This window comes from Anolis sagrei, chromosome 1 (genome assembly GCF_037176765.1).
Source record: "Anolis sagrei isolate rAnoSag1 chromosome 1, rAnoSag1.mat, whole genome shotgun sequence".
Classification (NCBI taxonomy): domain Eukaryota; kingdom Metazoa; phylum Chordata; class Lepidosauria; order Squamata; family Dactyloidae; genus Anolis; species Anolis sagrei.
This window is the reverse complement of record NC_090021.1, coordinates 107,470,830-107,592,725: the sequence shown is the minus strand read 5'-3', so window position 1 is coordinate 107,592,725 and position 121,896 is coordinate 107,470,830. Positions and strand designations below refer to the sequence as shown.

Here is a 121,896-nt window from a genome sequence, read left to right as displayed (position 1 = left end):
CCAAATGCACTGCTTCCAAGCTGCAAGCTTTCTTCTCCTTGGATTTCTTTGAGAGCATCCCAATCCCTGCATATTTCCAATTTCCTATTCCTGGACTGCAACTCCAAGTAATCCTCCAGATAGATAGGGTAGATAAAGGTAGGTAGGTATATTGATCAGGAGGACTGCTGGGAGTTGCAGTCCAAGAATAGGTAGAAAAGGAAGAAAGGGGAGAAAGAGGAAGGGAAAGAAAAGGTGGGGGTGGAAGGGAAGAAGAAGAAGAAGAGAAGGAAGGAAGGAGAGAAAGAAAGAAATAAGGGAAGGACAAAAAGAGGGAGGGAGGGAAGGAAGGAATGAAGGAAGGAAGGAGGAAGGAAGGAAGGAAGGAAGGAAGGAAGGAAGGAAGGAAAGAAGGAAAGAAGGAAAGAAGGAAAGAAGAGAAAGAGGGAGGGAAAGGTTGGCTACAGCAATGCGTGGCGGGTACAGCTAATATAATATAATATAATATAATATAATATAATATAATATAATATAATACATATTATATTATATATGTATCTATCTATCTCAGTAATAGGAGCAACTTCAGGGGCCATCCAGTTCAACTCTCTTCTGCCATGCTGGAAAAGCACAATGACCAGTGGGAGGGAAGGAGGATTGTGGAAACAAGAAAGGTGAGTGGGAAAGGATCTGTGAGGAAGGTGAGGATAAAAAGCTTTTGGCAGTTAGGGAGTTGAGAGGGAAAGGCTTTTGGTGGTGAGGTAGATGGGAAGACAGTTGAGGGGGAGCAGGAAAGAGGGGGGAAAGCTTGGAGGGGGAGGAGGGAACCATGGAGCCCCTTGGTATGCTTCACGGCGCACATTGAGAACCACTGTTCTAGTGATTACTCTGAAGTTCTAGGGTTTGGCTTCTGTAGCTCTTTATTGCTGGAAGCCAACATAACATTTAAAACATGTTAACCTTGAAAAAACCCTCAAACAAACACAATTTTTGGAGGGGTAACACAAGTGAAAAGGAAGGGTGTGTGTATAAACCCGCAAGACTCTCCCCACGGCCAAGCTATGATTCGGAGATGTAGTACCCTTACATCTCCACGGAGCCAGTGAAAGTTAGGCAACAGAAGACTGCGGTACTAATCGTAAACTGGAAAGGCATCCTTTAATTTTAACATGCAAGGTGGAGACAACATTGTAAGTGCAGGCAGTTTACTTCATCTAAAGTGGGCCCTGTGTCTACTTCTGTAACCACATCAGTTACAGAGTGCTGCTTTAGCCTTAAATGACATAGCTTTCTAACAGCTGGGCACGGCCATATACTTTGCCTGTGTCAAGACCACAGTAGATGTTCTTTTCAGAATCTGGAAGCTGGTAAAGAGACATCTGCAAAACTTGGGGACAGTTCTATACTAGAGTCTACTTTTCCAGCTAAATTTGGATGCTAACTTTGCAGCTGCAGTCTACAACCGAGGACGTCGCAATAGACAATATAATTTCATAAAGCATATGTTATATGATACAAGAGAATGCACAGCAGGCAGTTGCTCGATTTATGGCCATAGGTTCCTATTCTTATGAAGAGAATCTATTTAGATTCAGCAAATACATTCAAGGAATGTGCCTGACAATTAAGGTTTGCTTATAACCAGCATTTTTCACTGAAAATGAGTTTCAGAAAAGATGCAATTCAGCACATTTCATTGCCACATTAGCATTATCCAGATAAGCCACAAAGTATCTATCACAGGGGTCCTCAAACTTTTTAAATAGAGGGCCAGGTCACAGTCCCTCAAATTGTTGGAGGACTGGATTATAATTTGAAAAAAACATGAATGAATTCCTATGCACATTGCACGTATCTTATTTGCAGTGCAAAAAACCACCTTAAAACAATACAATAATTAAAATGAGGAACGATTTTAACAAATATAAACTTATTAGTGTGGGCCTGCTTTTGGCTGATGAGATAAGATTGTTGTTGTTGTTGTGTACTTTCAATTCATTTCAGACTTAGGTTGACCCTGAGCAAGGGCCGGGTAAATGACTTTGGAGGGCCTTAACTGGTCCTCAGGCCTTAGTTTGAGGACCCCTGATCTATCAAAACAGCAAGACACAAGCTTGTCGGGGTTATTAGCAGGAAGCTTTGGAAATTCAATGCAAGGCAACAGACAAATGACCAGCTCCTGCAAAGGATTGTTACTTTGTTGTGGTGCTGGAGCTTGAGTGCCTCAATGATGCTATGAAGGGACACCCAAGACAGGAAGGTCATGACAGAGAGGTCAGACTAATTACGATCCCTGAGGAAGGTAATGGCAACCCACCCCAGTATTCTTATCATGAAAACTAAATGGATCAGTACAACCAGATATGACCTTTAAGGAGCTGGGGGTAGTGACGGCCCACAGGGAACTCTGGGGTGGGCTGGTCCACGAGGTCATGAAGAGCTGGAAGTGACTGAATGAATAAACAACAAAAGCAGAAACAGTAATTCTGAAAACACAGATCAGATATGATCAACTTGGAACAAAATAAATAAAACATTAGCACTCCCTAATGCTTGATTGGGACAGCCCAATCAATCTTCTTTTGTTCCATTTTTTCCTACTGTTTTGAAAATGTCTCAGTTTCCATCTTCTCCTTCTATATCTCATCCTCAATCTATTGCTGTAATTTAGGGGTTGCAAAGGTATCAGTAATATGTACCACACTTGTGTGGGTAACTCCAGGTTACACCTTCATAACTGCCATAAAGAATTCCGGTCATGATGGTAACATATCTACATTGCCCAGGTCATTCTAACACTGCCATACAACATGCAACTAGCCTACATATTTTGAATCTTACTTGTCATCCAGAGTACCTTCTTGTACAAAACCTACAGCATATTCTCCAACTATTCTTATTTGACAGGGATAGTCCCACTTAACCCTCTGTCATTCCAATTTTTTCCACTTAAAATGTTCCAATTATTTCTCCCCCTTCCATTTTTTTTCAATTTGTTATGAGCTTACTCCAACTGCTGCAAAATGACTCCAGAGTACCAAAAGAGCTGGCACTCAGTTAACTGAGCAGTGGCAAGAGGAGAAAGATGGATGCCCTTCCCTATAGGATCAAGCAAAAGCATGTCACTGCAATTATTTATTTTATTTATTTCCGTTATTTCTATCCCTTTTCTTCTCCCCAGATGATCTTAAACTGCAAGGTGGGACATAGAGGAAGATGCGTTCGGACAAGTAAGCTGGGCCAGAACCATATAGGGCTTTATAGGTCAAAACCAGCACTTTGAATTGAGCTCGGAAGTAGACCGGCAGCCATTGGAGCTGGCACAACAAGGGGGTAGTATGCTCCTCCTGCAATCTCTCCCAATGCATGTGTGTCCTTCCTCATTAATAATGTATTGTCAAAGGCTTTAAAGGCCAGAATCACTGGATGGCTCTGAGGTTTCCAGGCTGTATAGCCATGTTCCATGAGCATTCTCTCCTGACGTTTCGCCCACATCTATGGCAGGCATCCTCAGAGGTTGTGAGGTCAGTTGGAAACTAGGCAAGTGGGGTTTATATATCTTTCTCCCACTCTGGACATTCCACAGATATATAAATCCCACTTGCCTTGTTTCCAACAACCTCACAACCTCTGAGGATGCCTGCCATAGATGTGGGTGAAAAGTCAGGAGAGAATGCTTCAGGGACATGGCCATACAGCCCAGAAAACTCACAACAACCCACTCATTGACCATCTTGCCCAATATTTCATCTGTGAAATATTGGAGGGTATGCTATGGGGCCACCTCACAGAATGAAAGAGCTTTACCTGAACAGATACAAAGGCATGATGGATTGCTTGGTCTCCTCACTTCTTAATAAAGGATAAGGTTCTTTGAGTATTGACAACTTGACAATGTTACTGCCAAAAATCCTATGCAATTATTGTAATACAGAATATTTGAAAGGTGAAAGGGCAGGGGAGTGCAAACAGAGAGAGAAACCTGTATTCCATATAAAACAGCTAGAGAAAATCAGCTGCTTATATCAGGCACAGACATTTATCTTATATGATACTGCCTAATATCTACTGGCAACATAAAGAACTTGAACTATGGTCTCTTCTGTTCCTCTTGGAAATTTACACAATCCACAGAAGACTATATTTGAAGTGCCACATTTCAACAGCCACACCTCTTTCCAAAAAAAGGCTGACAATTCTTAGGCTGTAAGTAATATGTTGGTAAATTCCATGTGTTCTTCAACAGCTTTTAAAAATACCTCAGCACAAACCTAATCCATCTTGAAACTGCTGCCAAATTAAAAAAAAATTAAAACCACACTAAAATTACTGGGTAGCATAAAACTAAGCCATGATATTAGCCTTTGGAGAGAAGTGCCCACAGATTCAAGCGTTTCTAAGATACAAACTACTAAGCTACATGAATTCTTGCCACAGGGTTTTAACCATTCTAAAGCTGTTTGGATGGATGCATCTCGGAGTTGCGGATCTTTGCTTGGATACAGTTATCGAGCAGACATGAAGGACTTGGATTTTGCATGTCAAGTTCACAAAGTTCTACCTTTTCCTTTAGGATAAAAATCTTCATTGAAATTGATGATCCCAGTTTAGTCACTCACACATGAGAGTGCTCCCAAAACCCTTGGGACTATTCTTGCAGTACACGACAAAGTTGCATCTTGTCTCCAATTTTTATTTTAATCTATATTTATTTGTCTTTTTGAAAAACAATTGTTGGATCATAAAATTGCTTCTTAGCTCCAAGGCTTTCTGGAAAAGATGGATTATCTAGAGCAGTGTTTCTCAATCCTGAGGGGGTTGCAAGAGGATGTCCGAGGGGTCGCCAAAGACCACCACGAAACACAGTATATTCCGTTGGTCATGGGGGTTCTGTGTGGGAAGTTTGACCCAACTATATCATTGGTGGGGTTCAGAATGCTCTTTGAATGTAGGTGAACTATAAATCCCAGCAACTACAACTCCCAAATGTCAAAGCCTATTTTTTTCAAACTCCAAGAGTCTTCACATTTGGGAATATTGAGTATTCATGCCAAGTTTGGTCTAGATCTATCATTGCTTGAGTCCACAGTCCTCTCTGGAGGTAGGTGAACTACAACTCCCAAACTTGAGATCATTGCTCACCAAAACCTTCCAATATTTTCTGTTGATTATGGGAGGTCTGTGTGCCAAACTTGGTTCAATTCCATTGTTGATGGAGTTCATAACGCTCTGATTGTAGGTTGACTATAAATGCCAGCAACTACAACTCCCAGATGACAACATCGATCCCCCCTAACCCCACCAGTATTCAAATTTGGGCCTATTGGGTATTTGTGTCAAATTTGGTCCAGTGAATGGAAATACATCCTACATATCAGATATTTACATTACAATTCATAACAGTAGCAAAATTACAGTTATGAAGTAGCAACACAAATAATGTTATGGTTGGGGGTCACCACAACATGAGGAACTGTATCAAGGGGTCATGGCATTAGGAAGGTTGAGAACCCCTGGTCTAGTCATTTCATCCTTGAATCAGGAGCCCACGGTGGTGAAATGGGTTAAATTCTTGTGCCAGCAGGACTGCTGAATGAAAAATTGGCATTTTGAATCTGGGGAGTGGGGTGAGCTCCTGTCTAAAGCCATATGCCTATTTACGTTTATCTAAGAAGTGGGATTTAATTAGGAATAGGTTTCAATAAGGACATGAAAACTTTAGCTGTTTTGCTGTGGTTTAACATTTCACAGCAAGTTTCAGACTGCCATCTACTGGTTCCAAGATTTCTTGCTTCCATATAATGTAGCTTGCAAGGAAAGCTACCATACATTCATGTTAGTCCTGTCCTTCCATGAGAAGATAACCAATTCCAGTATAGTATGATACCCTTTTTCATGAATGTTTTCATCCATTCACTCATCCAAAAATATCTCATACACACACACACCATGAGGCATTTCTGGGCCTCTCTGTGCCCTCCAATGTGATTTTATGGTAGGATTCTGCCTAAAAAATAGTCATAATATAGGATTTCCTATTATCCACTCTTGCAGGCATCCATGGGGTGTATGTCTTGAAATGTATCCCTCATTAATATGGGACTATACTATAATTTTCTTCCTACTACAGAATAAAATATTTCTGGAAATGAGTCTGTACAGAAATACACTTCTGTGTGAAAGTTTTCTGTAAAAAGATGTCTGGAATCCTATTGGTCGAATGCATTCAATGAATTGTGGAATGGTAGATCAATACATAAATAAATCCAATTGAGTCAATGGGAATTTGGGCTAATAATTTTCGCAAGGAAGTTTTGGGCTTTGCGCAAACAAGTTTTACATACAAATACGACTTTTGCAGAAAACGCCAACAATATTCAAGCAAACACTTTCAATGTCCCGAATTTGGTTGGGGAGTCACAAATGCCTAACTGAAGTTACGTATGCATAACTTTTTATATTCACCAATCCAAAGTTGCCTCTAGTTTAAGTTGCATGTAGGGACAATAGAAGTCTTACAATCTGCATTCAATGGGGATCCAGTCTCCGTCCTTCAGGAAGCAGCTAGTCGATCCTTTCAGACTTCCCATCCAGTGAGCAATCTACAGGTAGAGTTGCAACAGGGACTCGAACCAACAGAGATCACTGGTCTCAATGGGATGGGGACAGCTGTCAGCTGCTTCCAGGCAATAGGGAAACAGGTCCCCCTTGATCATAGCAGCTTCTGCCTGGTAAATGAGGGATTGGGAGATGAATTGACTGGAGCTGTATAATTCAATATGATTCTGACTCCTGATCCTAGAAACACATGCCAGTTTTTAAAATGTTGAAATCGTGTTTTATGGGCAAAATCCAGCCATTTCTGGAAAGTGGGTCTTCTTTCCAATATCACTTGGGATGTTATTGTTTAAGGGCATTTAATATTTGACAATTTTTGTTGTAAACTGCCTTGAGTCCCCTTGGGAGATAGGGTGGGATATAAATAAAGTTGATGCAAAATGTTGAAATAATTCACTTTGGCTTTAATTTTCTCTCCCCCCCCCCCCCCCCGGCCTCTCTCTGTGACAGAAATGGTATCTGAGGGAGTTCAGGGTTACTAAGACATTATTATTATTATTAGCATGAAAATTGCATTTTCATGAAGAATGAAAATTTGACACAAAAAAATGTTGAAGATTTGTGTTCATGCAAAACCTATGCTTTTTTTGGTGGAAGCTTGAGTTTTTCCCAAACAATATTTGTCTCAAGAAACTTTTTTCCCTGTGAAGTTTCTGATTTTTCTTACAAATTTGAAACACCGTTTATGTGCAAAATATGTGGGTTTTTTTGAGCAAAACCATTGTTTATAGCAAAAATATGTGTATATGTGTTGGGTGTGTGTATGTGTGTGTGCGTGCGTGCAGGGTCCTTCCCCTTAACATTTCACTTTTCTCTCTCAGACACACATACATAAACACACACTGTATTTCTGTGCAGAAAAAAAATCCGAAACAGTTTTGGTTGTGAACACTGCAAATTTGTCACCTGTCTTTATTTTTCCCAGCTGGTTTTCCTGAGGGTGAAGAAACCCCTTCTTCAATTGGGAGACCAAGAGTGGAGAATATTCTTTCCATCCCCCGGACCAATAATACTGAACTGTGTCATAGTAAATTGTAACATGGAAGAGTTATTACATACCCACCAGAGGGCAGCTGGCATCCTGTATTGCAATGACAAAGGGCAGGCTGGGATTCAAATATTTGAAACCCAAACATTCTTGCAACTGCTTCTTAAATTTACTTTTTCTAAACCTGTGTAACAGAAAATGTGACAACATGCCATCAGAGGTGACAACACTGTATTTCATTTCATGTTGCTCTTCTTATAGGCTGCAACTATTTGAATAGAGCACGGCACAGAGTAGTTTTGGAAAGGTGTTTTCTGTTTTAGTAGCCCTGAACTCCCTCAGATACTATTTCTATCACAAAGAGAGAGAGAAAGAGAGAGACAGACAGAGAGAAAGAAAATTAAAACCAAAGGAAAGTACAGTCAACTCATTCACAATTTAGGCTCTCTGTAAAAAAAAAAAAATCACATTAAAATAGTGCTATGCTAAGAAGTTTTCCTCTCTCAATCTAGGCAGTTATTCCAGATAATGCAAGTTAGGCAAGTCTAGACTTGACCAAAGATATTAAACAAAATCCTCCAAATGTACAATACTTTCCCCCTTTCTTTCATTTTTTTAAACAGAGCTGAGTAATAGTATAGGATTATGCTGTCAATCATAACAAGGTATGCATGGAAATTAAGCCTCCTTAAATTAAAGTGGGGGGAGGGGGTGTCCCTCTAAATGGAGTTGTTCACCTTGGAGCATTCGTGTCTTCAAGAATCGAAATCAAGCACAAGGGCCCCATAGCCCCATTTGCTTGAAACTTCCATCAGTCTGTTCTCGGTGAGTGCTGAATCCACATCTGCCCTACGGCTACCATTTTTAGCCTTGTCCCTGGGTTTTTAAAGGTTTCTTTGTGTCACCTGAACATTACAACCCCACAATTGTACCAGAACTCATCTGGTGGACGAAAAATGCTATAATGATGTATAGCTGACCTATCGTACAAATAGCTGCTCTGTCCCTAGGCAGATTTGCCACAGATCCCTCAGAACAGTATGACAGATGCCTCATACTCCCAATGCTGAAATCTCCAACATCCTAAGGAATGGCATGAGATGATTGTACTCATAATTGCAATGACATCTAGTCTTAGGCAAAGGCCTTCTTCATCTTCTATTTGGTTTTTTTAGTTTAGTGGTTACCAACCTTTGATCCTCCAGTTGTTTTGGACTTCAATTCCCAGAAATCCTAGCCAGTTTACCAGCTGTTAGGAATTGTGGGAGCTGAAATCCAAAACACCAGGAGGACCAAAGATTGAGAACCACTGAGAGATGGAGAAGACTGAAGTTTGGGCATAAGAGTAACATTCTGTTATGCCATCAAGCTCAAAGGAGCATTTGGTGTGACTTGCTTCCGTTTTTAAATCAAACTTAAAAACATCCAAGCTTTCAGATATTATTTCAGAATAATTTGAAAACTTACTGCCTTTATATGAAAACCATATGATTACTAACATGTCTGTTAAAATATGGAATGGAGAAAGAACAAGAGAAAAGTTGCATGAGCAAATAGACTCAAAATATAGGTACACAAATCCAGAAGGTGCAGACAAAGAGTCTGAAGTTTACTTTGAAAATGGTTTGAAATAATTTGTATATGATGTACAGATGGTATTTCACACCAGAAAGACTCTTGAGATGTGTAAGAGTAGCTCTAACAAATGTTAGAAATGTAAGCCAAATGTTGGGACATTTTTATCATATGTGATGGATTTGCAGTAAGGTCCAGACATATTAGACACAGATACCTTTGGTACTGAAAGGTATTAATTAAGATGAGACTGGAACTTTATTTTTGGGAATAGTGGATCATTTAAACAGAAAATTTGTGGGAATGCCACCATATAAAATAACTATTGCAGGAACTGTTTATGCTCAGAGATTGAAGGAACCAGTTATCCCGATACAAGATGAAAGGCTGGTTCCTTCAATCTCTGAGTTGGCTATGCCTTAATTGGCTATGCCGATTAAGGAGAAACTTTTAAAGAAATAAATGGACCTTTTAAATTATTTTTTCATAATATTTATCAGCTGCAGGATTCATGAATTGGCGGCGTTTCTTAAAGTAGAATTGTGATAACATCACTTCAAGGGAATAGAGCAGGCATGGGCCGGAGCGGGGTGGATGGGGCAAGAGTGAGGGGGTTCTCCCCAAGTCCCCTCCCTGCCCTTTTCTCTGCTTAGTCTTTGTTAGGATGAGATGGTGGACGGGAGAGAACCATGTTTCAAGAGTTAAAAGCATGTGCTGTTTTGAAGGAGGGGAGAAAACTGACTTTCTGCTCTTCTAGATACCAAGGCTCAAGGAAGCAATGGTTTCAAATGGCAGGGAAAGAGATTTGACTGAAAAGAATAGGAAGAACTTCCTGAGAGTAAGAGCTGTTGGAAAGTGATTTAGGCTGCCTGGGAGTATGGTGGAGTCTCCTTCTCTGGAGACTTTTCCTCAGAGGCTGTCTTTCGGGAGTGGTTTGATTGTGCCTTCTTGCACGGCAGGCGGTTGGATTGGATGGTCCTTGTGGGTCTCTTCCAGCTTTAGGATTCTAGGATTATATATCAGGGGTAGACAGTATAAGGTCTAATGGATACTTTTTCTCATGTTCCCTCTCTACCTTCACATCTCCCAGGTAAACATCCTCTAGGAGGAAAGGAGGAAAGAAAAAGAGAAGGAAGAAAGGAAGGGAGGGAGGGAGGGAGGAAGGAAGGAAGGAAGGAAGGAAGGAAGGAAGGAAGGAAGTGTGGAAGGGAATGGAGGGAGGGAGGAAAAAGAGAAGGAAGGAGGAAAGGGATGAAAGGGTGGAAGGGAAGGAAAGAGGGATGGAGGAAGAGGGAGAGAAGGAGGGAAGAGATGGAGGGAAGGTGGAAGGAAAGAGAGAAGGAAGGAAGAATAGGATGGCGAGAGAAAGAAGGGCCTGAGAAAAGAGCCCAAGGCAATGGGTCTTTATTTGTCTACCCATACCTGGAGTAGACAAATAAAGTATAACAACCATCAGAGAAAAGAAAGCTTTAGTTTTTCTTCTGTTTTTGAGTGTTTTCTTCGTTCTTCTTTAAAACAGTAACTTAGTTGTAATTTAGTTGTAGTGGATATTACTGTGTAGTTTTGATATGAAAAAGCTCATTTGTGTGTTATATTATTTCAGAACTCTTTCAGAACAGCAACTGTGCTGTGTCATTAACACAATGCAACTGATGCAAAGAGACAACTTGGTGTTTGGACTTACTTTGATCAAGGTGTTTTATTGCATCTCAAGAGGGGTATACATGCACTGGGTTTTTCTCAAAACAAAATACAAAGAAAACCCATTTTGAAATTCTCTCTCTAACTCTCTGTTATTACAGTGTATCTTATCCCCACAATAAATTCAGTTTACAACCACTTCTTTAAAATGGTACCATATATTGATTAAATAGTTAATTTGAAAGACTTCGGTGAACATCTTTCCAACCTAATATGCTTTTACAAAGAGCTGCCAAGCCACTTGTAACACTGATCAACAGTGACCTTATTAAGGAGTCAAAAATCTTAAGCCAAGCCATCAGCACGAACAGTATGAGAGAACAAACTAAAATGTTAAAAGAACACCATTTGTGTTTGCTTGTTTACAATTAAAGGTGCAGTTTTCCAGTTTAGTGTGACCTCTAATCACAGACAGTACAGAAAATACATAGTGCTGAATGGGGATGGAAAAACACTAGGGCATATACAGAGAAGCACCAAACTAACCCATGTATGTAAAAGCTAAATAAAAAAAATAAAATAAAAACCAGTTTTTCATGATTTGCCAGTAGATACAATGATCAGCCTGACAATCCGTGAAATGTTTGCTCCACTATGTTTTGGTTTTCTGCATCAGCATGGCAAGAAACTCCCCTTTCACTTATTTTTCAGTGCATTTAAAAGAACAGATAAATAAGCTGTTCCTTTTTAATGACAGCAAAAGACAATATAAGAAGTTGCTCTCTTCTTAACTCTTCTTGAAGCAATTTGATATAAGATTTTTTTCTTTATATTACTTTGAATTATAATTTAAACTTAACATGTACATCGCCACAAAAATAAAACATATCCCACAACAAATCGAGAGTTCTGCATTTGGGGAAAAACTGTATTCCACACCAAAAAAGAGTCCGTAGGATTGAAGAGTGCTTTTCTTACTACCTGATATCATCACCACACTATTGTTTTGTATAACAGATATACAAGATAAACTGGGCTTCCAAGGGGAAAATTTTTTGAGGGTTTGCCAGTTATTTACATTGAGACCTCCGGAAACACAGACACATCGCTCCAAATGGCTCACCACACACAACGGCTGCATAATCCGTCCCTATTGAAATAGGTCCAGAGAAGCACTAAGAAGGCATCAGAAACATACATCCATTGTTTAAGTTGTAAAACACATAAATAATAACCCAAGTACACAAACTGAGAAAGAGAGAGAAAGAGAGAGAGAAAAGGGAGAACACTAATATAGTACACATTCCTAATGTTCACTTTCACAGCTGTGCTACACGTTTTGGAAGTAGGAGAGAAGTCTGAGTAAGCACTGGGTTGGATTGATAGTGGCGGCTCACTTGGAAATTTTTGAGCAACAAAACTCTTCTTTGTTGATTCCAAACTTGCATCTTCAGTTATCCTGACAGAAAACTTGGGGAAAGATGAAAAGGAAATAATCAAAATTATTTAACAACATATCCAAAAAGAAATTGTAATAATAGTAACAACAACAACAACAACAATTTATTTGTAAACGGCCCTATCTCCCCAAAGGAACTCAGGTTGGTTACCAACACGTTTGGCAAACATTCAATACCAAAAAGGGGAAAACATTCAAACATATTATATCAGGATAATATAAAAACAACCTAACTTTAAACTTAATAGCAAACAAAGTAACTGACAGTAAGAACTTAAATAATCCATATGGATATAATAGTGAATATAAATTTAACACTAAACAAAAAACAAAAGCTAAAACTGATATAAAAAGATGACATGATGTGCAAAAACCAACAGGCTTAAGTCAGTTCCAGTTTCAAAATAAGATGTAACATATCTAGGCAAAAGTATAAGTCGGGCATGTAAGTCTTCCTCCACTCCATACGCCAAGGTGCATAGGTGGGATTTTAGCAGTTTTTTGAAAGAGAGGGAGCAGTTTTTAATTCTTTTGGGATGGAGTTCCAGAGGTGGGGAGCGATCACAGAGAAGGTCCCATCTCTCGTTCCAACCAGCCATGCTTGAGATGGGGTGGGACTGAGAGAAGGGCCTCCTCCTCAGATTGCAAGGCAATTCTGGAAATAGTTTGGGCCTGAACCATTTAGGGCTTTATAGGTAGTGACCAGCACTTTGTATTTAGCCCAGACACAGATTGGCAGCCAGTGGAGCTGCCGCAGCATGGGAGTCATCCTCTCACAGTATGGCACTCCACTTAACAATCCGGCCACTGATCTCTTCACTAACTGCAGCTTCCAAGCTATCTTCAAAGGCAGCCCCACGTAGAGAGTGTTGCGGTAGTCCAGGCAGGAAGTAACTAGGGTGTGAACTACCACACTCACAGATATATAGAGAAATTTCAAGAAATTATATCTTCATGCAAATACTATAATCATATCATGTATTCCCCCTGAAAGAGCAGTTCCTAAAAATAATAAATACCTTTCAACGTGTTTTCTGAAAATTCAGATTACAAGATTCTTCTGAATGAGTTTGGATAGGATCTAACCCATTTGAATAAACTAAACTCTGGCTGGAACAACCCTAGGGCTGAGAACGGCGGTCAACAAATGAAGTAAATAAATAAATAAATAATAGTTTAAGTTCAATGCAAAAAAATTCGGAGCAAATAAGTGTGGTAGAAAATACTGTGGAAATGATGGGTCGCAACTACTGAAATTCTATCCAGAATGGCAAGGTGTCAAAGGATGACTGAAATCAAATGTAACATGGGCAGGACAAATCTATTATTTAAATAGACATGTTACTAAAATTCTGCTACGTAATAGTTAAGGAGTCAATATTAAGCAGGGGGAATGACAAGACTTATGCAATAGATCTATTTAGTGAAAGAAATCTGCTCAATTATTCCCTTAACTAATTATTCTTAATTATTAAGAAATATTCTACTATGAATTATTTAAAATCGCAATGATCACATTGGAGAAAATATTCAATTTTCTCAACATTTACACTGAACTACCACTAGTTTTGCTCTTTGTCTGTCTATATATTGGTGTATTTAGACAAAATGCACCACATCCTCTTGTACAATGTTTGCAAGGGGTAAGCACTGTGCTGTGCAGTCGCGGCAAGAGAAAAGAAGTGAGGTTTATTTCAGTGAACTAAAATTAAAATTGACTGTGCAGATAAAAATGAAATTTTAACCAATGTTTAGCAAGTATTAAAAACCTTCAAAATTAAAATGCTTACAGTGACATCTAAACTTCCAGAGAGGAATGGAACTTGATGATACTCTAATGGAGCTTAGAAGAAGCAATTCCATACCTTAAATAGTTCATAAGAAATCTTTGATGTTAAGATCTGCTAATGGATCCTTTGATGGAGGTTTCTTGGGACTCTGAGCAGCAGGTGAGGGGCTTGGAGACAGCTTCACAGGTTTTCCATCAGGCAAGAACAGAAAGGAAGGAGAGAAGGAAGGGAGAGAGAGACATGAGGATGGACATCTACCTGCATCCAACAAAGTAAGTCTTCTAGGAATTGTCTAGATCCCCCATATGATTCTATGTTATTTAATGGTGTCTGCAGTACAGACACAACAAGCTCCTGGATGACCACCCTGTGGATCTGACCAGCTTCTTCTAGATGTTACCACAGTCTCCCTGGAGGACCTATCGAAGTCCTAGAGAGGATACCTCTCAAGAAATTTTCTAGGTCCTCCAGGACAACTCTATAGTAACTTCCGGTCAGTCCTTTCAATAAGGTTCACAGTTATCCATGCTTTCTCTGGGTTGCTTTGAGTTTTCCGGGCTGTATGGCTTCAGGACAGAATGCTTCTGGAACATGGTCATACAGCCTGGAAAACTCACAGTAACCCAGTGACTCCAGCCATGAAAATCTTCGACAACACATGTTTTCTCTGTTTCCACGGTAAATTCAGAAATGTATCCCTCATGAATATGTATGTTGTATTTTATTTGCACATACACCCTTTTCTGGAGCAGTGGTTTCAAATGAGATCCTTTTGGATCTATGACAAGACAAAATCTACATGATGATAGTGGCAGTAGGGAGTAAAACAGTTTGGCTAATATCTCTTTCATTAAGTTATATTTGTAAGTCCTGATCTGTTACCGGTGCCCCAGCTCCTGCAGCTGCTCCAAATGGTGGCCTCATCATTGGCTGTCCATACACAGGCTGTTGCGGCATCATTGGAACACCTGCTCCAGAAGGTGGCTGGAAAGGATTAGAGAACAATGAATGGGGCCTGCAGTATAAACACAGCATGCTTCCGGATCACCAAGGCCACAGCATAACAGTCAGTGCTATAGGTTATCCTTTGAGCACAAGAGGCAGAGTTTGATTTGAACTGGACAAGAATTAATTCCACCCTCATTTATACTATTTGCAGGGATTGTGCATTATCCAGTGTCAGAGTGGGGAACCTGCAGTCCTTTAAATGTTCCTGGACTGTAACCCTCAACATCCTTGACCACTAGTCATGCTGACTGAGGATGATTGGAATCAGAATATGACATCTCAAGGAACAAAGGTTCTATACTTTTGCGGTATGAATCATAGTCATGGATAGACATAGATAGACAGGCAGACAGATATATAGATAGACAGATATCCTACAAACAGATAAATAGATATCAGCATCCAGAGCAGTTGTTCTCAACCTGTGAGTCTCCAGATATTTTGGCCTTCACTGTATTGCTGGGCTTGGCCCTATGTAAGCTGCCCCAAGTCCCTTTGGGGAGATGGCGGGGTATAAATAAAGTTGTTTATTATTATTATCCAACTATTTATTATTATTAAATTATTATTATTATTCTCAACCTGTGGGTCCCCAGATGTTTTGGCCTTCAACTCCCAGAAATTCTAACAGCTGGTAAACCGGGTGGGATTTCTGGGAGTTGTAGGCCAAAACACCTGGGGACCCACAGGTTGAAAACCACTGATTAGGAGAGTCCCTTTCTAAAAGGAACCTGTTTGATGCTCTCAACATTTAAAGAAGAATCATAAAGGTGTGAGAAATGCTTGAAATTATGTCTTGTTTTTGTCTTTTTTTAATGTCAGACGTATAGACAAAGGTCATTGCTTGATGGGGGAAGCCATGCTGTGTGGATGCCAATGGAAAACCTATAATTTCTGTCCCCTCGACCCATATGCAAACTAGCTAAATTAAGCAAAATTGCATATAAGTAAATGGGTGATTTCTGCTTATCCCAGGACAGAATCTTGACTTTTTAAAAAAGAACCAGAACATAATGCCTTGCTTATACATAACTTTAAAAGGAGGCAAAGCACACGAAGAGAAGAGAAACACAGTTGCAAACTGATCTGTAAGTAATCAAATAAGTGTGAGTAGCTTACAAAATGTCCCTTACCATTCCAAATCCTGGCCCAGGCTGTGCAGGAGCGGCACCGGGTGCAGGAGGAGCAGCACCTGCTGGAGGTGTGGATCCTGCCTAGAAACCAAAAGGGATTACAGAATTTCTAAAAATAGTGCAACAACCCAACCACATGAAAAGGTTTCATTCCAGGTAAGCAGATATAAGACTTCAGCCTAATTTTAATCTTGTAAGAAGTAAAATGTGAGGAGCTATATTACCAGGGGTTACACTACAAGCACACACACACACCAGAGGTATATTAAAAGAAATGGTATCAAACAGGACTAATTAAAGCAAAAGGCAGTGAACTGAAAAGGGGATTGCAAAACTATCCAATGTGTATAAAAATCAACTGTACTTAAATTAGTGTCCCAGTGAATTGCTTCGCCCGAAAGGCTTCAGAAGCAACAGTTTGTCTTTTGAATAAGCTGCAATCACTGAATATTTTAAAAATGCACATTTTTCCCAAGGTAAAGGTAAATAAATGTTTCCACTTCACATTAAGTCTAGTGGTGCTCATCACCATTTCTTAGCCGAAGAGCCAGCACTGTCCATTGACATCTCCTAGGTCACGTGGCCAGCATGACTGCATGGAGCACTGTTACCTTCCCCTAGAGTGGTACCTATTGATCTAATCACATTTGCATGTTTTCAAACTGCTAGGTTGGCAGAAGCTGGGGCTACCAGCTGGAGTTAACAGTGGGAGCTCACTCCACTCCCCAGATTTGAACTGTCAACCTTTCAGCTAGCAAGTTCAGCAGCTCATGGGTTTAACACACTGTGCCACCAACATAGAGGTGGATTTACAGCCACTTTGTAGTTTTTCTGTTTGTTTTGACAGTCTGCTTGCCTCTCAGTCACAAGGTAGAAAATGCATTTACCAATTCCTGTCATAACAAAAGGCTGGAACAGTTTTCCAACCTTTCTGGTAAAGAAAAAAAATACACCCTGATACAAGAAAGGCACACTATTGTTAACCAATGGGGGGAAAAAACTTCATGTTGAGGAAGAAAACATTTGTAATATTTAACTATATGTATTGCACTTTCTTAAAACTGTGCATATTCTTTTTCTTACAAATAGCTAAGCTGCTCAAATACAAGCCCCCTGTGCTTTATAGCTTCAGATTTTTCAGTTGCTGACTAGTTGTTGTGCTATAATTGACACTAGGAACAGCCTAATCCTGGAAATCACGACAGCAGAGACTTCACACTGCACTGGGCAAAAAACCAAAGTATGTTCCCACTTGACAGTGACATGCTGCTAAAATATGTGATACGATAACAGTGCTATTGAAACAATAACAGGATGGAATATACATTTCCTTTAAAACATGGCATAAAATTAGTAAAAGCACACTTTATGTTTTGCAATAGACAAGACAATAATATTGACAATAATATTGACTTTTTTAGGGATTTAGTGCTGTGATACTACAGTAGTCTGCATTAAAATGTTAGGGGTGCAGATCTTCTGTAAAAAAAAGGGGGGGGGGTTAAGAAATGCTATTGTTTTAACCTTGGTGGAGCCCTGGGTGGTGCAGCAGGTTAAACCACTGAGCTGCTGAACTTGCTGATCAAAAGTTAGGCAGTTCAAATCTGGGAGTGGGGTGAGCTCCCGCTGTTAGCCCCACCTTCTAACTAAGCAGTTTGAAAACATGCAAATGTGAGTAGATTAATAGGTACCATTCCAGCAGGAAGGTAACCGTGCTTCATGCAGTTATTCCGGCCATGTGACCTTGAAGGTATCTATGAACAACACCAGCTCTTTGGCTTAGAAATGGAGGTGACCACCACACCCCAGAACTGGACTCGACTAGACTTAATGTCAAGGGGAAACCTATATCTTTACTTCATTGTTTTAACCTGAGATAACATCTTGGGTTAAAACATGTGGAGGGCCAACTCCACATACTTGATATAGAATTATCTGCAGATCTGAAGCATCCAGTTACATTACGTACCATTGAGCCACCAGTTGACCACGTTGCAGGTGCTACTTTTGGTTGCCAGTTTGCTCCTCCTGTTAACTTTTTCTCCCCAGCATTCCACTGAAGGTCTCCCCTAAAAGAGGCAATGACAGGCATGCTGCTATTAATCTACAAAGAGGCAACACAGGAAACGAGGAGTAACAGGAAACTTCTTCCACCTCTATGATTCCCTTATGATGAGGACTAGTGACTGAAGATGGTACTGCAGACTAATTTGTGCCAAGTTTCATGATCTAGATCAGGTGTGGACAAACTTCAGCCCTCCAGGTGTTTTGGACTTCAACTCCCACAATTCCTAACAGCCTACTGGCTGTTAGGAATTGTGGGAGTTGAAGTCCAAAACACCTGGAGGGTTGAAGTTTGCTCCTGCCTGATCTAGAACTATACTGGAGATAGACAATCTCTCCTTTATTATTATTGAATAATTAATTACCATAATATGATAAGAGGTTTGCAAGGCTATGAAAAACAGAAATGAAAAGCAAGGCTATGAAAAACAGAAATATCTGGAACATTGATTTCACTGGTTACTTACTTCTTTGATACAGTTGCAGAAATTCCAAGATCTGCAAAGATGAATACATAATTTGAAAACATGCTTAATGTAACAAACAGTATAATTAGTTGCCAGTTCACAGATAAATATGCTCTGTCAAAACCATGTGTATCAGGTCTTTTTTGAGCCAGTGAGTTACTAAGGTTGATTGACTTAAGCAGCATTTATTTGCCTATTAAGAACTATCAAGGACAGGCACAATCAACTAATAGGTTTTCTATAGAATTCAGGCATTGCCAGAACAAAAAGATACAATTTAATAATCCTACCTTGGTCAGAACATTTTCTTATAAGTTATAATAGTAATAATAATAAAACTCTGTCTCCTCAGAGGGATTCAGGGCGGTTTCCAAGCAACGACATCAAAACATACAGAGTCACAACATGAACAAAAAATAACAGTAACAGCAACATAAGCATGGAATTACCCAACAACACATAAATATTAAAAGAAAAAAATCCTGCCTGCTAAATGTAATTTTGATTACATTGAACCAATTCTTAAATTCTCAATGCACAAAGCACAACTGAAAGTAAAACTTATTTTAAGATGGCATCAACTTGCAATCAAAAAATCACCAAGTTCATTTTTTGGACTTTTCACTTAGGGTCTGGATTATGGGTTTTCACAATTTACTCTCTTTTAAAAAACATAGTTACCTTACTTGCTATACAACAAGCTAAGTCAGCAGGATAAAATCATGCAGCTGAATGTCAAATTCAGGATGAGAGCAGGGATTTCCTGTTCCAGAACAAAGGAAAAGCTAATCTCTTTGTCTTCCTATACACAGACTTCTGCAATCGTTCTGAAAGAGACAACTGATGCCTTGAAAAATGCCTGCTACATGAAGACCTTATGGCCCAGGTCTGGCAGATTAGTAGAGTTTATCATAGGACATAAAAAATCATTTTCAGCATTTCCCACGTACTTCCTACTAAGTTTGCGAGCGAGGAATCAAGATCGCCTCCAATTCCTTTGGTTGCAGCTGAAGCTTGAGCACCGCCCGTGCCGGAAGCTGGGAGAGGTTGACCAGATGGCATCATCGTTGGCATAAGAAGGTCACCTAAACCATCAAACACTGAAGATTTAAGAAGAGCAGTAGTTTAGGGAAGTCCTACATGTAATCTTGAGGGAACACATATGTATATGGTTAAACCATGAACTCTGTAACACACACAAATCACTAAAGATCTTAATACCATCACATAACACCAATGTCAATGTAATGCCAATGGAAGGCATGCTTACTATTGAGCTAACACAACAAAATGTACACAAATCCTGAATATAATGTGATCTTGTCTGGAACAACTGTAGGACAATTAGGGATTGTTGAAAGCTTTGCCTGGTTCTAGCATCCTCTAGAATGAACAATTATTTTTGTAGTCTTAAGGAATGGGAAATTGCAAGGTCTTTCTTCAAAACAGTAATTACAAGACAATCGTCACAGTCTTAAAAAAAACCCCACCAAACTATTTATATTTAATAATTATGATGCCTCTATGCTTAAATAGAACTTGTTCCTAATCTCTCTCCCTGAGACAATTTCCCAAGAGTCTGGAGGGAAATGGTAACAATATCTGAGCAATTGCAAATGTAGCTGCTACAGATGATAAGGAGAAAAATTAGGGAAACCATAGGACAAAATTCGATTGGTTGCTGTCTTGTATATTTTACACATTGCAATATGTCTCCCTGAACTTTTTCTGTATCAACCACCCAGTATTTGTGTCACCTAATCACAACACAACATGTGTCAGAATAATTTATAGACAATTCTTCTTGGGGTCATTTTAGATAATTCATGCAAACACACATCACATTGGTAATATCAGAAAGAAAGTATGCTTTTCAATGAAATGAATATTTTCTCTAACTGCAAAATACACCACATGCACAACTAAACTAAAGGCAAAAAGGCCAAGGAAGGTGTCTTGTGATAAGAACTCCTTGGTCAGAAAGACCACTGATCTTCTGCAATATTTATGTTTTTAAATGTTACTTCTGCCTTTATGAAAACATGGGAAAAATAACTGTAAGAAGAGTTCTATTCGGTTCCGGCCTGGTTTACCGGTTCGAATATATCTCCCCCTATGAACCACCTAGGAGATTAAGATCTTCTGGGGAGGCCCTGCTCTCGGTCCCACCTTCTTTGCAAGAGCAACTGATGGGAATGAGAGACAGGGTCTTCTCAGTGGTGGCCCCTCGGCTGTGGAACCCCCTCTCTAGTGACATTAGATTAGCCCCCTCCCTCCTAGCCTTCAGAAGGAGAGTAAAAACCAGGCTCTGGGACAAGCCTTCAGAGAAGCAGTGCAATAATATAATATAATTGGAATATGTACAATGACTATGGAATGGCCTCAACTATGATTTTTGGGCATGGTTTTAATATTGAATGTATTTTAAATTTTTTAATATGTATTAATTTTAATTCAATGGATTTTAAGCTTAATGTTGCAAGTGTATAAGTCATTGGATAATTGCCGTATGTAAGCCACCTTGAGTTCCCTTTGGGGTAGAGAAAGGCAGAGTATAAATAGGGTAAATAAATAAATAATATTCTGCACATCACATACTCGTATGTTCTTCCTTTCCACTAACTGTAAAAACAGTTTCAATAATGGAGTCATTGAACTATTGCTTCATTTATCAGGAAGAATTCAATATTCATATGGATTAGCCGAGTTCCTCCAGCCTTAGGTATCGCCTTTAGAAATGTACCAGAACCCAGTGTATTACTGCCCCTCTAAACCTAATTAGGTAATGATTTCTAATTGAGACCAATATACGTAGTAACTACAACTATCCACATCAGGTGTGCATGCTAACCTTAATAAGCAGAGTTGTACTATGCTCTGGCAAGCAATTAAATAAAGCAAAGCAATACGGAAATATTTGGTTTTTTGTTTTTTGTTTTTTACTTTTGCTGTTGCAGAACTCACCCAAATTGCAAATTTGTAGCAAGGCCCCAGCATGGAAGTATAGAATGAAAAGAGATACAAACAGAAACGACAGAGCAGTGATGAAAAGTTAAGCTTTGTGTCAAGGGAAGACTGTCCCGGAGGTCCGTAATATTATCATTTTGGGCGCCATGCACGCTCGGGAAAGGCTCAGCGACAATAGCAAAAACACATATCGATATACTGAACGCACAGTACAAAGTGTCTGTGGTCATAGGAGTTTTTTTTAAAAAAAACAAGCATGCATATCAAGCACATGCAAAAGGAGCTGATGTGCACTTGGTTTGATCTATCTTGAAATCCTACAGAAGATAACTGAATGGAAGAAACTTTTGTTCAAATTATAAACTGGAACTAGGTCACAAAAAGTCTATCCGTTTTAGAGAAACATAGACAGAAAGGGATTTATACATTCAAGAACTTCTAAATGCCCTCTGCACATCAGGGGGAAAATTTAAAACGTCACATTTTTAGGAAAGAAGGAAGCATGTTGTCCTAGAAATGCCCAGGAATTGTTCACTCACCCGAGGGATCAAAGGAAGTACCACCAGGGGAAGGAGAAGGGGATGCACCAAAAGCTGCTTCAAAATTGGGCTGTAGTATATTTGCCTGAGCTGGTGTAACGGGGGAAGGCGAGGGAGATGGAGCAATGAAAGAACCTCCAAAGCCTTTAAGAAACGAGAGAAAGAGAAACAGTAAAGTATCAGCTGCACATAAGCAACTCTCTCACATACATACAAATGACACCTTGCTTGACATAACTTTTCAGCTCCATCCCTTTCTCTTTCCTGACCAATATCAATATTACATATCCAGCTTTTGGGAGGAGATGTCCCAGAGATTATTTTCACTGTTTGAAATGTGGAAGCACATCACAATGACAACCGATAGAACTCTGATTGTGCTTACATTGCAACGATGAGTACATAATGCCCAACAGTGACCCCTTTGATGTTTCCAAGATGGAGGGCTTGTATTGCTAACCACTCAAAAGGTAGCTATTCTATTTTCCTTTCCTCCTTAATGGGTGGCACAGCAGGTTAAACCGCAGGGTAGCTGAACTTGCTGACTGAAAGTGGTTTGAATCCAGGGAGAGGAGTGAGCTCCTGCTGTTAGCCCCTGCTTCTGCCAATCTAGCAGTTCAAAAACATGCAAATGTGAGTAAATCAATAGGTATCACTCTGGAGGGTAGGTAATGGTGCTCCATGCAGTCATGCTGGCCACATGACCTTGGAGGCGTCTACGGACAAGGCTGGCTCGACTTAGAAATGGAGATGAGCACCACCCCCCAGAGTAGAAGACATCTAGACTTAATGCCAAGGGGAAACCTTTATCTTTACATTACTATTCTTATCAAGGGCTGATAGCTATTAAGGAATACAGTTTCATGGTTTAGAATTGTGTACTATCTCACTTCTTGTGAATGATTTCTCTCACTCCTCCCCTTTTCATCTTCCCCAGATTTTGGAGGGGACGGACTGGTAAGAAGGTGACAGTAGGCTATCCAATAAGTCCTGTCTAATAAAAGGTGCACGAGCCACTTGAACTAAGTCTTTGGATTTTTATTGCCAATCAAGAAGCCAAATGGGACTGCTGCCACAAAGCCTCACTGGATTTTACTGCTGCTTCTCTCACTGTTCCTTCAAATTGGTTTGTATTTTTGTCTGGTAAAGGCAGAAGACTGATTCACTTGGAGCACATGAGACAGAAGCAACAATAACACCCAGAATAGATTAATCACTCTCATTGCGATGAAGACACTGCTGACATGTGAGCTGGACAGTACCTCTATTCTTTGTTTGTACAATTAAAGTCATGCCCCTTCTTGCCAAATGATGTTCTACTTGGGAGTAAAAAGCTTGAGCATTTATTTCATATTCATTTGTTGCCCGTTGCTCCTTGCCTGGCCAGTGATGAAGAGAAGGGACCACAGATCCCCCCTCCCAGCCCATAGCAAATATATTTATTTTGTCACAATAGACATTCATCTTTACAGAAGAGATGAGGGAGATACTGATCATACAATGCACTTATAGTGTTAACTGCCTTAGGTGGACATTGTCCAGCAAGCAGATTAACATTTAAAATTAACCAAAAAATAGAAGAGTGAATATTCGATCAAGGGATTCATCCACTATTGCTCCTTTTTAGCATCAATTATTCTGACTAATCCAAAGTTATTTCCATCCCTTTTTTTATAACAAAGCAAGAGAATTTGGAACTAAAATTGGAACTAAAACTGTTTACATCCTGAAGCAAGGAATAGAGTGAACAGTATATATTTTTGCTATAAGCCATACTATAAAATAACTTCCTAGTCAATACACAATGGTACAAACATCCACTCTTCTCATTGTACCAAAAAGTACAGAAAACAAAAGTCATAATAATATGAAAAGAAAGAAATACCTAAGAATGAAACAAAATAAAATAAACTTCAGCAGAAACAAATGTAGAATTTTACACTTAGGAAGAAAAAACATAGATATGGGATGGCGGTTATGTTGTTCAGTAACACTACATCATCATTATTATTATTTCTGGCATTTGTACCCCATCTCTTCTCTATCCCTGAAGGGGGACTCAGGACAGCTTACATTAGTAACGGTGCAAGACCGCTATATTACAATTACAATAATATAACACAATCAAATACGAAACAGTCTTTAAACCAATACATATAGCATTAATTAAAACAATAAAACAAAGTCACAATGTCATCTGCCATGTGAATACAACCTTGGGATTATTTTTTACTATAAACATTAGTCAGGAGTTTAATTCAGCAACAAAGAAGGCAAATACTATCTTGGCTTGCATTAACATTACTTCCCTTGACTGGAACTAAAGTTTCCAAGTCAAGGGAAATAATAGTCTCTGCAGTTAGTCCTGAGATGCCTCATGTTTTTTTTTTAAAAAAATATATCAACTATTTGGAATGAGAAAGCCATTGGGAATTATAACTGGTATGGAGAATAAAACATACAAGGAGAGGTTGAAAGAGCTAGGCTTGTTCAGCTTGGTGAAGAGAAGACTGAAGGGTGTCATGATCACACTCCTTAGATACTTTAAGGCAGTGGTTCTCAACCTGTGGGTCCCCAGATATTTTGGCCTTCAACTCCCAGAAATCCCAACAGCTGGTAAACTGGCTGGGATTTCTGGGAGTTGTAGGCCAAAACACCTGGGGACCCACATGTTGAGAACCACTGCTTTAAGGGCTTCTACAGAGAGGAAGGGTAGCTTTGTTCCACCCTAGAGGGCAGAACTAAATCTAATGATTTTAGGTTAACAGAGAATAGATTTGGATTGAACATGAGAAGGAAACTGCTGATAGTGGGATTGACTCCAGTTATCTTGAGATGGTGGGATCTCCTTCTCTAAACGTTTCCAAAAAGAGGCTGGACATCTACCAGCTGGGGATGCTTTAGCTGGAGATCCTGCATTGAGAAACTTCCAACTCTACAATTCTATGCTTTTATGTAAAATTCATTTCTCTGGCTTTTTAGAACATTGACTCAACAGGGAAAGGGTGCAATTTGACTATGGACTGGCCTTTAGACTATGGATCTGGATGATGTGATTCATTGAAATGTATTTTTATTATACCTATGTTTTAATGTTTAACTTATGTTTTAACTGATGTGGTATGTTTTAAGGTACCATGGAGGTGCGATTGTAAGCCGTCTTGAGTTCCCCTCGGGGTAGAGAAAGGCGGGATATAAATAAGGTAAAGGGTAATAAATAAATAAAGGGTAAATATCTTCACTCACAAAGTAACCAGAGTTAATTGACAAATGTAGTGCTTCTGATATAAAATAATAATAATAATAATAATAATAATTGACAAATATCTAAATATATTTGAAAAATCAAGTACACTGTTAATTTAGTTATAACCACATTACATTTATATATTATAATTATAAATAGAACATCATAGAAGTATGTAGCTAAGTCAATAACATTTTTGCTTGCTATATAAAATAACAATACACTAGTACAATTCAACTGTAAGAGTCAGCATTAGCACAAAATGTCTGAAAACCATTAGATGCTTAGAGAAGAAAAGATTCACACTTGCACAGCTGGAGTTTCTCTTCTTTTTCTCCCTCCTGTATCTTCCAAAATTTGCTCTAAATGGTTCCCCAAACGTTTTGAATAAATTTGAGGAGTACATACACGTTTGCTGAGAGAAGGGCAAATTTGATTTGCCAGAGATGTCTGTTCTTCTGGTGAAAAAACACCATTGCAGACGACATTTTGAAAAGGTGAAGTTGCTTTATGCTTCTGACATATGCTACTTCAGGTCTATTCCTATTTCTGCACCTTTACCTCAAATAATACAACCTATTCCAAAAGGTATTTTGTTTGCTAATATTTTGTTTTGCTAATCTTTTATTCCTCTGTTCCTCTTCTCCAAGGAATTTAGGATTACCTCTGTCTCTCACACAGCACAAGATATTGACCACTTACCCATATATTTGGAACACACTAAAAAATTAGTCATACATCAATTATTTGCAATGCTATGCTATCTATTGCAGGGACGTATTTGCTTAGAAACATGTTCCTAATACAGCAAATGGCAAGCCTCCTGAGCCTGTGGACGGTTGTCCAGCATCAGTGGAGTACAGAAATGTTAGTTTACATGCAGCCAACGTAAAACCCATCCACCTTGCCCTATTAAGCACAGTATGTCATTATTTTTCATTACCCGCCAACAGATCAGCAGCAGCAGAGGCGCTAGAAGCAGCTTGGGTTGCAGGTTGGGATTCAGGAGCATTACTTCCAAAAGCATCTACAGGTTGTTCCATAAGGCAGCAATAAAAGGCAAGAGAATTTAAACAACCAAGATATTAATGTATTAGTTGGGGGAGGGGCATAACCATGAATTAAAAACAGAAGGCCACTTCTTCATGGCTGAATAGCAATGACCACAGTAAAGTTTCATATGTTATAGCAGCACTTCCAGATCAAAGGGAAAGGGATTCATATATAGATTGTTTTATGAAGTGGTAAGACTTTCTTGCAAAAGTATACATGTAAAATCATTTCGTAAATCAGGTATGTATACATATTGTCCTACCAAAGGCAAGTTTCCCCTCACTTCTACATCTGATTAGAAATTCAGAGATACAATAATATTATTTTCAAAACTTGGCACAACAATAGGGACAACCACTTACAAGGTGATTAAGTCACCACTTGATAAATGGCCATCCATATTACTCTAAGATGATTAAGAGACCTGAAACATGCAAATGTACAAATAAATGTCCTCTGCACAATATACATCTGCTGGGAAATAGGTCCCATTGTCTTAAGTGGAACTTACTTCCAGTAAGTTTATGTCTACAGTCTTATTCAGCCACCTAGTACTGCTTCAGATAGAGGAAAAACACTGTCAGATTAAAGCCATTTCTACTCCCATAATGGGAAATCCCCTGCAGATGCTAATCTAGAACAAATTACTCTGTTAGAATCAAGATCGGGGATGGGCAACCATTCTCAAATGTAGGCCCACATTTCCTTGAAAGAAACTGATGATGGAGATTGCTAATTCCAAAATTGGGAAGCCCTTTATCATCCTTTATTCATCTCATCATTTGATGATTCACTCACTTTCTCATACATACCCATTCACACAGTGTGCATACTCCCCACTATTTCCCTTTCCAAAGTATTCTCCTCTTGGCCCAGAAAACAACCATAATTTAGAAAGGACCACAGGAGAAAGAGACACGTGGTCCTGAATACCAACCACATGTTTTTTTTCCAACTGTAGGAGAAAACAAAAGGCCTATTAGGTAGACAAGTGCATCTATCAGCCAGCCATCAAATATAGTCAGCATAGTTTTACTTAAAGCATTGTTCTAACACTCACTATAGGTCAGTGGTTCTCAACCTGTGGGTCCCTAGGTGTTTTGTTCTACAACTCCCAGAAATCCAACCCAGTTTAGGATTTCTGGGAGTTGAAGGCCAAAACATCTGGGGACCCACAGGTTGAGAACTACTGCTCTTGGTGCTGGCTTGTATGGTGGGGCCATTTGGGCCTATTTGAGACTTGGCCGCTGTTCCTGGAGTAAAAATTATGTGCTGCACCAGTCTGGGAGATATGAAGGATCCAGATAGTCTGTTATTCATCTTATCTTTGATATTCTGGGTGACCAAAATTCAATCAATGTGCTTTCAAACATCCATAGCTTCTATTGATATGTCATCCGAAAAGACTGTTTTTTTATACTGTAATATCTGGTACACCAGGAGAGATAATGTATTATGTTCAACACCACTCCATTTTTGTTACTAACCTGTGGTCATTAATATACATTAATTTATTTTGTTTCATATCTCACATTTTAATGCAGGTTTGGGGAGAATGAAATCTGATTACCCACATTCGTTACCCATCAACTTGTCATTAGCCCACCAAAAACCTTTGAGGCTCCCAACTTAAAATAAAAAATGGCAAGATTTCGAGACAATGACCAGCTGAAAATTGCTCCAACTCCTTTAACACTTATACATACATGAAGTATTATCTCTCACACACTCTTCACACCCAGTACCTCCTCATTTAGTCATGTCTTGGGCAAAATGGAAATGTATCAATGTCACTTCTGGTTGCCATTTTTGTTGCGATGCAAAGAAAAGAAGGTATTTAATTGCAATATTGGGCATATGTGGCCCAAACGAGGGGTAAGGGAACCTGACCCTGATCCCTGCCCTTCTCTTAATACTGTAAGTTACAAAGGACACCTGTTTTCAGACTGAAAAACAATAAAGAAAGATTTTAACAGTCCAATTGGTAGTCTTCACTAGAAGATACTTACTTAATCAAGAATCAAAGAGTGTGGCAATACCTAGGCAAATCCATTGATTCAATAATTCTATTCTAGTCAGGATTAGTAACTGGCCTCATTGTGTAGCTATCGTTTTAAAATGTAAAACCAGTAGATATTTCATAATAGTTTCAAAATAAGAATAATTTTCAGTAGAGGAGACCTACAGGTCACCAGATGTCTACCATGTAAATGTTTTCCATCCTTATTCCTTATCAAGATTTATTTATTTATTTTATTTCTCGCATTTCTATCCTGTCCTTCTCAACCCCCGAAGGGGGACTCAGGACGGGATTATCTCACAAGTGAGATAAATATGCAATGTAGAAGCATTACTGCAAAACATGATAATGCAAGAATGTAATAATACTTTAGCCTTTGATCAGGAAACCAGTTCCATGCAAAGAATATTAAAAAGGACAGATGACATAATTAATGAAGCCAGCTAAAAAAAAAAAAAGAGGAACAGCTGAAAAACATATTCAACCACAGCACTGTATGAAGAAAACTATTAAAATTAAGCTGTTAGTGAAAAAAAATCAATGAAATGAAATGCGATGATTCTATAATGGTGAGAAGGAGCAATACCCACCACCAAACAGGTCAATCACACCTGAAGAATCCACTTTAGCAGGAGAGCCAGGGGGCAGGGATGATGGTGCTGCAAATGCATCCACTGTGGTAAGCATGATAACATTTAGTATCAGCAAATTAGGAGTGAGGAGCCCTAACTATCTTGAACCCATGATGACCCAGTAGCAAATGCTGCCCTCTGTGACATTAATATACACGATTTCCCTTTACATATCCCACATAGGATCTAAAATTCAATCATATGTGCTATGGTCAAGGAACACATTACTGGCAAACCTCAGACTTAACAAAAAGGTACTTGACTCCAATAGACATCCTACTTTTGCTTAGCCTATATGAACATATCTGGTGATGCCTGTAACTTGCATAATCTACTTCTATGATATGTGCCAGAGAAAGATCTGAAAAGTTTCTGAACCAATCAGAGATTTTTTAAAGGACAATTGAATTCAGGAACTCGGTTTATATTAAGTACACAGTTTATGCTCCTAGTATGTTTGAATAGTTAGAGTTCCTAAGTATGAACAAAATGCTCTCCAGGGATACAAAACCTTAGATTCTGCAGTTGAATCTGACTTTCTCCAGATAGCACCTTCATATGGGAAGAGGCTCCTCCACTTTTATACAGGCTTCTCCCCTAGTTCTAGCAAATAACAATACTTCTCCTAAAGTTTGTTAGCCACGTTAAGTTAAACTTTAAAGTTATTTTTATACCATCCTGTTTCCTTGGTGTTCATCAATCACCATAATGTGGGCAAATGCAAACTGAATTTGTCCTTGGGCTGAAAAGGTCCCCTCCCACTTTTGGTTTAAATTTTGGTACAGTGAAGCTTGAATCTTAACCAGACTCATCCATGTAACAAATGATGTCTTAAATTTACACTGAGTCTGAACCCAGTAAGTCATGCTGTTGTCCCTGTCCCCAACACCATGCCTGTCATTTGGCCTCTGTACCAAACTCCCATGCAATGACAAAAGGTTTGAAAAATGAGCTAGAGCTGTACTCATAGAGGTTATTCCACATGATTAGAAGGTCAAAAAATTTAGGGTTCTCAATTACATGGAAAAGTCTCTATGAATTGAAATGAAGAACGGGGCTAAAATGTTGGTGAGGGAAGTAATGCAGCCTTACTTGCCTTTCATTGCATATATTTACTTCATGCAAATAATGCATTTAAAAGAGCTTAGTTTCAATTAATAATAGCCGATGTCATAATCATTATTTATTTCAAATTCCAAGCAAACCTTTTTAGATAACTCCTCCCCCCTTTTCCCAAACTAGTTTGGGGAGAAAAGGGCTTGCTTGGAATGTGGACACCTTTTTCTCAACAAGGATGAAGAGCAGTGGTTGTCAACCTGTGGGTCCCCAGATGTTTTGAACTTCAACTCCCAGAAATCCTAACAGCTGGTAAACTGGCTGGGATTTCTGGGAGTTGTAGGCCAAAACACCTGGGGACCCACAGGTTGAAAACCACTGATGAAGAGGAAAGATAGTGGTATAAAGGGGCATGCTCCGAGCAGGTGTCATATAGACAGTTTGTAATTAGAAAGGGGAAATTCATCCCATCTTGGCCTCTCCTAATTATAATACATTGTTGTTTTTTTCTTTTTATATCACACTCTGCAACACATTTAAGAGCAGTTTATGTTGAGGTATGAAATAAATATGAACCCAAATGTCATCAAATAACCCTAATTTTCCAAAGCATGAAAAAACCAAACCAAGCTCCAAAACCATCTGTGAAATTTGCAGACTAAAATAGTACTAAATGACATCTAGATACATTTTCAGATTTCTGTCCAATCCATACAGCATTTGAAAATACAACATAAAACTACATGCAGTAGAGCAGAGGAAGAATGTGTGAACTTTCACATGGAAATGTCTTATGAAAGTGGCTCATTTGTATAATCTGCTCAGTGCCCCTCCGGATGCAATCTGCATATTCAAGCCCCTTCAAAAGCCACTTTGTAATTACTGAATTATATCATCTTTTCCTTACATTTGGAATGAGATACTAAGAATATTCACCCAAAGACAAGTTTGATTGTGTTCTAAGTACCGAACAAAAGTGATTAGCAGTAGCCTCTTAATTTTTCCATACTAATCCCCTTGCCTTTACAGTCTTGTAGCTGTAACACTGTTACGTGGGTTTAGGGTTTGGATAGGGAAAGCTGAAAGCCGCAGTCTCCATAAGTCAAGCAAAATGAGATCTAGGACAGTGCTTTTCAACTTGTGAGTCTCCAGATGTTTTGGTCTTCAACTCCCAGAAATCCTAACAGCTGGTAAACTGGCTGGGATTTCTGAGAGATATAGGTCAAAACACCTGGGACCCACAGGTTGAAAACCACTGAGAAATTATATTATTCTCATAAACTTTGCTTTATGAATTGATTCAAATATCATCAACTCAGCTATTGATGTTGCCTTTTTAAAAAGGTGCCATCAACATTTCCATCAAATCAAGTGAGTAGGTTTTAAAATACAGTAGGAGTCCCATATCTGTGAAGATACATTCCCAGTTAGACTGTGGTTGCATGAAACTGTGGACATGACCAAACACCTCATTCTGGCTCCAGCATCCCAGAGTTGCAGTGGAGGACGTAGAGATTCTAAGAGTGGTATCCTCTCTAGGAATTTCATAGGGCCTCCAGTACCACTTTATGGTGCTTCTGGGGAAGGTATAGAATTGCCTGGAAGGCCTAGCAAATTACTAGCCAAATCATTAACCCCACCCCCACCCCCCACCCCCCAGGCAGGGGCAAGTGAAACTGTAGGTATAGGTTTTGTAGTTACGGGGATCTTGCTGTATCTATTCTGGGATAAATCACATGGGGAAAATGTAGGATCAAGTAACACACACTCACCAGATAAGAGATCACCAGTGAGAGAACTCTCAGGCACAGGAGAAGCTCCAGCTGGTGGAGAAGAAAAAGCATCTTCCAGAAATCAAAGAAAAATGAAGCAGAAAAGTGAAAATTGTAGATAAAAGTGAGAGGCTCACCAGTCACAAAACATAACAAAAACCCCACCAAAAACACCAAGAGAACAGCAAAGCAACTGGGAGAGGAAGGAATTTGAATTAAGGGGAAAGGATATAGTGCATTTTGTTTTACCTGTACCAAACAGGTCTATGCTAGGAGTAGCATCTGGCTTAGGTGCTGCAGGGGCTTCAGGAGGTGCAGAGTCAAACAAATCTAAGATCAAGAACATACAGGTCTTTAACTCATTTCTTGGAGATGAGACCAGCCATTTTTGTTTTATTCCAGCTTCAGCCTGGAGTTTTGCTTCCTTCCAAAAGGAATTGTCAGGTACAGTATCCATGCAAAACATCATCTGTGTTTGCATACATTGTAACTCTTAAGAAAGTCCAATTAACCATGGCATATTCTTAATTTTCTTTTTAAAAGAGTTAAAAACAAATTACCACCAAAGATATCTAGAGCAGGAGGAGGAGCAGAGGTGGTGGTAGTGGTGGCGGTAGCAGACGTAGTAGCAGTAGTGGTGGTGGTGGTAGTAGTAGTAGCAGTTGTAGCAGGGGTTGGAGGGGCCACGGTTGCGGCAGCAGTTGGAGTAGGAGTAGTTGCGGGAACTGGAGTGGCTGCACTAGTTGTAGGGGTAACTACAGGAACGCTGGTCTCAGTTGGCTTCATGGCAAAGAGGTCCAGCTCTTGAGCAGCCTCTGCACTGCCTTCAGATGGGGCAAAGGGGTCTTGTAAAAGGAAAGGGCAGAGTAGATATATGTATATATAAAGGATCAGTAGGGAAGGAGATTGAGAGAAACCACACATCATGTGCATTAAAAACTATATGCATAGAAATCGTACATTACAGTCAGCCCTCCATATTTGATTAGTAACAGATTTTATTAATAGGTTCTCTCTAGAAATGTCTCCAGTGAAAATCTACACTCAACTTCTGCCATAACTTCCACCAGAAGTTGACCACGGAGTTACAATGGAGGACTTTGACATTTCTAGAGAAAACCCTTCTCTAGGCATTGTAGATCTGCCATCACGATTCTATGGCCAACTTATTCATGGTTTTCCCATTTTGACAAGAGTCCTGCACCCCAACCCCTGTGAAAGTGGAGGGCCTACTATACATAGACACATGGCGAGGCAAAGATTGATTGCTAATTTTGGTCTCCAGCATCTTCATCAACCAAAAAAACACAGCTTTTTACTTTCCCTAATGTGACATTCTGTTAGATTGAGGAAAAGAATTCCAAAGTTTAGTAATCCTAAAAGGACAGAAATCCACTGTAGATAAATCCCACCAACTTACATGCACAGCTCAGCACTTTTTACATTTCTAGCATTAACAAGCATTTTACTGACATACACTGGTGTCTAACAAATTGGGATTTGCAGAACAGATTGGAATGACTACCTGCAGACACTCAGAGAAAAGATTAAAAGGGAGGGTGGGGTGGGGACACAATATACTGCCATGTAGCTTCTTTCAGTCAATGCAACACACAAGACAAGTGACTGGCTAGCTAATGAGATGGGACCCACCATTTCCTGAACATGCATCAAGAGCTGCTGCTACAGGGGTTGGGGTAGCTGGTGCTGCTGCCCCGTCAGCTGCGGCAGGGGCTTCACCAGGAGAAGCGGCAAAGGCATCTTGAGTGCAGTTTTAGGAACAGAAATTAAGGAGGATAAAAACAAGAAGAAAATATAGTAAAAGAACTAAGTTAAATGGCATACAAGATTCCCTTATACAAATCATTATCTGCTGGGATTCATTTGGGAGAGGTCACCAACAGTTTTTAGAAGTCAACGCTTTGGTTCAATCAATTTGTCGGTATTAGGTGAGGTTAACAAAGATAGCCTATGGTTACAGGCAAGATATGCAGGATAGTCAATGGCGATAAGATGCTCATTGTATAAGGGTTCTGAACAGCATGCTTGTGTAACATTCAGAGAAACAAAAAAGAAATACACCCATGGGCACTATGAAACTTTGAGGATATACCAAAAAGGATATTAACATTTTTTCTGTTTTTCCAAGTCTCTCTTATTTATGTATAGTAATAGTCTTTGGGGTACAGTAGAGTCTCGCTTACCCAACATAAATGGGCTGGCAGAACATTGGATAAGCAAAAATGTTGGATAATAAGGAGGTATTAAGAAAAAGCCTATTAAACATCAAATTATATTATGATTTTACAAATTAAGCACCAAAACATCATGTTTTACAACAAATCAACAGAAAAAGCAGTTCAATAGACGGTAACGTGTAGCAATTACTGTATTTACAAATTTAGCAGCAAAACATCGCAATGTATTGAAACAGCTGTGGATCCGGGCAGGAGGCAGACTGCATTAGATAATACAGAATGTTGTGTGAGGGAAGATTGGATAAGCAAGACTCTACTGTATTTCCAACTAAATTATGCCAACACATTATTTGTAGTCTTAACAACAATTTTCCTTGACTTTTTGGTGATCAAAATAGAGGTGTTCACTTGAACTGAAGACTCTTTGGCCATGACATTATTAATACTGATATCCTAACACCTAATTGCCTTCTACCTAATGAGTTGGATTAGTAGTGAAAAATACCTCAAGGATTAATCCAACTAGAATGGAGCATACGTAAGTGATGTCTTAATAAGTTTTTGCTGATTCAGTGGCTAGCTGGGCCTAACCACTCAGTTTAGGTCGATGCATACAATGTGTAACTAAGCATACAGTGCGTAGCCCTACAAACAGCCTGTTTTAATGAGATTGTAGTAATACAGTCATAACCAATCTGACATCCTTTTCTCTTATATTCCCATCTCCAAGGCAAAGCCCAATATGAGGTTACAGGATATCTGCTAAAGGTGAAATTGTACAATGACTACTCTTGCTAACATTCCCCACAGTCTTGCAGACCCATCTGACCTGAGTTAGCAAGGTTCAAGAGACATGGGATACCTCGCATTTGTGGGATTTTATAGTTGGATATAAAAATATTACTACTTCTCTCATTTCTCAAGATGTAATAAGATAAATCTTTTATATGAAAGCCAATTACATTGTTAGTGAGAAAGTTAATACATCTCTGTGGATAGATGGCACAGAAACACTGTTTACAGCATCCAGTACCGTCTCCTTACCAGTAAGGACCCCTATGTGTTGGCAAGGGCAAGAGGTATGGAAGGCCTCTAGCCCATGGGTAGTGATAAACCCTGGGAGCTTCACATCTAGCTCCTTCTACAGGCCTGGAGCCACTTTCTCAGCTGAGGGGGAAACAATAGAACTCTTTTTACTTTCCCTCCAATAATATACCATAATTATCAACTATCTTTCATAGTTCAGTATGCTGCCGTATTGGAATTGGAATTTGGGTAAAGAGTGTAAGGAAGAAGAGAAAATATTGAAGTGACCAAGACTATGGGAACTTTAAAGAGAGAAGCTTTTGAATTGCAACCTGGCAGTCCTTATTATGAGTACTAGAGAAGAACCTCAAAAGAAACTATTCTTATTTTAAAAATTTCCAAGCACAGAAAGCTGTACATGCTGTTAAGACAGATGTCTAAAAACACACAAAAATACTGATGCCGACTATTCTAAAAAGCTTATGTTGACATGCATCTGAACTGCAACAGAACAGGTTAAAGCTGGCTTTATATCTACTGAAGAGCAAAAGAATCAGGGAAGAGCAACAGGAAATGGAGTCTGCCAAGTTATCATTTTGTTTCTGTACATAACTATAGTATTTATATTTCTTGATGTTGTTAACACAATCGAGCAAACTGCATGGCAGATGTCAAACAATTATGTGAGAAAATTGTATTTTCAAAACAATTACTTTAATAAGGTAAGTAGGAAGTTTTTCTTGAAAGTCATGTCAAAATAATGAATACAGACTGAATACAATTATATAGCATACTTTGTAGGTGACATGTTGTTTACCTGATAACATCATACTGATTGAGTATCCCTTATCCAAAATACTTGGGACCAGATTTTTTTTACTTTTGGAGTATTTCTATATGCATAATGAAATATCTTGGAGATGGGACCCAAATCTAAACACAAAATTAAATTATGTTGCATATGCACCTTACATACATAGCCAGAACATTTTATACAACATTTTAAAATAATTTTGTTCATGAAACAAAGTCTGTGCAGACTGAACCATCAGAAAGCAAACGTGTCAACAATCTCAGTCAAGCATGTGGACAATTTTGAATTTTGGGGCATTTCGAGTTTTGGAATTCCAGGTAAAGGATACTCAACCTATACTGCCTTGTGAAATAAAACAACAAAATAGTGTATAAAATGGCTGAGATTCTGCTCATCAACCTGTGGGATGACGCCTTGCAGACATAGTAATTATGGTTCCACTGTGTGTAAACAAGGTCACATGAAACATGTGAAATCTTACAACTGGACCATGGCTAAGCAGTAGTAAATTGCACTACTGACAACTATGACTGTGCAAACATTGGAACTTTTGTCAAAGTCTAATACATGGAATGGCTATCCAATATTCACCATAGTCAGTGCTTACAGTAGCCAATTTATGGGGATGCCATACCCCATCAAGGCATATTCTAGGTCCCTTTATGTATCCAAGCTTCAGGACTGCTTTAAATGGCACATCTGATGCAGTTCATCCTGACTATCCATGGAAGCTCTCCTCCTACATTAAATAACAGATTCAGGTATTGGTGTAATTGCTGTTGAGACAACACAGGAGGAAAGCATTGACCCCTCTTTCCCATTGTGCATCATGAATAGACAGTTATATATTGACATTTGTGTAACTTAAAACAACCCAATTACTGTCCTGAATAGATGGGTCTACATCAGACCTGAGCAAACTTAGGCCCCCAGGTGTTTTGGACTTCAACTCCCACAATTCCTAACAGCCAGAGGGCTGAAATTTGCTCAGGCCTGGTCTACACAGTCCTTCCCTGGCAACTATTCAAATTCTCAAAAGCAACCCTGCATTTGTAGAATGTGTCAATAGGTCTCTTCTGACATTTTCAGATACCAGAAGAATTACATTATGATAATTCTGTCAATGCTCTAAGAGAACTATTCATCATTATCCCTTTGTAAATTGAAGAATGAAAGCGAGAAAAGAAAAAGAGGAAAAGAATCTAGGGGGCTAAACTAACCTCCAAAGAGATCCACTTCAGCAGCAGTAGTAGCAGAAACAGTTGCAGTTGTAGTAGAAGAAGCAGATGCTAATTCAGTTGTTGCAGCAGTAGAAGCTGGAGCAGGCTCTGAAGCAAATGGATCTGTAATCTGTGGCTCAGAGGTAACACCAGAAAGTCCAGCCAAACTGTCTACATGTGTCCATACATGAAGATCAAATGGAAATAGTGAGCGGAAGAGACAGGGGAGGGGAAACCCAAACTAATGCTACATTGCAAAAAAGGGAAAGATTAGAGAAAGGTAAACCTATACTAGTTGCGTAGTGGGGAAAAATTAACTGGAAGAAGCAGTTAGAAATCAAGCATTACTCACCCTCTCCCAAGAGGTCTGCAACATTATCCATTAGAAGATAGCAATGTAAAGAAATAAGAGAGTTAATAGAACTGCTAGAGCCAACAAGAATGCTATCCAGAAGTCAATCTTTGCCAAAGTGGGGCTATTTCAAATCAAAAGGACGCTGCTCTAAGTCCAGGCATGCTACGGGTACCTTGTGTATGGTTTTATATGATGCAGGCTGTTTTTCTTTTCCAAAGCTCCTAAAAACAAAGACTCCTTAAGTGACGAGATTTTCTGAGTCCCATTCAATGACAGCTTCATCCAACCCACAACTACTTTAAAATAATCATGATTAAGGGATCATGATCACCAAAGGTTACTGATTCTTTGAACAGAAAAACAGAATTACATCTAGCACAACATTGTAAACAAAACTATTGATAGATTATTCTTGTCTGTCCCCCTGAATAAAGCATTTATCATGTGTTCTTTTAAACTCTCATTGGTGGAGGCTCAAATAATATATGCCAGCATGCAATTCAACAGCCAAAATAGCTGTATCATTATTATTTAGCTCCAAATGATGCATTAGTATGCATTTCTAAAAAGTATCCTGTTCTTAGTATCTCCACAGTTAATACCATTGATCAAACGTCACTACATTTTTGCTTCTTGTATTGACTGGGAGGCAAAGTGAATTTTTCTCTCATCTTTGAACCTGTTGTGAAAGGCATCAGTTGTCTCAGACGTTGCCCAGAAATTTATGCACATCACCAGCCCTCCCTCTGAGTGGCCAAATAAACAAATATTTCAGTGGGATTTCCAAGGAGCGGGGGGGGGGGGGGGGGGGTGGTGGTGGTGGTGGTGGTGGTGGTGGTGTGTGCAATGGGTAAAACCCCTGTGATGGCTGAACTGCTGATGGAGTGAGCTTCCATCTGTCATGCAGGGACATAAGAGAAGCCTCCCACAGGATGGTAAAACATTTCGGTGTCTCCTGGGCAATGTCCCTGCAGACGGCCAAGTCTCTCAGAAGTGACTTGCAATTTCTCAAGTTGCTTCTGACTTGAGGAAAAAGTGGGATTTCCCAAAAGATACTCCTAAGATTTCTTTCCAGCACCTATCATCACAAAATAAAACTTTGGAATACACAACATTTGGCTCAGCTAGTAAGGCTAGCCAAAAAATGGTAGGCGACTGAAGCAAACTGCATTTTTCTTACTGGATTCTATTACATTCCACAATCGATTTTACATTTCTCTGAATTATCTGAATAAAGCCTGGGGTCTGTTCTTATGCCATGACTTCAGATAGCCAGGCAATTATTTTCTAGTTTTCTCTACATATACATCATGTAAAACAAAAGAGCGATGTAGATTATCCAGTCCAGATACCCTGTTCTGCTGACTAATCCAAAGACAAAGGAAGAACTAATGCACTGGCAGGTCTACTTAGAAGAAATAAATTGCTGTTATTAAAGTTACTGCTTTAAAGAGGAAATTTTATTTATAGCCTTATTAAGATCTTATTTCCAGCTTCCTTTTAAGCCAGATAAAAAGAGGCTAATCAGGCAACATAAAACTGCATATTATATTCATGGAAACAATGGAAGTGAGCTAGACCTATTCCTAGTCCTCTAAAATTCACAGAAATCAGCCTGTCCACACTCAAAAGGCAGTAGGACCAATTGAAGGGATGGGGATTGCATAGCTTCCTTCTTGTATGTTTATGTTTTTCCATTTCATAGCATCTAAATGAGACTTTGCTCATGTGCAGAGAACCAGTGTCAATTATACTGCATCTCTTGAGCTAGAACGAATAACCTTTCAAAAAGGAAAGAAATCAAGAAGAAGAAAATGGCACAGCTAGATTGTTTAGCTAGTGGTTCCCAACCTTTGGGCCTTCAGGTATTTTGGACTTCCAGAAATCCCAGCCAGCTTACCAGCTGTTAGAAACTGGCACAGCTTGATTAGCTAGTAGTTTGCAACCTTTGGGCCGACAGATATTTGGACTCCCAGAAATCCCAACCAGCTTACAAGCTGTTAGAAACGGTGGGAGCTGAAGTCCAAAACACCTGGAGGCCCAAAGGTTGGGAACCACTGTTTCAGACCCTGTATTTAATGGCTTCATGGAGGACTGCCATTAATTGGCCATATATATTATCCACACAACTGCACAATTAAAACCCTGATTCTGCTGCCCTGAAATCTTCCACTGGGAAGAATGTGTACAGAAAGAAATAATATAGTTTTGAAGCCAATGGCATAAGAGAGGGATGGGCAAAGTGTGGCCAGTAAGACACATGAAGAGCCTATGTAAGACCTAGGCATTTAAAAAAATCAGGGCAATTTTCAGGTGCTTATTTTATATGAAAACTACCTAAAATGTGCCCAAACTAGAGTTTCTTGATTCTCCTAACTATCCCTCCCCACCTCCAACCCAAAATAATAACCCAGCCCAATTGGTGGCCAGATGTGACACAGTGTTACTTTGGGCACACTGAAACAGGCTGGTGCAGCTTGGCAGATGTGGTGCCCAATCACTGTGCAGTTGGTCCACCCCTGCTGTAAAATGAGCATGGTAACCAAGTATTGTACATATATATGCCTATTCAGGTAGTCAAAGTAATGTTTAAAAAACCCCCACTACCAATCTTAGATGAGGCCCAGAAAACCCATGCCAGAACCGGTGCTTATTCCAGACTCTAATGCCAACATCAGTTGTTGCCTTTTGGTGATACATGGGCTGCATTCCAGTCACAAGGTCAAGAGAGAGAAAGCGAGGGAGAGAAGGAGAGGGGAGGGAGGACAGAAAAGGAATGGGAGGGGACAGTTGTTTGCTCCATCCTCTTCCCTGAACTGTGATGTAGCTACTTTTCTGACTTGTCATTAAAACCAGACAGCATTTAGAGTGTGTCTAATGGACACTGAATATTTTATTCTAAAGGGTTGCCTGAATGTATGTGTGCATATTTATCAACCCACACTTTAACTGTAGGGCACATAGGTCTTGGGCTGAACAATAACAAAGCAATATTGGTGGGTTGCTGTGAGTTTTCCAGGCTGTATGGCCATGTTCCAGAAGCATTCTCTCCTGACATTTCACCCACATCTATGGCAGGCATCCTCAGAGGTTGTGAGGTTTGTTGGAAACTAGTGGGTTTATATATCTGTCGAATGTCCACTGATATATAACCAGATGTCTATATATCTGTAGATGTCATGTTTTATCCATGACATCTTATAAAATGTAACAAATGGCCACAATAAATTAAATAGATATGGAATCTGAAGACTTGGTTTCAGATTGCCAATTTTTCCTGTGCAGCCTCTAAACAAAATTAGAAGTTAGAATCTGAGGTTGTTTTGGAAAGCATGCTGTGTAAAATCAGGCTAATTCATGATTATGGGGCAAATTCAATATGTTCTAGAGGCATTTTCTCCTGACGTTTTGCCTGCATCTATGGCAAGCATCCTCAGAGGTACCTCACTACCTCTGAGGATGCTTGCCATAGATGCAGGAAAAATGTCAGGAGAAAATGCCTCTAGAACATGGCCATATAGCCCGGAAAAAACTACAACAACCCAGTGATTCCGGCCATGAAAGCCTTCGACAATACTTTTATTTCTTATTCAGTACTCAAGCTGGAACTGTATTATTGCTGGGGCTTTCTTCTGTGATATTTTTTTGTGTCCTGCCTCAAACCTCATGGCAAAAATGTCCTATATTCTTTATTTAAAAGATCAAATACTTCATCTTACAAGGGGAACACACGAACTGTTTCTTTCCCCTGTCTTGATGCTTCCCTCTGCAGCTATAATAATAATAATAATAATAATAATAATAATAATAATAATAGTCACACAGTCCTAGATGCTTGGGAAGTGTTCAACTTGTGATTTTTAAAAATGAAATCCAGCATATAGATCTCGTTTGCTGTGACATACTGTGCTTTTGTGTCAGTAAAATAATAATAATAATTTTATTTTTGTATCCCGCCACCATCTCCCCGAAGGGACTTGGGTAGGCTTATGTGGGGACCAAGCCCAGCCAAACAGGGTTAAAATATATGCAATAAAAATATATACACAACAACATAAAAACATAATTAATCACACTAATACATAAGCCTGCATCAGCCAAATGGACTTAAACAAGCAAGAGCTCTTTGATAGACGGTAAATCTGAAATCTAATTCTAACTTTTCCTGTTTGTTGTTGCTGCGGTGTGCCTTCCGGTTGCTTCTGACCTACAGTGACCCCCAGGTGAACTACTACTGGTGAAATACCTCAGAGATGAAAGGATTAAAAAAGAGATTCCAGCAGTAGGTGCTTCACTGTCGTACCTCTGAGAAGGGATAAGTCGGACATGTTGGGCAAGAAAAACACAAGCTATTGGCCACGTATAGTTGTCTGCAAACTGCTTTGCTAAATCCCTGGCATATAGACAAAGGCATTACTTAACACTTACACTATGCTTTCCACAATACATCTCTGCTGGGCTGCACTGGAAATGCTGAATCCAAGATGTATGGTGATTTTCAAGATTAAATTTAATGAAGTTCTTTTTCTTTACGTATCCAAACACCTGCGTATGTAAATGTGTGTCCCCTAGAAATCTGCATAGTGGCATGAACATTAACAATGCCACAACCTTTACTACTACTAATACATTTATCTATCATAACAAGGAATCTATATATTAGTTTTTGACAAACATATAATTTTAAAAAATAAATAATAAGTCTTTTTTGTATATCAAAATTCAAATTCTTCTTAGAGGTGATCTTAGACAAGACATGGGCAAACTTCGGCCCTCCAGGTGTTTTGGTCTTCAACTCCCACAATTCCTAACAGCCTACCGGTTGCATATGCACCTTACATACATAGCCAGAAGGTCATTTTATACAATATTTTAAGATAATTTTGTTCATTAAACAAAGTCTGTGTAGACTGAACCATCAGAAAGCAAACGTGTCAGCAATCTCAGTCAAGCATGTGGACAGTTTTGGATTTTGGGGTACTAACCAGTTGTTAGTAATGGTCCAAGTTGAAGTCCAAAACTCCTGGAGGGCCGAAGATTGCCCATACCTGCTTTAGACAGTAATACATTTATTCTGGCCTATGCTTTTGTGTACCTGGGACCCACTTTATTAGAACCATTTTATTAGACACTTTGGTCAGAAGGATTCCTTTTCCATATGGCTGCTTTAGTGGAGTTTCCTCCCCCAAAAAGTACCAAATCCAAAAAAAGAAGAAAAAATGAGTTATATTGGGAAGCACATTGTTGGTTAAGAGTAGAACATTGTGTATGGATCAAAATATGTGAAATCACTTAGTAAAGGGCTTGGAAAATGGCATTTTATTGCAAAAGAATGCATATTCTCAGCACCTTTTCTCAAGCCTTGTAAAATTTGATCAGATGGATTTGGTACCTTTGGGAAACGATCTCCACATTTGTTCCTCTCATGGTAACAACTTTTTGCAGGCATGTTGATCTGAATTCCATAAAAAAAATCCCATAATAATTATGCTGGCATTTCAAACGTTAGCTTTCTTACAAGAGAAGGCCATGAATGACTACCACAACAGGTTGTCAGACACACAAGGAAACAAATCAAAACTGTATTTGTACGATTATGTCAAACACACTGAGCAAACGACTGCAGTTGTTTTAAGAATCCTTATAATATTATAATAAATATAATACAAATATTATATTTACATAGCATATAAATACTACATTTTCTATTTGTTTTACATAACCCAGTGTTTATTTTCCTTAAAGGGTATGAGGAAGTTTTCTGAGATCTGGCAGCCTCCGCCACAGTTGCAGAGTACTGCATATTTAATGACAAATTAAGGCATTCAAGTTTTAAATGTCACATTCCTTCTGCAGAAGGAGAGAATTAAAGTCCAACATAGTGAGAGATATAGTGCTTTTGTTATAGGCAAGTCAAATGTAAAATGAGAACACAATTCAGGATCAGCATTTTATGGCTATAATGATTACTCTGGATGGAAGCAATGACTGATGATTCATTAGAATCTTGCTGGATGAAAAGCTTTTGATATATTTGCACAGTTGGCCCTCCATATCCACAGATTCAATATACATGGATTCAAAATATTTTTTAAAATTGAAAAAACAAACATTGTTTTGCTATTTTATATAAGAGGCACCATTTTACTATGCCATTGTATAATATCATGGGACTTGAATACTTAAGAATTTTGGTTTCCATAGGAGGCCTTAGAACCAAACTCTAGTGCGTACCAAGAACCCAATGAATATAAAATAGAATTTGAAATATGAAATGAGGTAGGTCATATGAAATGAAATAAAATGATGAGATAACTGAAATATGAAAAGAAATAATGGAATCTGTAAACACATGCACATTTCAGGATTACTATTCTGATCGTAAGTTCCTTATATGTACAATAAGGACAATGCTAATCAGATCCATGATAAATTGTAACTCTAGCGCAGCGATTCCCAACCAGTGATCTGTAGACCACCAGTGATCTGCAAGAATGAAAATATGGTCCATGGCCTCACCATTACTACACCGCTGCCTCAAAACAACGTGGCAACAACAGTGACTGGTCTCGCAAAACCCTCTTATAGTGCCGAGGCAACGTGGATGTCGGGAAGGGAGAGGATGACTACCCATAAAAGATTATTACCACCACATCAGCTCTATTTTATTAAACTTGGTTTCTGTGGACGAGCAGATGGTGACTACTGGGTGACATATGTTCTGTATCAGAAAGTAGAGCCGATGTGGTCGATCCAATGTAACTTTCTTAATCAGCACCCAAATAATCAAACCGAATCTAAAGCTGTCCAAAAACTGATTTGTAACCCTTTTGGTACTAATGTTGTAGAGTGCTCCCTGGTCAAGTGGTCCCTGATCAAAGTGGCCCCCGGTCAAAAAAAGTTTGGGAACCACTGCTCCAGTGAGACTTATAGACTACTGTATATATTAAAAATAAAACTGGATACTGTAGTTTCTGCTTTTCTCCTATCATGAGATATTTCCAAATTTGTTATCTGTTTTGGAGATTGATGGAAGTACAGTTTAAAAACATAGTCTAACACTATACTATGCTTTCTTTATAATCCAGCTTTTACTGCACCTCAGAAACATGAGCTTGAATGCAAAAACAGAGACACACATCAAGAATTCTGGTCTTCTATGACTTTTTCTCAAATGGTATAGAAGTTTACCTCCCAGCAATAGCTGGTGAAGTGGAGGCAAGGAATTGCTACCAAAGAGTGAACATAAGGAAAACACCACAACCCCATTTCACTAATTCTATGCTCATCATTGTGCTTGGACCTGATTGAAATGGATGTGCTTGCCCACTGGTGAATCAGGAGTTGTGATGGAATCCACCTTCTCCTGCTGTACAGACCACTGCTAATGTTCCCAGATGGCCTCAATTCAACTAGTCAAATACAGAAACCGTGGCAACTATTTTGTCATGTCATATTAAATTAGTAAAACCAAACCATGTGCTTGCTGCTCCTTTCAGAAACATAACCCTACTTCATCCCTATGTCTATAAAAACTTACACTAATGATCCTTGCACTGGCCATTTCCATGAATGACTCTGCCACATGTAGAAATATAGTCAAGCTACATTTCCATAGTTATTGTGAAATCAATATTAGTTGTGTGTTTTTTTTTTTAAAAAAGCAACTTGATGATTTTGTAGCTTTGGTTGGTTCATACCACAGCTATAACTAATAAAAAATGAAATGATTTATGAAGCATACAGAATGGTCATCACCAGCAAAGAAAATTGAAATGAAACAGTATAATGAGGAAAGAAGGTTGCCAGCACTCAAATTTGGTGTTATCTAACATGATGTTGAAGAAACCTGATATAAGCATATTTTTACCTCCCCATGAAGTTGCCCCAGCAGAAGCTGCCGTAGCTCCTTGTGCAGCGGTAGATGTGAAGTCTGGCTGAAGATCTAGAAGATCACTGGAGGGTTTGGAAGAACTAATATGAAAACAAGAGAGAAAATCTTTCTAATTCTGTATAAGACCGAAGCTGGTATGAAAAAAGTTAAAGACAATAATTGTGTGTTTAATAAAATGACCAATGGCATCTAAGAAGATTTATAGTAGTACATCTGCAATCCCTATATCCTATAGGTAATTACTCTGCAACATAGTTGCTATGAGCATGAAAAGTGGAAAGTGTGGCACAACTAGGTAAGGAGCAAACCCTTTGGCCAAAAGCTTCCCAGTTGGATAATAATCAGAAAAAAACAACTTAATCATCATCATCATCATCATCATCATCATCTTTATTTATACCCCGCCACCATCTCCCCAAAGGGGAGCTGGGGCAGCTAACATGAGGCCAAGCCCAAAAATACAACACAAGAAAATAAAATACAAAGCAACGCAAAATTATACCACAATAAGATACACAGAGTAACAAAATAAAATAAAGAGTTGCAAAATAATATAATGAGAAAAAAGAACACAATGGGCAGGCCAAATGCTTAAGATAAAAATGCTAAAACCCTGGATGAGATAGTAGTGGGGGAAAAACAATCAAATCATTACATTTCATTAATCAATAAACATCAAAGCTTGAAATGTCATTCTGGAGAAAGGTGTCTTCACATCCTTCCTAAAAACTGCAGCTTTGGGACCGATCTCAAATCTGAGGAATGCATTCCATAGGCTGAAACCAACACATAATTATGTGCCATTTAGGTGGCCTCCACATATGATGGTATCCTCAAAAGGACCTTCCCTGAACATGGACAAGTGACATTAAGCCAGAAACAAGCGGTGTATTAGTGCATAGGAAGAGGGTGTATTAAACAGATGCAAATTCAGATTTTGGATTTGATGTGCATCAACAATGGAAACAAAGTGGTTCACTTCCATCTAAACCAGTGATTCTCATCCTGTGGGTCCCCAGATGTTTTGGGGTTCAACCCCCAGAAATCCTAACAGCTGGTAAACTGGATGGGATTTCTGAGAGTTGTAGGTCAAAACACCTGGGGAACTACAGGTTGGGAACCACTGTTCTACCAGGGGTGAAGGATAGGTGTTGGCATAGTTATAAACAAAGAGGTGTGTCTAATCACATGATATGGGAATGTGACAGAGTACAGGCATATTGGAGAATGATTGCAGGAGAAATTAATAGAATGTTAAATCTTCAAATCATAATAGCCAATAGAAATGTATTGCATGCAAGGTTACCAGTAGAGCATAATGTGCAAAAGGAAAGAGTGGTTGACAAATTAATAGCATGTGCTCAAATTGTTTTAGTGGGGGATTGGCAAGATAAAACAAAGTGGACTCTGACAAATTGGTACAACTATATAGTAAATATGTTAAATGTGGAAGTAACAAACTGTAAATTGAACAATATAGATAAAACAGAAAATGTTATAATCATTAAGAACATGTGAGATCCAGTTAAGAATTATTTAGAGAATGTATTAAGTTGTGGAGCTGAAAAACTGAGACTAAGACTGATATTTTAAATGTAATTTCTGTAGTTTATTGTATAGATTGTATGTCCAGGGAGGATGGGTGGAGGGTAAGAGTGGGGTAAACAATAAAATAAAAATTAAATATTAAAAAAAGAGAAAGAACCACTGTTCTAAATGGTGGAAAGTATCTTCCATGCTATTTGAAAAAAATTTTATAATATCTTTAGAGAAGGTAATTCCCAACATATCAATACTCTTTGGACCCAATATTTTCTACTGGTTACTGGGAAACTAACCTGACTGGAGCAGCAGTAGACGAAGTTGCAAAGAGATCAACCGGAGGAGATGTATCAATACTTTTTGCTGGCGTAGAATTTGGAGATGTAACGGTTGTTGCTGGAGAAGACTGTACAAGAAAAACTCATAAATACACAAGAACACGGGGGATATCTACTTCATGTTCTCAACACTGTCTCTATTTTTCTGAGAGAAAAAACTAGCAAACAAACAAAGAACCAACCTCCCCCTAACACCCAAACTATTTAAAGTGCAACATAACTGAACAGATGAGGCCGGGAGGTATCCAACATCCTCTCACTTGCCTGTGCTGCACTTTAAAATCATCATGGTGCTTCTTTATAGTTGCTTTCAACACAACCTACATTCCTACATATATGCAATGTCATCTTTAATATAGTGTTTCTTTCCTCAAAGTTTTCAGAAATTAAGTACTTCAGTTACAGCCCCTGCACTTCCATAGCAGCCCCACAAATTGGATTGCTCTCCCTGAGCTAGTTATTTCTAAAAGCAACAACTGTGCATGCAAGGATGAAAGTAACGGGCAGTGTGACCCCAAAGTAGTGGTATATTATATATCACCACTTCCCTTTACTACGACAGATGAAAAAACGATAAGGCTTTAAGTGCTTTGTTACTTTGACTAGCCAATAAAGAAGAGAAAAATAACACACTCAAGTGTATCTTAAGGACCAAATCAAGAAGATAAAGAAGTCGCTGAATTAACAGCAGCTTAAAATACTGATCTCAGCTCTTCCCTTGTTCTCAGCAGCTAGATATTATCTGGGGATCACCAGCCATGCAAGATCTTGAATTTCCTTGCCATGATAGAAGATGGCATCATGCCAACATCCACTGTGGAAAAGATCCTACCTGTATATATTTAAGGCAACGGCATTCCTTTGTTCTGCGAGTCTAGTATTAAAGGCACCCTTTACATTATCAAGTTCTTTTTTAATGCAATGCATGACCCCATCAAGGGTCAATGATACATGATTATCAAGTTCTTCTTTCTTTATACTTATTTCAAGATTAAGAACCAAAACGAATTCTAAAATAAATTTTGCTTCTTAACAGGCAAAGAAAAAAATGCCTTTACTTTGTTCCCTGAAGGAAAAATACCATCTGTAATCACTTTTAGAATTCAATAGCCCAATGCATTCAATTGGAAATAATGCCTTTTTATTGTTGTTAGTTGCCGTGACATCAACTTTCACTTGTGGTGACCTGCCTTGTTCAAGTCTTGCAAACTCAGGACCATCGCTTCCTTGATCAAATCTGTCTTACTGCCTTTCATTTTACCAAGCATTATTATAGTTTCCAAAGTGTTACATGGCTTCATCAAATATTTCTATTCAAAAGTTGGGATGTGGGTCATCATAAATAATACGGCAATTTTGAAATGGGATATGTTTTTATCTGTGGGATTAGAGAGTATAGGGCAAAAAAGAATGGGCTTTAAGGTGCCAAACTATTAATTTTTTTAAAGAAGGCAAGTTTGTGTTATATGTGTAATGAAAACTAATCTACAATGGGATTTATTGAAAGTTTGATGTATTGTCAAAGGTTTTCATGGCCAGAATCACTGGTTGTGTTTTGTAGTTTCTGGGCTCTATGGCCATGTTCTAGCAGCACTTTCTCCTGACATTCCACCTGCACCAGTGGCTGGCATCTTCAGAGGATCTGATGGTGGTAAAACAAGTGGAATATATATACCTGTGGACTGTCCAGGATGGGAGAAAGAACCGATGTATATTAACCAAGTGTGAAGGGTGCAATTAGCAAGCCTTATTTGCAAGTGTTTGAGAGGGATCCACCCATTATCATGTGAGTAGCTGAGAAGACAGCATAGTCAATAGTTAGGGGATCTGCCTGGAAGTAACGAGGCCTTTGTTCCCTTGGATTATTTATTGCCGGAGGCATCCTTTGTCTGGGTGTTGTTCACTGGCCTTAGGGGCTTCGTGTGTCTGGCTGGTGTTCATTAATTACTGTCTTGATTCTGATGTTTCTCAGTACCGGTGGCCAGATTTTGTTCATTTTCATTGTTTCTTCCTTTCTGCTGAAATTGTCCATGTGCTTGAGGATTTCAATGGCTTCTCTATGTAGTTTGACAAAGTATAGTCTGACAAAATTTCTGGGTTTTCAAATAATATTCTGTGTCCAGCTTGGTTTATCATGTGTTCTGCTATTGCTGATTTTTCTGGCTGAAGTAGTCTGCAGTGCCTTTCATATTCTTTTATTCATTTATGGGTGCTGCGTGTGATGATCCCTATTCAGACTTGTCCACAGTGAGTCAGTTTGTTCAGACTGTAATTCACCAAGGTCCCTCTAGCAGACACCATCACACTCATCAACTGGAATTTCGCAGAAGACATCACAGTCCTATTTTAACCTTGCCTCACGACACGCTACTTCCAATGGGACAATGAATTCTATGATCAGAAAGATGGAGTATACGTGGGGAGCCCTCTTAGCCCACTCATAGCAAATTTCTACATAGAACACTTTGAGAAACAAACCCTGAAACAACAACAAAAGCCCACTATATAGTTCAGATATGTGGGTGACACTTTCACCATTTGGCGCCATGGAGAAGAACTAAACAAGTTCCTGGGCCACATCAACAATATCCAACCAAACATCCAATTTACCATGGAAAAAGAAAATGAAGGAAACTACAATTTCTAGATGTTCTAGTCATCTGCAAACCCAATCAGTGAAGACATCTGCCCTTGCGCTGTGCTACTCTGCTGCTGAGTATGCATGCCCAGTGTGGAACACATCTCACCACACTAAAACAGTAGATGTGGCTCTTAATGAGACATGCCGCATTATCACGGGGCGTCTGCGCCCTACACCACTGGAGAAATTACACTGCTTAGCCGGTATTGCACCACCTGACATCCGCTGGGAAGTAGCAGCCAATAGTGAAAGGACCAAGGCAGAGACATCTCCAGCTCATCCCCTGTTTGGGTATCAGCCAGCACGTCAACGACTTAAATCAAGACACAGTTTTCTTAGATCTACAGAGACACTCGCTGGAACACCCCAGCAAGCGAGAGTCCAAAAGTGGCAGGCCCAAACCCAGCACCTCAATCCATGGGTGATACCAGATGAGAGACTCCTCGCTGGGCACACAGAAGACTGGGCGACTTGGAAGGCGCTGAACAGACTGCGCTCTGGCACCACGAGATGCAGAGCCAATCTTAAGAAATGGGGCTACAGAGTGGAATCCTCGGCATGCGAGTGCGGAGAAGAACAAACCACAGACCACCTGCTGCAATGCACCCTGAGCCCTGCCACATGCACAATGGAGGACCTTCTTGCGGCAACACCAGAGGCACTCCAAGTGGCCAGATACTGGTCAAAGGACATTTAACCAACTACCAAGTTTGCAAAATCTGTGTGTTTTTTCTTTCTTTTTTCTTTTTAATCTGTGTGTTTGTTTTGTTCTGTTAGAATTGTAACACAATGGTATGGTTGCTGATGACACGACAAATAAATAAATCAGCAAAATATTGGGCTACACAGTTTACAGGAAACCTACACACACTGATAGAACCCTACATAAAAACTCCAACCATCATCCAGATAAGAAAAAAAAAAAAGCACAATTAAGGCCCCAGCAGACCGGGCACACAGAATCTTGAACTCCACCTCCTCCAAGGTGAACTGAACCTCCTAAATGGGCTCTATAGGCCAATGGGCAATCTACAACAGACATCAGAAGAGCTGCAAGACCAAGAACAAGCCATTAGAGTAAAAACAATGTATGGCCAATAAATACACGCCCCAGGAAAACCTTTCTAGTTAGATGAAGAACTAAATGAAACAGAAGTTACAAAATGGAGATCTGATAAATTAAAACTTAACAATTCACCAGACTGGCATACAGCTAAGATTTTTTAAAGCACACAAATTTTGAAAAGGGCTGATAAATAGTGGCAAAGTGCCACCAAAATCAGCTTCCTTATCAGAGAATACTAAAAGATAGCCCATCTTTAGTAAGGGAGAAGCCAAGATTTTTAGGCTCATGAACTAACCTGGTTGAACTAGTGGAAAGCATTATTTAAATATGGGAAAGAACATTCCTCGCAGAAGAAGAAGAACTTTCAAGAATAACAGCAGATAATGTAGAAGTGCCTGGTAAGCACCATATGTTTTGCAAAAAGGAAAGAGAAAGGAGGAGACGTGAGGCTGAGGCATCTCTTAAGATTAATTTATTTGAATACAAACTCTTTAGTGGCACTGTATCAAAATCCCATGGATCTCTACATATCCTTTATTGACTCTAGCTTCCATCCAGAACATATGACCAAATCTATTATTTAAAGCTAAGTCCTAGTGCACATGAGTTTACTGAGATTCACATTAAAACTCGTAGATCTGTAAAGTCTCAAATTGTGATGCCCAGTCAAAAAGGTGGAAATGCACACATACGCTCAACAAACTTGGCACACTTGCAAAAAATAAGGGAAATTATACAGTATTGATTATTCTGTCCAAAAACTTCACTCTCTGCTCACAAACCCAGGTGCTCTCAAGAGTAGAGTATAGAAAGCAAATGGGTGAGAAACTCATGCAATTATTTTGCATCTGTCATGGTGCTTTCCTTTCCCCCATGATTACAACAACATAGATCGATAGTTACAGAGATTGCATATGTAATCGCATATATATGAGATTGTGTATTTGCACATGTGAAAATGGCTCTTACATAGCATATCAACAAAGAAAGTTGGGTTTCACAAAGCAAGACTTTTACCCTCAAACTTCTTCAGCACCTACCTCAAGAAAAATCTTGAAGAAACGCACAAAACATTAAATGCTTACCTTGCTTACGGGTGAAGAACTAGAAGAAACAACATAAGAGTTTGTGTCAAATAAAATACAATTCAGGATTATCTTAAGCAGGCTTAGATATAAGGTCAAAAGCACAGAACAATAGTAAGACATGTGTGTATTTCTTGATCTCCACCTTACAGATTCAAACTCAAATACACACATTTCAGTTTTTGTAGAACAAATTTGCCTGTCCTTAATCGGCTAAATTCTTCAATGGATTGATCGTTCTGGTTTTTGCTAGTTTCCACTCAATTTTGTTTAGATTTATTTGGAACTCTGACCCTAACTCTAACCCCAACCCCATGGTAACCTTGAATATGGTTTTTTTTTAAGCTTAAGAAAGAGACCTCCTTTAAAAGGAACTAAATATTTTGTTAGTTTTTCAAATTATCAGTACAATACATCTGAATATAAATAGTTTCATAAAATGGTAACTACACAATCTTAGCATTCACCGAAAGCCCTTATACTGATTCTAAGTGCTTCTGTTCAATGATATTTACAATCACTTTTTGTTGATTACATACTGTTATAAAAAGCTAGTCCACTCTCCTATTAATATTTCTCATTGTTTCACTCTACACCAGGAATGAGCAAACTTCGGCCCTCCAGGGGTTTTGGACTTCCACTCCCACAATTGTTCCTTTATTTGCTATGGGTCTTCAAGTCAACTCTGACTTAGGGTGACCCTTTCATAGGGTTTTCTTGGCAAGATTTATTCAGGTTTGCCACTGTCCTTCTCCAAGGATGAGAGCCTGACTAGACCAAGTCTATCAGTGGATTTTCATGGCTAAAGGGGGAATTGAACCACATGACATCAGCACACAGGGCTTTTCCCCATCCTAGGACGCTGCTGAGATGCAGCCAGGAAGGAGCCCAGCACATGACGCAGGGCTACTTCTAGTAGAACTCTGTCCCAGCTCTGTCTCAGCAGCGTGTTCATGAGTGAATACCGGGGGCATGAGTGAATACCGGGGGCAGACGGGAAACACCATGTAATTGATGGTAAGGGGATAATGCGGGGCACTCCCCAATGGTTTCCCCTGCTGCCCCATGGATTTGCCTCTCTGCCCCACAGATTCCCCCATTGTCCCTCAACTTATGGACTTCAATCTAATGAGGTCCCTAGTGTGTAGGACTTCTAGTCCAACACTCAAACCACTACACCAGGCTGGCTCTACATTATTCACAACAGATCAATCAGGTTAAAGACCCATCTTTCACAGCTAGTGTAATCCAATACATTCAGAATACTGTCTATTTTTAAAAACTAAACAAAAATTAGAATCCATAATGTAGAGCTGGATATTTGGAACAACAAATAGTGTTTAAAGGGTAATTCATAGGCATTCTGAATTGAAGACAAATTCTGGGCATGTCTGCAGATTATGCTAATGGCAGCAAACTAAGTAAAACTGTATAAGCCCTACTATTTCACTGATGTGCTTGCTAAAATAGATCCATGCATAAACATTAGTATATACAGATTTACTTACCCATCACTAAGTTGTAAAACAGCCACATAAAAAAACAAAAGGGAGATAAAGATAAAAAAAAAGATATGTAAATAGTTTTGTTTCATACCATTCTAAAGTTTTGAATAAGTAGCTTGGATATTTGTCTAGACAAGAGCCTATGAATCCATAACATATATGGTAAATTATACACAAATTTCTAGAGGTAACATAATTGTGTGTGTGTGTGTGTGTGTGCATCCATATGTGTGCATGTGCCTCGTAAATGAGAACAGAGTAAACTTTAATTTATGGAAACAGCTAAGGCTGCTAGCAAACATGAAGTCTTTCCTAGGCATGAACACTCAAAAGCAGGTCCTGCTGAGTTGATTTGGACTTCCTCCAAAGTCTGTTTAAGATTCTATTCTTAATCAAATTTAACAGGACTGCATTGAACTATTACAAATTTCATCTATGTTCTGTATTTTAACAGCCGCTGTGCAATGCTGCTCTTTAAAAATTACATTATTAGGCTTAAGCCATTAACATCACTAATTCTGGAGCCACAAACAAAGGACCAACAGAAAGAAAAGAATGCGAATTACATTTATCTTTCTGTTAAACAAGATTGAAAAATGTGAAGCAGTTGTAAGTTGTATAGCAAATGTACACAAGCCAGAAAAATAAATCTCTATCAGTATTTGCCACAATCAAAATGACAGTTAAGAAGGATTTGTTAAACACATTTTCACAATAATCATGGAAATGTTTCAAAGTCACCAAAGACAACCAAAAAGTGTGAGTCATGTTCATTCTGCAGTTGCCTGGGAAAAGGCAAAATTATTATTATTTGAAACACAACAAGATGAGTCCACAGCAGACAAGATCACTCTGCTGGCTGTTATATTGGATCACACGTTGGACACTTCCCAAATGTCTAGGACTGTGTGATGTATCGGTGAATAATGTGTGGAGATCCCAGTAGGGTGGCCTTTTGCAGCTGGCAGATGGTAATCTTGTCAGCACCGATTGTATTTAAGTGCAGGCCAAGGTCTTTAGGCACTGCACCCACTGTGCCGATCACCACCGGGACTACTTTTACTGGTTTATACCAGAGCCTTATTATTATTATTCCGCTTTTTCTCCCCAAAGGTGACTCAAAGTGGCTTGACATAAAAGAATGAATATACAATTTAAAATAGACAAAACTGCAAACAATAAAATAGAATAATACGCAAGCAGCATTAAAACATTCACAGTTTCAATCCATCAAATAATTTAAAACCACAGCACCCCATTACTAGATCTTGGGCACCTTCATCTTTAAAAGCCTGCCTAAATAAAAAGTTTTTAGCCACTGGCAGAAGGACATCAGGGAGGTTGCCATTCTGCCCCCCACCCCTGCGGAAGTTTGGAGTCCCAGCAAGTCTAAACCTGACTAGGTAGTAATTAGTCCATGACAACAGAACTGTGACTAGTTCCTCCACTTCACTCCACTCCACAATCACCATCATCCCATCCTTTACAGAAAACAAGGTCCAAAGTTTGTTTGGAAGCATGGGTAGGGACAGACCCATGGTTGTCATGGAGGCCTTGAAGTCCTGAGCCACTCCCAAATGGGCAATCTTAGTATGGATGTTGAAGCTGAACAGCAGGGTGGGTGGTACACCAACAGAATCCCTATTCTGTCCCGGTCACCCACCTTTAGGTAAATACACTTGAACGCTGCTGACTATGGGATGGGGAACCTGGTCAGGAAGATGGAATCACAATAAACCACTGCAACTCCACCTTTCCGCCCCTCAGGTCTTGCCTGCTGTTGCACAGAGAATCCTGCTGGGCAGAGCTAAGAGAGATTAACCTCCCCAGTCTCATCCAGCCAAATCTCTGTGATACAAACCAGACCTAAATACTCATCAAGAATCAAGTCCTGGATGGCAGTTGTTTTTCCATTTACTGACCTGGCATTCAACAGCAGTACTTTCAATCTAGGGGGGCTGTCACCCTGGTTATCCAGGCTATTTGATAAAGGAGACAGTTTGGGAGCAATAAGCACTCTATTTCTCTCCCCATTTTATTGGTACTGAACCTGTCTCCTCCTTCCACATCTCCTCTTGCCCGGTATGATTCCAATGGCTGCCCCACAAGTCCAGGAACTTCCTCCCTTCCTCCTTAGAAAACACACCCTTCTTGTATGGGTCAGGCTTACAAATGGCAAGTAAAAACCGTACATAAAATCAGGCATGCAGCTGTTCAAAGCAAGGTAATAGGCCCTCACCCTACCCCTGAATTGATCAATACCAATGTACAAACTGTCATTTATTTGGTTCATTTAATAGAGTTACAACAAAAAAGCAATCAAATGTGCACATTTATTTATTATTCCACATACTTGTTCCCTTTCTTTCCTTCCAAAGTGTTTAGATGCTGTTCAAGAGTCTCCATAAGACTACTGGGAGCCTAAGGTAGATAAAAATAGTTACATTAAAAAAGAAGGAATGGAGAAGGGGGTAAGAAATTGCTTTGGAGGTCCAATACACGTCTTAACTCTTCTCTTAACTTTCCATAATCATTGAGATGCATGCACATGCTATAACTTTAATCCCATACACAGATGTAAGAGAACACCATCTCCATGCTGCTACTGAGACTATAGTTGTTGGCTAATATATTTTTCAATTAGTTTGAAAATCGAGAATACATGCATTTAAGGCAGAGTGTATATACATTAGAAATTAGAAATTAACAACAGCACAGGCATTCACAGGTCAAAGTAATCAAGAAAACTAAAATAGGGATTTACATGCATAACTAGAGCTTGTGCATTCAACCCAATTAGCTTCGTCCATTTTTCCCAACTTTATTGAAGTAAGATTGTAAAATAGGGCAGAACTATATGTGTAAAAAGGACCATGAAGGTACTGTTTCCTGTCTTTGTCATCACCCACTAGGCCTCCTCCAACCTGGTGCTCTCGGGATATGTTGAACGACTACTATTTGACTATCTGGCTTTGGATCTATGCACAATAGTTGTCTAATGTTTACATATATTGTTTAATGTTGTTTTAAATTGTTATTTAATTGCTTTTAATTGTTGTTATTGTTTGGGCATGGAATAATGCCAACTATGTAAGCCGCCCTGAATCCCCTTCGGGGTGAAAAGGGTGGAATATAAATGTTGTAAATAAAAAAATTAAAAAAATAATAAATACTCCCATATTACCCCTGCCAGCAGTTTTGGGTGTTATAGTGTAACACAGGTATGGGCAAACTTTGACCCTCCAGGTGTTTTGTACTTCAACCACCAAAATTCCTAACAGCCTAATTGGCTGTTAGGAATTGTGAGAGTTGAAGTCCAAAACACCTGGAGGGCTGACATTTGCCCATGCCTGTTCTAACATATTTGGAGGGTGCCCAGTTGGGAAAACAAGTTTATGACTGAATGTTCCACAAAAGTAGTATATTAGGCCTTCAGGATCCCACCATAAGCAACCAAGCTTTTTTATTTTTCAGCAAGGTCAAGAGAGAGTGCCTTGCAATCAAAACTGTAATGTTAAACAAACAAACAAAAAAGCTGGGGCACACAATATTAATACTATGGCAATTGTTGGTACAATTTAACCAATTTCCCCCATTTCTCTAGGGCTTCTAACTTTAAAAAAGCACTCTTGCTGTTGTTACAATGAGAAAGAAAGTAAGTACAGTCAGAACAATTAACAGTGTCCTTAGCTACTCCAGGATAAAAATAGTGCCGAGATAAGCAGATTTCCACAAAGTCAGTGACCAAAGAGGAAAACCCTCAGAGGTAAAGAGAAGTAGACATTTTATCAAGATTACCGGCTCATCAATTGCATAGTCTTTAAAAGGAGACTTTTCATTATCACCACTGCTTTTCAGATCACAGAGAACTCGGGTCAGCAATACCTAAGTTATTTCATACATGAAATAGATTTACACTGTGAGTAATCAAGTTAGCTGGTTAAGTATATACAAATCTGGTCGTTATGGCTGATTTGGTGTCACAGAGCCTTCAATTTTCAAAGATTCCATCCTAGATCCAACTCATGAAAATGATTTTACAGTATAACCATTGAAATATTTCACAGGACATTATCTTCACACTTAAACACAGTGAACTATAACTCTGAGGTTAACATATTGCAACCAATATGGGTATAATTTACACACTTTGCAAGTAGCAGACTGTATCCTGTATCATTAGAAGAGGTGCTATTGGTCTTGCTTTATGTATTAGCCAACATTGTTATTCAGACATATAAATTTAATGGGACTTGCAAGTGCATGATTTCTCACAGTGCCTGAAAACAGCAGGAAAGCCTTTGCCAGGTTTTGAAGAATCAATATCAAGAACAGGGACAACTGGGCTAGCTTTCAACTGTTTGGCTCAATATATAAAGGTTTCCCCTTGATATGAAGTCTAGTAGAGTCCGACTGGGGGGTGGTGCTCATCTTATTTCTAAGCCAAAGAGCCTGTGTTGTCCGTAGACACCTCCAAGGTCATGTGGCCAGCATGACTGCACGGAGCGCTGTTACCTTCCTGCCAAAGCGGTACCTTTTGATCTACTCACATTTGCATGTTTCTGAACTGCTAGGTTGACAGAAACTAGGAGTAACAACGGGAGCTCACCCATCCTACAGATTCGAACCACCGACCTTCCAGTCAGCAAGTTCTGAAGCTTAGCGGTTTAACCCGCTGTGCCACCGTGACCCGGCTCAATATATAGCAGCTCGATTTTTCCTAACTGTACATGCCCATTCCTTTGCATCACGAGACACTTATTTTCACTTATTTGATGTCAGCCTTACAAATATGTGAAGGAGCATCCAATCATTGTGCCATTTCTTCAGCATTAAAATAAACTTTAACTTATTAGAGTTTTCTGAAATGTTTTTAGAATGGAGGTCTTACTTTGAATTATCTATAGAAATCAAATTACATAGTCCTGACACTGTGTTACTGAGTGCAGTACAAATCCTAAAACAGCCTAATCTTTCTCATGAAACAAAAAGGTGGAGAAATATTTCCAGTGACCTCCACAATCCAGAATTCTATAACAAATCCAAGAGCATTTTTAGGATATTGAATCCACTGTCATGAAGCACATGCTTAATCTAATTAACTAAAGTTAGTTAATAATCACTAATTAATATCACTATGCATCAAAAATTTGGAGACCAAAGATAACTCCAAGAAATGAAAAATCAACAACAGCCTGATAGGACTGTACTGTTCAGTTCTGGGTGTCATTGATTTCTCAATGCAGTCCTCAAAGAGGTGGCAGCCCCTTCAGAAGCAGCATACTGAACAGAAATAAAATAATAATTCTGTACCAAAAACATTCAAAGTAGATTTTTCCTACAAAGACTTTAATGGTTTGTTCTTGACAACAATTGCTGGGTCTACAGACAAAAACCTTTACTATTTTAATTAAATGAAGTTAAATAATAATTTTGTATTTATATTGTTTTTCAAAAAGATGTAAAAACAATTTGCAATATATGCTAAAGAAAAAGTACAGGTTTCCCCTTAACATTAAGTCTAGTCATGCCCAACTCTGGGTGCTGGTGCTCATCTCCATTTCTAAGCCGAAGAGCTGGCGTTGTCCGTAGATGCCTCCAAGGTCATATGGTCAGCATGACTGCATGGAGCGCTATTACCTTCTTGACTTAATGTCAGGGGAAAACCTTTGCCTTTACCTTATCCCTAGGTGAGATTTTTTTATCGAACTTCATAGCCTTAATATAACAGCATATTCAAGATATAGTTCACATATATGGCCATACAAGCTTTATAGCATTTTTTTCAAGATAAGGCAATCTTTATATTAGAAATGGGAGCCAAAAGATAGCAACTAGCCTATGGTCATTTGGGGACTAGAGATTTGAAATGGGGGCTTCTAGCTCATGTTTTTAAGTGCTGCACTGCACGAACTCTCAGTCTATTGGTACTGTGTCATCCTACCCAGATATGGTCATATTATGGCAGCCCTAAACCAGTCTCTTGTCCAGAGACAAAAGGCAACTCAGTGCAGGTGTTGCCATAGACTAAATCAAAGCACAAATTCAGTACTTAAGAATTTCCTCTCCTAGATACTCTACTCACATTCTCAGCTTCTGGGATCAACCTGCATCTCTAGAAGGGAGAAGAAATGGGCAGTCTTTTCATATAAAAACTCTAAATTAAATATGGCCTTTAAAGAAATCATCTCCTGGAAACAAGGAAATGGTGGATTGGCATTGATGAAATGATGGCTGTTTTCAGAATACTGACTTTGTAAAGTAATGCCATTAGGTTGCATGCTAAATGAACACAAGTCATTTCTCTGCTACCTTAACCATCAGGTTAAATATAACAAGAACTTACTTGTGTGAGATCAGGAATGTCTCCTTTGTCAATTCCAACTTGCTATGGATAACGGAAAAGAAAAGGATTTCAGACCTATTTCAATTTTCAGGTTTTTAAACCTCAACATAGTTAAGAAACTTGGCTTGATAGCACACATTAAGCATTTTAAGTGAATTATTGCGAATTCAATTTATAATATGCATTCTTTTCTTATACAGATTTAAAGTGGTATATTTCTAAAATATAATATCACACGATGCCGACATGCCAACCCCACTTCGAAATATAGACGCACACAAATGCTATCATTCTTACTACTAATGTGCCACTGAAAAGTACAAGGCAACACTCTCTGGATTCCTCTATTTCTGGTCAAATTCTGAATGGAAGACCCTGCCTGAACACCTCTATATAACACCATATAAGCACCACATCACAGACCACATGCACTACATACAGATGCTTTGGACAGGTGCTCAGCAGCTGCCACTCGTACAACCTCTCTCTCTTCTTTCCTCATCCTCCAATAAATTACTCTATATCTCATAACTGAGCCAGTCTCAGATGTGAGGAAAAAGCACCTCTTCTAGACTCTCTCATACAGCTTACACTAACCAAACCCGTACAAATTTGGTTCCAATGCTGTTCTTTCTAACAGTGAGGCTGTCCATGCAATGTTCTTCGTCAGCCCCAACCCCATTCATATTGTTTCTCTCTGTCTCTTTTTGGCAGCAGAAATAATTTCTTTCATATGAGCAGAATGGGAGAAGGGGACACACACACACATTATACACAGACACACATATATGCAGTAGAGTCTTGCTTATCCGACATAAATGGGCCAGCAAAATGTCAGAAAACAAAAATGTCAGATAATACAGAGTCTCCTACTGTTACCTGTCCAACGCAGCGCTAGACACCTAGAATACTAACAACAGGAACTCAAAGGCTTAAGGCAAGGCACCACCTCGGGACTAGAGTGGCCCAGCAGGAAGTGCCCGGATGCGAAGAGGAGTGTGGAAATCACAGAGGGAAGAAGGGAGGACTCTTCCACTTCCAGACTTGCCTCTTTTCTCCCCTCCCTCCCTCCTTCCCTCCTCCTCCTCCTCCTTGTCTTGCCTTTTTCATTTATTGGGAAAGGAGAGAGAGTTGGGGAGCACTCCTTTAAATGAAGCGGAAATGCTGGAGGAAAAAAAGGGTGTCGGATAAGATGGAATGTCAGATAAGTGAAGGTTGGATAAACGAGACTCTACTGTATATACATAACACAGACACACATGTACTCCTTTCCCCACTTCTCTTCAAACTCCTTGTCCCTCCATTACTCAATAGGCACAACACAGCTCATAAAAAAGAGGGACAAGGCAGGTACGCAATGCATTGTCATCCTCCCACTAACTCGATTGTGTCAAACCATACTTGGCCAAGAACAACAGGCTGAAATCCCATTCCATATTGCGGAATTATAGCAGTTTGACACCACATTGACAGCCATGGCTCAACGCTATGGAATTCTGTGATTTGTCACTTTGTGCGATATTTACCCATCTCTATCAGACAGCCTCAGTGCCACAAAAGACTACAAATCCCAGGATAACATAGAATGGAACTATGGCAGTTACGCTGATCTCTATGCTTCATTGAGGACCCTTCCACACAGCCCTATATCCCAGAATATCAAGGCAGAAAATCCCACTATATCTGCTTTGAGCTGGGTTATCTGAGTCCACACTCAGATAATGTGGGATTTTCCGCCTTAATATTCTGGGATATAGGGCTGTGTGGAAGGTCCCTAAAAAGTAATGTACAACAGCCATACACATAACAACATTCCATTCTTGTTCTTGCAAAAAAGTAACTGGATACCAAAGTAACTCATCAAAATAATACATTGCTTCCTAATTTCCTCTTTCCCAGCAGCTTCATGAACTGAACCATAATCTAAAAATAGATCAGGCTGCTGGTAAACTGGTCTCAGAATCTCAATAATGAATGCACCATAATGTGGAAATAGTTGTTAGCAATTTTAAATTGTTTATGAATGATACTAATTTATGGATATACTGCATATGACCTCAACACAAACAGAGGGGAATCAGTTTCAGGTGGAGAGTTGTGGGAAGATCATGTCTAGAGACAAAGTAGATCCTATGTCTCAGGCCACCATGAAAGTTTCACTTACCTCTGCAACTTTGAGGAATTCTGATACTCTCGTCATTCTGGTAAGAAACCGTTTGTAAATTTCAAGAGCATCTTTGCACTGGCCCTTCTTCATTTCAAAAAATTTCTCTGGAAGACAAATGGCAATTTTTGAGCCTCAAAAATATAGCCACTGATGAACAAGTTTTTGTCAAAAGACTAGAATTTTAAAGTGTGTGTGTGTGTGTGTGTGGGGGGGGGAACGGCCCTCATTACTCTAACAATTAAAAGTTCAGCAATGGTTTCCTATTGCTGAGCCAGGGCAGTTTCAATACATCCAGTAACCACAAGCCAGAAAACATGTGTTTACATGTTGTCATATGCTTAAATTTCATTCTTCTCTCTCCCCCCCACTTTAAATTGAAATCTCAGGAAATTCTAACTATAAGACCAATCACACAAATAAACCCAACAAAAAGAGTATATTATTTTTGGACCATTCAGTACACAATATTCCTTTTCAAGAGAGAGGCTATTTACTTTAGTGAAGGTGCAAGCCATGATGAGCAAATATCAATTTTTTTTCCATGTCAGGAGCAACCTTAGGAACTGCAAGTCGCTTCTGGTGTGAGAGAATTGGCCGTCAGCAAGGACATTGCCCAGGGGACACCAGGAAGTGTTACCATATTATGGGAGGCTTCTCTCATGTCCCTGCATGGGAGGCTGGAACTGACAGATGGGAGCTCACCCTGCTCCCTGGATTCGAACCGCCGACCTTTTGGTCAGCAGTCCTGTCAGCACAAGGGTTTAACCCACTGTGCTACAGGGGCTCCATATATCAATTATAGAGCTCACTTTATTAATACATTCAAAGATTTGCATATGAAGCCGTTCACTAAGCATGACTCAATACAGCACGGTCTTTGTGAAAATATTTTGTCAAGTCTGGGTTTCAAGGCTTGGAAGAGTGGGTGGATTAAAGAGCACTAAATCATTTTGGAATCTACAAGTACTGGTTGTGTGTGCTGCTAACTCAGGAAATTCCTACTATTTCCTTTGATCCCTGATTGGAAATAAAGTGAGAGATCCCTCTTTCTATCGAGGGGATGAGATTGGATGGTTTGCCAGAGAACCTCTATTTATTATTTATTTATTTAAAACTTTTATATCCCGATCTTCTCAACCTCCATAGAGGGACTCAGACCGGTTTACAACAAGGATTCAATGCTAATAGTAAAATCTAAAAACATCATATAACGAGTTAAAATACATTTCGATTAAAATTACAAATAAGCCAAATCACCAAGATAAAATCAAAATAATCTCTAGAGGTTATTCATCCCACCATCAGAAGCATGTTATGTGTAAAGGGCGGGATACTAAACTTTGTTGGTGGTTATGAGCATTTGGGTTATCATCACAAGTAAATGTTTTTTCGTGTCAGGAGCGACTTGAGAAACTGCACATCGCTTCTGGTGTGAGAGAATTAGCTATCTGCAAGGATGTTGCCTAAGGGACGCCCGGATGTTTTACCATCCTGTGGGAGGCTTCTCTTGTGTCCCCGCATGAGAAACCAGAGCTGACAGATGAGAGCTCATCCCGCTTCCCAGATTTGAACAGTCAACCTTTCAGTTAGCAGTCCTGCTGGCATAAGGGTTTAACCCATTGCACCACCAGGTCTCCAAGAAAATAATCATATATATACTGTAATCAGCTACAATATTCGGGATTGTTCAGACAGGAAAACTGGAAAGGATGTTGACTGATTGCAATGTTAATCAAAAGAATCTATACAAACCTAGTGTCTAACTTGAGTTTCTCATAGCCATCCAGAAATATGCTAACATAGTTGATCTACAATCTATCATCTTCCTTATTCAAGCAGCAGTATTATTACAGAGTTCTGTGTTTGCTACATATATATAAAGAGAGAGACTTATATTGAGAGTGTAGTGTTAGTCCATAGGACTGGAAATCAGCACTGTTCTTTCTGAATTGCTGACTTGTTAATAACAGTGACATTTAAAAGCATGCCTCATTAAGTTACTTACCTAATAAGTTAATAACACCATCATTGTAACAAGCAAAAAGCTTGATGAGATCTTTGAACAGAAGCATAAATGCAGCATTTATAACCCCATTTGTCAATTCATTTGGATGAACCTACATAAAAACAAAAGCCCATGATTTATTCACTGTGACTTCTAAATCTGGAGCCAGGTTTTCTTTCGGCATCATAAAGTACATTAATAGGTGCATATATTGTTCAGACACAGTTAAGATTGCAAATGCATGCTAGTTTTGAGCACATAAAGAGAATGCACAACTTCTGTTCCTGAAGATTCAGAAAGACTGCAATAGATTCCTGTATGTTTAGCTCAGCTCTTTTAAAATTCAGTGAGTATCTGTGGAAATGAATTACATTTTGATCCACACAAATAATGAAATTCTATCTATCCCTGTGGAATAATGGGTAAAGAAATTCAGATTGCTGCTAAACGCTGGAAGGAAAACTATTATGAAACTTCAGTGTAGTCAATAAAGGACTTTTCCATGTTCACTCCATAATTTTCACCTATTTATTCTTTCTGCAGCCCGAACAAGCTTACAGCCCGAACAAGCAGCTGGCATTCAATGACCTGAAGCTACACTCTGTTTATACTGAAGTAGTGTGAACTGCTTTCTTAAGAAAGCATAATAATACTATAGCGCTTTTCTACTCTGCTGCTGAGTATGCATGCCCAGTGTGGAATACATCTCACCACATTAAAACAGTGGATGTGGCTCTTAATGAGACATGATGCATTATCACAGGATGTCTATGCCCTACATCGCAGGAGAAATTATACTGTTTAGCTGGTATTGCACCATTTGATTTCCGCTGGGAAGTAGCAAGCTAGCAATGAAAGGACCAAGGAATTGGCATCTCCAGCCCATCCTGTGTTTGGATATCAGCCAGCATGCCAATGTCTTCAATCAAGAAACAGCTTCCTAATATCTACAGAGACACTTGTAGGAACACCTAAGTAAGCGAGAGTCTAAAAGTAGCAGGCTAAAACCTAGAAACTCAATTAGTCGCTGAGACCAGATGAGAACCTCCCCTTTGGCACACAGAAGGCTGAATGACTTGGAAGGAGCTGAACAGGCTGCACTCTGGCACCACGAGATGCAGAGCCAATCTTAAGAAATGGGGCCACAAAGTGGAGTCTACAACATGTGAGTGCGGAGAAGAGCAAACTACAGACCACCTACTGCAATGAAACCTGAGCCCCACATGCACAGCGGAAGACCTTCTTAAAGTGTCTCCAGAGGAAATCCATGTGGCCAGCTTCTGGTCAAATGACATTTAGTATAATCCTAAGTTTTTAACTTTGTTTGTTTTTTATACATTATAACTGTATTCTCAATTTGCTTCTGACACAATAAATAAAAACCATAAGAAAAAATGTTAAATACATACATCAAATTCAAGCAGTGCATCTATTTGACCCTGTAATATAGGCATGCCCTTCAGTAGTTTTTCTGGAGCCATTGTCCTCATTACACCATCAGCCCTGCAAATACAAACAAATTATTTTTAATTCTTTCACCAGAAATGATCTGTAATCAAAGTTTCAGATTTACAGCAATATTAAAACATTAATATCTATCCAGTTCCTGGACATAAGAGCAACAATATTAATTGCAAGAAAAGATTACTCTGTAAAGTGCCCCACCACCCAACAAACAAAACATGTGATCACTGAAAGAAACACTGAATAGGGGACGCCTGGCTGTGAAAAAGATCTTGGAATGCTTGTGGGCAACAAGTTAAACATGAGCCAACAATATGATGCGGCAGCTAAAAAAGCCAATGGGATTTTGGCCTGCATCAATAGGAGCATAGTGTCTAGATCCAGAGAAGTCATAGTACTCCTCTATTCTGTCTTGATCAGACCACATCTAGAATACTGTGTCCAGTTCTGGGTGTCACAATTGAAGGGAGATGTTGACAAGCTGGAATGTGTCCAGAGAAGAGCGACTAAAATGATCAAGGGTCTTGAGAACAAGCCCTATGAGGAGTGGCTTAAAGAACTGGGCATGTTTAGCCTGCAGAAGAGAAGACTGAGAGGAGACATGTATAAATATGTGAGGGGAAGTCATAGGGCAGGAGAAGGGCGCAATATTCTTTTCTGCTGCCCTGGAGACCAGGACGTAGAACAATGAGTTCAAACGATAGGAAAGGAGATTCCACCTGAACATTAGGAAGAACTTCCTAACTGTGAGTGCTGTTCAACAGTGGAACTCTCTGCCTTGGACTGCAGTGGAGGCTCCTTTTTTGGCGACTTTTAAGAAGAGGCTGGATGGCCATCTGTCAGGGGTGCTTTGTTTATTAACTTCGCAACATATACAGAGGTTTATTTTTGTATTTGCAAATACGCTGATTGCTTTTAAATGGAAGAATTATCAACAGATGCTAAATGCAAAATGTAAATCTCAGCCCCAAACAGAATAGATCCACCAAATCAAGAGAATTTTGGTAAGCCAAAACTTAGTAAATTCAATTGATTCAACTGGTTTACTCTTTTTAAGGGATAAGACCCTGGTTTCAATCATTGATTGAGTTCAATTACACCAACAAAAATCAGTAGGATCTAAGTCAGCACTGACAAATTTAATTTACATTTCTTTAAAGAGTGTTAGTATATTGAATCAGAATGCTAAAGACTCTCCGCTCTCTTCTCCTTGTCATGGGAGCTGTCTCATGCTTTGTAGATGCTGGGTCATTGTCGAATGCTGTAATGAGCTGGATGAAGGCCAATATGCTAAAGCTAAATCTGATAAGTTGGAAGCTCTGTGAATTAGTGGCTCTTAGGTCCAGGAACTGGATAAACATTCTGTCGTAAATGGGATTTCTCTCCTGCCCTCCACCCCACCCCACGGGTGTAGGTACATACAGAGTATCCCTTATATGGAATCCCAAAATCCAAAATGCTCCAAAATTATCCACATGGGTGGGTGAGATAATGACACCTTTGCTTACTGATGATTTGATGTACACGAAGCTTGTTAAGTTTGTGTACATCAGCTAGTTTTATCTACAGATAGTCTGCATTTTTAAAATTGTGCTATTTTATTTTATATTATAGGTGTTGATAGTGGTTATTTTTATAATTTCTATGTGATATTGTTTTATACTTATGTACAGTTTATGTTATATGCTGCATCTTGGAGTGCCTTTGTAAGCCACCCCAAAGTTCCTTGGAGTTATGATGGCAGGATATAAAGAAAGATGATGATGATGGTGATGATGATGATGATTATTATTATTTTATACACAGAATTATGAAAAATATTGTGTAACATTATTTTCTGCCTATGCATATAATTAATATTTATTATTATTGCTGCTGCTGTTGTTATTTTCATTATGTTTATTATATCCTGCTTTTTCTCTTTACAAAAAGACTCAATGCGGCTTACATTAAAAGCATTTCAATACAATTTAAAATCTACAAATATACAAACATTAAAACGGAATTAAATATCCATTAAAACATATTCAAAGCTAAAAACCACAGCACCCCTGACTTGATCTTAAAAACCCTCTTCTTTAAAAGCCTGCCTGAATAAGGATGTTTTCTATTCATAATCCTATAGCAAATTTGCAAAATCTGGTAAGTCATATCACTTGCACATTACCATCTATGTATTCTTAATAACCTAGTGAATTTAATAATAGGGAAATGTTAGTAATAATGTTTACAGCAACATCTGAACAGCACTATAATAGACAAGGACAACTTACCCTTTCTTCACTCTGGCAAAATCAAATGCCATTTGTCTGTAGGAAAATGCTTTTTCGTTCAAGTATCTACTGTAGCGCCTGATAAAGGTGGACATATCATATCCTAGAAAAAGATGCCACAATTCATTGGTAAAAGTATCTTTTTTCAACCTTAATCTTTAAGAATGTATCAAGAGAAATTACAGCTATTAATGCTGAGTGATTTTTAGATTTCAGCAACTACAGCTTAAAAACACATTTGCCAATCTATAAACAGACCATATCAAGAATAAACTGCCTCTTGTATTGTAAGATTTCAAAAAGAATAATGAGAACACTTTCTTTTAGATGTACTCACACCATGATTATATATTACTGTCAAATAAATCTTTTACAACATATACTGATAAGCAGAAAGGCACAGTTATTCAGTTATACTACTGTCATTGTCCATTACCACATTATCTTGTTTTGTTGTTATTTTCAAATTATTATTAATAGACTGCAAATTATTTTAAGCAAACATTCACAAACATCCAACGCAGGTAATGTGGAAATTCAAGTCACCCGAGGTTGCTAGACAGCAACAAAATTATGTCAACCTACATGATTAACAGGAATATGTAAGTAATTAATATGTAAGCAGAGCTGGAAACTTGTTGGTTTCCAGATATTTTTGGAGTGAAACTACCTTCAGCCCTCAACATTGTCTATGATGGTTAGACTGGATGGGTCCTGAAATCCAACAACATTTGGAGCATCGTCTTAAGGTGTTTTGTAGTTTGATAAAGTGAAGACTCTTTCCATTTTAACATGTTCCAGAAACCTGTAGAAACTAAACTAGGGGGTCAAAAGTAAAAGCCAGCATGGTGCAGTGGTATGAATACTGGACTAACTCTGAAACCACGTCATGCTCCCACAGGCGTGCTCCCACAATGTCAGGGGAAGGCAATGGCAAACTACCTCTGATAAATCTCATTCAAAGAACTCTGAGGAATGTTATTATGTAGGTTATTATTAGGTTCAACCTAGGGTCTCCTTAACTTGGAAACAGTACACAAGGACAACAAAGGGGGGTAAAGGCTAAAGAGGTAGCTAAAGAGAGATGGGAGCTAAAGAAAGATGGAATTACAGCATGACCAAAATTACAACATGACTGAAAACATTAGCATTTTGTCCTGCCAAAATTGTAATAGTTTTAAAACTGTTTAGGAAGAGTGCTCCTTGGATATAACAGTTTCAAATGTCAAAGACAGTTGCAGCTTTTAATCTTATCACTACATTCTATACTTCTTGAATCAAGGATAGAAAGAACCTGTATTTGAACAAACTTCTTTTCCAGTGCTACTCCTAGGGATCTAAGTAAGGTTTTCTGAAATGTTACTTTTTCAGTTTTATGTCACCAAGTGGTTCTGTATCGACTCTTCTTTTGCCTGTACAGTACAACCCCTGTATCCGGGCCAGGCTTTAGCACAGCAGGTTAACCACCAGCTGCAGTAAAACTGTCAAGAGGAAGCCTGAGGCAGGGTGAGCTCCTGGCCTTTAGGCCAGCTTCTGCCTCCCTAGCAGTTTCGAAAACAGCAATGTGAGTTGATAAATAGGTACCACTTGAGCGGAGAGGTATTTAAGGTGCCCATAAGGAAATGCCAGAAAAATGCAAGCAATTCAGGCAAGGAGGAAGTTTATGAACAAAGCTCTTCGGCAGGGAAAGTGTAGTGACAGCACCTCTCTGTGGCTGGAACCAAGCACAACCTTCAATATTCCAAAGTTGGAAAAGCCTATATATACCTGTATGTATGTACAGTTGTCTGGCTTGTCAGTGTATAACGGCATTGAATATTTGCCGTATATGTGTTCTGTGATCTACTCAGAGTCCCCTTCGGGGTGAGAAAAGTGGAATATAAATACTGTATATAAATAAATAAATATCCATGGTACAAGTATCTGTGGTTTCACTTGATTGAAAGACACAATACCCCTAACCAGAATAGTCAGAGATGGGAAATAGTGGAGGATGCAGTTGAGTGATATCTGGAGGGCCTGTCCTACTTTTTAGGTATACCAGGAATGAGTCACATAACCTCTACATGCATGGGATTGCTGCAATTATGATTACATTTTATGCAAACAACCCTCATTTATGCCATGGGAAGGCGGGGAGGGAATAACTAGTGAAAAGGGGGGAAATGGTTTTCCTCATTCAACTTCCCCCTGTAAAATGGGCTGTCCTTCTCTGTCAAGCACTCCCTTTTGGCTTCCACCCAAATAATGGAGCAATACTGAAAATAACACTGAAATTTCAGGAGTGTAGAGGAATCATTCCAGTATGGAATGACCCTGCTGCTTATCTTTCTTGCTCCATTTATTATTTTCTAATTAGCACAACCGTTTTATCTCTTCTTTCTGGTATATTAAAACTATCCCCAATCACAATAACAAAACATGCTCCCTTCATAAACTACATGTACCCACAAATATGGGATGACAGACTGCCAAACTTCATTGCGAAAAAATATCAACAGATGCAGACCACCCACCTGATTATAAGAACATGAATTAAAATTTCATTTACTAAATCATATTTCAGCCTATGTTTTGAAGATATTGAGTTAGGTGTAAGATATAAGGCAAAGGCGGCTAAACAAGAGCTTTCAATCATCATTAGAAATCTAATCTTTTATTTTAATTCACAACAGAGACAAAGCAGCTTTTACAGACATGCACACACATGCACACACAACGCTGAATCTCATTTCCACTAATTGACATCTCCTTAACACTGCTTCTAGACTAATCCTGAAGGAATTTATCATCACTGAGACTAAAGACTTATTCATTCTTCTCGGGATAACACACACAAAGCGGTAATACTCTTGGATTTTTTTTAAAAAAATTCAAAACTGCTTCATTTTCTGGGAAGCAACTCTGCAATCCTTTGGAAAGACTGTACAGCAATGCAGTTGAGGAGTAGTCAATAGATTCATGCTTCAGCACACTAATTCTTGATAAATATTTGCATTGATCTCGCTGATGTATGCCATGCTCCACAAAGAAAATATATCATTTCTGCCCAAGTGATAAGAACTTTGCACAGATATCAATTAAAAATGATTGAGGAACTGCATAGCTCTTACCATGTGATCCGCTTTTGTCCAGAAAATTGCTGAGGTTGAATAGTGTGTTTCTAGATGCCAAATACTGAATAAATCTCTAGAAGGGAGGAGAAGGGAAATAATTATTTATAATTTGTCCTTTAACATTGTCCTTGTACTACTTCACGACAAGCCCACAAGCATGTTTCCTTCTAGGTGAAAAACCATGGGAATCATATAATGAATCCCCTGGTTTACATGTCTCTTGCCAACTTGAATAATTCTGCCTGGAGTGGATACAGATGGCCTAGTTCACAAAACCAGAATCTGTGGATGCATCCTTCCACATTAAAAATGCCTTAATCAGACAGTACAACTTTTGTGTGTAGCTATACAGATGTAACAGCTCATTTTAAAAGGCTTTAGGAGTGACTTATATAAATAGATCCCGATACGCATATGGTTAATTGTGCAAGTTAAGTTAAAAACACGAAAAAAATAGCATTTCACATATGGCTACTATAATTAAAAGATTTTTGAGGAAATCTCCCAAGACTAATTGTGCTCAAATCTTGTTTAAAGAGACAAAGCAGACTGAATACTTAGATCTTAATCATAATATCTGTCTATGATATAATTAGAGGATAGAACAACGTCAATGTAATCTAACAAGAGTAAGTGACTTCTCAACTATGCTGAAATAACTGGCAAGGAATTCATATGACAAAAATGTAATTTAGACTAGTTAAATGTGGTTTAACACAGAGAAAAAAATCTAGAGTAAAATTCAAAATATAAGCACATCCTTGAGCTTCCAAAATGATAAATTAGTGGAGAACTTAACTATAGGAGATAAACTAATGGAGAACTACATTGCAGAAAATAAACTAGTAACAAGGTAGTGGAGAACTACACTGTAAGGGAGAAGTGGATTGCATAATACCCATATTGTAACAAAATCACCACCATTAAATCAATAGATTTTACAAGCCTACATTCACTTGCTAGTGCCAGCTAGAACATTCCCACACAATCGCATTTACTAAATCATATCAATTAATAGGAGCCATGGTGGTGCAGCAAGTTAAACTGCTACGCTGCAGAACTTGCTGACCAGAAGGTCGGCAGTTCAAATCTGTGGGATGGGGAGAGCTCCTGTTGTTAGCCCCAGCTTCTGCCAACCTAGCAAAAACATGCAAATGTGAATAAATCAATAGGTACCACTTCAGCAGGATGGTAATAGCACTCCATGCAGTCATGCTGGCCACATGACCTTGGAGGTGTCTATGGACAACGCCAGCACTTCAGCTTAGAAACTGAGATGAGCACCACCCCTCAGAGTCAGACACGGCTAGGCTTAATGTTAAGGGGAAACCTTTATCTTCATTGATTAAATGAGTGTACTGTATTCGGAACTAAGAACTGGATTTTGGTCATGGCACCTGACTGTGTCATTGTAACATTGCTCTACAAAACTCTCAGATGGAAATCTATCTTCAAAATGTATTAATCTGGTTCATGTGTACCTCATGCATGCATTATATGCATTTTGGATGCAGAGTGGCTAACTGTGCATCATTTTGAAGATAGATTTCTTAAGTAGGAAATAACTCAAGAGGCTGGCTGGTCATCAAGATACTATGACGAAGAGAACAAAATTATCCATAAACCAGAAAGAACTAATATTTTTAACAATTGAAAGAATTAACTGTATTGAAATAGAAAAAAATAAAATTTACTTTAAAGTTACATTTCTATGACTTGAATTAAAATTGGCAGTAGAAATACTGTGTACTTACCTCATTGCCATGCACCATTAGATGATGTGTTGTAACTAAGGCTTTGAACACGACCACCCAACTACTGTTCGTTGCTCGCTCAAAAAGTGTATCGGCCATTTGGGGGATATTGACATTTGTCTCATTTGTTGCCTGGATGAGATCTATTCAGGAGAAGAAGCATAGTTAACACTCAATATAGAGAAATTATATTAGTTAAAGACCATATAATCACACTTTGGAGGGGGTTAGTTGTATTAGTCCACTCCACCAAAAACAATCAAAAGTCTTGTGGCACCTCAAAAACCAATAGTTTTTAAAAAATATAACCTTCTTGTACATTATTCATTTCACAGGCTACATGAAGGCTTATCTCAGGCATGGGCAAATTTCGGCCCTCCAGGTGTTTTGGACTTCAACTACCACAAGTCCAAAACACATGGAGGGCCGAAGTTTGCCCATGCCTGGGTTATCTCATGCTGGAATGAGTGGTTAGGAATTCAAAGGTGACAGTATAGGGAACTAAAATGAAAAAAAACCCCAAATAGTTGTACTCAACGCTATTTGCTAAGCATTATTGGGTGGCATCATAGATATGGTTACAAAGGTGAGCTGATTTATTCATTTAGTGTTCAATATGACCCCCATATTCTCAAGGGATATGTTCCCAGAATTTTTGTGGATGCCCAGAACCACAGATAATAGTGAACCCCATTGCAATGAAGGACTATTGCCCAATAATACCACATAATTGTACTGGATTATCTAGAAAATCCCTAGAGATAATATATTTTGTCAGACACAGATATATGAAGCACCACTACCATGAATACGGAATCATACTGCAATAAAATTGTTGGAAAAAAATTATATATATGTCTTAGTCTTTAAGGTGCAAAATATTATTCTTGTTCAGGTCATTACAGTCCTTCTATTTGTATGATAAAACATAAGGACTTTAGACAACCTCAAAGTAAAAACAACAACACCAAAATATAAGAAACATGGGAACTACAACATCAAAAATGAACTTTCCTGGTAGAATATCCTGGTAGAATATTCATCTGAAACTACAAAGTAAGTGTTCATCTATCAGCCCAATCTCGGCCTGGAAATACAATATCTATCTGCAATTCTAACAATGTAGTAGAGTTGCTGTGAGTTTTTCTGGCTGTATGGCCATGTTCCAGAAGCATTCCCTCCTGACATTTTGCCCACATCTATGGCAGGCATCGTCAGAAGTTATGAGGTGAGTTGGAAACTAAGTAAATGAGGTTTATATATCTGTGGAATGTCCAGGGTGGGGGAAAGAACTCTTGTCTGCTAGAGATAAGTGTGAATGTTGCAATTTGCCATCTTGATTAGCATTTAATGGCCTGCAGTTTCAAGGCCTGACTGGTTGCTGCCTGGGGGAATTCTTTGTTGGGAAGTCTTAGCTGCCCTGATGGATTCTTGTATGGAATTCCCCTGTGTTTTGAGTCTTGCTCTTTATTTACTGTTCTGATTTTAGAGGTTTTTTTTAATACTGGTAGCCAGATTTTGTTTATTTTCATGGTTTCCTCTTTTCTGTTGAAATTGTCCACCTTTATTTATTTATTTCATACATTTGTGCCCTGTCCTTCTCACCCCAGGAAGGGGTGGTGGTCAGGGTTGCTTTACAACAGGGGTCCTCAAAGTAAGGCCCAGGGGCCGGATGTGGCCCTCAAGGTCATTTACCCGGCCCTCGCTCAGGGTCAACCTAAATCTGAAATGGCTTGAAAGCACACAACAACAATAATCCTATCTCATCACCCAAAAATAGTCCCACACTTCCCATTGAAATACTAATAATTTTTTTTGTTAAAATTATTTTTCATTTTAATTATTGTATTGTTTTTAAGTGGGTTTTACACTACAAATAAGATGTGCAGTGTTCATAGGAATTCATTCATGTTTTTTTCAAATTATAATCCGGCCCTCCAACAGTTTGAGGGACTGTGACCTGGCCCTCTGTTTTAAAAGTCTGAGGACCCCTGCTTTACAACAAGCACTCATTCGAGTGCTAACAGTAATAGACACATTTAAAATAGATAATTAAAATACATTACATTAAAAACATGTGATTAAAATCACGGTAGTTTAAAAATCATTTTCTGGGACAGTCCATTGTCATACATATCACATTGAGTCTTATCCCAATTTCTGCTGCTACTGTTCAAATGCTTGATCCCACAACTAGGTCTTTAGTTTCTTTCTAAAAGACAGGAGGGAGGGGGCCAGTCTGATGTGATTGGGAAGGGAGTTCCACAACCGAGGGGCCACCTCATTCCAACCAGTTGCTTTTGTGATGGTTGTGCTTGTGGATTTTGTGGATTTTCACAACTTCTGAGGATACCTGCCATAGATGTGGGTGAAATGTCAGGAGAGAATGTTTATGGAACATGGCCATACACCCCAGAAAACTCACAGCAACACAGTGATTCCAGGCATGAAAGCCTTTGGCAACACAATGTTGTAGAGTGATCATTGGGACTTAAATACACAAGTTGCTTTCCACAAATCTCTGCATTCCCAAGACTGGCCTTCTTTTCCCTGTATTTGCCTCAAAATAACACTTTGATTTTTGTTCAAAAAACAACAACAACCATTTTCATTCCTGTATTTGCAACAATGATCCTGCAATGTTGAGCCACCCTTCCATCAACCACTTTCCCTTTCATGGTCCAGCAAACCTGTCTTAAGATCTCTGTTTGCAGGAGCTACTGCAAAGGATGGAATGAGGAAAAATAAAATACGATTTAACAAACAAACTAAATATTGCATGTTTGCCTGAAGAACAGAGTTGCTCTCCATTTACACAATTCTTTGGATACCAAAACCAGCAAGACTGGGGGGAAATAACCACTTAAATCAGCAGAGCCTTCAACAAGGGATTTGCAGGCTTACTCTGTTTACATTAAATGTTGGTAAATGTTCCAACTGCACAGACCTCAGAAGTGTTTCCCTGCTCTTTTAAAAATGGTTGAGAAATGTAATTGCTGTTTCTGTGCTGTTCCTTCACCTTTTATGTCAGAGAAAAGAGAAAGGAAAACCCGGGAAAGAAGATCAAATATGGCTCCTACCAACTTGAAAGAGCTTTCCTGGGGCACGGCTAGAAAGGGAAAGGAGAAAAAAGTACGGATGGTGTTTGAACCCCTTTTTCTGCATTTGGCCCAATTTGGAAAGAATGGGATACAACTCAAAATGAATCCGGCTTCTTTTGTGAGGCAGGGGTCATTTCAAGTTACAAAGTCTTTTTCCAGTCCTCAGAACATGAAAAGGACAATAGGACATATGGAAAACATTCTTTGAATTGCTTCTCTAGACTTGCCTGTTAAAGATGAACCTCTCAGTTACAGCATGTTCCTGATTTCAGCAAAAGGCAATTCACTAATGGAGGTTTTTCTGCCAAGAATACTCTCTGCCATTTTTGAGTTGGAAATAGAAGGCTAAAAGACCTGGGGTGCATCCAGACAGTCTCTTTATTGCGGTAACTCCTCCAATAAAGAAGGGGCTGTCCAGATGACATCCCAAACAATCCTGAATTAATTCGCTACAAACCAGGAAAATTCTGGCTAGAAGACTGGAAAATCCTGGTTTGTAGCAAATTCATTAGATTGTGGATTTATACCATGCCTTCTTGGAGGACACTGGATAAATCCACTATTTCCGGTGTCTGGACTGCAGTACAGACACCATTCCCACAGTTTTCTGGACTAAATAGTTCGGAAAACTGTGGGAATACCCACCCCTCCCCCAAAGTCCCCAAACCCCTTTGAAAAGTAAAGAAAACTTATCCAGCCTCCAGTACACTCTTGCATCACCTCTTCTGGTTCGTAGAAACGACTCACTAGGAGAGTGGGGGGGGGGGGAATTCCCCCCTCACTCTCCTGGTCTGTCATTTCTATATGCCAGGAGAGGTGCTGCAAGAGTGTACTGGAGGCTGGATAAGTTTTCTTTACTTTTCAAAGGGGTTTGGGGACTTTGGGGGAGGGGGGGGAGAGTCCCCAGATATTCTGCCGGGACTAGTCCGGCTAGTGTGCTTTCTGGAGTGGGTGTAAACAGGTCCCCAAGAACATCCGTGTTTTTAAAATGCAAATGATCCTGGGATAAAGGGTTGTCTTGAACTGTCCATAGTTAAACTATTTGCCTCCCCTCCAAGAGTGACAATTGGCCAATTTCTGCTGCATTTTTGCAATGGGTGGGATGAAACACCTGGCAGGTCCCAAGGAATAGTAGCCCCAAGGACCCCAGAACTTCTCCATCCCTGATCTACTTGAAGGAGTGCTAATTAGAACCCTCAAACTGATTGGGAGAGAGAATCTTGGGAAGTGCTTCCCAATGTGCCACTGTCCACAATGGTCCATATCTGTGACTTGGATACAGATGATCTCATATGGCCATGAAGTAGAATGAGGTAGCCACCTCGGACAGAAGGCTTATGGAATCATGAAAGACCAACAACTACTAATTATATACTTTAAAATCACAGATTTATAGAGCTGGAAGAGACACCCCAAGGCTACACAGGTCAACCCCATCCCACCATGCAGGAGCACACAATCAAGGCACAGGTGGCCATCCAATCTCTTTTTAATAACCTCCAGAAAAGGAAACTCCACTAGATTTCGTGGCTGTGTATTCCACTTTCAAAGTACTCTTACCATCAGGGAATTTCCCCCAAGGTTTAGGTGGAATCTTTTCTCCTGTAGTTTGAATCCATTGCTCCGTGTCTCTGGAGCAGCATAAAACAAGAAAGTCGCAAGTATATAATGTTCCTTTGTGGAAAATACAGTAATTGCAGTTTTTAATAATTATTGCATGTGCCTAGTTTTAAATACTATGCCATATTTTGATCTAATGTTTATTTTTATTACTTGTTCAGTGACCAGAAGAGCAATATAAAAATTGGAAGATTTTCTACCGTGAAGCAATTTAAGCAGCTGGTTTATGCTAACCATTATGTTCTGGAATTAATTAATGTACAGTATGATGGTATCTACAGACGTGATCATTTAGGAAATGATATCATTGCAAATTGGTTTGTAAGAAATAGAGGTCAATATGGACTTGGAAATAAATAATCATTTAAAGTCACTTGAAATGCTATCTAATTAGTAGTTGAGACACATTTGATTTCCTATCAATGCTCTGTTCAACTACTAGGCATTTTAGTTGCTGATCACTGGGATGGTATAGTGAAGTCCCATAACCAAGCAGTTGGCTTTGTGTGAATTCTTAAAATGCATATTCTGAATCTAATTTAAACTACAGGGTTACAAATGAAATAGCATCAGATGGGGTCACTTTAGCAAACAGTGATATCCTCAATAGCAGTGAATGGTTCCTAGAATTACACTTCAGAGCTAAGACATATAATACTTTTTTTGCATTTTGAAGCATAGTATTTCAAAACATAGCTTGTGTTACAAAACCAAGAGCAGATGAGGCAAAAAAATGAGAGGGTGTTCCTACTGCATTGGAAATGCAGAAGCTGACCGGACCTGCAACTGGGTCTTCATCTGATTCTGTCAACAGGCCAGTATCATCCACTACACCTATAGCAATAGATTAGTTTTGGGGACATGTGACATACCCAACAGTGTCTTGCAACAGCTCAGGTACTGCATCAGCTGTACCTACCCGCTGTCTTCCCCAACAAAAGCTGGAGTGATTGATCCAAAATGTACCAGATGAACAATGAAATGCATGTGCCAAGTAAGAGAGGAATTGCAGGTATGGCTTTGGAAAATGACCAGAGGAGCAGCTATGCCTGCCTTCCAGCATCAGTTATGTGATTTGGGTATCTCTCTCTTTGCTAGTGATAGGACTGACTCAATGCTGTAGCTTTTATTCTTCGTAAACCAACTGTGTTGCTGTTTGACAAGCCTCTGTGGCTGAAAAGGGAAGAATGAAAAGAGCCGCATTTTTCTCCCCTATGGGAGGAAAATGCCTGCTTCCAGTATGAAAGATATCTGCTTGCTTCAGTTAGACAAGCACTCATCTGTCAGTGATTCTATTAAGATAGTATTTACTCAACTGAATTCATATTACCAAAAAATAAAAAAGTGGGAGTCAAATAAGTATCTATTTTGCAGTGCATCCATTTTGCACAACTGCGCGATCAGGCAAAGACAGTTATTAATCTTTAAAAGAAAAAACAATTGAGCTTTTAGGTTATGTGGAGACATTGACATGACAGTGCTGCTACCTTCAGTAAGGGAGGGAATTCATGTTCACATTAACTCAGACAACACCTCACCAATCTCTCCATGGGCAATTTTGACTTCCAATGGACAAAAGGCATTGGAAAATCTCAGCAATTCAGCTACAAGCAAAACAAATGACTTGCCTTAAGGCTTGTCTACACAGACCAATTATGATCTGGCTGGCTATAGAAGTCATAGAGGTGTTTACACACACTATATCTGGTCCATGGCAGTGCAAGGTCTACAAGGTCCAGCCAGGACAAAACTGATTCAGCCTTGTTGGTCCATCACGATACCTTCTCTGTCATGACTGTCACTGCTGGATGGATGCAGAGTTCTGGGACACTGCAGGCATCGTGTTGTGCTTGCATGAGTAGAGCTCTCCAAATACGACTGCAATGGCAATAAGGAAACATGGGTCTGAGCCCTTTTTCCTGATGAGCTGGTCATGTGGATGCTACATTGGTTCATAACAGAGCGGTCCACACTCTTTTTGAAGTATGGGGCTGCTCCAGACTTTCAGTGAAACTCTGGAGCATTCCCTGGCTTTCCTTAGCATGGGACTAAACAGGACTGCCATGAGTGACTTCTGGCTCCTTTTGGTTTTGTGACCAATACAGACAATTCTTTAGTATGTCTTACTTATTCCAACGAGAGGAAATACAAAACCTTTAGAAACACTGTCCACTGCTATATCTTCATACATTATTTTCCTCTCATTTTCTCCCTCCTTTCCAGTCTCAACAGCATAAATTACCTCCTTGCAGCTACAGCAGCCACACTTTGAAGGCAAGCCCTGGAACTGAAGGAGACTCACATACCACTAGAAAAATACATTACCTCAAACAAAAAAAGGACTCATTGAACTGTGTCTATGCTGGTAAAAATAGGGCTGGACTCACCCTGAAGCCAATTGCTGGCAGTCCAGACAATGAGCTTCCAGGAGACAGACTGATGCAGTGCTGGGCAGGCTGCTCTGTATGGACCATGACAAAGCACTGCCCAGTGTGTGTGGCTACCATAAAAGTTGATCTGAGGCCAATATAGAAAAATAATGTGTCGGATTGGCTCCAGATTTAGCAGCCAATGTAAACATCCCCCTTGTGGTAGTGTTGTACTGATACTAAATTGTCTTCATTTGCAATTCAACAACTTTTTACTTATTTCTTCTCTAACCCACACTGACAACTGCAACTATATTTTAAATATCACTCTCCGGCTACAGCGTGATTTACAAAGGTTCAGGACTGACCGACTAGATCAGGGGTCCTCAAACTATGGCCCAGGGGCCGGATACGGCCCTCCAAGGTCATTTACCCGGCCCCCGCTCAGGGTCAACCTAAGTCTGAAACAACTTAAAAGCACACAACAACAACAACAACAATCCTGTCTCATCAGTCAAAAGCAGGCACACACTTCCCACTGAAATACTAATAAGTTTATATTTGTTAAAATTGTTCTTCATTTTAATTATTGTATTGTTTTAAGTGTTTTTGCACTACAAATAAGATATGTGCAGTGTGCATAGGAATTCATTCATGTTTTTTTCAAATTATAATCCGGCCCTCCAACAGTTTGATGGACTGTGACCTGGCCCTCTATTTTAAAAGTCTGAGGACCCCTGGACTAGATAGTATACTTTCAACAGGCAGTTCTTTGGCGATCCAGTGGAAACCATGCATCAATGCAACAACTCTTTCTCCAAGCCATGAAAGGTAACACATCTGGATATAGAAATCATATGAAAGTATTGTCTTTTGCTTTCTGAAATCAAGAAGTGTTTGATTGTGGAAAAGGAACAATGCAACTGCAAAAAGAAGCGGAAGATTTGATACTCTGCATAGATATGGCAACTCTACTGGACAGGCATCTGGGTATAATTTCTTCTCAACTAAGTATGTAGGATATATTCATTCATTTTGCTTTAAAAATGAAAGCTTATCTAATTTCGGTCTTTTGAATAAATTGGTGAACAGAAATTGATTTATCCTATTAAATTCACTCCTGTCTGAATTTTGCTCCTAAACTGTCCAAATAAAAATGTACCGGTATATACTATGGAAAGTACCCTACAGTTGGCTAAAGATCCGATCTGATCTTGGAAGCTCTACTGAACACTTGGATGGGAGATTGCCAACAGATACCAGGTGGAATAAGCTACATTTTGGGTCACTTCTGAATATTCCTTGCCTAAGAAAACCTTGTGGGATTCATAGAAATGCATATACACACCAGGGAAGGACACAAAAATCTATACGTGGGGTTGCCCTTGAAGACTGCCAGGAAGCTTCAGATGGTCCAGCGCTCAGCGGCCAGGTTACTAACGGGAGCGGCACTCAGGGAGCATACCACTCCTCTGCTGAGCCAGCTCCACTGGCTGCCAATCCGCTACTGGGCACAATTCAAGGTGCTGGCTTTAGCCTATAAAGCCCTAAACGGTTCCGGCCCGGCTTACCTCTCCGAACGCATCTCCACCTATGAACCGACGAGGATGTTAAGATCGTCCGGGGAGGCCCTGCTCTCGGTCCCGCCTGCGTCGCAGGCGCGGCTGGCGGGGACGAGGGACAGGGCCTTCTCGGTGGTCTCCCCTCGGCTATGGAATGCCCTACCCATAGACATCAGGCAGGCCCCTTCGTTGCTGGAGTTCCGGAGGAAGGTCAAGACGTGGCTCTATGAACAGGCGTTCGGTCAACATGGCAATTGAACTCATGAAGACGGTATAAATGAACAAGGAATGGTAGAAGGATTACGAGAACGGAATCTGATTTTTACTGAGGCGTTGATTACTATGTTGTGTTGTTGTGTTGTTTGTATTGTCCGTTGTGTATACTGTGTTTTAACTAATTGTTATTGTAATAAATTGCATTGTAAACCGCATTGAGTCGCCGAATTAGGCTGAAAAATGCGGTATAAAAATAAAGCAAATAAATAAATAAATAAATAATATGCATTTTAGAAATTAATGTTCAAACCAGTGTGGTATAGTGGTTTGAGCTCTGAACTCTGACTCTGGAGATTAGGGTTCAAATTCTTTCTTGGATATGGAATATGATCTCCAGTGGTAGGATCCTCTAAACCATGAAGCTTTTTTCCATGGTTTATCATGTTATTTGAACCAGAAATTAGCTCTGTATCTCCAAGGTCAGAATTATGGATCAATGTTTCCTTTCTCTGGTCTACTGGAATGTAAATAAGTCAAAACACTGATAGACCAACAGCTGTCAGGTTTGAATGATGCAATAAATAAATCCTGGGCAAAGTTCTTCAGCTGTTTACTTATTCCTAATGCAAATAGGATGGTGAGCAGTGTACATTGGCACCCTGCTCATTCTCAATAAGCCAATGTTTCTGCTGTATTCGGGGTTAGCACGCCCTTAGAGGAAACTTCACATAAACCTTCTGTTTATCCCAGATTACCTGGCAGTGGGGACTCATATAATCAGGTTTAACGCAGAAAACCTAGGATTAGATCCTGGGACATAGGGCCTGTCTGGAAGGGCCCTCTGTCTCAGACGAAGGCAAAGGCCCTCTGACCAAATATTGCCAGAAAAACTCCATGATAGTTATGCCTTAGGGTTGCCATGAGTCAATAATGACTTAAAAGCAAAAACAACAACATGGTTTATGTTCTGTCCTGTTTGTGTATGAATGTATAGGCTTAGAAATATTGCAGCAATGAGAGTCTCATCTATAGTTTCAGTTTAAAGGACCACCATGGCATCTTGAAACTACGGGGGAGGGGGGGGATAGTGACATAAGAGATGAATCGAGCATGACAAAAATTATTACTATATAGAAGGAATTCAGCACCATAACAAGACACAAGTATTGTCCTAGGCCCCTTCTACACATCTGAATAAAATCCCACATTATCTGCTTTGAACTGGAATATATCACAGTGTGGACTCAGATAATCCAGTTCAAAGCAGCTATTGTGGGATTTTCTGCCTTGATATTCTGAGTTATATGGCTGTGTGGAAGGGCCCCTAATTTGGTTTCCTACTTTCTGTAAAGCAAAGAACAGGCATGACAAAATGGGAATTTCTAAGCCTCTAGCAGCTGCCAGAGCATCTAAAACTTAAATACTGAGGCATAGGCTGAGTTTGCCTTAGCCGACCTTTACGCAGTGTTCTTCACTACTCTGCTGTCATGTGTTCCCTTTTTCTCTTTTGCTTTCTCTGTGTAGAGAGCATAAATAGTCCTTCCTACTAGTTTTTAAAATGGCTAGAAATTGTCTGATGTTCTCCTATTCTAACCCTAATATCACTGTTTAATTGTTATGTAATGGATTTTATATTGCTGTTTTATATTGTTGTTTTGATATTGTTGGCATTGAATTGTTGCCTATGTTAGCCACCCTGAGTCCCCACTCGGGGGTGAGAAGGGTGGGGTAGAAATGGTGTAAATAATAATAATAATAATAATGATAACAACAACAACTAACATTTCACCACTCAGTTTTGTGACAGAAATATGATTTCAAGCACTGTACTCCCAATCCAAAATAGAGGTTCTCCTAGATCTTCTTGTAGAATCTAGATCTTCAGTACCCACTGACCTAAATATACACTGCCATATAAAATCCAGGTTATCTGCTTTGAACTGGATAATATGGCAATATAGAACCATATAATCCAGTTCAAAGGAAATAATATGGATTATCTGCTTTGATAATATGGATTTTATGGCAGCGTAGAGGGGGCCCTAGATTACTCCCACTTCTCATGGGATATGGATCAAATCCTTATTACTCTACAATAAGGGCAGCAGTATGTTGTACACCAGGGGTCCTCAAACTATGGCCCAGGGGCCGAATACGGCCCTCCAAAGTAATTTACCCGACCCTTGCTCAGGGTCAACCTAAGTCTGAAACGACTTGAAAGCACACAACAACAACAACAACAACAACAACAACATAAATCCTATCTCATCAGCCAAAAGCAGACCCACACTTCCCATTGAAATGCTAATAACTTTATATTTGTTACAATTGCCTTTCATTTTAATTATTGTATTGTTTTTAAGTGTTTTTTGAACTACAAATAAGATATGTTCAGTGTGGACAGGAATTCATTCATGTTTTTTTCAAATTATAATCTGGCCCTCCAACTGTTTGAGGGACTGTGACCTGGCCCTTTGTTTAAAAAGTTTGAGGACCCCTGTTGTACACAGTTCTAAAATACATTTACATATTTTATTCCTACACATATGTTGTACCTCTTACTGCTGGAGCTGTTTGTTGTTCTTACTGCTGAAGATTTGCTGTCTTACCTTCTTATAATCTTGTTTGATTAAACTTCTGGTCCTTCCATTTGAAGTATCAATGCAAAGTATCTGTTTGTATGGTAGCGTAATAATGCCCTTGTATTGTTTATCATTGTAAGCTGCATTAACACTTCTATTTTCAGGTGGAAAATGGAACAGAAAACTATCCAGTTTTAACCCCAGTACATGTTATATGGGTAATTCTAATAATTTATTTGTTGCCACTTCCAGCTGGACAGAGAATTCCAGCGTGCACTTTAAGAAGAGTTCATGAAACAGATCAACCCACACATATTTTACAATATATAAAAACTTTTCTAATGGTTCATATGAAGCTCCTGATCCGATATGAATCAGCATCCTTTTTTACATGCATGGCTTTCCAAGGTAGGTCTATCACAACTTCGACTTTCATCTCTTATTTTATTTTTCTTTATCTTTTCAGCTGAAAAATGTGGACTGGCATTTCAAAATTAAGATTATCAGAGATCATGTTTCTTCATGAAATGATATTCATTTCCAAAACAGAATGGTGACCTGACTTGATTTCTAGTCATTCCCTCTATGGTACAATATGACTTTGCATTTGCTTCCTTTCAACTCTGTTTTTCTACAGTGCTGAGAGAAGCCTCCTGGCAGGATTGTAACACATCCGGGCACCCCCTAGGCAATGTCTCTGTAGATGGCCGATTCTCTCACACCAGAAGTGACTTGCAGCATACAGTGATGAAAAAATATCTGTTTGGCACTGCATTTTCCCAATCTGCATTGGTCCTGTGGTGACTGCATCAATGCCGCACACATCATATGCATCATAGTGAAATTGTTATTACCAGCCCCACATTTCCTCCTGGCAGACCCACCTCTATGTTAGGGAATGGTCTGCATTTCTAATCTTTAACATTATTTTTGGTCACATGGCTATGGATTTTCTGCTTCTCCCCTCCTGCTGCCCCCCTCCCCATCATGCATTTGAAGAAACATATTTTTTGTTAAGAATAGGTGCACAAATAATGATACACGGCTATGCAAATATTAGAACACACGCCCTTTTAAAAAATTCAGATTAAAAATTAAACACTCACTTCCCACCACTTACTTATTTAACCAATAACATAGTGAAGTGATGTCACCAGAGAGCCAGCCACACATCTAGAAGTACAGATTTTCTTTAAAATCCCAGGTGAAAAGCAAGTTATATTGAAATGGTTTAAAGCCCAAAGAAATGCACTGCTAACCAATCATCACCAATATCACAGTAGTATCCCAGAGCCTATTTGGTATGGTTTTTTAATCCAATCTTATGAGTTTTACCATAGTATTTCCTTCCGCAGTGTTAATTGTCCCTCACCGTTTTCTGTCATTTAATAATCCATGGATTCATTCATAAAGAGAAAAGGCCAGCAGTTCTACAATGCCTCTTTCAAACCTATTTGTATCACATGTGGTCTTTTCAATTGTGAACTTTTGATAAAATGTTATTGAGCCATTCAATTCCATTTTCGAATGGAATACTAACAGGATAGAAGTAGTAAGAATGACTATTGCTGCATAAAGTGGTAGAAGGTAGAAGGTAAGATTTGTGTACAATGTGTGTTATTTAGGAAATAAAAGTGAAACAGATGGCATGCTAACAGCTTTGCAATATCCAAAAGGATCCTAAACAGGAGAATTACTGTGTACTAGAATCCTTGTAAAAGAAGAACAAGTATCTGCAAGATGGATTTAGGTGGAATTTCAGTACAGCAATATCTTAACTTTCAGAACTGGAAAAAGGACAATCTTTTTTGTTTTTTTACTAGGAAAAAAGAACAATTTTATTCTAAAAAAATTCTACTAGCAGTGAAGACTAAAGGAATTATTATTTTACTGACACAAAAACACAATATGTCTCAGCAAACGAGATATATATGCTGGATTTCATATCACAAAATCACAAGTCAAACACATCCCAAGTGTCTAAGACTGTGATGTATTTTCGAATGATGAGCACAGATCCAAGTAAGGTGGCCTTTTGAAGTTGACAGATTGTGATTTTATCAATGTTTATTGTTTCCAAATGCCGGCTGAGATCTTTTGGCACGGCACCCAGTGTGCCGATTACCATTGGGACCACCTGTACTGGTTTATGCCAGAACCTTTGCAGTTTGATCTTGAGGTCCTGATAACAGCTGTGGTTTTTCATCAATTCATCTGTTACCTGGTATGGCAACATCAATAATCCAAACTTTTTTCTTTTCCACAGTCATGATGTCTGGTGTATTGTGTTCCAAAACTTTGTCAGTCTGGATTCGAAAGTCCCACACTATTTTTGCGTGTTCATTGTTGTTGTTGTTGTTGTTGTTGTTGTTGCTGCTGCTGCTGCTGCTGTTGTCATCGTCATTGTTGTTGTTGTTATACCCCGCAATATCTTGGCCTCCAGGTTCAATGTCCAGGAGGATCCCCAAACTGCAAATCTATGTCTTTGGGGGAAGTATAACCACATCCAGCACAGGCTGAATCCCTATTCCCTGAGGAACCCCACAAGTCAATGGCCAGGGGTTTTAACAGGAGTTCCCCAGCACTACCTTCTGGGTATGGCCCTCCAGGAAGGATAGGAGCTACTGTAAGACAGTTCCTCCTAGTCCCATCCCAGTGCGATCACCCTGAAGAATACCATAGTCAATGGTATTGAAGGCTACTGAGAGATCCAGAAGAACCAAGAGGGAGACACCCCCCCCTCCCGTCTAGCTCTCTTCATAGGTCATCCACCAAGGTGACTAAGGCTGTCTCTGTTCCATGGCCAAGCCTAAAACCAGATTGAACTGGATCTAGATAATCTGTTTCATCCAGAAATCCCAGGAGTTGGAGGCCACACTACAAGACCTTGCTCAGAAAGGGAAGGTTGGACACTGGCCGACTGTTGTCCATTATAGAGGGGTTTAGGGATAGCTTTTTTAAATATAGCCTTATATAAGAATCCAATGTCACTCCTAAGCTACCAGGTTTCTTAATATTATGTTTTAAGAATTAAAAATATACTCTGTTTTATTGCAGGTCCTTGGCCAGAAAAGATGAAATAATATGCTATATACAGTAGATTAAACTTGATCATGTTGCTAACATTATCAAGGGAATGCATATGGAAGAATAAGAAAGTCTCTAATGGTTACACTCACAGCTTATAATTAATCAGTTCTTGTAGTCTTTGGAGAGGCATGCTATTTAAGTGAAACAAAGGAGCTGTCCTTCGTATTAAGTTCTGAATTTTCCTTCAAAACAACCAGTTTGATTCATTATCAACAATCCAAGGAATTGCTCCAAGTTATAGTAAATGTTTTTGTCCACTTGCATCATCAAATTCTACACGAATTGCCTCAGAAATAGCACAACAAAGTACTATAGAGCCACGGGAAGAGATGATGTTACATAACCATATGTTGGGCCTAACAGAAGTAGGCATTTCAAGGATCAGTCCCCTTTTTGCAGTGATCCCAAAGCCATTTCATATTCACAAGAATGTTAAATGCATATTATGGGATTTAATGTCATTTTCAGGTACACATGTCTTACAATAAATAGTATCTGAACTTAAACAAAATAAAAAATTCTGACAGTGAGTTGCTTATCTGAAACATGTTCACTTTAGGTATTTATTTAGGTCAGGCATGGGCAAGCTTCAGCCCTCCAGGTGTTTTGGACTTCACCTCCCAATTCCTAACAGCCAGTAAGCTAACTGGTATTTCTGAGTGGCGAAGTCCAAAACACCTGGAGGGCCAAAGTTTGCCCATGCCTGCTTTAAATTAAATATTTGCAATCACTGTTTAGATACTTTTTCAAACAGTATAATTATATTTGATCTATTAGTTATTTTTAGTATATATGTTAAACATACTGGTTTGCAATGCAATGCAGTTAAGTACCAAAGTTTCAAATAGGTAAGTTACCTGTTGACTTATTGAGACCCCATGAATTTCACATCCAAGGAACACTCAAGAGGTATTTGCTTCTGAAATATAGCCTACAGCACCTGGAATCCCATTGTGGTCTGTATCCAAGTACTAACTAGAGCTGATCCAGCTTAGATTCCAAGATCAGATGGGATTCAGTGCCTTTAGACTACTTCTTAACATAAAATAAAAACTTACAAAAGCAAAAGACAAAACAATGGATTGCTATATTAATAGTTTTTTAACATTTTAGAAATATTACAGCACCTCTGCCACATTATTTTCCTTAGGGAACAAATGGTTCCTGACAAGCCATGGTTCTATTTACAGTGTTGGCATCTATTTTCTTTGTGTTTTTCATCAGGTTTATGTTGTATATGAAGATAACATCTTGTTAAAGAGCTAATGTTTTAGATAACTTAACAGTTCAATAATAAGTGGTCCTTTTCACCTAAGAATTAATGCATTAACAATCAAGTGAGATAAGGCCAAGGGGCTATGTAAGCAAGCTCTACTTTACAGAAGGACACAATACAGACACTTTTAAGTCACCCACAATAAGCTGTCACTAATTGACTGCTGACTTTCTCAGAGTCAAGCTTGGCTATTATTTCATTTCCTGACCTATTTTATAGAAATGCAGAAATTCTTATGTAAACATCTGGATCCTGTGGAATAAGCCTCCACTTCAGAGCAGGAAATAGTACAGGAGTTAAAAGAATGCACTTCTACTGTTTCTCATTCAATATCAGTTTAACTGTGAAAGTCATTCTAAACAATCAGCAAAATGGAGCACAGAATTCATCTTAGAGTATGAAATCTTGGGTAGAACATGGTAGAAAATTCTATGATTGAATGTTGCTCTAGGGATAGAAGAAAAATTATACAAAGTAAATAGGGTTTTTTTCATGCATTCTCTGCGTTTTAATTTCTCTCCTCCCCATTCACAGAGGCTGCTTTTTGATCTGAGGACAGTAAGCCCAGCACATTCTGATAGAAACTGTCTTAAGAGTGTGCAATGGATTTCTTCATATTTTGGAATTACAAAACAGAAATCAGGGACTTTCTTCAATTCTTGTTGTTGTTGTTGTGTGCTTTCAGTTCATTTCCAACTTATGGTGTCCCTAGAGCAGTTGTTCCCAACCTTTTTTTGACCAGGGACCACTTTGACCAGGGATCACTTGAACAGGAACCACTTTGACCAGGAACCGCTCTCCAACTTTAGTACCAAAAGGGTTATGAATCAGTTATTGATCAACTTTATATTTGATTTGGTTATTTGGGGTGCTGATTCAGAAAATTGCATTGGATAGACCACATCAGCTCTAGTTTCTGATACAGAACATATGCCATCTAGTAGTTGCCATCTGCTTGCCCACAGAAAACTATATTTAATAATCTAGAACTGATGTGGTAGTAGTAATCTTTTGTGGATAGTCAGTCTCTTCCCTACCAACATCCCCGTTGCCTTGGCACTATAAGAGAGTTTCATGAGACCAGTCGCTCTCATTGCCACATAGTTTCAAGTCAACGGTGTAGTAATAGTGAATTCATGTGCCATATTTTGGTTCTTGCAAACCACTGGTGGTCCATGGGCCACAGATTGGGAATCACTGTCCTAAAGCAATGCTATCATGGGGTTTTCTTGGCAAGATTTGTCTAGAGGAAAATGGATCTTGCTTTCCTCTGATTCTGAGAGATTGTGACTTGCCCAAGGTCACTCAGTGAGTTCCCAAATCTGATCAGGGATTTGAACTGTGGTCTCCAGTAACAGTGAATCATTCAAACCAATACAGCACACTGGTTCCCTCAAGTCTTATACTGACGGGGAACTCCTGTTCTACAAAACTGTGATTAAAAAGAATCTACATATAACTGTTAAGCTTTCACCTATTCAAATACATATCTAGGGCAGCTATTTCCATAATATGAGGTAGCTTAGCTTTGATATTTCTAAGTCTCTGTTAAAGTCTTCAGTCACACACTGGCAGGAAGTGTTCATCCAGGGAGACACCCTCCAATTCCCTGCTGAACCAATCTGGAATGAACCAGGATGCACCCTCTGTTCCTGCTGCTCAATTTCCAGAAAAATATCCATCGTAAGAAAAAATTAAGCAAGACGAATGATGGCGCATGCATTGATTTTTATGGAGGCATGTACTCCCTAGAGAGTGATTCCCATTAAAAATAAGATATGCAGTACCCCACAGCTTGTTCACATATAAAAAGGCACTGCCATGCCAAAATGGACAGTGGCAGGAGCAGGTTAGAAGACTTGAACATTGCCAGAAAGAAAACATCTAGCCTTTGATTTGTCTCTTGTGGTGTTTATAATTGATGTCAACTGGGAGAAGCAGGTTCCTAACCATGTATGCCTCTAAAGCCATTTTGTCTTGCAACTCATACCAAGAACAGGTTGTTTTCAATAACTAAGCAGGGTTACTTCATTAAAGGTGTCTTTTTGAGCTTACCAGCTAACAAAGGTATATGACTGATTTTTTAAAAGGTTATTACTTATGGACTCTGTTGCAGAATCTAATTGGTACCCCGGACCAAATCAGATTTACTTTTAAATTATTATTTCAATTTGAAAGTATTAATACATACAACTAAGAGCTTCCTTTTTCGGCCACCTGTATCTATTCAATCTCAACTCCACAAACATGTTTGCGGAACATCAAGGCCTGTAACGAAGCCAGATTCTCTAATGCAGGTATTCTCAAACCTTTTCACCTGTGTATAACTTTTTAAAACAAAAGTTTTTCCTGAAGCCCCAATAACTGTTTATATATTGTGTTATATATTGTATCAGATAAGGAGGGGTCCCTGGTGGTGCAGTGGGTTAAACTGCTGAGCTGCAGAACTTGCTGACTGAAAGGTTGGTGGTTCAAATCCAGGGAGCAGGATGAGCTCCTGCTGTTAGCCTCAGCTTCTGCCAACCTTGCAGTTCAAAAGCATGCAAATGTGAGTAAATCAATAGCTACCACTTCTGTGAGAAGGTAACAGCGCTCCATGCAGTCATGCTGGCCACATGACCTTGGAGGTGTCTATGGACAACACTAGCTCTTTGGCCTAGAAATAGAGATGAGCACCACCCCCAGGGTTGGAGGTGCTGCCATGAGGAACATAAAAGAGAGAGAGATAAAGAAGGAAAGATGGCAGTGTTAGGCCCAGGGTGCATGTGCACAATGGTCAGACTGGACCAGAATTGGTGGGGAGGAGGAGGGAGAAAAGCACAGAGCCTCTTGGTAGGCTTCATGGAGTCCCAAGCGCTCCGTGGAGCACATTTTGAGAACCGCTGGTCTAGCGAATACTTCCATACTACATAGTACAGGCAGTTCCTGAGTTACAAACACCCGACTTACATATGACTCCTTGTTATGAATGGGGGGAGGGGGATGGCAGTGCTATGTGGGCCTAGGAGAAGGGGCACCAGTAAGCAGTGTGCACCAGACCTTTTGTAGTATTTGAAAATATTTTATGTATTTATATCCACAGGTAAAAATAAATAACAGGTTAAGACAAAAATCTATCCAGGTTACATTTAAAGTGGAACTCCATGCAATTTTTATTTTATTTTTTTTTTAGTGTTGATAAGTGAAGTGTGAGGTTAGTGCCACTGTGAGATTTTTATCTCATTCCCCATTGGAAAGATTTCATCTCACTTCCTGACCCTGAGACAACATGAAGTGAAATGATATCTAACCCTAAGGAGGAAAATTCACTCCTGAAAGAGTTATCATAGGGAAAAGGTGTTTCAACTTAAGCTTTCTCACTAATTCTTGTTTCCATGACAACCAAAAAATTCAAAATCCAATTGTCACAGGGACAGAAAGTGAGGTGAAATCTTCTGAACAGGGACACAGACTGCAAAACAAACACCACAGGGGTGTTAACCCTTCTCTATCTAAAACTAAATATATAAATATAGCTGCAGTTACACTTAAAAATTTACCTGTTCTGACTTATATACAAATTCAACTTAAGAACCAAACCTACAGAACCTATCTTGTTCTTAACTTGGGGATTGCCTGTAAATGAAAGAGATTTCCTATCTATTTAAAATACTGTATATGAAACACATGTTTACATTAAACATGTCTTCATTAAGTGGGTGCTAGAAACAATATCATATGAAAGCTAACCGGTACAACCTAGGGATCACAACCAGATACAGTGAAGACATCTACCCTTGCGATTTGCTACACTGCTGCTGAGTACACATGCCCAGTGTGGAACACATCTCACCACGCTAAAACAGTGGATGTGGCTCTAATGAGACAGGCCACATTATCACAGGATGTCTGTGCCCTACACCACTGGAGAAATTACACTGTTTAGCCAGTATTGCACCACCAGACATCTGCCAGGAAGTAACAACCAATACTGAAAGGACCAAGGCAGTGACATCTCTGGCCCATCCCCTATTTGCACAGTCAGCACACCAACAACTTAAATCAAGAAATAGTTTTCTAAGATCTACAGAGACACTAGCTGGAACACCTCAGCAAGCAAGAGTCCAAAAGTGGCAGACTAAATCCCATAGCCTCAATCTATGGCTGATGCCAAATGAGAGACTCCCTCCTGGGCACACAGAAAACTAGATGACTTGGAAGGCACTGAACAGACTGCGCTCTGGCACCACGAGATGCAGAACCAACCACAAACCACTTATAACATTGCAGCCTGAGCCCTGCCACATGCACAATGGAGGACCTTACAGCAACACCAGAGGCACTCCAAGTGGTCAGCTATTGGTCAAAGGGCATTTAATATAATGCCAAGTTTTCAAACTTTGTGGTTTTAAAAAAATACAATACAACTGTACCCTTGGTTCGCTCCTGAGTCAATAAATAAATAAAGACTAGGACATATGAAACAGCTATCAGTCTTCAAACTGTCATTAGAATAACTCCAGGAGCAGTTTCTCTAGATGTAAAAAAAAAACCCCACTCTTCTTTATGAAGTCATGCCCCATATTTCTGAATGATAGCCATAGAACACAAGTGCATAAGACTGATATAGTTAAATACTGCTTGCCTCACAAAATAAAGCATTAAGACACTTTAGTTTCATTATCACTTCCAGCTAATAAACTCTGCAAGGAAGTTTCAGGACAAGCTGAGAATAAGGCAAGCAAAAATCTCAAAATGTCATTGCAGGCTGAGGACCATTTTACACTTCCCTATTATAGCATTATGAGTCTACTTTGTCTGTTTTATATGATAATTATGAAACAATGGAGCCATGCTAATAAAGTGGAATCATAGTGCTATAGCTGTAGAGCAGGAAAGAGCTCCAATGCATCCTTTTTTTGTATTGTGCTGTTTTTATGTGAACTGATATTGTCATTGTCTAATGTGTTGATGTGATAATACCTGCATTTTATGTGATTATGGCACTTGTATGTGCTTCTGTAAGCTGCCCCGAGTCCTTTATGGGAGATGGTGGTGGGGTATAAACATCATCATCATCATCATCATCATCATCATCATCATCCTTCCTCTCTATGGCCAAGTCTAGGCATTTATTTTATTAATCTATCCCAGTAGAGCACACTCTGGGCAGGTAAGAATAAAGTAGGTAAATCAGGTTAAACAGGAATATGGGTGGCAAATACAAAGTCCTCAAATCCCAGAGCAAACAGAACTAATCCCCATAATCAAACGTTACTTGAAATGCCAGTGGAGATTTGTATTGTTCCAAGGTGAAAGCCAAACATCACTGAATTAAGGAAGAAAAGAGCTGCAATTACGTCAAGGGTCTCTGACATCTCTATAGATCCAACAGAACTTGATGAATTCTGTTATGGAATCCCAAATGTCATCAACAGACTTTTATAAGAACACCCACTTTCATAGAATCATAGAATCATAGAGTTAGAAGAGACCTCGTGGGCCATCCAGTCCAACCCTCTGCCAGGAAGCAGGAAAATCGCATTCAAAGCACCCCCGACAGATGGCCACCCAGCTTCTACTTAAAAGCCTCCAAAGAAGAAGCCTCCACCACACTCCAGGGCAGAGAGTTCCACTGCTGAACAGCTCTCACAGTCAGGAAGTTCTTCCTAATGTTCAGGTGGAATCTCCTTTCCTGAAGTTTGAAGCCATTGCTCCATGTCCTAATCTCCAGGGCAGCAGAAAACAAGCTTGCTCCCTCCTCCCTATGACTTACCCTCACATATTTATACATGGCCATCATGTCTCCTCTCAGCCTTCTCTTCTGAAGGCTAAACATGTCCAGCTCTTTAAGTCAACAGACCTTTCTCCTCTTAGTGCCAACTCAAGAGCATTATAGTTAGCAGAGGTTTTCCTGAAACACCTTGCTCTGACCCGTTCTGCCTTGTTATCAGAATTATTAATGTGTCAATCCTATGCTGACCTCTTTTTTGGCAGTTAACCAAGAGACTTCTTCAATTAGGGTGGTGTCTCACATTACATTATGTCTTTCAGGCACAAACACCTATTAGTAATAACTATTTAGCCAGTTTTTTGTCTCTTCTGCTAAGCAAAGCAAAATACAGACTAAAGAAACAGTAAAATATTAATTCCTAGAAGAACATCAATAATTGCAAGAAATCCATGGAAGGACTGTAAGTGTCTTGCAGGGGTGAGTAAGGAAAATCCACTTGCATGCCATGCCATCTAACACTGCACATATAGCCTCTTGTTTTGCATACTCTATCAACAAACGCTGCCATGCCTGATTCAGACTCAGCCAGAATGATTCCTCCTCAAAATGAAGAACACATAGGTCCTGGCTTTAGTGTTACCTCAAATACCCTTGGAATCTCTAATGAGGTTCATAGAATCATAGAATCATAGAGTTGGAAGAAACCTCGTGGGCCATCCAGTCCAACCCCCTGCTAAGAAGCAGGAACATTGCATTCAAAGCACCCCCAACAGAGGGCACTCAAGCCTCTGCTTAAAAGCCTCCAAAGAAGGTGCCTCCACCACACTCCGGGGAAGAGAGTTCCACTGCTGAACAGCTCTCACAGTCAAGAAGTTCTTCCTAATGTTCAGGTGGAATCTCCTTTCTTATAATTTGAAGCCATTGTTCTGCGTCCTAGTCAACAAAAAACAAGCCTGCTCCCGCTTCCCTATGACATCCCCTCATATATTTATACATGGCTATAATGTCTTCTCTTTTGAAGTCTAAACATACCCAGCTCTTTAAGCCGCTCCTCATAGGGCTTATCTCTAGACCCTTGATCATTTTAGTCACCCTCCTCTGGACACATTCCAGCTTGTCAACATCTTCCTTCAATTGTGATGCCCAGAATTGGACACAGTATTCAAAATGTGGTCTAACCAAGGCAGAATAGAGGGGTAGCAGATCTGCAGATCCATCCATCTTCAGACAGCATCGCCAGCTCACCTGTAGCAGCTGCCTCACCTGACATGTCAACAGGAAAGGTCAAACAAACTCCCAACACCAACATCAAAAGGAGAATGCATGCCACAGTCCAAAAGAACCAAGCTCCATGGCAGAAGAGTGGGCCCTTGGTATTCCTTGGGGTTTGGATCCAGCACCCCAGTGGATACCAAAATCTATGGATGCACAAGTCCCATTCTATACAATGGCCTAGTGAAATGGTGTCCCTTATATAAAATGGCAAAATCAAGGTTTACTTTTTGGATTTTGTTTGAATATTTTGAATCCAGGATGGTTGAATCTGTGGCTGCAGAATCCATTGATACAGAGGGCCAACCTTTTCAAAAGCAAAAAACTGGGGGCGGGGGGCAGAGAGTCCTTCCCTCTCCCCCCTTCCCACTGTCCAATTATGTTCTTTTCCGCCAACGATGTAGATGGCAAAACAAAAAGAAGCAAGGAAAAAGAAAAGAGAAAAAGGTGACAGAGGTGACAGCAGAAAAAGGCTACTTGCCTTCGTGCCACCTGTGTTTTGACATAGGTGATTGCCCAAGGCAGACCTTCCACAGTTCCTTGGCCTCACTGATTAAACACCCACCCACACACCACAATTACCCTGCACCAGACATTTGGGAAGGAGGCAGCACAGGGACAACAGTCTTCTCTTCCTGCTACCAGCTGTATGAGCATGAAGTAAGCCAATTCAGCAGCATAACAAACTGCTACACTATCCATAGGATCTTGACCTGAGCGTCCAGTTAAGGTCAGTTAGCTGCTAGAATAATACAGGTTCTTAGCCTTGTGCAACCCAGCTCTTATTTCCTGAGTGACTTCCTGTGCTCCTGACCTCAAGATACCAGCTGATACCTTGCTCCCGTTATCATGCCTGCCTTCGGATATCTGTATTTGTAAATGGCTCCATTCAATTACTACTTGACTATGGCTACTTTGGGACTGCCTCATCCTAATTGACCTTAACTTCTCCTTAAGACTCTTCATTTTCTGGATTGCCCTGATACCTGCCGGCCACTGTGGCCCTTTCCTCTTAGCCTGAGGCAGCATAACTTCCCCTTCCTTCCTGACTGGGTCAAGTCAGGACCAGATCTACAGAATCTTAGAATTATTGACAGGATGCAGACCTGACTGTGCAGTGTCTGGAGTTTTGTCACTGTTGCATCAGTATCCAAATGAAGTGTTCTGTCTATACTAATAAGTATTAACCATTCACTCCTATCAGAGAAAGAGGCAAAGATACACATTACCTCTTGCTTATAATTCCCATAACAGCTGTTGGATCAGGTTATCCTCTCTCTTTATAACACACTAACACTGTATCACAGATTGCCCTGGGCTATTTCTTGGCCGCTCTCTACTTTAACAGAGGCAGAGCTCAGATACTCTCCATGACAAATTAAGTCTACTAAATCTTTTCACCACTAAAATCCTGAGATTTTTTTTTAATTAGAGAGCTGCACTTATATATCAAAATGTTGTGACTTCAATTAATACTGGCAATGTAGATAATGTTGTAAAAAATCAGATCTGTAAAATTTTATAGAATCATAGTTGGAAGAGACCACAAGGACCATCCAGTCCAACCCCATTCTGCCATGCAGTAACACACAATCAAAGCACCCCCAACAGATGGCCATCCAGCATCTGCTTGAAAACCTCCAGAGAAGGATACTCTACCATCCACTGCAGCATATTCCACTTCCAAACAGTTGTTACCATAAGGGCATAAGGTACTCCTGGTCAGTCGCAAGGCCGAACAGGGTATAGGGTTACAGCCTGTGTTGGATGGGGTTACACTCCCCCTGAAGACGCAGGTTCGCAGTCTGGGTGTGATCTTGGACTCATCACTGAGCCTGGAACCCCAGGTTTCAACGGTGACCAGGGGAGCATTCGCACAATTAAAACTTGTGCGCCAGCTGCGCCCGTACCTTGGGAAGTCTGACTTGGCCACGGTAGTCCACGCTCTGGTTACATCCCGTTTAGACTACTGCAACGCTCTCTACGTGGGGTTGCCTCTGAAGACTGCTCGGAAGCTTCAAATGGTCCAACGATCGGCAGCCAGGATGCTAACAGGAGCGGCACTCAGGGAGCATACAACTCCTCTGTTGCGCCAGCTCCACTGGCTGCCAATTTGCTACCGGGCACAATTCAAAGTGCTGGCTTTAGCCTTTAAAGCCCTAAATGGTTCTGGCCCGACCTATCTGTCCGAACGCATCTCCTCCTATGAACCAGTTAGGACATTAAGATAGTCTGGGGACGCCCTGCTCTCGGTCCCGCCGGCTTCACAAGCACACCTGGCGGGGACGAGACAGGGCCTTCTCAGTAGTGGCCCCCCGGCTGTGGAATGCTCTTCCTACAGACATTAGATCGGCTCCCTCCTTATTGGCATTCAGGAAGAGAGTGAAGACCTGGCTCTTTGATCAAGCGTTCAACTAAGCAGTACAATTGATTGATTACTGGAATATGGATTAATGGACAACGCAATTGGATGCTGATTCTATTGATGAGACGTGATGGATTGTTATTTTTCGGTATTGTTGTATTGATGTTCTGATGTTAATTAATGGATATTACTGTTTTTAAATGATTAATGATTTTGTATTGCATTGTTGATACTGGTTGTTAACTGCTCTGAGTCGCCTGATGGCTGAGAAGAGCGGTATACAAGTGAAGCAAATAAATAATAATAAATTTTCTTAATATTTGAGTGGAATATCTTTTCCTGAAGTTTGAATCAATTGCTTGATATCCTAGTCTCTCGTCCCCTCCTCAATATGACATTCTTTCAAATATTTAACATGGCTATCATATCCTCTTCTCAAGCTTCACGTCTTCAAGTAAACTCTCTCCTTTAAGATATTCCTCATAGGGCTTGGCTTCCATACCTTTGATCCTTTTAAGCACGCTCTTCCTTCTTGAATTGTGGTGCTCAGAACTGGACACAGTATTCCAAATGTGGTCTGACCAAAGCAGAACGACTTCCCTCAATCTCGAGCAATGGTTCTCAACCTGTGAGTCACCAGATGTTTTGGCCTACAACTTCCAGAAATCTCAGCCAGTTTACCAGCTGTTAGGATTTCTGGGAGTTGAAGGCCAAAACATCTGGGGACCCACAGGTTGAGAACCACTGACCTAGACACTACACTCCAATTGATGCACCCTAGAATCACATTGGCTTTTTTAGCTGCCACCTCACACTGTTGACTCATGTTCAGCTTGGGGTCTACTACAATTCCTAGATCCCTTTCCCATGTACTGTTTTCAAGCCAGGTGTCATCCTTTCTATATCTGTGCATTTCATTTATTTCTACCTATGTGCAGTACTACACATTACTCCATGTTGAAATTCATTTTGTTAGTTTTGGTCCAGCTCTCTAATCTGTTAGCACAATCTGTTAGTAAGATGGGCTTATTAAAACTATGGGGATATATTTATTTTAGAAATATATTTTCTGCTTAAACACTGCTCACAATTTTATAGGTGGCTGTTTTGGTGTCATCAGGTGTGATTCACCCCCCTTCCCATGTAAACACCCCACTAACACCATTGTCAAAGCATAATCCACTAAGTCTGTTACTATCTAACTAACATATGCAATGTTTAAATGACAGCATTCTTGATGGAGTGTTTTTTCTTTACCATAAAAGTAATCAGTGGCATTCAATTACACAGCATAAGGATGTATTCAAGTGACAATGGCATCCTCTATTCATTATCATCAGTAAAATCCCCTGATGACCCATTGCTTCCCTTAAGGCAACTGGTGCTCTGAGGTAGTCTTGGAAACTTCTTTCTCCTAACTATGTGTTTTTACATCCCATCCTATCTAAGCATCAGGGATGGTGGGATGAGATTTCCTGCTCCCCATCACTCTTTCTTCCCCCCTTTATAAGTTCTGCCCCTGTTAGTCCACTCTCTGATTGTTTCTTCTGCTCATCTTATCAGCAATTGCAATTGGTGCTATTAATTCTGGGATCTGCCTTGTCCTCAGAGTCCCATCTTAAATTCAGAAACATGTCACTATATGTACATTTTCTGGCTTGTCTTGCACCTATTGTGCTCACTGACTATTTGAGTGGAGTGTTTATTCAGCACCTTATTTGAAATTCCATGCAATACTTAATTGTGATAACTTCAGATTGTGCTTTCTTTCAGCATGAACTGTAGCCCATCTCAAACAAAACCAAAATAGCTCAGCTTCTTTCCTTCTTCTAGAAAGGACATTTCATCACGCGAAGGCCTAGAAGTTTATGAAAGTCTCTCCCTCTATCCCAACTGCCACTGCCCTGGCCTTCGAAGGAGAGAAGAACCATGCACAGCTCCATTTTGCCTAAGCCCAGAAGCAGGCTAAAGGGCCTCCTCCTCCTCCTCCTCCTTCTATGGTTCCCAGCCTGTGGTCCATGGACCACCAGTAATCCGCAAGAACTAAAATATGGTCCTTGGCCTCACCGTTACTACACTGCTGCAACGGGAGCGCCTGGTCTTGCGAAACCCTCTTATAGTGCTGAGGCTTATTAAATATGGTTTTCTGTGGGCAAGAAAATAGTGACTACTGGATGACATATGTTCTGCTTCAGAAACTAGAGCTGATGTGGTCTATTCAATGCAATTTTCTGAATCAGCATCCCAAATAACCAAACCGAATGTAAAGTTAACAAAAAACTGATTTGTAACCCTTTTGATACCAATGTTGGAGAGTGGTCCCTGGTCAAGGGGTCCCTGGTCAAAAAAAGGTTGAGAACCACTGCTCTATTCCAACTACCCCTGCCCTGGTCTCAGAGGGAGAGACCAGGGCAGGGCAGGCCTAGGCCTAGGCCTAGAAATAGATAAAATGCCATCCCTCTATCCCAACTGCCACTGCCCTGGTCTCAGACGGTAAGTAGAAAAGGCAGTATATGCAGGACTTAATCCTCTTCCCTACTATCATTCTTTTTTCCCTTGTGTGTCATATCTTATTCAGATTCTGAGCCTGAGGGCCTGGTACTGTCAAATTAACTATTGGTAAACTGCTCTGAGAGCTTTTGAAGCTGAAGAGCAGGGTCTAAATACTATAAATAAAATATAATACATAAAAAGTATGACTAAGCAATTTGACTTCAGTATAATTTTTTAAAAGATTATTGATTCTACCATTGTCATTCATAAATCCAGTGATAACAAAGTCACCACTCCTAAATTATAAAAGTTTTGAACCAAGCAATCATCCTACGTTCTTGTCTTATCAAAATTCCAGTAGGGCACATATTAAGGCTCCCCATTCTATTCCAAAGCCAAGCATTGTACTTTAGCTCTTCACGGTCAACATAATTTTCTGTTCCAAGATTCCAGAACAGCCCTTCATAAAATGTAAGCTTAGTAATCTATGTATTTCCTTCTCACATCTTCCCTCTTCAGAAGAAAAGTGGGATCTCTGGATAATTTCTATATTAAGTCTCAGTGGTGCACTTCTATCACATGTGCAGCTATTTTATTGTGGACATGCAGTTTTACTGTAGTTCTATTAAGACAATTTATATTTTAGTATTATTTTATAAAAAAATATATGTTCCATCAAAAGCATTACAGGTATATAAACCAGAACATACAGAAGAGCTGCAGTGCTACACAATATAATGCATGCACTTGTTTTTTTTAAGAGACAGAGCTCTGTTTTTTGTACTACTACAAACGTTTTTAAAATGTCTCTCTATTGCTTCAGTGTTTGTCTGGAACATCAGATCCATCAGAAATATGTGAGAAGACAGAGTGTATCCTCCAGTGGCATAAATCTATTTTCCAGATATAGCCAACATCTTGAGAAGTTTCATATCCATATGTCATGGTAAAACAGGAATTATTAATATAGTCAGAAGCAGAAAACGTTTGAAGCGTTAGCATCTTTGAGGGCTGTTGCTCCAAGTCTAGGCAAAAGTATGATAACTGGGACCCTACTCTGGTTGCGCGCTGCAGGTCAGAATTCATGAAGGGAACACGTGGGCGAGACAGAGCAGCGGGTGACAGACGCAAGTGTGAAGGAGGGAGGAGGAGGGGGTCTACAGCTCACACATCCTGCCCTCCCGGAGCCCTGGCTCCTCCACTGTCAGAAAGCTGGCAGGGGAAAGCACAAGAAGAGAGGAAGGGGGGATCCAGTTCCTGCCACTCTGTTCACACTAGGGTCTTGTAAAAACTTTCCCCGGCCACCAACATACTTTCTGCCCTTCGAAGAAAGCAGCCCCAGCAGCTGGAGCAGTCCAAGTGGATTTCCCTTCATTAATTCTGACGTGCATTGCGCAACCAGCGTACGGGTTCCAGCTATGAATAGGGTCCCAGCTATCATACTTTTGCCCAAGTCTATATATGCTCTTAGGATTCAGATATGGAGAGAAGAAGAAATCTACCTCCAGTGAAAATGAAGACAGTAGATTATCCTATCATCCCCCTTTTAAACCTAGAGCAGTGGCTCTCAATGTGTTGGTCCCCAGATGTTTGAGTCTTCAACTCCCAGAAATCCTAACAGCTGGTAAACTGGCTGGGATTTCTTGGAGTTGTAGGCCAAAACAGCTGGGGACTCACAGGTTGAGAACCACTGTCCTAAAGGCAATCTAAACTCCCCCCTCCATACATATGTGCCTTGCCTTTTTCCTGGAGTGGGATCTTGTTCTCATGCAAAGTATTCAGCACACTAAGACATGTCTGCTACAGTCACATTGCTTTAAGTGTATAGCAACCATCCAACCTTCCAGTCTTGTCCTATTCTTTGCTGCAGTATTGTATTCCTTTTCCATGAAACTACCCTACCGTTTTTATTCTTCCTGGGAAACAATCATTAGCACAAGAAAGATGGTGAAGGAGATCTGGAGAAACACAAGCTTTTGGCACCAGGTTGCATCAACATGTCTGCAGTAAATAATGAATACAGCTTTAGCTGGGAAAGGGTGGAGTTCTACTCAACAGTTGTGTATCCAGCTTACAACAGACAAGGTAAACAGCAGCTGCCCACAGAATTCCTTGCTGAGGATGTGTGAAAATCAGGGCAAAGAATAAAATGAAAGGCTAATTAGCCTGCCTCCACAAGCCAGCCAACTCCACCTTTGAATGTAAGTTTAACCACCAAGAAGGAACTCATAAGAAAAGTAGAGATCATCCTAGGTCCTAGGATACTCTTTGGAAGAATCTTTCAAGTAACTGCTAGATGGTTCAAAATGTTTTGAGCTTATTGACCTGACTGTTGCATATGCCATGTGCTCTGTTAGTTCTGAATGCAAAGTCTACTAAAATATTTTAGGCTGCTCTTTTTTGTGATCGAAGAACTTTCCCCCATATTTTCCTCTCTGGTACCAAAGTTTCTAGTAAAGAAGCACCATATTTATTCAACTGTAATGCTCACCTTTTTGGCTGAATGACCTTGCCAAAATTGGAGTGCGCGTTAGATTTGCCTTGTGCAGTAATTTTAGTTCTGTGCCAAAGCAAAAGGGGAAGTTACTTCAGGAGCTGCACCTGGAGCTCCTCTTTGAGGGACATCATCTCTAAGTAAGTAGCCAGTGCTCAATGCTATGCAATGTTGGGATTTGTAGTCCATTGAGTCACCAACATTATTTGGCAAAGAAGGCTCAAGGTCTTGTAAAACTACAGTCCCCAGGATTCTGTAACACTGAACCAAGGAAATTAAAGTGGATTCATTCTACAGTACAGATGCGCCCCAAGGTTTTCTTTACCATTGCAGGAAGCTTTGTTGTTCTAACACAACTGTTTATAACGAAGGAATTATAAACAAGCAGCAACTGTAATGTGTGCCTTTTTGGTCAAATTAAAAGAGTGCACTTTTTGTCACTGTGCATTGCATTTGGCAGCAAGTACTTTTGGTTTCAGGGTTTTGAAAATTGAGGTGCGCATTAGATTTGATGGTGCATTAGACTTGATTATATACAGTAATTCCCAGGAAGACATCTGTATTATCATAACCTGTATTACTAAGGAGTGGTTCTTCAACATTTTCACTAAATTCACTAGCATTTATTTCCGGTAAACAATATTTAAGGCCTGAGTGATCATATGTGAAATCTTGGGAAGTTATAGCATATAGATTGTACATATCGTGTTTCCCTGTAAATAAGACACTGTCTTATATTTCTTTTTCCTCAAGAAGACACGCTATGGCTGATTTTCAGGGGATGTTTAATTTTTATTAAGTATGGTACAACAATCTGCAATTACGAGATGATTTCTTTGGGCTCAGTAGCAGAACTGCTTGCTGAAGCTTTTCTCCAATCCCCATGTGATTGTGATTTGTGGTGTATCGGAAAGACCACCAGACCTCTGAGAATTAGCATCTCTGAACATAAACATAGGATCAAATGTCTATCTACCAAGTCCCTTCTATATTCTCACTTTACACAATTCAAACATCCATCTAACTTTTTTAAATTTTGTGCTCTGGAATGTATCACTCCAAAACCCCATACGTTCATGGAAAAACTATTATCCCAAAAGGAAATGTACTGGATCTTTAAGTTCAAAACCTTTTCCCTCAGGGAATGAGTCACTTAATTTTAGCTGTTTCCTTTAAGTTTCTAAATACTCCTTATAAACCTGGGGATGAAGCTTTAGGATTACTCACAGTTGGAATTACTACAAACAGAGTTATTTCTTATAAAGCTGTCAGGCACTGTGTGAGTATATGTTTGTTATATGGGTTATCTCTACTTTTATCATTTTGCTGGAAAATACTTGTTACTCTATGTTTTGTTTTAGATATGAGTCTAGAGTCACTATGCATATCAGCTCCTGAAGAAGGGGATTTTTTTTCCCGAAACAAGGTACAAAAAATATGCGGGGCTCCCTGTCGATGCCATTTGGATTTTGCCTACGAAGACGTTTTTGAGAGCGGTGCTCCATTATCACTGGACTTTACTTGGATTTTGATGCTATTTGGGCTTTCCTTTGAACTTCATGACTCATTGTCTGATTACTTTCTTCATTGAATACATATCCCTGAGGCCTATATATATCTATGAGAATCTATCAGTCTTAGAACAGTTATGTTTGAGAGTGGTTGCTCCTTTTCACTTTGCTTTATGCTACTGTATTGAGCTGTATATTGGGAAATTTGATAAAATTATATACTGTATGCTCTTTGGATGTTATACTTTCTCCTTACATAGATTGCTTTGTGTTTGTTCTGACATCCAACAAGTATTCTGGGACATTGTATAGTAGGGGTGAGAGAGATCCACAGACTGTTGCTGGGGAGAGAGATCCACAGTGCTGAGTAAAATGGCAGTCACTGCTTTACTTCTTTCCCCTGAGGACACACAATACCTAAAGAAGAGTGTCCTACTCCTCACTTCACTGAGAATACTTTCACTTTCTATGTCTCCCTCTATGCCTTAGCTTGCAGCAAGCACAGAATGACTGGGACCTGAAAGGGGAAGCCGACCTTGTACGCTGCATAGCCATGCCTATCAGTACGTCTTATTTTTGGGGTATGGCTTATATTGGCTTGTTGTTGTTGTTCATTCGTTCAGTCGTCTCCGACTCTTCGTGACCTCATGGACCAGCCCACGCCAGAGCTCCCTGTCGGCCGTTACCACCCCCAGCTCCCTCAAGGTCAGTCCAGTCACTTCAAGGATGCCATCCATCCATCTTGCCCTTGGTCGGCCCCTCTTCCTTTTGCCTTCCACTTTCCCCAGCATAATTGTCTTCTCTAGGCTTTCCTGTCTCCTCATGATGTGGCCAAAGTACTTCAACTTTGTCTCTAGTATCTTTCCCTCCAGTGAGCAGTCGGGCTTTATTTCCTGGAGGATGGACTGGTTGGATCTTCTCGCAGTCCAAGGCACTCTCAGAACTTTCCTCCAACACCACAGCTCAAAAGCATCGATCTTCCTTCGCTCAGCCTTCCCTAAGGTCCAGCTCTCACATCCGTAGGTGACTACAGGGAATACCATGGCTTTGACTAGGCGGATCTTTGTTGCCAGTCTGATGTCTCTACTCTTTACTATTTTATCGAGATTGGACATTGCTCTCCTCCCAAGAAGTAAGCGTCTTCTGATTTCCTGGCCACAGTTTGCATCTGCAGTAATCTTTGCACCTAGAAATACAAAGTCTGTCATGGCCTCCACGGTTTCTCCCTCTATTTTCCAGTTGTCAATCATTCTTGTTGCCATAATCTTGGTTTTTTTGACGTTTAGCTGCAACCCGGCTTTTGCGCTTTCTTCTTTCACCTTGATTAAAAGGCTCCTCAGCTCCTCCTCACTTTCGGCCATCAGAGTGGTGTCATCTGCATATCTGAGGTTGTTAATGTTTCTTCCAGCAATTTTCACCCCAGCTTTGCATTCATCCAGCCCCGCACATCGCATGATGTGTTCTGCATACAAGTTAAAAAGGTTGGGTGAGAGTATGCAGCCTTGCCGTATGCCTTTCCCAATCTTGAACCAGTCTGTTGTTCCGTGGTCAGTTCTTACTGTTGCTACTTGGTCCTTGTACATTGCTACTTGGTCCTTGTACATTGCTACTTGGTCCTTGTACATTGCTACTTGGTCCTTGTACATTGCTACTTGGTCATTGCGCAAATGCTTAGAAATCCTGCTACGGCTTATTTTATGGCTATGTCTTATTTTGGGGGAAACAGGGTAGTTTATGATCACTACAATGTGGTGACAAGCTTCCTATGGAAAAAAATTAAAAAGGGACAACTACTCTAGAGAATGTCATATCTTTGTCAACTTTTATATGTTAGGAAAGGCACAACACTGAAAGAGAAGAGCTATTTAAAGTGTGATAAGCTGATCTTATCCTATGGTTTCTCACTATGGAAAAAATACTGTGAGATGTATCATAGTGATGAGACATCAGCAAGAAATATATTGAAAGAGGTAAGGTCTCAATTATTGACATTAAGGTTATTGGCTTACAGCCTCAATATTTCATCTACCTCTGAACAGATCTGTAGATGCAAAAAAGATACATTAGCAGCTTCTCCCATCTCACTTCTTTCCAGTCTAATATTTGAAGCTTTCAACAATGTCAAGGTAATTATTAAGCTGGGTAGTTCTTCTTTCAATTCAGAGTGAATATTTCAAAATAACTACCTAAAACTGAGCTGACTGCCACAAAAGTGCTATAGCATTCCAAATTTATATCTAATAAGCAGGAGTGGATCAATAGCTGCATCAGTGTAAGCCAATGCTACAATTCAGCGCAATTCAGTCAGATATTGTCAGAGCATGATGAATCCAAGGCACATGAGAAAGGTACAGGTTTTATCTGGATCCTATCTTTGCTTAGGGTTGGTCTCACCTATGATCTCACAACATCATGTCAGGAACATGCCATTGGAGTCAAGACAGGTAACTTCTTAAAATGATTGACACAAACCTCGTCTCTTTTTCTCCCAGATTAGAGAACAGAATTCTAACAACTGTCTAGGGATATATAGACCATAGCAAATGAAAACAGATTATCTATCAAGAAGCAATGCATGGAACTGGGCCCCACTGTCAAAGAACCACGTATAAATATGTTCACAACCAGAAACTTGGAGCAGACTTCTGCTTTCCATCAAAGATGCCCACTGCCAGAGATAACACTTTGCCAGGCAATATCAACATCAAATGGCAATTGTGTTGCTGGAATTTACAACACATGTCTCATCTAAAGAGTCAACAATGACCAATGGTCTATGAATTTTATAGTGAGAATTGCCATCCTCTAGAATGGCACCCCTCCTAGTTTTGTGTGTGTGTGTGTGTGTGTCAGGAACAACTTGAGAAACTGCAAGTTGCTTCTGGTGTGAGAGAGTTGCCCAGGTGATGCCTGGATATTTTACCATCCTGTGGTAGACTTCTCTAATTCCCCGCATGAGAAGTTGGAGCTAACAGATGGGAGCTCACTCCGCTTCCCAGATTCAAACCGCCAACATTTTGGTCAGCAGTCCTGCCAGCACAAGGGTTTAACCCATTCTGCAACTGGGGGCTCCTACCCTCCTTGTTGTAGCTGACAATTTTCATGGTAGTAGGGCCACTCTGTGTTTTAACCTGGATTTTGAAGGAGCTGTCCATGGTGCAAAAGTCTTCAAAATAGATTCAGCACCTTGGATAGCTCCTTTTGCATTTGTATTGCCACAATGTCATAAAGTCAGTACTGCTTTTTTCCTCTCCCCATTCCCATCTATATAATCCATGGCTCCTTCCACACAACTGAATAAAAACCCCACATTTTCTTCTTTGAACTGGAATATATGGCAGTGTGAACTCAGATAACCCAGTTCAAAGCAGATATTGTGAGATTTTCTGCCTTGATATTCTGGGTTATATGGCTCTGAGGAAGGGCCCTATGACTTGCTGTTCTTCTAATCAGGGACCATGAGTTCATCCTGGAAATACACTTGTGTGTAGAAAGAGATGACAGCAGGGTTTTGTGATCCCATTATGGCATCACTGCCATGATTATAGTCTGAGCCATGCACTCTCTGTACATTCTGGCTGTGCATTCTCAGTGAGCCATAACAATTTCTAGTAGTATTGTTCAGCATTCCACTTTGCGAATAGAGATACACAGAATTATGACAATATTATGCTAGCACAAGACCACAAACTTAATTGGCCTTCCTATCTACAGTCTTCTGAATTTGACTGCTAATGTGTAGATCAGGCATGGGCAAACTTGGGCCCTCCAGGTGTTTTGGACTTCAACTCCCATAGGCTGTTAGGAATTGTGGGAGTTGGAGGCCAAAACACCTGGAGGGCCCAAATTTGCCCAGCCTTGTGTAAATCATAGAATAAACAAGAAACCATAACTTCCAAAAATTCAGGATGCTTCCACAACATAATGCAACTACTACTACAGCAAAAATGATCAAGAATGAACATTTCATAATGAATGACATTTATTTAAATTTGGATATGTCATGTTACTGAGGAATAGTACGGTGAATCATACATCTGCCTTCCTCTATTCCACATTCTGAAAGATGCAAAATCATGCTAAATAGGTTATAGTGACCAAAAAAACTAGGCATGAATGCTGCGATGAAGGAGCCAACACATCAATTGTCATTCATATATATATATATATACATATATACATACATACATACATACATACAAACAGTCATGAAAATCACCAGGCATGGCCCCAAATCACTATCCAATGCATGACCAGAAAATAGATTGAAGCATGCTTACTAGCACATCTCTCCAACACATTCCACCTATAATTATAACATTTGAAAGTCAAAATACAAAAAGAAGAAGACGAAGAAGAAGAATTGCCGGAAGCAGTAATATACCCTCCATCTACATCAGGCATGAGCAAACTTGGACCCTCCAGGTGTTTTGGACTTCAACTACCACAATTCCTAACAGCCTCAGGCCCTTTCCTTTTCCCCCCATTTGTTATCGAGCAATTTAAAACAGGAGTGGGTAATGAGATCCAGGCCGCTGTGGGTTAAGCCTGGTGAGAAAAAGAAGGCAATATTGCAGAATAAACCTCACCAAGTTGAAGCAGAAGCCATCAAGGTATTTATTTAATTTCAGCTGAAAGTGATGCCAGACTGCGGTAATCCGCCCAAAATAAGCTGAGATACATAACACAGTAAAACATGCATTTTTATACTTTTGCAGATTCAAAGTTCCTACCGCCCCCAGCTGGATCTGATTGGTTGAGCCAGCATGATGTCAGCGGGGGCTCCTATAGAGAGGTGAGTTCGGTGCACCTCAGCCAATGAGAGAGCACCAGCCACCTCTGATATAGATTTCCCTCTGTCCAATGGCTGGAGAGGGGCTGGCAGGTCCCAGAACAATGGGCGAAGAATTGACTTGTGATGGGATTTACTATCCTGCCTGACATGAAGAACATAATGGACCTGATGGATCCCCAGAACCTTTATTGTCCCCTTATGTATCACCTGATTTTCTGAGCACTGGAAAAGCAGGTGAAGAGGAAAAGGAAGGGGTCTAAGACTGCTAGGAATTAGAGTCATAGAATCGTAGAATTGGAAGAGACCTCATGGGCCATCCAGTCCAACCCCCTGCCAAGAAGCAGGAAAATCACATTCAAAGCACCCCCAACAGATGGTCATCCAGCCTCTGTTTAAAAGCCTCCAAATAAGAAACCTCCACCACACTCTGGGCAGATAATTCCAATGCTGAACAGCTCTCACAATCAGAAAGTACTTCCTAATGTTCAAGTAGAATCTCCTTTCTTGCAGTGTGAAGCCATTGTTCTGCATTCTAGTAAAAAAAAAACAAGCCTGCTCCCTCTTCCCTATGACACCCCCTCTTATATTTATACATGACTATCATGTCTTCTCTTCTGAAGGCTAAACATGCCCAGCTCTTTAAGCCGCTCCTCATAGGGCTTATCTTTAGACCCTTGATCATTTTAATCGCCCTCCTCTGGACACATTCCAGCTTGTCAATATCTCCTTCCAAAGAAGGAGCCTCCACCACACTCCGGGGCAGAGAGTTCCACTGCTGAATTGTGAGAGCTGAAGTCCAAAACACCTGGAGGGCTCAAGTTTGTCCATGCCTGATCCACACATTGCAAAGTTTGTTTCCTCCCACACTCCTTATGAGGGCAGGAATAATTTACCCAGGAGACCAAAGCTCTCAAGAGCAGGAAGTGGCATAGCATTCAGCTCCACGCAAACAACACTGCTTATGTAAGAAGGGGATGCTTACAGTCCAGGTGTTTCTTCTTGGGCCCCATCACTTCATGAGTGGTGGCTTTGCAGACGGCCCTGGCCACGGCTGAGCCCGTAACGCTGTACTGAGCAGCTGCGATGCGATCCGTCAACGTCTGACCCGACATCTTTGACTAATTCTTGGGCTGCTACCACTACTGCAAAAAAAAAAAGAGGGGGGAGGGAAACAAAAGCATAGGGTTTGGAAAACCATCCCCAAATCTGGACAGAAAGCTTCCTCTTCCCATTGAAGGCTGCTGCTTGCAAGTTCACTCCTTTCCTCCCCCCTCCCCCTCTTTCCCTGTTGTGTAAGTACTGGCATTGCAACCAAGACAAGACAAGCTTGGGGCAAACCAGTCATATTTATAATTATTTTTTGAGATGGGAGATGAGGAGAAAACATCCTGCTCAATTCCCCCGAGGCTGGAGATTTCCTTTTCCTCCCACTGCCTGGGAAATAATAACACATGAAGGCATCCCTGGGTTTAGTAGGATGATGGCGCTGACTGCAAAACCACCACCTCGCTCATCTCATCAGGTTTGGGGAGGAATAAAGGGGGGGGGGGTGCTTTCTCTCTTCTCCTTGGCTTGGGTTTCCCAGGCAAGGCCTTCCTGGGGGAATGCAATAGGATGGAGCCTCCACTGCGGCTTTTCCCTCCTTAAGGGGAGATTATGATGGTGATGATGATCCGAGCATTGCGCCATCATCATGTTGCTGCTGCCCTCGGCGCGCCTTCTCAGTCCTTCAAGCCAAGCAGCCCCTTCTCCTTTCCCTCAGTGGGGGCCTACCTTCTCCAAGCCTCTGTGTCTTCCTCCTCCTCCTCCTCCTCCTGCTTGAAGCGCAATGCAACGCAGTGGCGAGGAGAAGAGGCTGCGTCGGGTTACTCCTTCCCCATCCCACCTCCCTTCCCTGCTTCTCCTTCTTCTCCTCGAGGCCGAGGGCTCCCCAAAGCCCAGCCAAGGCGCCCAAGGGGAGGATGGGAATAGGAGGAGAAGGGGGGGGAGGAGGAGGCCCCTGCCCTTCCTCCTGCTCCTCTCCCTCGCCTCTCCCTCCCTTTCCTCAGGCAAGGCTCCCCTTCAGGTAGCTGCTGGCTGCCCAAAGGATGCGCTCGAGCCGCTATTTCCAGCCCAGTAATCTCCCCCCTCCCTCCCTCCCTCCCCTGCTTGGCCAGCCTTAATCCCCGGGGCTGCGGACACCGCTTTGGAGGCTCAAGGCGAGCAAAGAGCGGCGGCATGCGCGCGCGCGCGCACACACAAACACACACACACCTCTCTCTCTTTCCGCGCGAGCTCCTTCTTCGCCTCCGTTCGCAGCCCCGAGCCTCCTCTCGCAGGTTCGCGGCTGTCTTCGGAGTCAGGTGACGCGGCGGGAGGACGAATTCTCCCCCCTCCCACCCCGGGCTCTTAAAGGGGACGCCCCCCACTCGCCTCTCCCTCTCCGCCCCGCTTTGGGAGTCCTCTCCCACCTTGGCTCCTTCCTAACACGTCTGGACGGCTCCACTAGCCAAGGCACCCACTGGAGAAAGGATGCAGCGTTTGGACTGCCATGCCTCCATGCTATGGAAGCCTGAGAGCGGTCTTTGGCAGGCCAGGCTCAAGGCTGGTTTCAAACCACCCCTTCCAGGATCCCACAGCATTGGGAATCTTCATCATCATCATCTTCTTCTTCTTCTTCTTCTTCTTCTTCTTCTTCTTCTTCTATATAAATAAAATGTAATGTTCGTTTGTGGGATTAACATAACTCAAAAACCACTGGGCAAATGGACACCAAATTTGGCCACAAGACACCTACTAACCCAAGGAGCGACCACCACTAAAAAAAATGATTTTATCATTTGGGAGTTGTAGTTGCACACAGGGGGTTCTGTTTGGGAAGTTTGGCAGAATTCTATTGTTGCTGGGGTTTAGAATGTTCTTTGATTGTAGGCGAACTATAAATCCCAGCAACTACAACTCCCAAATGTCAAGGTCTGTTTTCTCCAAACTCCACCAGTGTTCACATTTGGGCATATTGAAGATCCATGCCAAGTTTGGTCCAGATCCATCATTGTTTGTGTTCACAGTGCTCTCTAGATGTAGATGAACTACAACTCCAAAGCTCAAGGTCAATGTCCACCAAACCCTTCCAGTATTTCCTGTTGGTCATGGGAGTTCTGTGTGCCAAGTTTGGTTCAATTCTATCGTTGGTGGAGTTCAGAATGCTCTGATTGCAGGTAAACTATAAATCCCAGCAACTGCAACTTCCAAATGACAAAATCAATCTCACCCAACCCCACCAGTATTCAAATTTGGGCTTAATATATATTTCTGCCAAGTTTGGTCCAGTGAATGAAAATACATCCTGTATATCAGATATTTACATTACGATTCATAACAGTAGCAAAAGTACAGTTATGAAGTAGCAATGAAAATAATGTTATGGTTGGGGGGTCACCACACCATGTGGAACTGTATTAAGGGATCGTGGCATTAGGAAAGTTGAGAAACACTGGCTTAGGGTGCAAATAATGATAATGATAATAATAATACTTAACTTGTAACCCATCCTATCTCCCCATGGGGACTCAGTGCGGTTTTCAACAACATGTCAAAGTGGGAAACATTGAATGCCAAAACAGACAAGCAATAAATCAAATCAAGAACCATAAATAAAATAACCTCAATATGAATTTATAAGACTATATAAGACTAACAAAAAAATAACAAAAATTACGACATAAATAAACATAATACAACATAATCACACACATTTCCCACATAATAAAACCTTACAAGTTAAACTAAGAAGGCATTAAAAACATAAAGTGGTTTACGGCACCTTTGGAATGAATATGGTTAGACGCCACTTTAACTGCCAGGACTTCATCCTATGGAATCCTAGGAGTTGTGGTTTCGGGAGATACTAATTTAGCAGAAAAGGTGAAAGATGTCATAGTACTAGGGAGTTGCAGTTCTGTGATGCCTTTCACCTTCTCTACTAAACTAGCGCATCTCCATACTACAACTCCTAGGATTCTATAGCATGGAACCCTGGCAGTTCAAGAGGTGTCAAACTGAAGTCATTCGATAGTGTAGATGCACCCTGCCTTTCTCCCCCTTTCTCTGTGGAGACATCTACACCAGGCATGGGCAAACTTCGGCCCTTGAGGTGCTTGGACTTCAACTCCCACAATTCCTACCAGTGTTTATGGGAGAGTAGATGTTTTTGTGCACTGAATATAACACTTTTGAAACTCTGCTGTTTTTGTGCATTGGCATAATCTCTGTTCCTAACAGATCAGAGACAACTAGGCTATCAGTCTAACAACTGAAAACCAAATTGTCTTGCACAATTATATGTGGTTATATGCCACTGAAGAGAAGATTTTACTCAAGCAGGTTTTTTGGCTCTTGTCTGGAAGATCATACTTTTACAAAAGGTTATGATTTTCAAATGGTTGTGGCTGTGAATGCCATTATACTCCAAAAGGTTATGGTGATTCCAGTTTTCCAAAAGGTTATGATCTCTAAAAAGTCATGCCATTCCTATATATATATAAACAAGTCCCTCCTTTGTAGGTGCATTGTAAAAAATAATAGAAGTCAAATAATTTGTTTAAAATTATTTGGATATAAAAGTTTTAAATAAATTATAATAAATAATAAATTTCTGCATCTATATATTTCTATTAAACATTATTAGCTATACACTGGCCTTTCATATGTGCAGGAGTTTGATCCCAGGACCCCTATGGATTCCAAAATCAATGGATGCTCAAGTCCCATGATATACAATGACATTATAAAATGATGTTGCTTACATAAATAGCTAAATCAAGGTTTGAATTTTTGATTTTTTTTAAAAAAAATGCATGGATACAGAATTTTGGATTGGAAGGCCAACTGTACATAAAATAGATCTACTGCTACAATAAATTACAATGCTAAGCTCTGGATTTTCTGGATAAATATACTGAAGACTGTACTGCAATACATATCAAACATCTCACATTGTAACTACCAGTGCATCTGTCGACATTCTGCAGTCATTTCTGATTTATCAATATCTTGCAATCCTTGTATTGTCAGGATTTCCCCTTTATCCTCAAACCTTTCCTCTTGTAATTACCAATAATCGTACTTAAATACACAGGCTGCCATATTTTAAGAAACGGATAGGAGGAGGGAGCAAGCTTGTTTTCTGCTTCCTTGGAGACTAGGACGCGGAACAATGGCTTCAAACTACAAGAGAGGAGATTCCATCTGAACATGAGGAAGAACTTCCTGACTGTGAGAGCCGTTCAGCAGTGGAACTCTCTGCCCCGGAGTGTGGTGGAGGCTCATCTTTGGAAGCTTTTAAGCAGAGGCTGGATGGCCATTTGTCAGGGGTGATTTGAATGCAATATTCCTGCTTCTTGGCAGGGGGTTGGACTGGATGGCCAATGAGGTCTCTTCCAACTCTTTGATTCTATGATTCTATGATTTTACTGCATGTCTCTTCTGTAATAACAAAGGGAGCATCACAGAGTAATAAATCACATGTGAAATAGTGCAGAGGGTGAGGATGATGTTGGGAAGATGTTGATGCATCACAGTTAGTCATCCTACTAATTAAACTTGAGTCAGTCTGGTCCTAGCTGCAATGGGTTATTATATTTCTCATTATTTACAAAGGGCTGTTTTCAACCACATTCTCTTGGACTGACCCCAATTGATTATTTGTAGTGACAGTATAGAACTATTTACTATTGAACAGTCACTTTGTCTATGATCATAAGGGTGCTGCTACACTGTAGAATTAATGCAGTTTGACGCCACTGTAATTGCCATGGCTCAGTGTAATGGAATCCGGGGAGTTGTAGTTTGGTGAGGCACCAGCACTCTTTGGCAGAGAAGGCTAAAAACCTTGTAAAGCTACAATTCCCATATTCCACAGCATTGAACCATAGCAACAAAAGTGATGCCAAACTGCATTAATTCTATAGTTTAGATGCATCCTAGCAATAAAAAAATTGCCATGGATTGTCCCCTTCAGGCTTCCAGCCAGCCAAGATGGTGTGTCCTTCCTCACAATTCCAGACAGAAAGAGACAGTCTTTCCCACTCGAGAGATATTACAGGAAACCACTAAAATAGAATTGTTTGCATAAGCCCACACAAGCAACCATATGTTTGTGTGTCCCAGAAGTCTCACTTCAGATATCTCATCATGAGATGGCTCCGTCTTCCTCTTGGCCTGGAAATGAGTGGGGGTGTCAAGCCAACTCTTCCACTTCCAAATGCAAAACTGCATCCTGAACACATGTATCAGATTTCACTCTCATTATTTCAGTGCTCATTGGAATTCTAGTATTAATAGTAAACATTGTAAATAAATAGCATGCCCCTGTGAATGTCTCACCCAGACAAAAGACCTCATTTGACATAGCTAGTTCATTGGTGGCTTGTTTTTGAAACCAACCACAGTAACTACATTGTTAGACAAGCTATTATTTTCAGTATAGGGGTCAGAATGACGTTATACTACAAGTTGAATGTCTCTTATCCAAAACTGTACCAGTAGTGTTTTGGATCTCCAGAAATATGTACACATTGAAATATCTTGGAGATGGGACTATTTTGCTGGTTCATTTTTTTCTGCTTCAATCAGGAAAAAATAAAGGAAGGAACAATATAGAAAAAATAATAAGTGACTGGGAAGGTAAAGCGTCCAAGAGATGAACAACAAAATGCTATATTTATATAACACCAGGGTCAGAGAGATTTACCTCTGCACTAGTGGAAAAGCTGCCAAATCCAGTGTTTGCTCACTTGAAATGAGGAGGACACAAGCAGAAAATGCATGCACGATGGGGAAAGAGCAAAAGTGCCCATAGTGCTGCGAATGTGACAGTCCAACCATGAAGATTTTCTCCATGTTTAAACTATTTAATCCACTCCATTCAAAATGGTCTAGGATTTTTTAAAAATTTAAAGTTGTTCCTGACATCTGAGACATATATCAAGCCAAGTTTGTCATTGAGCTCAATGCTGCTTAAGGTATAAACTTCACATTTTTAAAGCTCTTCTTTTTTTTAATGAAAAAACTTTCAAAACTGGAGAGAAATGCGAAACATTTAGACCTACAGAAGCTGTTGGACTTCATCTCTCACTATTGGCTATTCTGGCTGGAACAGATGGGGGTTGAACATCTGGAGATCTTCCACATTCACTATCTAGACCAGGCATGAGCAAACTTCAGCCCTTTGGGTGTTTTGGACTTCAACACTCAGAAATCCCAGCTGTTAGGAATTGTGGGAGTTGAAGTCCAAAGCCGGAGGGCTGAAGTTTGCCCATGCCTGATCTAGGCCTACTACTAACCTGGAACCCTACCCATCCATCATCTTGGTCCCATTCCCACTACTTTATGCCAGCTATTCTTTTCCTAATCCCAAATCTTCCTTTCCTAATATTCCTCCATCAGGTAGACTCAATTTCCTTATTATCTGGAGCACCATTCTTTATGCTGGAAACACTGGTGAGTGATCAGACAAAATATTAGGAGAGGTCTGTCATCACAATGTGGCTTCCATAAAATGTCAGTCAATTGTGGCATGATGTTATCCTGGCCACTGCCAAAATAACCATATATATAAAATTTGTTATGGGATTTTTGGTGTGACGTGGATATCTTAAAGGCATCAGATTCTGTCTGATCTTTGAAGTTAAATAGGGCCAGCCCTGATTAGTACTTGGATGAGAGTCCATCAATGAATACTGGGTACTGTAGGTTACCTAGTATGACCCCTGTAGCCCCCTCCACACAGCTAAATAAAACCCCACATTCTCTGCTTTGAACTGCATTATATGGCAGTCTCCACATTATATGGCAGAGTTCAAAGCAGAGAATGTGGGGTTTAATTTAGCTGTGTGGAGGGGGCTACAGGGGTCATACTAGGTAACCTACAGTACCTAGTATTCATTGATAGACTCTCATCCAAGTACTAATCCAAGTGAGGTGGATCTGTAATCGGTTAAATGGACAAACCCAGAGGGTGCTCACCAATGCTTCCTCTTCATCCTGGAAAGAAGTGACGAGCGGAGTGCCGCAGGGTTCTGTCCTGGGCCCGGTCCTGTTCAACGTCTTTATTAATGACTTAGATGAAGGGTTAGAAGGCAGGATCATCAAGTTTGCAGATGACACCAAATTGGGAGGCATAGCCAATAATCCAGAGGACAGGAGCAGGATTCAAAACGATCTTGACAGATTAGAGAGATGGGCCAAAACTAACAAAATGAAGTTCAACAGTGACAAATGCAAGATACTCCACTTTGGCAGGAAAAACGAAATGCAAAGATACAGAATGGGTGATGCCTGGCTCGAGAGCAGTACGTGTGAAAAAGATCTTGGAGTCCTCGTGGACAACAAGTTAAACATGAGCCAACAATGTGATGTGGCGGCAAAAAAAGCCAATGGGATTTTGGCCTGCATCAATAGGAGCATAGCGTCTAGGTCCAGGGAAGTAATGCTACCCCTCTATTCTGCTTTGGTTAGACCACATCTGGAATATTGTGTCCAGTTCTGGGCACCAGAATTCAAGAGAGATATGGACAAGCTGGAATGTGTCCAGAGGAAAGCGACTAAAATGATAAAAGGTCTGGAGAACAAGCCCTATGAGGAGCGGCTTAACGAGCTGGGCATGTTTAGCCTGAAGAAGAGAAGGCTCAGAGGGGATATGATAGCCATGTATAAATATGTGAGAGGAAGCCACAGGGAGGAAGGAGCAAGCTTGTTTTCTGCTTCCCTGGAGACTAGGACGCAGAACAATGGCTTCAAACTACAAGAGAGGAGATTCCATCTGAACATGAGGAAGAACTTCCTGACTGTGAGAGCCGTTCAGCAGTGGAACTCTCTGCCCCAGAGTGTGGTGGAGGCTCCTTCTTTGGAAGCTTTTAAACAGAGGCTGGATGGCCATCTGTCAGGGGTGATTTGAATGCAATATTCCTGCTTCTTGGCAGGGGGTTGGACTGGATGGCCCATGAGGTCTCTTCCAACTCTTTGATTCTATGATTCTACACATTCTCTGCTTTGAACTGCATTATATGGCAGCATGGACTCAGATAACCCAGTTCAAAGCAGATATTGTGGGATTTTCTGCCTTGATATCCTGGGTGGCTGTGTGGAAGAGCACTGTGTCTGCAACTCATACTTTTCAGGAGCGAATACATGAAACCTTTCACAATAGCAAACTCTGTATGTTGACTATATTTGAGCATAGAATATAATAGTATTGGAGAACCCAGAAAGGCCATAAAACACATATATATAACATATATATAAAACACACATATATATGTTGTATTTCAGCAGAAAAAACTGGCAAAATCAGTTTTGCCTTTTTAAAAAGTCCCTATGAAATTCAAGGAATCATCATAAAGTGACAGGCAACATGAAGGCACACACACACTCCATTTATACGAAGAGGTAAATTCACATTAAACAGTGTAGACTGAAGCCTCTTCCACACAGCTGAATAAAATCCCAGATTATCTGCTTTGAACTGGGATGTATGTCAATGTGGATTCAAATATTCCAGTTCAAAGCAGATACTGTGTATTATTCTGCCTTGATATTCTGGGTTTTATGGCTGTGTGGAAGGGCCCCAAGCCCACACCGCCATATATTCCAGTTCAAAGTAAATGTGGAATTTTATTCAGCTGTGTGGAAGGGTCCTCAGCTGGTTTCTACCTCAGATATGCAGCACCTGCATACTTCAGCAGGTAGAGTTAGGTGTATAAGAAAACACTGGAGTAGAATCTTATGTTGCTGCCCCGTACCATTTCAGAGCTGCAGGCCTGGCATCTAGGAGCCAGACTTGGGGACTATGTTGTCATCTTACCAAAATTTAAATGAGACAGAGTGTGTTTGATCTTGTCAGCATCAGAAAATCAAGTTAATTTTTACCCAGACTGATTGAGCATATGAGGAAAACTCCATTCCCAGAAACCACTTGACTTTCTGCAAGATGTGTTAAATATGCAATTGGCCCTCCACATTTGCGGATTTAAGTTTTGCAGATTTCATTATTTGTGAATTTAATTAATATGTTTCCTCTAGGAATCTATAGGTTCCCAAGTGCAACTCTATGGTCAACTTCCACCACAGAGTCACACTAGAGTGCTTAGTGTGCATTTTCACCATAGAATTAATGTAGTTTGACAACACTTTAATTGCCATGGATCAATGCCATAGATTCATGGGAGATGTAAGTTGGTGTTGCACCAACACTCTTTGCCAGAGAATGCTAAAGCCTTCTAAAACTATAACTTCCATGATTCCATAGCACTGAGCCATGGCAGATAAAGTGGTGTCAAGTGGCATTAATTCTACAGTGTAGATGCACCCCCTAGAGATTCCTAGAAAGATCAGTTTTCTGGACATCTCCAGCAGAAGTTGGCCATAGAGTTGTGCTAGAGCATCTAGAGTCCTAGGCCTCTTCCACGCAGCCGTATAAAGTCCCACATTATCTGCTTTGAACTGGTTATATGGCAGTGAGGACTCAGATAATCTAGTTAAAAGCAGATATTGTGGGTTATCCTGCCTTGATATTCTGGGTTATATGACTTAGAAAAGTGTTCTTTTGGTATATGTGTGTATTCATGTGTCTTTTCACTTTCATGGTGGTCCTGTGCCCCTAACTCCAGCAAATGTGAGGGGCCAACTGTATACACCTTCAAACCACAATCTTCTATTTCTATTGTTTACTTTAATTCTTTACTAAGCTATTAAAATACCAATTTGTATGTTTCCATTTGGCTATGTGTTTAGAGAATATCAACACAGCCATAAAGCACAGTTGCAGCTTCTTTATGCCATTCTGTAATGTGTTATTTGATGGAGTTTGGCTCATAGTTAAAATGCAGATAAACTTGTGAATGGAGAGTAATCTGTGAGTACAGCTATTTGGCAGTACAAGAGCTGTGGGGGAAAAAAATCTTGGATTATTTGCTTTACCATTTGGCAAGTCAACAGCATAATTGCAATGTTCTGTTAAATCAAGCTGTCAGTTGAAATGCTGCCTTGCTGATCCCGCACGATTTAAGCAGCCTAGCACAGAAGCAATATCATGGTCCAGTTAATGACAGGCAAAGCAATAATTTCAGTGTTGCCATTTACGACTTCTTGAGTATACTTTGTCTAAGAAAACCCTTTGAAATTCATGGGATCACTGTAAAATGACAGGTGACTTGAAAGCACACACATCCACACTAAATATTGAGAAGATTGTAACAGAGATTTACTTATTTATTTAAGGTCACTATTATCGGTGGTGCAGCGGGTGAAACCACTGAGCTGCTGAATTTGCTGATTGAAAGTTTGCAGGTTAAAATCCGGGGAGCGAGGTGAGCTCCTGTTGTTAGGCTCAGTTTCTGCTAACCTAGCAATTTAAAAACATGCAAATGTGAGTAGATCAACAGGTACCACTCCAGCGGGAAGGTAACCACACTCTATGCAGTCATGGTGACCACATGACCTTGGAGGTGTCTATGGACAATGTTGGCTCGTTGGCTTAGAAATGGAGATGAGCGCCAACCTGCAGAGTCGGACATGACTCGACTTAATGTCAAGGGGAAACCTTTACCTTGACTTTACTATAATCATATCGGTGCAGTATAAGCTTTGTTGTCTGGATAGAAATCCCCCCCCCCAATTTTCTTTTTTGCCTATGCCATAATGCATTTGAGGGCCTAAGAAGGTGGTCAGTCAGACACACATTGGATTGTGTTCCCTTCTATTTCATTCATATATGACATAAAATCAAATGAAAGGACCCTTGTCTGGCTTGTTGTTTCACAATCATCAATTCCCCTATAACTACTATGGCTGCATCCTATGGAAAAGTGGAGTTTGTTGTTTGGTTAGAGGAGGCATGGGCAAACTTTGGCCCTCCAGGTGTTTTTGGACTTCAACACCCACAATTCCTAACAGCCTCAGGTCCCTTCTTTTCCCCCCCTCCACTGCTTAAGCGGAGGGCCAAAGTTTGCCCATGCCTGGGTTAGAGGCCTGGGTTAGAGGTACTTGAGGCTGAGAATGATGCTTCCTTAAAGTGCCGATCTCTGGATTCCATAAGATGTTGCTATGGCAATTAAACTGGAAACATAGTACTACACTGTATAGTGTGAAATGACTGTTCTGACTTATTTAGAGCTGCAATATGTGGGTACAGGTCCCAATTACGAAAGGGAAACAGTCACATGAATTCTCTTTATGAGGCTATCGGTCAGATTTATAAATGAATGTTTTTGGCTGAAGGAAAAATTCCTGTGCTGACAAAATTTCAAAGGAAGAATGGTTGGAAGTCTCTTGTGTAACAAGCTTTTAATAACAATAGTATAATAATTAACTGGGAAATCTTTACAACTCAAACATTGCTGAAACACACAAGTTCAAAGCTCACATCTCCCCAAGTATCATTGTCTGTTCTTTTAATTGATCATTTAATGGATTTGGTGGTTATATTTAATAAGAAGTAAATAGCTTCTAGTAATGGCCCCAATTTCACTAAGGAAATTAACACTGTTAATTGGCATCATTAAAAATATCACCAAATCAAAGTTTTTGGATGCAAAAGCATTTGGTTATTTCCTTCTATTTCTAAATGTGGCTGTGAAAAGGAT

The 121,896-nt window shown here is 40.0% G+C and overlaps 1 protein-coding gene across 2 annotated transcripts; it reads right to left on the bottom strand.

Annotated features, from left to right (window-relative positions):
- Positions 1-10,833: 10,833 nt before the first annotated feature.
- Positions 10,834-111,642, bottom strand: SNAP91 (synaptosome associated protein 91). Of its 2 annotated transcripts, XM_067467642.1 has the most exons (30): positions 111,050-111,408; positions 110,259-110,418; positions 72,818-72,960; positions 71,061-71,136; positions 67,948-68,050; positions 65,620-65,713; positions 64,211-64,322; positions 62,203-62,309; positions 60,039-60,080; positions 56,046-56,113; positions 55,550-55,558; positions 52,188-52,206; positions 47,354-47,463; positions 45,492-45,595; positions 37,619-37,633; positions 37,267-37,437; positions 33,662-33,769; positions 32,569-32,853; positions 32,258-32,338; positions 32,009-32,059; positions 29,139-29,222; positions 26,419-26,502; positions 22,229-22,372; positions 19,673-19,822; positions 18,723-18,753; positions 18,161-18,260; positions 16,192-16,272; positions 14,933-15,034; positions 14,126-14,228; positions 10,834-12,271 (listed from the first exon to the last, which is right to left on the bottom strand). In XM_067467642.1, the coding sequence occupies exons 2-29, from the start codon at positions 110,386-110,388 to the stop codon at positions 14,136-14,138; spliced, it is 2,697 nt and encodes an 898-aa protein (XP_067323743.1). In that variant the 5' UTR covers positions 110,389-110,418; positions 111,050-111,408; the 3' UTR covers positions 10,834-12,271; positions 14,126-14,135. The 2 variants fall into 2 exon arrangements, with proteins under 2 accessions (XP_067323743.1, XP_067323736.1); XM_067467635.1 differs by lacking the exons at positions 10,834-12,271; positions 14,126-14,228; positions 14,933-15,034; ... (16 more) ...; positions 55,550-55,558; positions 111,050-111,408 and adding an exon at positions 111,530-111,642 and having other exon boundaries at positions 56,018-56,113.
- Between the last annotated feature and the right edge of the window lie 10,254 nt (positions 111,643-121,896).

What these genes read in the sequence shown, in the direction of transcription:
- SNAP91 (XM_067467642.1), bottom strand. Translation starts at nt 110,388, where the DNA reads ATGTCGGGTCAGACGTTGACGGATCGCATCGCAGCTGCTCAGTACAGC. An exon ending in TCTGCAACTGTATCAAAGAA is followed by an intron (nt 18,261 to 18,722) that starts GTAAGTAACCAG and finishes TGCCTCTTTTAG; the next exon opens with GGGAGACCTTCAGTGGAATG. An exon ending in CTGCAGGAGCTGGGGCACCG is followed by an intron (nt 14,229 to 14,932) that starts GTAACAGATCAG and finishes AAACCTGTGAAG; the next exon opens with CTGTCTCCAAGCCCCTCACC.